The 143,208-nt window shown below is 47.1% G+C and overlaps 2 protein-coding genes across 6 annotated transcripts; one reads left to right on the plus strand and one right to left on the minus strand.

Moving 5' to 3' along the window:
- The first annotated feature begins 35,467 nt into the window (after positions 1-35,467).
- CHST13 (carbohydrate sulfotransferase 13) lies at positions 35,468-70,943 on the plus strand. Of its 2 annotated transcripts, none has more exons than XM_049826490.1 (3): positions 35,468-35,557; positions 65,075-65,157; positions 68,719-70,943. In XM_049826490.1, exons 2-3 carry the CDS (start codon positions 65,092-65,094, stop codon positions 69,562-69,564), a joined length of 912 nt encoding a protein of 303 aa, XP_049682447.1. In that variant the 5' UTR covers positions 35,468-35,557; positions 65,075-65,091; the 3' UTR covers positions 69,565-70,943. The 2 variants fall into 2 exon arrangements, with proteins under 2 accessions (XP_049682447.1, XP_049682446.1); XM_049826489.1 differs by lacking the exon at positions 35,468-35,557 and adding an exon at positions 37,578-37,724.
- An 8,222-nt stretch (positions 70,944-79,165) lies between these two features.
- Positions 79,166-106,142, minus strand: SLC41A3 (solute carrier family 41 member 3). Of its 4 annotated transcripts, none has more exons than XM_049826492.1 (11): positions 106,051-106,142; positions 103,764-104,082; positions 93,083-93,190; positions 92,185-92,256; positions 91,259-91,403; positions 88,963-89,109; positions 86,218-86,362; positions 85,421-85,500; positions 83,460-83,594; positions 82,525-82,673; positions 79,166-80,080 (listed from the first exon to the last, which is right to left on the minus strand). In XM_049826492.1, the coding sequence occupies exons 2-11, from the start codon at positions 104,052-104,054 to the stop codon at positions 79,895-79,897; spliced, it is 1,458 nt and encodes a 485-aa protein (XP_049682449.1). In that variant the 5' UTR covers positions 104,055-104,082; positions 106,051-106,142; the 3' UTR covers positions 79,166-79,894. The 4 variants fall into 4 exon arrangements, with proteins under 4 accessions (XP_049682449.1, XP_049682450.1, XP_049682448.1 ...); XM_049826493.1 differs by having other exon boundaries at positions 106,059-106,074; XM_049826491.1 differs by lacking the exon at positions 106,051-106,142 and adding an exon at positions 105,182-105,305.
- Positions 106,143-143,208: the final 37,066 nt, after the last annotated feature.

Raw genomic sequence — 143,208 nt, forward strand, 5'->3', positions numbered from 1 at the left:
TGCTGCAGATGTCTGGAGTTGCGTGGTAGGCAGTGGAAAGAAAGAAGAAAGGAACCTTGTGTGAAACCCAGAGCCAGGGCACAATTTTTGCAAGAAGAGCTATTATTCTGGCCAAAATTGGGAAGATTTCACATCCTGCTTTACTGAGCAGTTACTTCCAAAGCAGAGATTGCTGCCCATTGAAGAAAAGTGAACCTTTCATATTACACACACACACACAACGCATCTATCAAATTAGACTGTGCAAACAGGCTGGCTTTCGAATAGGATTTTTCTTTATGTGATGCAGGTTGGGTTTCTGAAGAGAATTTCCTTACAAATACTAGACCCAGTAGCGCTGACTTATTTCTTCCCCATTCTCCTTCCAGCTAGCTCGCTGGTACTCTGCTCCTTCTACATTCCACTCACTAAACACACAAAACTAAATTGGAAAAGTAAATGGTGCTTTCTTTGTGAAAGTTCTCTGCTTGTTTCTGTATTTGCCATAGGTCTTGTTTTTTTAAAAAAGAATCCATATTTGAAGTTATTCATTGAAACTTAAATTTTGACAAAGACAATGAAGAGAAATTTTCATGGAATAAAATGTCTTTTGATTGATTACAGTTACGAGGTTTTACTTACTTGTCACAGATGCTTTATTCAACCTCTAATTTTTTTCTAAGGATTGTGAGAGAAAATTCTTACATGTATTTTTATAGTACCAGAGACTGATAACTAAGATCTAGCAAAATAAAAGATTCATAATACTTTTCCAGAAGGATGCTATGGATGAAAGCAGTAAGCAAGATGAAATATGCATGCCTACTGCAAAGTAGATGGCTTGTAAGCCTTGAGTTTTACCTTTCCATTTTTAGTGTGAAATTTTTTTTTTTTTTTTTTTTTTGCCTATTCTCATGTAAAAAGGCATAACACAACACATTCCTTAGACTGTTTAGTACAGCTGCTGGTCTCTCTTGTGTACCATTTATGTCTCATCTAAACATCATCTTTGAATTTCACTCAATGATACAAAAATACTTTTTCCAGTGAGACCTTCACTGCCGTGAACTGTTTTTTAGTATGTGCACCGTACAGGTGAGGATGTGTGAGCTGGAATCTCATGCTTCTGAGTGCAGGTAGGGGTGGGTTTCAAAGGCATTTGGGTTTCTTTATAAACATCCTTCTTATAAGAATGTTGATTTTTAAACTCCTGAAATCCCATATTGCCACTACACAGCCTGATTAGCGCTCCCTCGGAAACCCTCATCATCATGTTCCTAGACTTGGCTCACAGCACTGAAGTGTAAAATCAACTCAGGGATTACCTTTTCTTTATCTGAAGGAATGATTGTGACAGCCAATTAGAATAATCACTGGGGCCAAAGCTTGCAGGTGACAGGGATTTGGAAACTCCTACCCTGCGTTCTTCCTTCGTCAACGTATGTTTGGAGGCACAGCCTGAGGAACAGGTTTGTATGAAACCATTTTGCATTGTTGTACAAAGTGCAGCAGTGTGTCATGCGTGTCTTTCTCCAGCTCTGCACCCACTAGGTCAGAAAGCAGAAACGCTGATGAATCATGTTTGCTTTGGCAACCTCCTACTCGAGTTCCTTCTCCAAACTCCTGTCAGAGCCAGGTGCCTTCTGACACACCGGTGGGACAACTGGGATCGACCGGAGCTTCATCGTGTTTTTCTCTGCTCCTGGTGACATCTACTGGTAGAACAATCTCAGCTTGCGCATTTGCAGAAGGTTGCTCAGATATATGTATCAAGTTTAATATATGTACCTAAAAGCAATCCAGAATTTATTAGTGTAAATGTTTCTATATTTGTTTGGGTTATTCTGTGAGCAAAGGGAGGTAGATTTGTAGCAGGAAGGCAGGATTCTTGACAATATTGAAATGAGAGCAGAATAAATCACTGCCGTGAGTTTTATAGGCAGCACTTCAGCTGAGCTATGAATAAGTGGGATTATGCTATCGTTGCCTCGAAGGCTTTTCTGTGGTTTTGTTTAGTTTGCTTGTTCTGCTTTCCTTACACAAAGGATCTTTTGGTAGAAAGTGTCACACTATCAGAGGTTACTGAAAGCCGAGCTCATTATGGGAATCTGAGATGGTACTTTTCATTTATAATCAATGCTTTCTGGCTGTTGGTTCAGGAAACAAGGGTAAGGCGTTTTCTTTCTGCTAATGGCCCATCTTATGTAGGGTTTGGGTTTGTTTTGGGGGGTTTTTTTTAGGTTCTTGACACTGAAAATTAATTCCCTGATAGAGGGACCTTCAGAATACACCAAGAACAAGATGTTGTAAGTGGAGAAAGAGCCATAAAAAGATATCTTTTTTTAGCCCTTTTGGCAGCCAGAATATTCTATTTGGATGAGGCATAGATTTCATTGAAAAATAAAACCAGGCATTTAAGGATGATACCCCTGGCCACATTATTAGGGATCACATGTTTACTTTGGTCTATGAATTCAGAAGCAAAATGCACTGTAACTATAATGGTTTAGCTTTGGGGGCTTGAATTGTCTTCACGTGCCTGCAGCTGATTTGGCTTTATGCAGGGTTAAGTCCTCTGTTTTTCCGTCTCTCATCTTTCCCATGTGAACTTGCACAAGGTACTATATGGCTCAGTTAGTGTTTGTGAGATTATTTTTTTTGAGGAAGGGAAAGCATTTTTCTGCTGATATTGAAGTATTTGATTGAAGACCCAGCATGAAGATTGTCCAAATTCTCTATGCCTTGCTCCTGTAAGACCTGAAGTCACTGAAGATATTCATTGACAGAGGAGGAAAATCAGCGCCGTATTTAAAATGCTTTCTAAATGCGATACCCCCTCTGCTCAAGAGCTGAACTCGGACTTGCTTAGTTCTTCTGAACACACACATCAATATGCACACAATTAAGCACGAGAGACCAGTCGTGTGATAAGTTCTTATCTATCCTGTTCTGAAGCTCTGGAAAAAGAACGTAAAAGGCTTCTAAGATAGAAAGCTCTTTGGGGGGGAGGATGGGGGGGGGGGGCTATTCTGCATCATTGTGAGGACTTGAGTTGGCAGGACATCCCCAGCAGTATGTGCTTTTAATAAGTTCCTACAAGAGTCCTAAAGATGGTAGCTGAGATAGAGTACTCCTAAGCACAGCAGAAGGGGAGATAAGAAATTTAAGCTCTCTGTATTCAGAGGTAAATTTGAAGTAGTCAGGTACATTGATGGCCTGCTGAGAACTGGAGCTAAGACAGACCTCCAAATACTGTAAGGCAGATTTAGTGCCATGAGCAAGAAATGATCCTGTGGGGGAAAAGTGGGATCATACAAGAGTCACAGAGTCCTGGAAGACAAATTAAGATTGCAAGAAAAAGGTTGGGTTTGGTGTGTTTTCCTATATTTGTACCTGGGGCTTTGCAACAAGCAGACACAAAAACTCAACACAGATTTGGATTTTTGAGGACACGTGAGATGTAAAGACTTCTTATATTCTGTTTGGTCTCATTTATAATAAGTAGTTTAGATACAATTCTATAAAAATAAACTTTAGAGCTATATTCCTAGCTGTTAAACAGGATGTTGCTATGCTCACAATGTCAGTTCATTATACAATATATGCTTAAACTTGTCTTTTAATTATGGCTTAGAAGATTATATCCAGGAAGTTTACTAAACCAGGAAGTACTGGTCCAGAAAGACACAAATGCCAGAACAAGTAAGAGTTTCACCAGCGACACAGGTACTTACTGTTGTAAATGTAGGTGGTTTTTTTCATGGAAGTGTTCTCAGTTTGTCACTGTTGCTCTTGTATGAGAGGTGAAAGCCCCTGATACACTTAGACTCCAGTTGGACAATGAAAGAATGATATTGCTAAAGAAAACTAATGAATGATGGTAAAATAGAGAAACTCACCTTAACTTAAACTGCTACTTACCTAGGATGTGTCTCTTAGAATGAAGCCACATTGGAAAGGACTTTGAAAGTTTTGATATTATACATCTTGGAAAGAACAGTGTTTGCATAGGATTTTTTTTGATATCTCAAAAGCAAGTCCTACAGATTTCCTGAATTGCCTGTACCGACAGAGTACAGAAAAGAGGGGACTCGTGAGAAATGCTCATGATAAGCAGAAGGTTCCTGTGATCCAGATGAACTATTCCATCCTTGGATAGGTATTTTCCACAGTCGTTGTCTGCTCAGTATAACTTATAGGGAATGACACATTTGTCACTGTGCTGAGGCTCTAATGACTCATAGCAGGATAAATTATGCTGTATTCTCAAACAATTGTTTCCTTGAAATATGTTTATTTTTCTGTGCATGCAGGCTAGGATCACAGCATGGTTAGAGACATCAAGACTGTCTTTGGAGCACATTTGGCTATTCCTGCAGGCAAGGTCAGCTATTTCTGTCAAGTTTACACATAAATGACTAGACTTAAGGATTCATTTTCTCAGAGCAATTTGTAAAAAAATTAATGAATCATCTCTTGATAGATATTTTAAAGGTGAACAAGAAAACTTTTGTAATTAACTGCACTACAGCACCTGCCTGCATTGGCTGTCCTCAAATCTGGGAAGGTTGTAGACCTGAGAACATGAGCACTGACTGGTGGTGTGTGATGGCCAAGTCTGAACGTTTGCCTGTGTATTGCCTGACTTGTGTTCATTGTCCTCTTTCCCTGCCACAAATATTTACCTTGCTCTTCCTTCCTTTCATTTCTACACGTAATTCCTTGCCAACCTCTTCCACTATCTGATAGTTTCCCTGTTGTCCTCTTACCCATGAAGACTAAGCCAACAGCAGTATTGCAGTTAGAGCTCTTTCCCAACGTAGCTTGATCCCGAGAGGATCAGGTACCCCACAGCAGGAAAATTTGAGCATCCTCGCCACTAACACTTGTGACACTGACTGACCACAGCGTCACATTGCGGTACCTTGGAAACCAGCTTAGAAGAATGTAAAATTAAATAGGGCCACAGATTTGTTAAATTTAGTAACAAGAAACATTGTCCCACAATACAGATCTCCACAGTGGGTGCAGAGGATGCTGCTGTTCATATGTCTTTAGCCACTTTTTACTTCACCAACCAAGACAGATCAGTATTTCGTAAAGTCGTAGCGATTGACACGACATAGCTAAGGGTACTAATTTTCCCGAAAGAGCCTGCTTTTGGCAGATGATTTCCCTGCAGTGCTGTTCGGCAGCCGGAAGGTGGGGCACAGGCTTTGCTGTTTTATGGTGGTATGGGCCTGGTTGTACGGGCCTGATGCTGAACACCAGTCTGGAGGTTTACTAGGTTCAGTGGAGAGAAGGAAGCAGCAGATTGCAGATCAAAGTTGGGGGGGGGAATCTAGAAAATTAGAGGAGTTTTTAACATCACACTCAAAACTGAAGCTAGTAGGCCAGGAGGTCTCTTGGCGCTGCTGGCAAAGGCTTGGGCGCCCAGGTGGCAGAGGTAAGAAAGAGGGGAAAATAGAACAGCATGGAATTGAATTGAAGCAAACGTCATGTAGCTGTATCTGCCACTGTTTCTGATACTGTTTGGGGCAGTAACTAACTGGGAACACTAAGCTGTACAGAGTTTAGATTAAAATATATGTATTTTCTATGTTCATAGCAAGGACCAGGCAAAACCCATTAGAAAAGCTGGATTTAAATATAAGGTGAAACTTACTTATTTACATTTATGTAAATTAAGATTAAAACCATGGAAGTCCTCTAACAGAGGTACTACAAGTTTATTCTGTCATTGTGAGCAGAGTCATCTCCAGTCTCTGGGTAAGCTGAGAGACTCAGTCTGAGCTTCATCGCATACAGGAGTCACAGTGGTACTTGGCAGCTTGTGGGATGTTTTAGTTCGGGCTTCATAAACACATAATCATGATACAATAAAACTTAGAACAACACTGCTTTGATACCCACAAAGAATTTTTTCCTTCTCTAAGCTGGTACCTGGCTTTGGTGCAGTCAGTGCACATCTCTGTTGAGAAGCGTATAGTAAAAGGGGCATTCAGATGTTTGGAAAATTCCATAACTGCCCAGAAATATCTGCTCTGAGACAGCCTTGCTATTAATTTATAAAGTATGCCACTAGGTTAGTGTATTTATCAACTGCAAATGAACTGAAATTGCTTATTTTGTAGTTTATAAAATTGCATCCTCTGGACGTACTCCCCAAAATACCCTGCAGGTAAAGGTCTGTGCTAACACATGCGGTTAGTAGCGTGTCCTAAATAACAGTGGACTTGGGCTCTTCCCCAGAAAAAGTAACTGTAGAGTCTTTCATTAACTACACAACGGCACCAGCTCCTAAATACTTGTGTCCAGCGTGGTGCATGCTGCATCTGAGCTGTTCTCAGCTACTGGGATGAAAGTTAATAACAAGATTGATACAATAGCCAAGGGCTTTATCAGTCAGAGGCATCATGAAAAGCCTTTCCCTCTGCCCTCATGCCCCTCACCCAAGAATATAGAATCATAGAATTATTTAGGTTGGAAAAGACCTTAAATCATCAAGCCCAACCATTAATATAGGACTGCCAAGTCTACCACTAAACCATGTCCCTAAGTGCCACATCTACAAGTCTTTTAAATACCTCCCAGGACAATGCCACAACCATTTCCCTGGGCAGCCTGTTCCAATGTTTGACAACCCTTTCGATGAAGAAATTTTTCCTAATATCCAGTCTAAACCTCCCCTGGCACAACTTGAGGCCATTTCCTCTTGTCCTATCGCTTGTTACCTGGGAGAAGAGACCAGCACCCCCCTCACTACACCCTCCTTTCAGGCAGTTGTAGAGAGCGATAATGTCTCCCCTCAGCCTCCTCTTCTCCAGACTAAACAGCCCCAGTTCTCTCAGCTGCTCCTCATAAGACTTGTGCTCCAGACCCTTCGCCAACTCGGTTGCCCTTCTCTGGACACGCTCCAGCACCTCCATGTCTTTCCCGTAGTGAGGGGCTCAAAACTGAACACAGGACTCGAGGTGCGGCCTCACCAGTGCTGACTAGATCACTTCCCCGCTCCTGCTGGCCACACTATTTCTGATACAGGCCAGGATGCCGCTGGCCACCTTGGCCACCTGGGCACACGGCTGGCTCCTATTCAGCCGGCTGTCGACCAGCACCCCCAAGTCTTTTTCTGCCAGGCAGCTTTCCAGCCACTCTTTCCCAAGCCTGTAGCGTTGTGTGGGGTTAATATAGAGATATATTGCACAACTCATCTTAAAACCTGCTGATAATTTACACAATGCTTTTGCCTGTCAGAATTAGGCTCTATTAAAAATTGCTCATACCGTAGAAACTGTCATCTTCCTCACTCCCCCCCCACCTTTTTCAGGCGAATAAGAAAATTAACATCCCATTTTCAGTTATCAGTACCATGACGCTAGTCCTGACATTGCTGTTGGTGCTATAAAAGCAGGTCAGTCTCCCTCAGGTTTGAGAACCTAGTCTTTGGGAAGAGTAAGTAAAAGCACTCCTCTAAGTCGGGTAAGGTCCTTCCTTCTCAGCTCACTTTTAATTATAATTGCTACCACCTTCCTTCCTTTGTGAGGGCTGCAAATCCAGCTGGGGATCTGGCGAGCCGATCTCTGACAATATCAAATGTTCTCAGAACTCTTAATCGAAGGCAGCCCATGAAAGCACCCCGGGGAGCGCTTTATTCTCTGTGTTTAAAAGGACATGAAAGTACAATAGTTCTCTTTATATGGGTACAAAGCAGCCAATTGATCTTGTCAGTTTAATAAATAATACAATTGCTTCCATCAGACACTGTTAATAGACTCCTGTCTGGACTAATGTTCTACAGAATTGTACAAGTACAGAAATGTTATCTACCTCCGTCTGCCCTGGATTAACCACCTCCCCCTTTATCACCTAGAGGCAAAGCTTCCAGCAGTAGTCCCTGAAGGGCATCAGGTCCCCTGATCTTCATCTCTTTCTTCATTTTAATGTGCGTTCTTGGAAGAGACAAGCTAATTTCCTGATGCATCTGTTGTCTGGCTGGTTCCTAGCATTTGTACAGATTCAAAGAAGCTCGAGAATGTAAAATAGGCAGCAGGTTTGGGGGAGTTTGTTTGTTTGTTTATTTATTAATCATTCACTGTCTCTGTGGTCTCAAGATGCAAAATTTGGATCCTGCTTTTCGAAAATTGCAAAGGTGCAGGGAAGCTCAGATGCAGCTTCTTACCTGGGGCATTATGAATACAATGACCAGACACCAGCAAAATTGATACAAGGCTTTGGTTTAAGAAGCTCATGGCTCAGGGGTTTGGGATGTTTCTGGTTTGGTGCCAGCATAACCAGATCATGCCTTTCCGCGGATTCCCCACTCAGCATTTTAAGTGGGCCCTGAGTTTTTGCGTTATCAGCACTGCTTTTTAGGTGAGCATTAGATGGGATACAGACACACCAGTGTTCATTGAGAAAGTGCGGATAACATTAGCAGACGTGGATTTAAAAATTTTAATTGTCTTGCTTTTGGTTTATTTTCCCACTTCTTTTCTTTTCTGTACTATGACACGAAGAGGTTCTGGGTTTTGCAGCAGAGGTATGTGATAAACAGGCAGGAAGCAAATGTATTTGTCATTGGAAATAGGTTTCCAGGGTTTTCAGAGTGTTACTCTTTGAAGATAATTAATTTTACAGCAGTTTTGGAGTTTATATTTTAGCATCTTTCTGCTTATATATCTACCTAAATATATGTTTATGTGTGTATGGGGTTTACATATGTATATGTGTGTGTGTATATATGCAAACATAAAAATATAGAAATAGTTTTTATTTGTGTATATATGTACACACATATGTGTAAATCTAGTCTTTGCTGTCAGAGTCCTCACAGGTTGTTTCCCCCGATGAGATGATGAGAGAGAACGGACATGCCTCTCTGAGTGCTGCTCAGCTCTCCGCCTCGGCCTGTGAAAGGAGATATTGTGGTGAGTAAAAAGCTTACTGATCCCCTTCCTTGTATTTGCAAGAAAAAATACCTCTGATCTTAATGCTGGAATCAGTTAGTGAATTGATAATAACATTTTGTTTATCTATAATAACCTGAGTGAATAATGCAATGACCAATGAGTAAAAAGAGCTGCTGTTGATGAGTTATTTAGATTCCCTATACCTTGGTTTTCACTGCTGTAAAAGGTAGGTGGTAACAGTACCAGAACTCAAAGGGGCATTAGGAGGATAAATGCATGATACACACTGAGCCGCTCGGGTATTTCAGGTACTGGGACAATATAGGCAGCCAAGAGATTTGTATCTAAGCAGAGATATATTCTGGTTGAGCAATGAGCATCAGGAGAAGTCAACAGACCTGGGATTCTTTTAGATTGGTGGGGAAAGCAATTTCTGGGAATTGAATGCTTCATCTGAAAAGCCTTTTTCCCTGGATCCCTGTGTGATCAAGTCTGTGCTTGCATGGATATTGCTTTTGAATTGTTGCATTGCTTGCAGAGAAAACACTCACACTGCTGCCCTCCTACTTGAAGATGAACTCAAATGCTTTTTATTTTAAATTCAAAACCTAATTGAAATCCAGATTCCTTGGCTAGCTTTAGATATAACTTCAGAAAGAAAAACCAGTCCTTTAAATAATAAAACGCTTGTGTTGAAAATCAGTTTTCTTTACTCCCACATCCATTTTGAATTGAGGCTACTGTGCTTGAAGGGTAAGACCCAATAATGCTTCTAAAGTCACAATTGGTATTTGAAAGGCAGCTCTGTGCTCTTTTTTGAGTGCTATTGATGCTTTCAGCTGTGGCATGAAAGACCTAGAACTCTGATCTCTGGTTTTGGCAAGTCAAGTCATTCAATTCAATTTCAGAACCGTGCAGCTGTGAAGCTTTTCAGTCTTTGATGTTTAAAAAGGTAGGGATTATTTCTGTTCTCTGTGATTTGTGAGCAACTGCTGCTTCTGTTAGCAAACCCAGGAAGAAACTTGTCTGTCTGATGTGCATAGACTGTTACTGATACCTGCGCAAACACCTGAGTAGATATTACACATCTGGCTGGCATCTCTGAGACCAAACCACTCTCTGATGCTCTGCTGCCCTTTGAACAGCATTTAATTGGCCATGAGCCTACATTTTAGGACCTGGGACTGAGCTTTGCCTCCTTGGGTCACTGGGTGAATCTAGTTTAGGTCTGTAGGAAACTATCAGTGTTCTCAGTCTCCTTTCTAGTGGAGAGGGCTGGGCCATCGTTCCCATTGCTCCGGTTCACTTGCCTGCAGAGAGTCATGGTGAAGATGCCGAGTTTGCAGTCCCTGCTCTTTCTTATGGGGAGTTTCTGCAGGTTGATTGAACCACGTTGGCACGGACTGCTAGGCGGGGATACCCCAGCTGCACTCTGCAGAGAAGATTTCAGGCAGGTGGTCTGCCTTCCTGTTCTTACAAGGCTTGTGCCAAACTCTTCAAAAACCCGATTCCCTGGGAGCGGAGGATAGCTTATGAGTGATGGGTGCTAACCTGGGTATGAGGCTGGGACTCAAGGTGAACAGACAGCGCTGGCCTTGGCAGCCGCTCCTCACCCACCTCCTCCCACAGTGGGAGGGGGAAATTACCTAGCAGCCTTTTGCCAGCAAACCTTGTGCTGTTGCTGTCGTGGAAGCTCCGTTTACACTGGCAAAGAGGCACGGACTGGTCCCCGACACAGCGTCTGCTGGCACTCGTGCCAACAGGGACAAGGCTGGCTCCAATCCAGAGCCTAATAGCTTCCTGAGCTTAGCACTGAGCCCAGGCTAAGAGATGAGCCCTGAGCTTGGTGGGCAGTGCCCCGCTAATGCGGAGGACTCGCCTGCCATCCAGCTTGGATGATGGGTGCGTGGTGGTCAGTCCAGCCCAACAGCTAACTGGAATACCCTTCATTTCCAGCACTGTAAAAACAGCCTATTCCATGAGCTCACGCTTGGAGGCTCCTCCCCAGGGGATTTTGTGCACGTTCTTTTATTTTCATTAGAAATAGAGGCCACTTGGTTCAGCTGTCTGCCAAAACAAGTGGAGAATTGGAGAACTGGGATGTGAACGTAGGCTCTGTTCTGCAATCAAAGCAGGCTCTTCCAGACACTGTTCCCCCTCTACTAAATAATACAGCATTACAAGCATGTCTGTGTTGGGTTGCTGTGCAGCACACATCTTGCTGCAAAGACAGCAATGCCAAACTGCCCTTTGCTGTACCAAGGGAGAAGTACAGTGCAGACTTTATTTGTGGGATAGGGCAGAGCATCGGCCCTGGTTGCTTCCGCTCTTTACTAGAGGAAAAGGGTCTGCCATCGTAGAAGGGAGTGTACTAGGTATTCTGTGCAGAAAAAATAGAGTATCTGCATGCAAACCACACATGATGGACTGCCTGCTGCTAAGCGATGTGTGCTGTGTTGTGCATTGTTGCCGAGTAGCTCTCTGTGACTCACGACAAGGACGCTGTGCTGAGGGTATTTATTGACTATGTGGTGCAAAAAGCTGCTGAGGTCCTTCATAGATAGATCTGAGATCCAGGTCTCTTCTGTGATGATTTCACAGCCTGGACAGGCGTCGGAAGGATGCATGGCAGGGAGGTGGGGTCGGTCAGAGCAACCTGAATTGACAGTGGATGTCAGGACACTGACAGCACTCTGCACGCACCGAGTGTGAGGAAGAAGAGGGGGAGGAAGGTGGGACACGGGCAGATGTGCACTACGGAAGGGAGAAAGCAAAGTCATCCTGCGGGATGTCACTTCTGTGCAGAGGACTCTGCTAAGGCTCAACTCGGCAGTACGCTGCACACCTGCTGTTTGCAGCCAAGTCTAAAGGCACCAAGGATATCGGTGCCTTGCAAGATTAAACTCTTTGATTCCAATCTCTTTAGCTAGAAAGCATGTTGTTTTATCTAATGCTTGTCTCTGTTTTAGGCTGTGGCGCCTGCTGAGAAAAGGTATGCATAATGAAATGATTAAATCATGCGTTTTCAAATAATCAAAGTCATGCTGTTTCAGCTATGCAGAAATCCTGTTCCTCTTATGAGAGATCTAGCCAGATTCAGAATTTCTTTTGGACTTTGTATTTCTTAGAAGGACTCTGAATAAAAAAGAGAATCTGGTTAAGGCCAGTTCTGCTCTCCTGTATGCCCAGGGCCAGATATGATCACATTCATATTCTTCTTGTGTCGCTGCAGACAGAAAATAACTTTGCAGTCTGATTTTATGCTCTAAAGAAAATCATTCACACTGTGACAGCACTTCAAAATATTTCAATCCTTATTCTGTATATGCTGCTGGCTATGACTGCAGTGCAGAAAAAAAACACTTTACTGAATCAGTAGTTATGGGAAGGGGTAAAGTTTCCAGATCACTCCTTTCCATCTTGATTCTGTAACTAATCCCCTGTCCCTGCTGTATCTCCAGTTTGAGGTGTCTTCCCTGTAACTCTGCACTACTTCAAGCTTTGGCATCCCTGACACAGTGAGTTGCTCAACACTGCTTAAATATTGTGCATGGTAAGGTCAGATGGTGCTATGTAGGCTGCTACATACAGAATCGCCTCCTGACTGTGGGAAATCTCCCTAGGGAAATGTAACCTGGAGCAGGTAGTGAAGGAAGTGAATCAGAAAGATCCTTATGGTCAGAGTCCAGAGACTCCTACCCATCCACCAAGGTAAGGTCTGGTCTTCAAAGGATGCTGTCAAGGCTGATTGACCTGAAATTAAACTTTGTGAGCTTTTTTTGAGTGATGGGCATGTATGTGTTTGCATGTTCTGCTGTTTGGGGGTCACTCGTAGGAGTATTTGAGAAACCAGCTGAAAACAAAAAGGAATGTTCTTATCAAGGAGGACTCTGACCTCTCAAGGTCATGGAAGTGACAGTGAACTGATGGAGGTTAATAGGCTTATTTTAATGAAGGGACTGTATTTACAGGGGAGGTGGCACAGCAAATACAAGGGACCTGCACCATAAGACACTTTTATAGGTTAATTTTTGCCAATCCTAAATACAGCCTCAGGGAAAAGACCAGTGAACAAGTCCCTCCCTCCCTCATAGTGCCACATTTAGGAAATTGAGTAACAATTGCAGTCTATCTAAGAAAGCAGAGAAATTTAACTGAATAGCAAAATATCAGATCTACATTTCAAACAGAGCAATTATATTGTGGGGCCAAGCAGAAGAGTTTAATTTTGGCAAAAGGAGTTTTAAGAATTCATCTGCTTCACCATAATAGAAACTGTCACCACCAGCCTCATTTTCATTATGGAAGTGTTGCTCCAAGAGACTTCAAATCCACACGTACAGTTCTCCATCTCAAAACCGAAACATCTCAGACCAAATGACACTTGCAGTTTCAAAATGCCACAATTCTGTACTGCAGCGAAAGAGCTAGAGACCATACGACTGCACTACTGGGATGCCACCCCTGTACTACAGATCAGATGTTGAAGACAATGTGGCAATAAGACAGAAGGCATTACTGCAGCAGAAAGCGTTAATCAGGGCCATTGAAAATGGTAAACCTGAGTAGCTATAAGCAGACAGCAGATGGAGATGGAAGAAAAGGAAATAATCAAATTCTGCATTAAGACAGAGACCTCTTAGACAACTGCTTTCATTTGAATTCATCTTGTAAAATGAATTTGCTAGTTTTACTCTAGATATGGATTTCCTCAGATGACTAAGTTAAAAAAAAAAGGCAACAAACTCCAAACCAACCCCCTGCCAGCTTAGCAGGAGTGCAGAACAAACCCAGCATTCAAAAAGCAAAGAGCAATTTCTTCTCTCCAGATGAACAAAGCTGGATGGTTATGCTGGTTGCCTTCAGCTTTGAAATTCTGCTGCAGACCTTGAAGCTATTCTCTTTTGCTCTGCCCAGGGTGGTTCTTTGGGACAGAACATGAATGCTGCCATGGAAAACCCCACCTTGACAGAAGAGTTTGACAGCTATTCACAAACTGCTCATGTGGAGCTTAAACCTTTTGCCAACTAGGAGTTAATGTCACCAGTGCCCGCGTTCGACTTCTTGCTTGTAGAGTTGTGCCTCATCTGCTTGGCTGTTTTACCTCCTACTTGAACCTAAAACTTTAGCCAGCAGCCAAGAGGGAGAGGAGAGAGCTGTGTGGGGTTTAGAGTCTTCAGTGCAATCTATTTGAAAAATGTCTATGACTAAAAGGTGTAAAGCCTTCAGCAGTCAAGAGTAGAACAACTTTGTGTAAATAACAAATTACACCAGTCCACATTGATTTTTCTTGTCTGAGCAATTCCCAGATCAAATGTGCTCTTTCTACAAGTCGAAAGGTGATATTTCTAACTGCAGTCACTCTAAACTCTGAAGAGCTAACCCCCAAGTTTTTCTTTCTCTGCTCCATCATTGCTGTAAATAAAAACCTTACACTGAAGACACACCTTACCATTTTGTTGCTGATCCATAAAGCTTACTTTTTAAATAAGGAAAAAGCTTCCCAGCTCCATAAAGCAGGCATGGCTATGAAGAGCAATTGCACATTAAAGACATAGTTGTGTGCAGCTTTTATCCTCTCAAGCACCCCAAGTGCTCTGATGTATTGTGCCCCCTGCTCCCACCGTCTGACCTACAGATTGAGCTTCCAGGGGACAGGAGTGCATGAAGTCTGTACTCTTCCCACCAAGTTTGCTCTGCTTGAATCAGACAGTAGCAGATTTATGCACACAACGTTGACAAGAAACGCAGAGCAGAGTGGAGCAAGAGATGAAAACACCCGAGCCCTTGGGGTCAGATGAGCCCACTGTCAAATCGGTACCCCCGTTCTCTATGGACTGTTGGGTGTTTAGATTTAATTCCCACCTCCTCCTCCTCGAGGTTCGCCAGGGAGATCCTGCTTCTGCCAAGTGATCGGTGACGTTGCTTGTTTGAGATCCGTTGGAAAGCTGACATCAGCGATGCTTTCAGCTCTGCGCAGAGGTGCAGGTTGAGAGGAGACCTGGAGTGGGCCCCACAACAAACTTGCAGTAGTGTTGCCTCAAGTAATATTGTGCAGCCAAGACGACAGATTTTAGGAAATGAATGAATTTAACATTTATTCATGAGTGCAGTCTGGGAAGATTCTTAACATCTTTTTCACTAACAACAACAATAAAATTGGCATTTCAAAATACAGAAAAGATATCAAATACCAAAGGGACATCCTACTGAGGGAGAGGAAATCAAGTTGATTTGACTCCAGAAACAAAAACTGAATACTTTGAATATTTCTCTCTGTACAACTGATATAATGGTTTTTTTATTTTTCCAAACAAAAACGACACTTCAATTTTCTTTTATTTTAAAGTATGGATTCAATATCTTGGTCGTGAAGGTGGAATGAATGGTCATTCTCAGACTTTCCTGAGGAAACAAATTTATCAACAAAGAGGCGATGGTGACCAGACCTCAACTAACAAAGCTCTAATAAGGTACAACAGGTTGTCTGAGCCTATGTCAGAGCTCAGCCCACTTTTTGTCTGACCTTAGCCTCAAGCCCCTGCGCCAAAGTGGTGGCACAGAGCTCTGTGGTCCCCAGGCTGCCGGCAACAGCAGGGTTATTGATCAACCTCAAATGTCCAGACCCCAGAGTAGAGTCATCCTGAAACCCTTCAATGGGAAGAAAACTGATTTTGAGCAATTCTTCTGCAAGAAGTACATCTTAACTTAAAGCACTGTGGGCTTTTTTGGTGTGTGGCACAAGCCTTTCTGCCCCCCCAGGGTTCCTTCCAGTTGTCTTCTGTGGCAGATCTCCCAGCCTTTCTGCACCTGCATTTCTCCTTTGAGCTCCTTCCTTCCCAGCAGGAACTGGCAGGGCTTGAATCCCTTTTTCCTGATTCTTGTCAGTATGAGAGACGTCCTAGATACCAGGTTAGATCTGAATACCAGACATCCTACATCTGCAGGAAAAAGGGTGCTGCGTGGTTATTTCCCCTGTCTCTGTTAAGTGTGTTGTGCCCTTCATTTTCAAACAGAGCACTTGATCTTTCGTAGACAATTTATATCTCTCATTCCTTTCTCTTATAGTCTCCCACAGCAAGGTCCCAAAAGTTATCTAATAAACATGGATGTTACGACATCCTCCCACAATAACTCTAAATATCACACAGGAAACATCGCCTAATAAACGATATAATTACTGTAAAGATGAAAACCAGCACTCCTGAAAACACACAGTGAGTTGCTCTTTATCTTGTCGTACAAATTATTTCCATTTTTTTTCTTGAGTGCTTTGTTTTGTCTTGTTTTGCTTTCCAAGCTCTTATTTTGCCTCATCGCTTGTGATCATGTGCAAGAAATGTATATCTCCAGGCTCAGAAATATAAAGCGCAGTCGTTTTGAGCTGCCACGGGAATGCAGGTCCACCCAGTTAATTTTTTCCCATTGTACTGGGTGGAGTGGCTCCGCAGACCCACTCATATACACACCCTTTCTTTTTTGGTACTGTTAATTATTTTAAGCTACTCTTCAGGTTGGTAGCATAGCTTATTACTGTGGAAAATGGGCAGTTTCTCTCCTTCTGTGGTGAATAGTAAGTTATGAAAAGCTTTTTAGCTTGATTTATTCTGACTTCTGCCGTGTTTTGCTGATTTATCTATTATGCTCTAAAATAAGGCCAATTAAACCCAGCAGTTAAACCAGACAGAGAGAAGGGCATGCATTTCCCTACCCAAAAGGCATTTTTGAAACAAAAAGACATGCTTTAAGCCAGTAAACGGTATCTTTTTCTTTGAACTAAGGACAGTACCGTACAATTATCATTGACTCTGTTGTCATGGGCACATCACGTTATCACTCCGCTTTGCTTTGTTACTACGTTCAGTCAAAGCAGTGAAATACAAAGGAGCAGGCTGCTCTGTCAAGTGCTCCAAGGATGGGATTGCTGAATGCTGTATTTTAATAACCTGCCTTGTTCACATGAGCCGAGCCAGCCGCAGCCAAAGCGGAGAGCAGTTGTTGGCCAACCAAAACACAGCTGTTGTAGCTCATTTTGAAGTCTACCAGCCTTTCTGCTGTCCCTTTTCAGAGATTAAGCTTAATCTTCTGTACGCAAGGCTTATGTCACCTTATTCAAGAACAGTTTCACTGACAGCCTTGGAGTTTTTCCTCTTTGCCTCATCCTTTGTGGTTTTGGCAGGGGAACAGCTTTAATAGAAACGTACCCAGGCAAAAAGCAAAACTGTGTAAAACCTGTGTGGTTCTGCCACACAACCAGCAGCCAGGCCCTGGCCATGCAAGCGGCCCGGGAAATCACAAGGTTTTTGATAAAAGTGCAAGCTGCTATTTTGTTATGCTATCGAAACTGGGTAAACCTGACCATTTTGTGTGATTTGGGCCAATGGGCACATGCACAAAACAGAAGCCGTGTTCTAATCCGAGTTTTATTTCCTTTTTTTTTTTTAGCTTTCTCTGAAACCCAAGTGCAATTAAAGTGTGGGAGAGGAGGCAGTTGTCTAATCCGTATGGATCAAAATTTCATAAAATACTAAGTGAGGTGCAGCAAAATGAAGCAGCTGAGTCTCACCAGCCTGCTTGCCTCTTTCCGTGGCCTCATCTGCGTTGTGCAAAAGCCAAATCAGAGTTAGAAGTAACTCTGCTCCACTGCCAAGAAACTCGTCGCGTTGGTTTATCCAGAAGGGCTTCTGTACCAAAGATAGCCTTTGGTGTGTGGGTTACGTTTCAGGTCTCCTTTTAGAAGAGAGCTGTTCCAAGAGAAGCTGAATGTCTGTCTTCAGGTCTGTGATTATTGTAAAAGCCTGGATCTGAGCTTTTTTTTTACTGCCTGCGTGTCACAGCACTTTTCTAATGACCACTGGTTGCTGCCTCAGTTGAATAAGTTTCCCAGATTAACCAGGAAAAAGAGAAACCCTCCACCCTTGGTTCTTTTTCATTTTATAATTATCTGCTGTTTCTCTAGAGTTGCTCTTTTATCCTTATGTTTTGCTCTTGCCTGGATGTGCCCAGTGCCTTGCAATTAAAATGAAGCGGCTCTACATAGCTCACAAACTAAGATCACATGCTGCCCACCCTCGCTCATTAGAGCAATCCCACCAGAGCGAATAAGGCTCTTTCACATCAGGTCTGCTTGCTTAGTGAAGTTTAGTAGGTTCTGACCTCAAGTTACACGTTTTAAAACGTCAGCAAAATGTTCTCTGACTCACTGTTAATAGTATAATTGCTAATTAATGAGTATCTAAAAAATAGATCCAAATATGTTTATATAACAATCAGAAAACTTTCATTCCCAAAGGGAAGGAACAGTTGTACTTTCAACATCACTTGAGTTTTGGCCTGGAGGTGTCCTACGTGCTGTGCCAAAAAGTAATAATTAAAGGGACATGGTCGACATAAAACTAAATTTATTGAAATTCCTTACCTGTGCTACTTGGCAATGCATTAGGGTGTTCAGAGTGAAGAGTTTTTTAAAATAAGTTTGTTTTGCACCACTTAGCCTCTTTGTTCTTTCTGCAGTGCTCAGTTTTAAGTATAAAATCTGTTTTTTCTGGTTTCACTTCTAGTTTGTGTTCGATCACTCAGTGTTTCTGTGCTGTATGTGTTCTGAATTTAAAAGACATCTGCTTCACTTCAGCTGTATCCCCCACTGTCAGTCTTTGCTTCCTCCTGTTATATGCATACTAAAATATTGCTGGCATGAATATGCAAGGAAAGTAAATGCAAAGCCAGCACCACAGATAATTGCTGATCCTTTTAAAGTGTCCAAACCTCTCATGAGGTCTTTGATGCAGAGGCTGTTAAGCAAGACAGATTAAGATTTGACTGCTCTCTTTGCAAGCAACAAGAGCAAGCATCTGCAATTACTTTATGAAAACAACCACGGGTAAGAATTACAAATCAATACATGCAATGTGCTCGGTATATTTTATTTTAATGAAACCCTGCTTCACACAGCATTTGGAGTTTCTCAGCTGCCTTGTTAGATCCCTGGCATCAAGGCACGGTGACAAAGGAGTGAGCCGTCTGCTCCACAGCTGGGATCACGTGGCAGATGCTGGAAGTGACCCCGCAAATTTTGCTGATTTATTTTTTGGTGTTTCCCCTGAATGGGTGGTGTTGCAAGTAGTTCACTGGAAATCACAATTCGCTTGGTAGCCAAGTGTTTGTGAGTAAAATTGCAAGAAATCTGCCTTTAAATTAAAAGAAAAAAGAAGTATAAAAATGCATAATGCTGAGTCCACAGGCAGGCGTGACCCTCTTGCCAGTGTCAGATCGGGCCAGACAGGGGCCGAGCTGCATTAGCACGCGGGTTTGCCCAGCAGACGTGCCCCGTCCAGATGTTGGCACCCTTCCACGCCCAGAGCGCCTCGGATGGAGAGGGGGGAGTCGACTCCCACCCCGCTTTTGTGTGCGGAGGGCTCCAACCCGCAGCGCCGGGCTCACGCAGCCCAGCGGCTTCTGGCCAGGAGCCGGCTTGCATCTGGCCAGCTAAAAACTCAGCCGGAGCAGTTTCTATCCATCTGCACCCACGGCCCGTTACTGCTCAGGGTGCAGTTTGAGGTTAGAGCTAGAACAATCCTTTTTCTAGGAACAATGCCCTGGGCAAGGTCTGTCTGATCCAGAAGATTTGATGTTCTCAAGAAAAAAAAAAAAACAACAAAAACCAAGCTTCTTGACTTCAAAGCCATGCCTTTCCCCCGCTTATAGGGGTTATAACAGAAAAGTCTTGTGATCTTACATGGTCAAGCACAGCCCGAAGGCTGCGCAATAGCCTGCTCTGTCAGTGAACTCCTTGTAACAAGTCCAGAGAGGGGGGAAAACAGCCAAGAAGCAAAATGCCAGCAGAAAGTGTAAGGTCAGCTTGAGTAACTGGTATACCTGAGAAAACCAGGGTCTGCTCCTAAGGATTGCTCAGGGTGAAATGGATGATCTGCACACCAAACTGGTCTCTGCCAGGGAGGCATCCCTCTCGCTGCAATGGCAGCAGGGAGGAGACAACCAAAACAAGGACAGTGCACACTTCCTAAGATTTAAGAGAGCATTGTGAAATAAATACTAGAAATATTTAGGTTGTGTAAATCTTCAGTCAGGTCAAAAGCAAACGGAATGTGCTCTGCAAGAGCCAGCCCAGTCCGCCCAACGTGGCTGGCAGTCAGCAGGCTTTGTAATCAGCAGATTAATGACCTCCAGAGAAACGTCCCCCCGCTGACAATTTACTTCTGACCGATTTCAGCTATGCATCCTCGGATGCGGTTCCTCTGAGCTTGCTGCGATCGACGGGCTGGCATGCTTTACGCAGGACATTTAGGGGCATTCATTATAGCCACGGTGCTGACGAGGGGGCAGCTGGGAGAGGCTCCTGGCAGAGCAGCACTGCTGGGGGATAAACACTCTTTCTCCCAAGGGCTGGGTGCTTTGCAGTAGCTGTGTTGCTCTTCTTTGGATTTTTTTTTTTTTTTTTTTTTTTTTAATATTTAAATCTCTTTCAGCCTTGGTTTGTAATTCTTCAGGATAACTAGTTCCCTGGTTTTTTTTCTTCTAGGGCTCGGTAATTGCTTGGCTTCTTTCCAGTTGATGGTCCCCATGCACAAAGAGGGAAGTGTGCTCTTCTGTATTAGCTTTTATATATATTCCTTCCCCTAAAAGAAATGAAGAGGGCGTTTGCACTGCGTTTTTGAGGGGTGAGAGGGGGAGCCTGCAATGCCCACGAGGTTCAAAGGTGAATTTAGACAAAATTACAGGCACACGCAGGGAATGTTTTCGGGAGTACGTGGCGCCTTTGTGGATCTGAGCAGACTTGGCAGCGTAGCGTGACATCGGTACAGCTGCCGGGGGCTCGGTCCCTCCGGACGGACGCAGGCGCTCGGCAGGAGAGGCTCCCGCTGTTCGTGGGCGGCTGGGGGGATTGGAGAGCACATTCTGCTCTTGGCTGCTCTTTAAAGAGCAGCATAACCTCTTCGCAGATAGAGGTTGTCTTTGTACTAGAAATGGCATCATTCCCTATGTCGTTCAGCAGTGTCCTGAGCAGGTTTGGACATAAATACCCTGATAGCCTGAGCTTGATCTGCACTGGACTTGGCCTCCTGCTGCAGTGGGCATCTTTGGGAAAGTGTGGCTTTCAGGGTTAGAGTGTTCCCAGCATGGGGAGAAAGCTCAGTGCAGCTCTGCAAAATGCTCCTGCTCTCGTGGTGAAGGTGTGCTGCCCAGGAAGAATGCCTCATCTTCCTCAAATTCAGCCAGTTTCTCTGCAACATTTCATTTTTAATGTCCAAATGTGTACCTGAGGAGGTTGGCCTGTGTGCTACAATAGAGAACAAAACCACTGTGAGAGCTTGTTTGGATTGGATTCTATGTGCACACAAGGGAGAACCTGCCAAAAATATAAAAACCTAGGCTATGTACCCATGCTCATGTTTTGCTGCACTGATAATATAATATTTCCTGGAGCAAGTTGAAGCAAAGTGACATGTTTACCCTTTAGTGTGGAAGTGAACTTAAAGTGAACTTACACTCTGAGGTGCGTAAGTAAAAGAACTTGAATGGAACAAAAAAAATGGGTGAGTAGTTAAAGGTATCTTGCAGGAGATAAGTTGGCAGGAGTCTAGCTGATTTAACATTAACACCCAGAAAGCGTAAGAGGCTGTAAGTTAAACATGGGGATCATTAACTTCCATCTCCTTTCAGCCAATGGAAAATTATTTTCCTCCTATTTTTCTGTTTTCTGGCCCCTTTGAATGTAATCAAATGTAACTCAGCTTTTCAATTCAGTGAAACCTTTTAATCTTGCCTGTGTATGAAACACTTCATACCATAGTGTGGCACTTCATACCATAGTGTGGCACTTCATAGTAAATTAAATTAACTCTTCTGTATACTCCTGAACTGTGAGAGACCCTCAATAAATAAAATAAATCTGCAAATAAAGAGAATTTAGTGGAAGGCTGAATGTTTCCCATTCCTCTCAGAGACATGGAGATCAGTGTTACCCTCACAAGGCCATGTACCTGTGTAGGTTCAGCGAGATACCTCACTTCTCTGCAACTCTCTTTCTCTCTTTTTCCTTCAGAGCAAAACCTGCTGTCTTCTGAAAACATCCCAGAGATGGTGAATGCAGCCTGCCTGGCTGCTCCAGGCAGTCCGGCATCCCTTCCCATGTACACATGTGCTCGCAGGACGACTCCTCACCCTCTCCAGGCTCTTTTGCAGGTCAGCAAAACAGCCAGAACACCCCTCCAGGTCCATGATCTCCCATGGGATGGGTGTTCAGTACAAGCCAAGACTGGGCTGCTTCTGACGGCAGAGTACAAGCTTGCATTTCAAAAAACACGAGGTGCTTTTTGAAATGTGTGTTTGAAACCATTTGTCTTCCTGCAACATGTGACTGCTGCTGCCCTAACAGGGTGCAGGACAGGCAGGGGTCACCTGCCAACACCGACACCCTCAAAAAAGTGCTATCTGCTCATCCTCGGAGACTGACCTTCAGCACCGAGCACGTGGCTCCGCTCCACCTCTAGCCTTCCAGGGAGGTGGGAGAAGGAGACTGGTTTGATAATAAAACTGGATATCCCACAGAGAAGGTTATCTAGATGGGGATTAGGAGGGAGAACAGATTAACTTTTGGGGGTAAACTGCTAGGAATCAAGTTACCGCGATCCTCTGTTTTGCTCTGCCACTGACTCATTCTTCCACCACAGGCAAGTCACTTCACCTTGATGCAAGGATTAGTGACAACAGGCCTCCAGAAGAGACGTCTGTCTCATGCCTTTCTAGTAATGGCTCTGTTTACTTTCTACTTTGCCCATGCTCAGTTGTTGTGGAGTTATGGCTTTCATATTTGGAAGAGGATAGCGTGGATTAGAAGTCCATGCTACAAGAGCCAAATGTGCAACAGAGGGTTTAAAATGGTAGTGAGTGTGTAATTGGTTAAGAAGTGAGTTAATGGAAAGGAATCTGTGGCTACTGGTAGGGCACAGAGCTCCATGTTCTCACTTCATCAGCACGCAGAAGCATTTACGGGGCTCCTACAAAGCTTTCAAGATTCATTGTACGCTTGGCTGCTTATTTTTTTGCCATAAAGAGCCATAAATGCATCGTGTTCCCCATGGCATTAACTTATCTGGCAACGTGGCCTCTTCTGAATCAAGTATTTTCACAGTGGCATCACTAAAACCCTTTTGGAGCTTGCCATGAAGCACTGAGTACCCCCTTTCCAAAGGCGAAGTGTGTGGGGAAACTGCTGACACCCCTGGGCCAGGGGGCTTTCCTCCTGCCTGGGCTGGCTTTGGGAAGCTCTGCCGACTGTGTGAGGAGAGGTCTGCATTCGCAGCTGCTTCCCTTTTGGTTTTACACAGGACTTGTACAATAGAACTCACCAGTGAGTGTGGCTTTGGGGGACTGCTGCTACTTTGACAGGATGCTTGGGGGGACTCTCTTTTTGCACATCTTTTTGATGGGCTTGAATACAAGTCTGATCCCAAAAGGTATCGCCCTACAAACATCCATCCCAGTGATCTTCAGGGTTCTTTGCGTTTGAAGTTACTTTGACAATCCACCTGTCTTGCTTAGGTAATAGCTGTAATGTTCCCCTAGAAACTGGCTGAAGAATTTAAATTCAAAACCCAGGATGCTGTCATTATACTAATTTCTTATTACGCAACTGTCAATCCAGCTTGTAGGCTGGTGCAGCTACTGTGTGCTGCTTCTGCGCACCACTGCTTTTCATCATCTCCTTCTCTAACCTCAGTCCCCCACACAGCTCTGTCTACATCTTTATACAAACTATACCCACACCTTCATCCTCAAGCTTCTGTGCAGAGAAGCCACAGCACCTATCTACCGATCCAGTCGTGTCCCCTGATGTTTCCACGCCTGGCCTCTGTGTTGGAATGGGTAATAAAGATGCTGCTCACTTCACCTCTATTAGGCTTTTCAAAAAGGCTTGGAAAATGAGATGCTGTCTATCTGAGGGCGTCTCAAAATTCATAGACTCAGTTAACTGCATGGATTAGAAACCACCTGGAGGGCTTTTTTTTGATCTGTGAAAATTTAAATTCAGCAACCAGTGTTTCCTCCACAAGAGAGGGTGAAATTACCACCTCTCGACTCCAAGGAAAAAGCTGCTTTCCCTGACTTTCTTACAATGCTTTAGGTGTTAGTGATTGACAGTATCAGCCTTCCCTTCTGTCTTTGTTGTTGCAATACTAGATTTTGTGCATATGGTAAGTGATGCAGGTACACCACCTATTGTTAAAATAGACTAGCACTTCCAGCAACAATAATTCACTTCAGCTGCTTGTAGTTTCGCCAGATTGCAACTATTTGGGTTGAAACTTCCCAACCAGAGAGTGTCTGCTTCATGCTGATTAATTTGCTTTAAATTTCAGCAAAAATGTTTCAGCTGTTCTTTGACCAAGATTAAGGAGATGTATTATTGAATGTTGTTCTTAGTACTTACTGGGTTACGGTGGAGGTTTTTCTCCCTTTTGTAAAAGAAATTCTACCACCCACATGGGTTGGACTCGAAGCTTGTCATGTCTTGGATGTGCTTTCTGGTGTCAGGCAGGGCTGTCTTGAGAGCCTGTATGAAGCAAAGGGTAAAATCACAGCCCATTTTGTTGCCCCCTGTTACAGTCTGTCTCCTGGATAACTTGCTTTCCCTGCTCCTGTTCTCTCTCCCACCATCCATGCCGAGTAGCTTGCTGCTGTCCCCTCTCTCCCTCTCTTCACCAAGTCCACTTGGGGTCGCATCTCCCCCTCCCTGCTGTGTGGCAAGGCTGAATCCTTCCAAATCTGTCCTTGGCCCCTGAACTGGGGGATAGTGACAGAAGAGCATCTCAGGTGGTCAGACATACCTATTTGCCCTCCCAGAAGTCAGCAAAAGGGCTAATTTTAGTTGATTGTTTGAGTCTGCACAATCACATTTTGAACATTTTCCAGTTGTTACAACCCCTCTGGAGTCAGCCACCAAAACTGGGAAATGACATTGCCTTTCTCACTTTCTCAATATCTTCCCTGGCTGCCAGGTTCATTCTTGTCTCAGAGTACAGTTCTGGCACCTGCCTCTACCCATGTGTGTGTAGGGGTCCTGGGAACTGGGGTAATTCAGATGCTGATTTGGTACCAAGTCCTGTACCATCAAAAATGGCACCTTCTGCATCTAGAGAGGGTTTGGACACTGATCTCCTGGGAAATGCTCATGCTAAGTGGGTTTCTTCAGACTGATGATTGATTTTGCAGCCAATATTCTTGAGGGCAGGTGGGTGGAAGGGCTTTCTGGACAAGGAGAAAAACAGATTTCTGAAGCTAGTTAAGGAAAGTTTCCCCCCGCCCTGTTTTGCACTTAATATGATTTAAAGTTGGCAAGAAAGGCTTGGTGCAGGAGAACAGAGATATTCACATCTGTCACTGCAACTAAAGGGGACTTTCTGCGAGCGCAGCCCAGAAAGTCAGGTGCATTTGCTTTCACTGCTGTTGGATCTTTCACCAAAGTACTGGTTTTAAAGCATTTGGTTCCCCAGCAGGATTTCCCACTCTGGTTTCCATGAGATTAATTGTTTCAAAAGCTGGAGTGGATGGAAAGTTTTGTTGGCTAAGTCCATACAGAAATAGCACTACTCCTCTGTGCAGGAAAAGCTGATACTTTTAGCACTGCCATGTGTTTCTGTACAGTCTAATATTTCACTCAGCTGTTACATATTCTTACTTTATTCAGCCATTATTTAACACACTAAGGAAGCACATGAAGTGGTTTCGCATTGCTATTGATTAACACCTTTTCCTTTATAGTCTTCTCATAGTAATTTTTTAAGCTTCACTGTCACATTCACAAATGTCAACATGCAGTTGCAGATCAGACTTCTTTGAACTCAGGACAGGCGTTTGAGACACTGTGTTCAAAATGAGGAGATTTTGCTTTGTGTGTCATTCATTGCCATTCCTAGCCTTGGTCACAAAGGGCGGGATTTAGGATTAGGTTTCTCTCTACCGTGCTCTTGTCCTGACTGATTGCAGAATACATTTCAGGGATTTCAGCTGAGAATGGTTTTCTTTTCTTGGCTTTTGCACAGTCCAATTAAGATTTCATTGGAAAACGCTAACTAGTAAAGTATATCCCTTCTTCAGCTAAAGCTGTAGTGACCACATAACTATAAATTCCTGTGTAGTCAAACAGTGGCTCACGAGATCCATGGAGTCATGCCCACTTTGTCAAGCTTTGGAAATCTTGAGAGGAGGGCCTGGAAAGCCAGCATTAGCCTTGACTGCATGCTTGGCTGGTTTAGCACCATGAATCTATGTTAGGCTCTGCAGGAACAGTTTGGTTGGCTACAAACCAGCTACCAGAGGAAATATAGCTAAGAGAGCAGAATCGGAGAGGACAGTAAAGCCATATATACTGCACTGCAGTATGGATGAGAATTAACTGTCGGAATAACACAGCTTTATTGCGTTTTTCCCCAATTCCTAATCTTTTCCTTGCATGGAGCCAGAGTTTATATTCCGGGCCAGCCGTATTTCTAGATAATGTATAATCATGGTTCCCTCTCATTGATTATCTTACTGCTCAGTTACAGCTGCTCTGCTGGGCAGCACGAAGCTTTTCCACATGGTCTGTGGGCATCATTAAAAAGCGACATAAGCTTGGTGCTTTCAGCCCAGAGGGATTTGATCTGCCTTCAGCGCAGGGCTGATGCACAGCAGCAGCCACTGGATCTCACCAGCTTCATGGTGCCAAGGGGAGCTCTGAACGGGGAGCCTCAGCCTGCGGACACCATGCAAGCTTGGATGAGGGCCATGTTGCAGCACTGTACTGATTTATATTGCATGTAGAGCATGTCCTTCTCTGCCACCCCTGCAATTTGAGCAGCAGTGTTTTTATTTCTTCATTAGTTATTAGGTTTTCCTAGTCTTGCTTTGCTAAAACCAGGAGGCTGGGGGTAGCTTTACTCCCCCATCTCACGTTAGGGAGAAGGCTCTGAAGGACTGGAGGACTGCAGTACTGAATTGTTGGGCAGGGGCATTTCAGGGCATAAGCCACAGAGAGGCTGACTGAAGCACTTTGTTCAAGCTCCTCCACTCTGTTAGCTCCAGGATGCCAAATAGAAGTAAAACAGAGCAAGCTTCAGTGCAGTTCTCATTGCTTCAGGTTTTAAATATTGCAACATATGCCTGACCTATCTTGTACTGTGTCCAGCTGGTGCTTTCTGAACATTGAAAGAGATAATCGCGTATTGTTTAAATTCATTTCTGAAATTTGGAAACCAATTTCTTTTTAAGACTGCCCAGTTCACTAATTGAACCTCTGCACAGTAGCGTATTCAGTTTCTGCTGTAACCTGCTACTTCTGCTTCTAGCTGTAGCTTTAACCGCAGAAATAACAGCCAAAAAAAACCCCCCTACTATTTGCTTCATTTTTTTTTCTAATTTTTTTTTCAATGACACTGGCTGCACTGTTAGTGGGAAACAAGGTTTAGGGAAAGCATATGACTGTGCTTTCTTCCTCAGCTGAGAGAGGCATCTGAATTCTCCCTGGCTTTGCTGAAATTGCAGTATTGCTGAGAACATCTGTAGAAAAGAATTAGCTTTTTCTCTCCCCCCCTCACTGACAGCAAACTTCAGAGAAGGTCAGGCTCATGGGTGTTTCTGTAGATTATTTTAGCTACACTGAAAAGGGTAGAGCCTGTTTCATTGCAACCAGCTGGAAATACAGCAACTGTTTAAAAAGTACAGGAGTTAGCTGCCATCAAAATATAGACTTGGTAGCAGTCAGACTGTTCTTCAACATTTTCAGCAGTGCTAACATTACAAACCAAGTGCTCTGAGGGGAAGTCTGGTCATGCCCTGAGCAGTGCAGAGCATCAGTAACTCAGCCAGCCACACCATCTGTGCTTAAATGGGAGGACACCTTGTAGGTCAAACTGGTACCTCCTCCAGAGTCGCCCATGGTAGGGTGACAGGCATATTCTCACTGGGCTGCAACTAAAAGCATTTGGAAGCTAACACTTGGACTCACAGGCTTAGGTTTCTGGGAGCACATGATGCAGAAACTCATGAATCATCACTCCATGGTTAACATCTGCAAGAAGAGGCTAAGGCATGACCTGCAAACCTTTGATCTAAGTTGTTTGGGCTGCAGTCTGCAGGGCTACTTGGGCTGTTTCTCCTGAATTAATTGTGGTAGTAATAAGAGCTCCAGCTACAAATCCAGTGCCCTGTCCCCTTCTGTCTATGATGGACTGTGCAAACAGCGGACCAAAGTCCTTGTTTGAAAGATTCCTTTATAAAAGAGAGGAGCCAGACGGCTGGGCTTTCTCTGCAGTGGCTCAGAGACTTGGAATGTGCTTTCTCCACTCCATACTAAGCTGATTTGGTAACTTTCCAGGATTAAACTTCTTGCAAAAGACACCTCTGGATAGAGTTTCTGGAGGAGGCAGACACTATGCCTCCTAGATATGCCTCCTAGACATTATGGGTAGGTGGCTGTCTGATTTTAGCAGTGCTGGAGTTTACTAATGCAGACATAATTCAGTTAGGGCACCCAGAGGATTGGAGAAAAGCCTTTATTATTTTTAGTCTAAATAAAAATAGTATCTTAGGCTTCCCAGAATAGTGAAAACGCAGTGTGTCATGGACGATTGCTGGACAAAGAATATTTATATGCCTTTTCAGCCAGGGTTTCCATGAAATAGAAGCTGTTTAGATTGGATTTGACCAGCCCTGTCATGTCTAGGTATATGCAATTAGTTCTCTCTGCTTAAAATTGCAGTAACAAACCTGCGTTTGACTTTGTGGCAGTACGTGCAGGATACAGCCTCACAAATGGTATTTAGATGATGATTATTTTAATCGTATCCCCTTCAGTAAACAAGAAAGTCTGTATTTAGTCATGGGGGAATGTTTCAGCAGTACTAATGGGATTTAGGAACCTAAAGACTCATCTAAATGTGGTCACTGAGGCCAGTACCTAAGTCACAGGGGTTTCTTTGAAAACATTGCTCCATACTGTTGTCTTCTTTCATTCTCCTCTTCCTCCAGGGCCAGGCTGCTTCCCTGTAGGGAGTTTCAGCTATGTCGGCATTTCTGGATGGTCTGGTTGTGCTGTCAGGATATGGGGTGCTGGGGGGAGAAGGGACAGACCTGTCCAAGCTTCCGTCATGCAAGAGGGACAAGAACATACAGGACCTCTGTCCCTGCCTATAACACAAGGTTTTAAGGAGAAAGGGAAGTTTGTCAGCATGCTGATTCTGTGGTCGAGGAGACTTTTATAGCACTGCTCTGACCACTGATGGCAATTTATGTTGTTATTTACAGTGTGGGTTTTTTTTCCCTTCCCTTTGTATTTGGAGCCACTTCAGATGGATGTGTGCATAATAGCAGCAAAGTGAACGCTGCAGGGAAGAGAGGTCTCTCCAGCACGCAATGCCCCGCCAAGCTGAGAAGCTGCTTCATTTGGCCATGAGCAATTCTCACCACATACACCCCCTCACTCCACTCTCAGGGACAAATTTGACATTGCTCAGACCTAGGGAGTTGGAGAATGAAACACCCTACATCACAATTTTGTGCTCATTGCTGCTAAGCTAGGAAAGGGGACTTTCTAGACGAGGTACTTAAACTAGGGTCTTTCTCTTGTGCCATATCTTGGCTGCTGGCTGGTTGGATATAGAAGATCACAAGACCAGATCATTGGGTCCTGGGGTTCTGGTCATGAACAAGTCAACGTAAATAGATCAAAGTCCAGGAAACAGGACTTTTCACAGAAATACCTGAGCAGTCTTTGCTACCTGCTCTGCTCCTAAGATACCAGGCTTGTCTGTGCTATTGAGTCACACGCTTCCAAGCAAATAAAGCCCATCTTAGAATAATCTGGTTTATACCTTTTGTGAAGGTATAAAAGCATGCTGTTAACAAATTTCTCTCTATCGAATGGATGTATAGGCTTCCTGGACGTGGTCCCTTGGCTGGGATAAAAATGAATACAGTCTCTGAGCAAATGCTTACAGCAGCCAAAGATCTGGCCTTTTCATTACAGGCTTCAAACTAACAATTCTGGGCTTGCAAATACATCAGCAAAGGCACCGTGCCTGTGTGGGCAAACACTCCCTCCCTCTTAGTTATCACCAGCTTCAGCCAAATGGTTCAAAGAGCACAGTGCTCAAATTGCCCTAAAATATGGAGAGATCTCCTGATGGCATCTCCAAGCCCCTGTTTCCCCATCTTGGGAATCTTTTGAACACAAACTGTGCCTGGGCTCCAAGGAGAGAATTTTCTGTTCTGACATGCTGGAACTGGGGTCGCAAGGTCAGCACGTGGTGCAGGTCTTGTGCCCATCTCACCTGCCGCTGCTGGGGAGATCCAATAGGACCTGAATGCAGACAGAGGCGTAACAGATCAAGGACTGCAAGCACTGGACTCCCAAATACGCTAGCAAGGTCATGATAAATTCCTGTGAGGTTTGGTGTTGCCCAGTAATGCAGACTCCCCACTGTGTTCCCCCCAGTTGTAGACAATACAAAACCAAAGTGCAGGCTAGTTTCTCCTGTTCTGGAAGAGCTTCAGGGGAGCTGGTAATAAAACTCAACTCATTGTGTCTTGATGCTTTGCGAAGTATTTGAGAGTTAGCCACGACACCAGACAAACTTCTTCCCTTCCTTAGCCTTTGCCCAAGGGAAACCCAAGGGATTTCTGTCTGGGAGAGGACTTTCCTGAGGACCAAGGCAGGAATGCCACACAGGAGAGGAGGGCTGTCACAAGCCTCTACCAACTTCCACTCCAAATGCAAACTGTGCTCCTGATTGATAGCATGCCTGCAAAATAGGTGTATCTGCATCACTGTGCATGAAAACAGCTCTCCGCACCACCACACAGAGTAAAGAGTGTGTACGGCGAGTGTTTGCTTCGTGGAGGGGTTTCAAAACAAACTTTGGACAGTTGTTAGTCACTTCTCCTTGGTGTATGGCTGGAAGGCACCGCGATGCTACACTGGTGAGTGCAGTGAAAGGGAGCTCGGTGGTGTGCTCATGCGGCTTTTACTGGGTTTAGAAGATGTTCATCAGTCTAACAAAAGCTGGCAGCTCCTCTACTGCCTGTTTCTTGGCTTCGGTACCATCAGTATCTTGTTTGCGATACTTGAAACAAAGAGATTTGTGTGCATGCTCTGCTTTCCTGGAAGTTAAGAGCAGCTCCCAGAGGCAGACTGCCTGGCTGTTGTTTACATGGACGCTCTCCAGCGCTAGTGCCACCGGACTGCCCAGTTAAAACACACTGGCGTGCACGCGGCATCTCTATGCACCAGTCTGAGCCCAGTCGTTTCTACCAGGGGAAGCACCACATCCCCAGAGAGGGATGTCCCAGTCCTAGTGTGGATCTGGCCATCGTGAGAAGGGCCTTTTTTTCTTTGGGGAAGACTGGTTGTGACTTGTTTTTAATCCCAAACTCAGGCAGTAGGGCAGTGCTCATAACCCCCCAGGGACTTAAATATTGCTGTGCTGCACTGTGAGGTGATGCAGCAAGGCGTGGGATGCAGTCAGGCTTTTCCATCTGTTCAAAAAATTACAGGCTTGGGCCCTTGAGAGCCCATCCTGCCCTGAGGGATTTGGGTTCATAACTGTAGGAGTATTTGTATTTTTTTTCCCCACAACAGGATTTGGTGTTATTTCTTGGGATTTGCAGCACAAGGTAAGAACAAGACAAGATATTTTTACCAAATAGTAAATATTCAGTGGCCACTAATCCTAAGAAACCTGTGAGAGAAGGTAATTCGGGTCCTTTGAAAAGTCTGGCAACATACCTGCTCTGAGTTAGGTGTTTGTGAACCAGGTAAAGCCCTATAGGTCCTGTTCCAGGAGTTTTTACCCTTCCCTTCAGACCCCTCATGAAGTTGCAGATACAGTTCTTCCCTGGAGGAGGCAACATCTTAAGGAATGAGAGGGAGAAATTTCCACCTCCAGAAGGAGACTTGAAACACATGTTTTTCTTGCAAGACCTATTTGTGCTTCAAATGGTCAGACTCCTCTTTCCCAGCCACCGTAATCAGACTGTAAAAAAGAGCACCTAGTATACAAGTCCCTGCTCTGTGCAAAGCCTTGCTCGCAGGAGATCTATTCGACACAGTAGAAAAATTACTTCTCTCCATCTCCTCCCTCTGAACTGCGTTTCCTTGCAATGCAGGAGAAGCTATGTATTGAGTCATCTGCTGCGCGCTGACATATGACGGGCAGGGTCGTAGCGGTAGTTTGCTCCAGGGCTATACCGCGTTCCCTTGAGCAGAAAGGTGATCAGCTGCCTCCACCTCAGCCGTGCAGCAACATCACAGCATCCCCTTCTCTCTGTTATAACCCTGCATGTAGCTGTTACAGGGATGGCAGGTAGAGCCGACCAGTTGCAGCCAGTGCTTTGGGCAGCAAGGAGAAAGGCTGCGGCTTTCTGCCGTGAATGTGCAAGCAATAGCAGAGCACAGAGCAAACACTGACCACAGGAGTGAGTCTTGCACTCCTGGTGGGAGGTTTGACAGGTTTGCTGCTTGTGCTGTCGGAAGCAACTGCAGTTCCCAATGCTGTGCTAAGATCAAGGGCAACTGGCTTTCCAGTGTATATCTGTAAATCGCATCCCTCCCTCATGCAAGCCTCTAAATCAGACATCGGCAGAGAACAAGCTTCCAGCTGGTAACACTACATAAACTAATGAAATAGAAATGCCTGGTACGAAAGGCAAACACGGTTCCTAGTTGCCACCACTGAATAAAATGGTTGATGGGAGTTTCCATCATACCAACGGCATTTCCAGTAGATGCAGGCATTGCAGGCAGAGAGTAGTCCTCAGAGCCTGTAATTTAGTTTGCTCCCATCACCACTGGTGCTTTTAAAAGAAAACAGCTGCTGGGTTGGGTTTTTTTGCCCTTTTTTTTTTTTTTTTAATTGTGGCAGCAAGAAAGTTAAAGGAACGATCTCTTGAAATCTATTTTGACAGAGGCCAGCATTTCACGATACAAAGCAAGAGCCCGGGTTTTAGTTTCTTGGTCTCTAGGGAGATTTCCCAGATCAGGAGATAATTGCAAAAGGATCTCTGGGAAGTGATTAAGGTTTTGTTTGGGAACAGAAAGGTCAGCAAGGTATGGAATTAGCCAGGTTTCAATATTAACTACTGAGCACCAGATGCTATTTGCACTATCCTAACCCTCAGTACTTTTTTTCTGACAAGGCGTATGAACCTGCTTAACTTTAGGCAATGTACACTGTCATACCCACCAAATCAGTGCGATTCCCTAGGGTGTGGAGTGTCTTTGGGATCAGCTGCTTATTCCCTGCCCTGTCACCCTGAGACCAAAGAGATTTCTCAAGGCATCCATGCTACTTCGTATGAACAAATGGCAAAATCTGGCCACAGATTTAAAAGATTCATCAAGCATCTTGTTTTATTATACATACTTTTAATTCTCCAGTTACCTCTCCAGAGGCATTTAATGTAAATTCTGCCTTTCATCCAATCTGTTTCTCTTATATACTGAGCCTACAAATATTTACTCCAGTACTTAATGGTGACAAGTCCACCTCGGCATGATTCTCTGCTGCTTTGAACTATGGCTGTTGTAAATCAGTGGAAAGTGGGCATAAGCACTACTGTTTTGATGAAATAATATTTGAAAACTCACGTTCTGCAGGTGAAAAGGACTACAGGAGATGGTGGAAAATAGCACACTGCTTGAGAAAGCAAGTATTCCACTTTGGTGCTATTAGCAGAATTGACTTTTCCTGGTTAATACAAAATGAGACAGAACCAGGCACCCTGCTTGCCTTTCAAGGCAAAATGTTGTGGGTCCCAGTTACGACAACGATGGCTCAGATAAGGTGGTAAGAAAAACTTTTGAGGGTTTGCAGAGCTGGAAGGGATTGCTTGGCAAGAGCATAAGGTGTCCATCTCAAGGAAAATTTCAGAACAAGCTGCACACACATCTGCTCCAGTAAGGGATGAGCTGGGGCTTTGCAAGGTCCCTCTCAGCTGGCACATTACAGTGATGCCGTAAGTTTTAAAACGAAGCATTGAGTATAAGGATACACTGGGGCCTGTAGAAATCCTGGAGGCAGGGTGCTGTCTAAGGCAGTTCTTGGAAAACAGAGATTACCCACGGTCATCCCTGTGAGTAGCTGCCCAGCTGCTGGTCTCTGAAGAAAGCCTGTCCAGCATCAGTGTAATTTCTTACATACCTGCCCAAGCCCTTGCTAGCTTGGTAAAACTCGGGGGCTCTGGCAGCAAAGGCAGCGTGCACTGGAGCCTGGCCACCAGCAGATGGAGGTCTCACCAGCATGAGGCCAGGGTAAATTATTTCTGGGGCATTCGGACTCCAGAGTTAAGGAAGTGGGTGCAACATACGCGCTAGAAAGGCTTCTTTTCACAGTGGCTGGAAAACCAGGACTTGGGGAGGAGTTCAGCAGATTCCTCAGTTTCTAGCTGAAACTAGCTGCTGTTTAATTTCCATTCAACATGGTCATCAGAGCAAAGCTTGGGGTTAATCTCACTCGGTGGCACCAAGGTCCTGGGAAACAGCAAGGCATTTGGGAGAAACCTGCTGAGAAGACAGTAACGAGCACTGCTAATGAGCGGGGAGGGACTCAAGAATGCACTGCATCAAAGGCACAGCATCTTTCTGCAGGCAAAAAGCACTCCGTCTTCACCTACAAGGCAGATGCAGTTCCAGGCCTCGGCAGTAACGAATAATTTTCCTCCGTGCCATGTTATTAGTACCTTTTGACCATTATTCTTCATTATCGGTATAGCCTTTACAGTCATAAATAGCTCCAGCCATGGTCTGAACCCCACGGCGCAAGGCACCGTGTAGACAGGGAACAGCGTGGCCCTTCCACGGGGAGTTCACAGCCTGACAGGGAAGGAGCCATTGCCATTCTCCAGCAAATATTCGTTTCTCAGTTGTTGCAATTAACATGGCAAAGTGGCAGATTAAGAGAGCCAGGCTCAGTGCTCACCCAAGGACAACTGCCACACTCGCTCCACAGTATTTTCATATGTGCTTTGTGCCTCAGTTGTTCTCCAGTCACCAGTGGTACCCGGGGAAGTAGAGAGGGTCTTCTCCAATGCAGACTGAATCTGAGGATTCCCTTAGAAATAGGCTTGGAATAATAATTTGGGAGTCTGAGAGCTTGGCTTTAATCCTCTGCCCTTCTACGCTTCTGGGGTGACTTTTCTTCTCAGGTAAGCACCAGCCACTGGTGTCTGCCTTATGGACTGGGGTTGCTCGCTCTTTTCTGTATGGTGGGGCTGCAGGGGAAGGGGGGTGGTACAAGACATCAGCATGTGGGACCGGGGAGGTTTCTCAGATGCACAGAAAGAACTAGGCAACAGCAAAGGCCTGACCTCCCGGCATCTGGGGCCATTGCCACCCCACAGCTCTTACTGTAACGTACCTCCCCCACCTTGAAAACGTGTTTCTCCTTCTAAAAAGGGTGTTTTAGCATTGGAGCTGATCATATTTGCAGCAGAGTCCACGTAAGAATCCTATGAAATCTTCATGGTGCGTTTCCCCTTCTAGCCCCACGGATCTGAACAGCACCTTCACCTCGGACTGTTGGAAGACCAGCCTTGCATAGCTGATGTGATCACAGATGGCCCCAGCCCTGCCCTCCGGGTGTGAAATACAGACAACAGTCAGCAGGACGCAACAGGTCAGTGTCTGAGTTTGAACTGGGGTGGTTTACTGTATTTTCTTTTAAGGGAATGTCCAACTATGGGTGAAGTTTGGTCACTTCTACTGTTCTTATTTCTCCTGCTGAGCCCAGGGAAGTTGGGCTAAAGAGATGATTATTTTCCTTAGCTCCTCTGCGAGCCTTGGGCTAGATTTTCCAGTGTTTTAGTACTGGGAGATGCAAATAGCGCAACACTCGCCAACTGTCTAAGTGCACCTTCCAGCTCCTGCAAAGCTACTGGAAGGGGGTTCCCACTGCACGGGCTGGATATATGCCTTCAGTCTCCGCACTTCACTCTGTTCCCTTGAGAGGTTCAGGGACAGCAGTGCCAGACGTCCCTTTTGCTGTAGTGGACGCCCAGAGAACCACTCCGGTCTCTTCTAATGCTGACAAAACCCATAAGTCTTCATTCCCCTCCGAGGTTGTTGGAAGCCTCTTCAGAAACAAAAATAAAGGGAGGTCTCACTTTGTAGTGCATCCCCAATATGAGGGTAACGCCTGTAAGCAGATATCAAAATGTATTCGCACATACCAATCCCTCCTCCCCACCTGGACTTGGCCAGCCCCTTCATTCCTGGGGTCTCTCAGCCCATCCTTGCACGTCAGGCAGATCCCAGCTCTTTGCACGCTCGCCAGGGAGGCCAGAATTGCCGCACCACTTGCGACAGAGAGCAACCTGCATCTGCGGAGCCATTCCCGGCCAGCAGCCGTCACTAACTCTGCCCTAGCACTATGTCTCGCTCCCCAGTGGCAGGGGTTACGGTCCCTCCCTGCACAGATCCGACAGGCACGGGGGGGGCTCAGGAGCTGAGCTTATCTTTCCAACTGGTTACTGCAGACACTGGTGTGTCCTAGCGAGGAGGTATAAGCATATTGGGGTCTCAGCTGTGGTCTCGTTTCTGTTGCCCCTCTCTAGACCATCCAACGGGGACGTTAAGGAGCTGTGTAACTTCATGGTCATAGCTCAACTTGGCCTGCAAGATGCTGCGCCAGTTCTTATTTCATTCCAGCTTCCTTCACTGCAATGAATTCTTCCTGCTGGTTTACGCTGCCCTAAATGAGGGCAGAATGAAGCCCGGCATGTGCACACACCCAGGCTCTCTTTGTCGTTCCCAGTGGCTCCTCCTCGAGCTGTCCTCTTTATCTTAAAGCTAAGTATTTTGGGGATGAAGAGAGCAGCAGTGATTGACTGTGGTCAGTGGGACTCCAGCTGTCACCCTGGCTTTCTGATTTGACAAGTGGCCTTTGACTAGATCTTGAGTGTTTTAGAGAGGTGGGTCAACAGCATTACTGCCATTTCAAAACTGGGGCAACAGAAGCTCAGAGCTTGTTTTGCCTGCAATTACAGAGCCTGGAGGTTAGAGGACGTGGTAAGAGAGCACTGTGCTCTTGCTTTCCAAAAACGCGCAGAGATTAGTAGAAAATTACGTGCTCCTATGTAACTTTATTGCTTGAGCTAGAATTAGTCAGAAGCGTTATTGCTTTCAGTTAAAGTCCGCAGGGCCAGGGGGTTAGCCAAAAGAAAAAAGAGGTGTATTTTAAGGCCACGAAACTTTGCGATGCTTACGAAGCAGCGACCGTGCTGAGAAAAGTCACCAGGAAAACTCCCGAGCCCTGCCAGCAGCACATCAGTCAGTAACTCTCTCTTGCCCTGCGCGGAGTTTCAAAGCCACCGCGGGAGTTCGGCGGCGTCGGGCGCAGCCCCGGCCCAGGAAACCCCCTCCCCCGGCCGCCCCCAGCCCTCCCCCGGCCCCCGCCGGGGGCTGGATGGGGCGAACCGCGCCGCGGCCGCCGGGCGCCGAGCGCCGGCCCCGGCGCCGCGGGGCACTCGGGGGGCGAAGTTCCCCTTCCCGGGGCTGAGCCGTCCCGGTGTCACTTCCTGCCGGCGGCGGGGCGAGGCGGCCCCGGCCCCGGCCCCGGCGCCGGCCGCGGGGCGGAGCGCGGAAGGGGGAGCGGAGGGGAGCGGAGCGGCCGCCCGGGGCCGGCGGGGGCTCGGCGGGGCCCTGGCCGCGGGGCGCTGCGCTGCGCCGCGCCGCCCAGCCGCGGCGGAGGATGCGGCGGAGCCGGGCGCCGCGGTTGGCGCTGGCCGCCTGCCTCGGCTCGGTGCTGCTGGTCGTCTTCTACTTCCAGAGCAGCCTCAACCCAGGTGGGTCCGGCGCGGTGGCGGTGGGACCCCCCGGGACCGGAGGGCCGGGGAGCCGGGGGCGGGCGGGGGGGCGCCCCGGAGCGGGTGCGGGCGGCTCCCGAAGCCGGCTCCTGGAGCGCCGTCGGGGGCGCCGAGAGCCGGTCCGGTCCGGTCCGGTCCGGTCCGGTGCGCGGGGGCCGATCCAGGGGGGAGTTGCAGTTCGGGTCAGCCGGGGAAGCCGGCCGCAGCTCGCACGTTTCTCGGCCCGGAGCGCTGAACTTGGCCGTGGGGCTTGCTCGGAGCGTGTGACCGACCCGCCGTCGCCGCGCTGCGCTCTTCTGCAGCGAAATCCCCGGTTGGTCTCTAAAGCGAGCTTCTCCGGGGGGACCGTCCCGTCCAGCGTCCCCGCGTTCGGCGAAAGCGGGGCGCGGAGCTGTGTAGAGCTTCGTGCCGTGCCTCTGCGGCCGGGCTGGGGTCGGGGCGGAGAGAGGAGCCGCTGGGTTCCGCAAGCGCCCGCTTCGCACCCACGGCCGCTAACATTCCCGGGGAATCTGGTTGGCGTGCTCAAGGGACTTCTTCGGGGTCTGCTCTTACACGTATCTTCCACGTTGGCAAACGATTCAGAACTAGAATAAAACCAGTTTTGCGCTGGAGGGGTTATTTATTTCCCTGCCTGCTTTCTGCTCTTTTGGGGAAATTAGCTCCTCTTTCCTAAGAGACGTTATTGGGTAATTCCTGTAGTTTTAAACAATGTACTGCTAATGTCTTCTGATTACAGCAGCAATCCATCAATGGGGCCTTTAAAGTTCCCTCTTAAAACTCAGAAGACTGATTTGACCGAAATGTTAGTGGAATTTTATCAGCGTGGACTAAATGAAATGCAATTTTCCTTTTACAGGGGCTGCTCCGTCACTTTAATGGGTTTTTTCCTAAAAATAAAAAAAGGCTTAACTTGTTGGCTGAATAAGATTGAAAAGGAGTTAGGTTTCGGCAAGCATTTGTTATTTCTAGAAGAGCATGTGAAGTTTGTCAAATGAATTCAGTAATCCCAGAAGACCGCAATCAGTACTGTATTCCTTAGTAACTTTTTTTTTTTTAAAGGACCAATACATGCAGCTTATTTTAGCATTGGGACTGTTCAGTAAAAAGTGCAGCACTGAATCGACTCTGATCTCCAGGACTCCTAACAGAGAGACGATTGCGTTTTACATTGGATTCGCTTTCTAGTATTCGGCTGGAAAATGTGGCTCTTTTCAGGACTCTGCTTTTCAAAAGGAGTCTTCTGCGTGTCTGAGTCAGCAGAACTTTCTGTGCTTACTCGACTTTAATCCCTTGCGTGATCTCAACACAGTTTCATGCAGAGTTCCCGTCAGGTCAGAGCAAACCAGGTGACGGTAATGGTGATGGCATCTCAAGAGGGGTTTGCGGGATTTGGGGTCTGGAACACTCCCTTGAGAGGCGTTGGCCAGCTGAGGCTTTGGGAAATGCAGCGCCCTTAATAGGCTGCAAATCCGTTTCCTTCATACGGGGCAAATGTGATTTTTGAAAGGTCCTGTAGATGGTGGTAAGTCTGGGGTAGGGATCCTCAACTGGTGGAAACCAGCGGTGTTTGTCGCTCGGTGGACAAGCCCATTTGCAAGCGTGGTGAACGCCAGGTTTGCCCCTTAAGGTTCACAAAAGAGGTGAATTAAAGTTATATTCATGTTCTCTAAAATCTGGTTGTTTTCTAGCCGCATAATTGTCTCCCTGGGTCCAGCCTTCATTTTTGTGCCATTTCTTTCCCTTATTATTTTTCAGTTTACAGTTTTTCCTTTCCTCTTCAGTTCTGTGAAAAACTCACACTAGCAGAGGAAAGGTCATTACCATATACAGAAAAGAAGCAAGCTAAAAATTGCTTCTTTTTTTTTATCCCAAAGGAAAGCAAACTCAGGCCAATTACTTGAATTTTAGAAGTTACAAGTTACAATAGTAGGTAAACAATTTGCAGACAAAAATGTCATCTTTAAAGTGATGGTTGCCTTGAGGTTATTTGGAGTTCCAGTTGTCTGGTGTCATTTGGTTTCTATATAATAATGAAGAAAAATGCTAGAAAAAGCAGCAGTGCTATGAGTTTCCCCAGGGAGCAGTCAGATCCTTTTCTCCATCTTTAGCAGGATTCAGCAGGTCGCCTTTCCTGGGCCACCCACAGCCCGTTAGGTGTGACGTGCTGAATTCATCCTTGCTAACAGCACGTGGAGATCGCACCATCGTGTGACCAGGACAAGGAATACAACATGGGAAGAAAGACGATACAACCAAAACCCTTCAAGTCTGAGAGTGCTAAGGGCTCACTCAGCTCGGAGAGCAGGAATTAACTCCTCCGTTTGCGTTTTCCACTTTTAACTCCGTCTGGGCAGTTGTGCGCTGGCGTGGTTTGCACTGAACTCCATGGCTGTGCTGAAATAAGGCTTTCTTGTTCTGCCCTAGGAACACCCACACACCAGCGTGTGCTGAAATAACTCTGCTCCTAAATGCCGCCGAGTTGGTTATTTTGGTGCTGGGCTGAATTTGTTTGTACTGAAGTCAGCGGCAGAATCCCCCGTTGTCCCTCCTGGAGGCAGAAACGGGCTCGGGTGTGTTTGCCAACCTCACTGGCGCTCAGGAGAGGTGAGACGGTCTCGGTGCTCCCCAGGAACAGAATCCGCGTGTGGGTTTGACCGTGCATTGACTTCATATCCCCGATTGCTTTGCTTCGGCTTTCCTTGCTGCTGGCTGTACCAGTGGGCTGTAGTCCTTGTCCCTGGCCGTGGGGTGCAGCTGTACCCACGGACTGTCCCCTGCTCACTTTGCGAAGGTGATGACCTGTCTGTCCTGTTGGCCTTCAGCCGTCTCACTGCCGGCTCACAGATGCGTGGCCGGGAGCAGAATATCTGCATGGCAGGGAGGTGTTAAAGTGGTGCTGCGCACACTGGCAGGTGGGATTTACAAAGACTGCCGCAGTGCGTGGTTCGGGGGTTTGGCTGGAGCAGACCTCTTCCAGCATCTCCAGGCCCTCCTGCATCTGGACCGGTGGTGTGGGCAGGTACGCCCAGCTCCTGGGCAAACCTCACGCGATCTCAGCTTGGTGCCAGGAGTGATGTGGTCTGTCAGGGGGACGTGGTTGTACTGGTGTCAACCCACAGCCATCCAGGAGATCCCGCCTGGCTTCGGCATGATTGTCATCCGTCTTCTGAGTTGACCTTCCTCTGCTGTCTCCTCCAGGGATGGAGCATTATTAGTGGTGGCTGTGCTGACTTCGGCACGCCATACAGTTTCTGCATCGAGCAGGTGGGAATAAGCAGCGGGGCTCTCGGACCGTTGTTTCATCTAACTCCAGTCGTAGCACGTCGAGACTGGCACAGCGGTAAATGCTGGAGGCTGCAGATCCTTGTCTACATCGAAGCTTTGGTCACTGCCGTTCTCAGGGGAACCGCACTGATTTTAGCAACAGTGGGGGAGCCGGGGATGACTATGCTGGTACAGATGTGGGGTAGAGAGAAGGGAGAACGTCTGAAGGAGGCAGAGGGAGGTGAGCGGCAGGTGGTCAGGTCCTGCGCTATTCTGCGTCTGGGCTTTCTGCAGACCTGAATTAAAAGTGCTGTGGGGCCACCCCAATGGTAGGTCTTTTGGGGAAGCTGAGTCGGCAAGTCGGACTGACGTCCAGAGAGCTAGCAGTTGTCAGGCCACTAGTGAGGGGCCAGAGGGATGTATGCACGAACTAGCAGTCTCCGAAGCAGTTAATAAGCAGCTCCTTCATCCCAAAAGAATGCATTTCTTAACGGGAGGCGATTGGGTGCTATACGAAACATTTTACATAACCTTCCCCCTCTGGAGGCTTCTATCTCTGACCAGTGTTATTGAGAAGAAATCCCCTTGCAACCTCAGAAGCGTTTGGAGGAAGAGGCACCTTTGGAAGCCTGAGGCAAGGAGGGAGGGTGAGGTCATTCAGTCTGATCCCAAGAGACCCTTGCGTAAGTCAGGCTGTTCTGTTCTTGCCCCATCCTTCCTGTGTCCAGTCCAGTGACTTGTGCGTGCTGGAGGTGACTGGAGGGGACAAAAGCAGACCTTGCACAGAGGCAGCCTGCGGGACGGGGAGTGCTCCGCTTCCTGTTGTTTCGAGTTTGTGCCAGCACTGAATCACCTGCTCCAGTAAGAAGGAAAAACCCTCAATCTCAAAATGCTGCTTTATTTCTGCTCCAGTTCTGTCCGACTGCAGCATCCAGCTGTTGCTTCTTATGTCTTTTTAGCAGCACTTGCTCAACGCTGGCTTCTGCACTCCCCATATTCTTTCAGGACCTGCTATCAGCAGGAGTTGTTGGACTGCCATGGGGCTTTGCGGGTTAGATGTACTCAACCTTCGATCTGACTCTTCCACAACGAGAGGTGTCGGAACCAGGATCGTAGTAGCGCCAGGGTTGTGATACTGCTCCAGAAAGGTTTGCGAGCGGGTAAGCAGCAAGATCCCTCTCTCCGTCCTTACCTGCTCCTGCATCGACTGGTTGGATCTCCTCTGGGCACCGATGGAGCCAAGCCACCTCCAACCCCTCCTGGAGTGGAGGTACCACTTCTCCAGCCTGAGAGAGGAGGATTGGGGTGTTACAGGAGGATGAGCAGCAATGCCAGAAGCCATACCACCACACGTAGCACATATCACGGGCAGGAAACTGCCTCATCATTTTGGTGGTGTTAGACATTCTCTGATGTGCCAAGGTGGATGTGGAAGATACCCATTGCCACCACTCTCTGCCAACTTTGGGATGGTTTCTGTTGTTCAGCCCAGCATCCCTCAGCACCGGCAGGTCCTTGAGAAGCTCTTGCTTCTGACTGTTGCAAATCTTCCACATTTTTCTGAACTATGCATCCAGAGTCTGTGTGGTTGCTCTTGTGAACTCTCAGCCAGCTCCGTCCTTGTGCCTAAAGATTTGTTCCTTCGGGGGGGGACAAACTATTATAGAGATTATAGAGTGAGAGAGATTGTAGAGTTCATAAGTGATTTGACTGAGGTCCCGCAGAGCCCTAGTCCCTGAACCTAGAAATGCACCTAGACCTCGCCTGAACAGAGACACTTACACAGATATTAGCAGACCCTTAGAAACCAGGGATTCTTTTTCAGAACAGGAAAGAGCCTATTTTAGACCTCAGTTCCTCCCCATTGTTTAAAGGTATTTGCAGGCTGAAATTCAGGCACTGCCTTGGGACACGAGCAGGGGAAGGCTTTCTGAGACTGGGTCGTGTTTGCAGCTGGCTGACACATGTCCTCAGCCTTCCAGATAACGAGGGCTATGCTGCCTTCGCCCTGGCTAAGGCTGCAAGCGCGGGCAGGGATGTGAAATCTAAGACGCCCTCTGAGATGGTGTTGGTTTTTCTGTTTTGTTTTGTTTGCTTATGTCGTGGGGCAGTTTTGCTCAGCTCCGATTCCTGGTCACGGCGCTGTGATGCCCAGGATGCAGCCGCTGCCCTTCAAGGAGCCAGTGCTCAAAGTGCAGCGACGTTTGTCAGCTGAGGCCTTGGGCAACGTGGGCTGGAAAGCCCTCAGCTCTGCCATGTTTGAAGAAGACGTGAAATGCTGTAGCCGTGACCTGTTGTGGTAGAAAAAATCTGTCCGGTCCAAAGCTGCGAGCAGGGCAGTAATAAAGCCCATCTGCTCCTGAGGGCCGGGCTTTTCACAAGGAGCGCTTTCTGTAGTCCTTCTTGGCTTTCTACAGTTTCCTGAGAATCTCTAATACATGCTAGAGGTTTGGGAGGGGGAAGGAGGGGGCTTAGCACACCGGGAGTTAACTCTGTGCCTGCAGGAGAGATTCACGTCTCGGTGGCTCTGCCAGGTGGATCCAGCCTTCGCTGGCCCTGCATCCCTCTCGCATCCCAGCCTGGCTGTTTCTCTCTGGCAGCACATTGCACCTGTGCTTTCTGCTTTGTCCCCACTCCCAAAACCCCAATGCTCCTATTTATCCTGCAAAAAGGACTCCACAAAAACATCTTCTGCCTGCGTTGGTGCAGGAAGGACCTTCTGGGGATCATCAGTCAGGTCTGAGGCTGGGAGACGAGTGCTCACGCAGTGGCCAGCACACTCCTGAGGGTGCTGGGGTTTATTATGTGCTGGATTTTCTTTCCTGGTCCCTGCTTCCCGCAAGCATCTGAATGGAGAGCATGGCAAACCCTCCATCTTAATCCCAGAGCAAACACAGCTGTCTTTCCCAGGACTTGCTGTCAGAAGCCAAGAAACTACATAAGGCATTAGATGCTTAACTCCCACTACTCCCCCTCGGAGCTGAATACCCAAAGAAGAGCTTAACTCCCCAAATACCTCTGTGGGGTCAAGGGGGGGGATGTTTCACATTGAGGCTTTGAGGCAGAGCTGGGCAAATGCCCAAAATGTTCCTTGTTAAAAGGCAGTTAAAGACTATTAGCAGTCCGAGAGGGAGGGAACATCTCACTGAGTAGCTCTGGTGGCCTGAAAGGCCTGGGATGAACATCTCCACGCCTAGGTCCTGCCTTCGCTGCACGGATTGCACTCATGTTGAGAACAGGGACAAATCGAGCTACCCTAAGAGCTGGGGGTATTTCCCCCCCCCCCCCCCCCCCCCCCAGTAAAATCATTCATGGATGGAGGGGAGTGACTGATGTCAGTGGAGAGTTGAACCCCGTGTTCCCAGCCTCTGCTGTCCAATTCAGACCAGTCTGCTCTCTCCCATACATGTACCTGCACCTGCGGAGCTTGCACTGCTGTAAACCGGGACACCCTGTCTCTGTCTCCTATCTGGATCTGCAGCTTTGGGACAGGCCTATATTCAACTACAAGCTCTCTGCAATTTCCCCTCTGTTTCGCATGGTTCTTTTAATTTTTCCCTTCTTCAAATGCAACTGCTCCCTCGGCAGTAAAATCCTTCCAGCAGGGCTGGATGGTGGGAGGTACTGCTAAATGCACCCTACACATGCTGCTGCCCTATGTGGATGACCCCCTTCCCTGGTGCTCATCTCCAGATGCTGGGATCCTTGCTTCTTGGCTGGTTGTCGTGGTTTCTTCTGGCTAGCACAGTTTTTGCTCTGTTGCAGGTGTGCACCCCATGTAATTCCAGTAAATTATCCAGTAAAATTGGTTGTAGAGCTCTGGTAAATAGGGTCCAACCCACACATGTCTCGTCTGCAGCCTGGACTCACTCTGCTCTCCATTTCCCAATTGCCTATGGCTTCCACTGGGAAGCCAAAATCTCAGTCTAAGCCAAAGCCCTACGTGGGCAAAGATGGGAAGAAAGAGTTGCTCTGTATCCCCAGGAGGTGGGTGGCCACTGCTCAGATAAACTCTTCTTTCTGCATGTCCTTCACGGGAGATCACCCAGTGTAGGACGTAGCACCGGGATGTGGGGTTTGATTTTGTTTCTCTTATAGTTTTAATGAGCCGGGGCGCAAAGACAATGCTTCATGTATTGTGTTGGAAGGAGAGCGTGATGCTCTGAGGGAGCACGCAGCGTCCACGAGAACAGGGAAGGGAAGGGGAGCCAAAGGACACGGTGTGAGAAGTGGGTCTGTGCAACTTGGGTCCTTTGCAGAAGTGATAGCCAACATTGCCACTGCAAGCCTCGTGCTGTCAGGAGACGCAGCGAGCTGGCTGGTCAGCAAACGGGCTGCAGCAGACCAGCCAGGCGTCCACAGATTTTGCAGGAGGCAGCACTGTTGGTTTCAGCAGCCACCACTGCCTGTTCCTCTCTGCATGGAGCTGAGCAAGCCCAGAAGACCTAGTAGCCAGATGAACCTGCAGCGGCTAATATCCTCAGCTGTCACCCCACCACTACACAGCCCCCAAATTTCAATCCCTTCTCACTGGGCTGAATCTGGCACAGTACAGCAGTGCCCTGAAGTGTGCTTTCAGTCTGAGCCTCGCAGACAGGACAGCGATTGCAAAAAGCAAACACACCACAGTGCCCCATGCACACACGCTGCCCTGCAGTTGGCAAATACGTCTTGGTGTCAGTCCCAGGCATCGCTGCGACTCGCCCTGGGCAGCTGCCTAAAAAATGGCCTTTCAATATGAAAAGTTTGTGAACGGCTGTGCAAGACCACTGCGTGGGATGTGGACCCCAGCCGTGCCATCGGAGATCCATCTTGAATTCTGGTACTGTCCTGCTGACCCACCCAGCCTGGCAGGACCTGTGGATGTGGGGACATCTTTATGCTGGCTTGCTGGTGGTTAGGCTAGTGTAAGGGAAGCTGAGCTCTCCCCCAACATTTCTTTTGAACGCTATCAAGCAGGTTTCAATTTTCCCAGGTCTTTGCAGCAGCCCTTACTGGGGTGGCTCAGGTCTATACGCTTTCTGAAGATCCCTGCTTCGTAACCCTTTCCAGCTCCCACCTTCTGAAGGCTCAGAAGCAAAGATCTGCAAAAGCCTGAATTTTGTTTCTAGATAGACCAGATCTTCCTTGCCTCCGAGAAGGAATTCAAAATCTGTTCAGCTTGCGCAAATCTGTTCCTTTTAGCTTGCTGGGATGGCACTGAGCAGGTTTAGCTTTAGGGCACGGAGGTGTCCAGCCTTGAGGCAGCCAGCGGGGAATTCCTGCAGCCTGGTAGAGGACCAGGCAGAGGAGGCCTGGCTGCTCCTGTTTTCCCCAGAGTGCCCCTGAGCTCTTACTATTTGGATGAGCTTTTATTAGATAAAACAGTTGTAAATTTATGGGCAGGCAGACTGATGGGAATTTGGCTGGGAAGAGCTGGGAGTTGGTCTTTCCTGGGAGAAGAAAGCAGTTTTTCTCCCCACTGGTTAGTACTGCAGCAGCTCTGACACCCCTCAGTTGGGCAGCTACATCTGCAACCGAGGCAGCTCGTCACCATCTACCCATGCAGGAAAGCCTGGCCGCATAACCCACATCCTTTGGCAGCTGCGTGCCGAAATAAAAATCACCATTTGGTATTAAAAATGGTCAAGGGTCTGGTTTAGAGGGTGCGAGTGCATGTGGATTCAGCATCTGCCTACTTTTGCTGTCCCAGTTGCATACACGGCCCCGTGCGGTCTCCAGTCCTTCCCTGCGGAGCGGCGAGACCTTCCTGACCTACAGCTGGGCTCTGCCAGCACCAGCTGTTCCCAGCCCCATGGAGAGCCCAGCCTGGCTCCTTCAAGCCCTGTTTGCCTCCCTCTCTGTTAGCGTGTCCTGCTTTCCTTCCACCTTATCGACGATCCTCCCCGATGCATCGGAGCAATGAAAGACCAGTGCCCTCAGCGTTCGCAGCAGTGCCGACTGCCTGATCGCCGTCACCGAACCCTCGCGGTGGTGTGTCACGTTGCGAAGCTGTTTCTGCAGCTGGGCGATGCTGCAGACCACGCTGCCCTGGATCCGAGTCTGGTGTCGTGCTCAGATGAGTCTGTTATGTGGCCGTGTAAACAAACCGCGCCTGAGCACAGATGCTGAGACCTGCTGTGCTGAAGACCCCGCTTTTTCAGAATGGGGCTTAATTTTCACAGACTCCCCCAGAGCATTATCCAGCTGGACTTGCAGTTGCTTTCTCCCCAGAAAGTCTCTTCTGAAGCTGGCACTCTCTCTGTAGTGGCCCAAGTGCCAGATCAGCGAGCCCCTAGCCTGGGCACAGCAGATGGGCAAGTGCTGGCCACTCTAGCCACGGTGTGTGTGCGTGGAGATGTGCCATTGAATATTTTGGACCTGCACGGCAGTGCACAGGGCGTGTCGTGGCCCGTGGGTCTCTTCCCGTCCCTTGTCACCTCTGTGGTATGGAGGGACACTGGGGCCACGAGTCCTGGCCACTCGTCACAGCACTGCTCACAGCTTATTCTTCTCTTTGTAAATGCCACTTGATTAACAGCTCTCCATCTCTTGGCTGCTCTCCCAGCCCGTCCGGGGAGGGAGCAGCAGCGTCGGGTTTGAGCCGTCCCTCGGAGCGGTCTCTCCGGGAGCACTGGTCTCCCTGTGGGTTTGCAGCCTCACCACTGACATGAAACCTGATCCAAGCCGGCTCTCTGGACAGATGTTGCTTCACTGCTTTGTGCCATGAATTACTGACCTTGCAGAAAGACGGGTAATATTGACATGCGGTTCAAAGGTGATGTTTTTTTTGGAGCAGCTGGGTGTGGGTGTCTCTGGGGCTGGCTCCCCTGTTCCAGAGGCCTTCCTTAAGGCAGGGACCTGGGGAATTAGCACAAACTAATTGGAGGTCAGAAGCTCCTCAGCAATTCCCCGTCCCCGTTCTTATCGTGATGCCCTGCAAGGACACGGCTCTGCCCCCTCCCCTGGCCGCAGAGAGTGTCTCTGCACGGTCACGTCTCTCCATGGCACGGGAAGGTGGCGAGTTCAGTCCTGCACACATCTGCAGAGCCGGGCCATTCCTTTTGGCATGGGTGCAGGGATAGCGTATTCACAGCTGGGTCTTTTCCAAGTTTACTCCTGGCGGTATCGGAAAGATTGACTTCCCTTCTAGCTTCCCTTTTCCCATCAGCAGACACAGGCTGATGTGATGCTGGTGGAGTTTTGCTTCAGCTGCCCACGGATGGCTGATGCTGGGTGGGTGTAGGTGCAAGAGTCCCCGTTGCCTTCTTCCCGAGGTCTCCATTAGACCTTGCTCATTCCCTGCAAAAAGGAAAGAGATGTCTTCAGAACACCTGCTGCTAACAGCCATTCTCAGGGCTTGACCGGCAACAGGGAGCTAAATCCCACAACCACTCAGAGAAGTTGCCGCGGGTGGTGTTGCATCTATTGCGTCTCAGTGCTCCAGTGACACTGGAGATGTTTGTATCCTCTGTTAAACGTGCTGGCTGAGGAGACAGGGCTCTTTAGTGGCCTCAGGCAATGCCCACTACTAAATGCAGCAGAAGTAGGCACGGGGAGCTTTGTGATCAGAAGTTACATGCTGGAGGTGGTTCTCCCTAGTCTCCAACAGGCTGTAATTAGCTCCTGTCCTCCTCTGCAAGCTCACGCATCTCTTCAACGCATTGTAAAGCCTCTCGCTCGGTATCTTGTGGCAGCGAGTCTCACAGGTTAACGACCTGCTGTCATTTAGAAAGGCAGGACACAGACCCGCAGCTGCCTCGGCTGAGAGCAGAGGGGCAAGAGCCGTGAGGCAAAGCCGGGCAGGGAGTGGCTGTGTTGGGAAGGGTTTGCTGAGTGTGCATTTTTCCACGATCTGCTTGTTGAGGCTTTCATCAATTCCAGATGCGTGGAGCTGACAAGATGGCTTAAAACGCATTCGGCAGGCAAGTCGTTGAGCCATACGACGTTAGAGAGACTTCTTTTTCTTGTATGCGTGCAGGTAGCCTGTGTGCAGAGGGCACAAACAGCATCTGCCTGAACCAGACCTGACTGCGGGCAGGTTTCAAGCAAGTCCAGCCTGGTCCCCCGGCACCCTGGCCTGCCGTGGCCTCAGCAGCTGAGCAGCAGGCTGGTGCAGATGGGCTCTTGGCTTGGTAGATCCATGCTGCTATGTGAGCCCAAGAGCTTTCTGCTGCTGTGGCTTGCCTGAGCCTGCCCCGGCGATGGGAGCCTGCACCACAGTGTGCGGGTGTGCAGGGCAGAAGTGGGTCTCTGGTGCAGCCTTGCCAGTTGAAAATCAGCCCCTGTGCATCCCAGCGGGGATCTCTCCCTTGGCACTGCCAGCGCAAGCCCTTCTGCTGCAATTCCTGTCGAGCAGCAGACTGGAAAGGAGGAGTTTATTGACAAGGAATGGAAATGCTGGCAGTTCAGGCTTGCATTATACATGCAAGCAGCCAGCTGGGGCCAGGAGAGCGACAGGCATAATGGGGAAGAGAAATTGCTCTTGGAAAGCTTCTAGCTTGGCTTGTAGGAGGAATTAACCATTTGAAAACAGAAGGTTGCACGGTACTTATGCACAGATATTTTATTTGCTCACAGAGGCCATATTCCTGCTGGATACTGTTAATTTTCTTTCTCCTATACAGACCCTTAATCGCGGTCCTTGTGACGGCAAAGAGCTAGGCACGTTGCCCTGGCAAAATACATCCCCCCACCTCAGATGCCTGTGATCCTTCTGTTAAACCCTCCTGACATCTGCCTCAGGCTGGTACCAGGTGACCAAAGCCTCCTGCACCCAAGGAGACATGAGGGTTTAGGAAGAACCGCTGAATGGGACAGGGTGTCCAGACCAGCTGCTGTTGGCTCTGTTCCTGCTCTGATCCCCACAGACGATGCTGTGGCATTTGGCAGGTTGCTTGAAGCAGCCGGATTCTTTCTTTCCCTCTCTGCATGATTTATTGTGAGCTAATCCTATAGCTGTCGCCCTTTTCCATCACTTGATTAGAGTTTCCCTGGCTGATCCTTGACTCAGGTTGACTAAATTGGAATAAGAAAGCCTTCCTTAAAAAACAGAGCCTGAGCCGTCCCCGTCTCTGGGGAGGAGGGAGCCACACAGCCAAGGGCCAGCTGTGCCAGCCCCTGTGTGGGTGGTGACACTGTGAGGGTCCAAGGAGTGCCATCGTCGAGAAGTGAAGAAAAATTACCTTCAGAAACATAAAGGCAAAGCAAGCTGTGCGACAAAGCAGGAGTCAAGCGAGGAAAGAGCTTTCATGAGGCTTTATAGAAAACAAGGAGCTTCAGTATGTGATTTTAGTATCTTCCTAATGGCAATGGCAATAACTTCTTCCTAAGTAAACCTCCCAGGATCTTGAGCATCGAGAGTAATGCTCAAGTGGTTTTAAAGCATGTCCAGCAGCCAGATCTCTGAATCACAGTGCCTTCTGGAACCAGCGATTGCCAGTCCCTACGCTGGCTTGGGTATGGCCAGTGCTCCCTAAACAGGAGTCATCTGGCCGAAGCCTGGACAGACTAGGGATTTTAGGTTTCAGGAGTCTCTTCCAGCTGTTGTTAAAGGCTGAGTAGTCTCCTTTTAAGAAAAAAAAAAGGCAAAAAATAAAGTTGGAAAGATAATTATTTTCCTGCCCAGTGTGTGTGACACGCAGTAGAAATCTAAACTAGTGCAGGATTCTCAGGCCCAATCTCACGTCAGGAGTTTAATGTTCTTTCTGTAGCAGCTTAAAAAAATACATACATCTGATGACACCGCCTCAAACCTCCCAGCTGCCTTTGTGGCTGCTGTCTGAGCAGTTGTGTACAGCATATGGAAGACGGAGTTGGCTGCAAACGCATTAATGCTAAATTGTCTCTCAGCTCCAGTGTTAACTGCAGAGTGCTGAGTTTGCACTGCAAATACGAGGCTCTGTGGGCTGGGTTTGTCATCCAGGCACGAGAAGCAAAACGCACACACGAGTCCATTGTCTCTTTTTGACATGCAAGTGCTCCAGCAGCCTGCTGGGAAGTGCCCCTCCGAAGGGCACTGGCGGGGGGCTGCATGCAGGGTCATGCTAGCTTTGCAGTGTCTGGGATGGTGAAAAGTCAGCATCGTGCCTTCCAGTTCCTGCTAAACCTGTAAGAGGGTTAATAGAAACGGACAGCGGAGATTACATGGTCAGCAGTGCTTGCCATGTTTCTTTGGAGCACTTTCAGCAGAGATCCCTCTTTTTTAGTGGTTTGGAGAAAAACCCAAATCGCTCGGAATATTGGACCGCCGCCCCCCTCCCATCCCACGTCCCACACGGTGTTGAACGCGGCACGCAGGCTGTGGTGCGGCAGTGGTTGATCTCGCCCAGCGTCCCGTTTCCAGCCACGGTCTGTGCCAAAGGCACAGCAGACCCTGAGGGGTAAGAATGAAGAAGGTGCCCACTGGAGAGGTGTTTTCTAGATCCTTTCAGTGGAGGACAGGGTGGTGACGCAAAATAGGTCTTATTGTCACATTTCTGTAGTAATAGCAGTGCCAACCCCACGTGTGACTTGTCAGAGGGCCTTCTTCAGGTGCGATTCTTGGTTAGGACAAGTTTGAGCAAGAAGAGAAGATACTGAGAAGTCGGTGATGAGGGGGGAGAGTCAGCAGGAGACTGCAGTTTGGAAGGGGGTCAGGTCAGCTGCAAGGCTGCTGCTTCTTTCTCGCCAGCCGTTTGGGAGGCGTCTGCTGTCGTTCCTTGGCACAATGGCATTGCCTCCCCTACAAAGGTTGCCACAGCATTTGAGAGGCTGGGCTGAGGCATTTTCCTGTGAAAGTCAATGTGTCTGCTGGATCCAGATGGAGAAACCTGAAGTCTGGTGGCACTTAGTGCCAGTGGCACTTTGCGCTGGAGGCCAATGCCCTGTATCCGCCAGTCGCAGTTTTATTGCATCTGGCATGAGCCATTGAGCATGGAAATGTTTATGGGTAGGTGACGGTCATGAACAAGGGGCATGGCAGCCCCACACCAAGGAAGCGGGGAGCGTCTGTCTGCCTTTTGCCAGCAGGCTGGAGACTGTGTGAGTGCATTTAATACCCCTGGGGCTCCTGGGCTGCCTGTACGCTTGTCTGCCCTCAGATTTCTGTGTGAGGGCCCCATGCTGCAAGTAATTTGCATTTTGTGGGTGGTGTAAGTGCCCCGATATCAGACAGGGAGGTTGATGCAGCTCTGCTGCCGCTCCGTCCCCCGACGCAGCGTGCCAGAGGCACTCCCGTCCCGTGAGCCCCAGGCGCAGGGTCCCAGGCAGCAGACGAGTGTCTACAGACATCAGGGATCTCACGCACAGGTGGAGGCAGGTGTGCTTGTATTTTTGGGTCCCACTTCCATTCCCCATGGCTGTGCGTTTCCACCCCCAGGCATCCACCACAACCATTGCTGCTTCTGGCAGGCTCGGCCATTCCCTGTCTGGCTGGAACGAGAGCAGGACGTGTACTCACCCCTCTGCGTGGCTCTTCCCATCCATCACTTTCCATAGAGAATAGCTTAGGCCCTTCATCCACACCCTGAATTAACATTTCCTGTCGGCATCACACCCGCTTGTCCCTCTCTTGCCCATGGACCGCTGCCTTCCAGCCAGCAGGGCACATCCCGAGAAGAGTGAATGATTTTTCCTGTTAAAGGCGGTGCGGTCCGTCGAATTATCCCGTGTAAAACAGTGACTCATTGTCCCCTCTTTAGAGTGTGTTTCTTGGCTAGAGGGAGACTGTCGTTAGTGCCAGGGAGCCTGGCTGCCATTACCATCCCGTTGTGCCACACAGCCCTGGGACTCGGGAGAAGCTGCAAGGTGGTGATTGCTGCAAACAAAGGTAGTCTTTTTCGGGGATGACACCTTCTTTCATCTCCTTCCCATCGAGGAGAGCCCATGTACACCTTGTAATAGTGTGATCAGGGGATCCCCAATACCTTCAGATCTCTGTGTGGTTTGAGGATGGAAATGCTGCAGAAGGGTTTGTCCCAGGGGATTGTAGCCATGGAGCATTTGTGTTTGGCGGAAGGAGGTTGGAAAATGCTCTTTTCCATCTTTTCTAGGAGGTTTGTACTGCTGGCCTCCTCAGAGGTGGAAAGTGTGACCTCAGGTCACTGTGGTACCTCTTCTGAGGAACATGGCTGGGAAGGAGATATTGGGGCTGCTTCGTCAGCAGAGATGTAGGCTGAAAATGAGGGATGGGGATGGGGTGCCCCATCACCCTTCAGGAGCCATCGTGGCTTCTTGGAGGTGGCCTTAAGTAGCTTCCCAGAAAGCCAAAAGAGTCATTTGGGGAAAAGGGGGAGATTTCCAGAGGAGGAGGCTGTGGGTGATAAGGGCTGGTAGGATCCTTCCATTGGCTCCATGGGGATGAGCCGTGGTTTAGCCAGGTACTGGAGAAGAGGAAGAGGGTGGACCGTTGTGCAGCCTTCGTCCCTCCTCTGCGCCCCTTCCTCATCTTGCCCTGAAATGGTACTTCATCGCAGCAGCTAAAACATCACTTCTGGGTGACCCTGGTGCCTGTGGTGGTGCAAAACCACCTGGTGCCTGTGGTGCTGTAAAACCACCTCCTCCCATATGCAAATGCGTGCGGGTTCATCCGTCTGAGCTGACAGGAGAGGAGATCTGTATTTCACTGCTGCAGCTCGTCCTGCCTGTTTTACATGGGCTAGTCTCTGTGTAAACCTCCTCATGTGCACGTCCTGTCTTGCACTGCTCAGGTTTGCCTCTGAGCTGCTTTTATTTGTGGTTTTCCCGTAGCTTTGTGGGTAACCTCCTTGCAACGTATCTCTGTTTAGCTCTCTGCAGTTTCTAAGTGCTGGGAGGGGAGGGGAGGCGGGGGGTGGGTTAATTATTTGGTTTGGCTGTTTCAAAAGGGCTAGGGGGGATGGTAGAAAATGTGTAGTGGTGGGAAAAAAGCCCGAGCTAAGCTTTCAAGCATCCCCGTGCTGCTGGGACTCGGTTCTGTTGGATCCAGCCAAGTTCAAGTCACTCGGTTGGTTTAGTTTCTGCTGAACAAAACAGTGTTAGGTCAGGACCACATGAACCACCGACTGGAACGTTTTCACAGCTTCCCTTCCCGTGGGGAGCAGTCCCGGCAGGCTGAGCTGTCGGTAACGGGGTGTCTCAGGGCACGATCCTGCGCTCGGCCGATTCAGCAGGACCTCTCAACAAAGGTGTGTTGCACCACATGAGATAAAACTTCCAATGACCTGTTGCTCAGCCCCAAAGTGAGCGGGTATGTGTTTTCCAGCCCCCCGTGTCGTGTGGGTGCCGTTGGGGAGGTGGCTTATATGAACTCATAGCAGCAGTCTTGTAATGGTAAGAGAAATTAAATACCCTTTGCTAAGCCCTCTGATGGACAAGCAGATGAACTTCAGACTCGTGTGTTTTACTCCCCATCCCTGCGAGAACAGACCTATTTTGGTTGTCCGTGCTCCTGGGGGGTATGACACCAGCGAGAGCTGCCAAGCTGCTGCGATGCTCCTTGTGAGAGATGGCGCCTGGCTGGAGATGGGGCTTTGCCGTGGGGGATAACCAGACTGACAACATCCACGTATTGGCCGTGCTTGAAAATAGAGTTGTTTGGCCCAAACCAAGCTACCTGGAGGCAGTTTCTGAGCCTGAGAGTTAGGATGCAGTGCTGGTGAGAGAAGACGCTTATCCAGTGGTTTCAGAGGGACAGCTGAGCTTCCAGGTCCCATGCCAATGCCTGAGGGTTGTGGCTCAGCTGGTGACACAGAGGGATGCCGTTAAATCACGTGGTGGTTTTGCAGGGAACAGGGGTGTGCCTGCCTGCGGACCGGCTCAAGGAAGCAGGATCACAACGGTGACTCTAATCCTGCCCTTCTGATATGCTGCATTAGCCTGGCTGGGTTATCTGGGAGTGAGTTGCTCCAGGACCCTTGCAGGGCTACAACCAGCTACAGACCTTGGGCTCCCCTTGGAGGTCCTGTTCGTAATGCTCCCATTGCCCATCCCAATTGTGCAGGATTGGGGCGTTAGGTGAGCCCTGGTGCAGACGTGTGGGCACCCCGTGCAGTTCTTTCAGCCGTCCCTAGCTAGTCAGCTCAGCGGCCTCCTGCCCCTTGGCTCTGCTGTAATGTCTGAAAATGCTCTGGAGCAAGCGAGGGGAAGGTCCTGCTGCTCCCCAGGACGCTCTGGGTTGTCACTCTGCTGCAGGCAATGGGAGGGGAGCTGGCAGGGGGACGTCTGATGGAGAGTGGAGGATTATTCCCTTTCCCTAACAAGTGAGCCGAGACAGATGTCTCCGGCAGACTCTACGTCGCCTCTACCTCAGCAGACAGAAATGCAGAGCCAGCCAGCCTTTACCAAGGCTTGGCCCGCAGAGCAGAGGGCAGGCTGTCGGGAATAGGCTGGGTTATATATTGCCGGCTTGTTCATCAGCAGGGGAAGCATTGGAGGCGGACAGCGGTGGGTCTGCCTGTGACTACACTGCATGGGGCTGTGTTAGGTGGCAACCTGTTGCCCATGTCCACCTAACCTCCTGCACAGGAGAGTCACTTGCTGCTCACCTGCTGATGGGAAGGAATGATCGCCGGTGTCTGTTCTGAGCCTCTGCAAGAGGATGTTGTCATGAGGCAGAACAGGCTGAACAAGCCATAACTGGGGAGAAGAACACCATGCAAAGAGAAGCAAAGATGGGAAGGGCCACAGGGGCATTTCCCGAGCTACGGAGGATGTTGGTCTGGAACAAGAAATGTATGTTTGTATTGTAAATATTAGAGTTACAGAGTTTGCAAGTTGATGCCAGCTCCCCTCCATCACTCCTCCTGCTCACCAGTCGCTGGCACAGCCCTGGGATGAACAAAAGAGGTCAAATACAGCGTTTGTTCCAAAGGGATCTGTTAGCCGCCACATGGAAGCTGTGCAAAGTTGGGGCTATCGCAGGATGATATCTGAGCTCTCCCCTTCTCTGTAATGCAGCTGCTTGGGGAGCAGTGCTGTGCATCGGAGAGGCCTGGGGGAAAGACCAGAAAACATCTCTTCTGGTTGTTCTCCGTAGGGCTGGTTACTTTTTGCCATTGCTTGTGCCCATCTGAATATCGCTGTTCACCTTGAAATGCTCTGTCTCCCCAAAATGCTTAGTCCCGTATGTGCTCTGCTGCCAGAATGGGGCATGGATGCTGACCGCTACCTCTGAGCGAGCCCAAGGGGCACAATCTCCTGCCACCGGCGAGTAGACAAAGTGCAGAGATACCCATTAGCTGTCTGGGGGACAAACCTCATCTCTGGAGATATAGGAAAAAACTTGGGTCTGCTACCTGAGAGAGCTCTTTCCAAACCCACCCAGCGCCGGCGGCTCCTGCAGGCCCTTGGTAGAGGTCCGGAGGCTGCCAGGCAAGTCTGAAATGCCTCTTGCATCCCCTGGTTCTCTTGCCGACCCCCTGCATGCCCAGAAAGGCAATGGTTGGGGCTGCACTGGAGAACAAGCACGTGCTTGAGGTCTTTTGTACGCAGTCGTTGCGTTACAGTTTCACTTTTAGGGGCAGGATGGGGCCTGTCACGTCCTGCAGATTCAGGGATCGATGTTCTTGGCTGTGACTGATGCTCTTGGCTCTCCCCCAGCGAAAGGTACAGCTCCTGTGTTTGCACTGCCACTCTCCTGGCATCCTCAGCCAGGTCTCTAGTGGTTGCCATCCAGCCCGCATTTCCCACACTAAGGCCTCAAGTCCTGTGCCCCTCATCCAAAGAATTTGGGACGTTCCCTTTACCCCAGTGAGCCGTGGGAATACGCATTTTCCCGGTGGCGCTGCAGGTGGTGAGAGGCAGGGTCCCACCTAACCCCACCGAACCCGCTGGAGGTAGCTGCCGGTGTGACACAGCAGTGTGACGGGGGACGAGGGCTGCTGTCTGTCTGCTGTACGTAAGAGCAGAAAATGAAGCAGGCGCTTGAGGACACGTCCTGCTGCGCTCTGGCGTCGAGGTTGACCCCTCATCGTGTGGCCTCACGCAGCAGCCGTGTCTGACCCCCCCCTCCCCACATCCCCATTGCCTGTGGAGGATCTTCAGCCTTGGCAGAGAGGATGCTCAAGCAGACTTGAGTTTTTGGGGGCGATCCAGTGAGTTTTGGCTGCAAACACCTGGGTGAAGCCCAGCCGGCTACACCTCCTGCTTCTCATTTCACTTGCAGCTCCCCAGTGGAGGTGGTTGTGTCTGAATTCACAAAGCTGAAGGATGCATTTAAGCAAATCAAGCATGTGGCTCTTTGAGTTCTTTTCCTTTCTTCTCTAGCATTTTAATTCAGGCTCTGTTGTCTATATCCCTGGCTTTTTAGATGCAGTAAAAATGAGCAGTTGCAGGAATCTAAGTAGATTGGATTACCTCTTCACTGAAGCCAAAAATTTGCGTTCCCAACTCCAAACCTTCCAGTAAGAATAAAAATAGGAATGGGTTTTGGTTTTAATTCCCAGAGGTCCTCCCTTAGCTCTGAAGATATGTGAATGCCAGAATTGCCACACTTTTTCACAGCTGAATGCAGCGTGCAAGAAAGCAAACAGTCGCTTGTTCGGTCATCTTCTCCATCAAAGAGTGGTCACTACCTTCAGCAACATTAAGTCAGTGGGTCTGGAGTTTGCTGTGGGATTTTGGTGTTTGGGTTCCCACATCACTCTTGTTTTGAAAAGAATCTATCTTTAAAAAAACCAAACAAACAACTGTCAGCCCTCGTGCTTAGGTGAAAACGAAGCAAATGTGTTCTCCACCAGGACGAGCCCAAGCATAAAAGCCAGAGCTTCCTAGAATTAAACTGCTTCCTTGAGACCAGCCCTGTTTGACCCAATAGCTCTGATCTTTCCAAGCAGGGCTGCTCTTCACGTGGACCACTGGCCACTGCCCAGAGGTTTGACTGCTGCTTCCACACGTGATTTCTTGGCCTCTGTGCCCTGGACCATCCTCACACAGTTGAAATGTCCAGCTGCCAACCAGGCTGCATGTCCCAGGCTTTGCTATCAATCCGGGAGGGAAAACTGAGCTTAAACTGCAGCAACTGTCTGGATCTATCACTGCTGCTGTCAAGCTCTATTTTCTTTTTGTCTCTTTCTCTTTTTTTTTTTCCCTCTTGGATGTTAAAATCGAAAATGAGATGGATTCAGCAGCCAGTGGCTGCAGCTAGGGTTTGGCTTTGAATAACGCAGTCTCAGTATCCTCTCTTAAATTAGATGGCAGGATCCTTCTCCGTGTCTCTTGGGTGCAGTTATTTTAATAGCAAGAAGCCTGTCTTCATGAAGCAGGGCTGCGTTTCCGCAGTCAGGGACAAGTGAGCCATCGCTGCTGCGACTGAAGCACTCACTCGTTGTCCATGGCAGGTGCCAGAGAGGAGTCGGCAAGGTCTGGAGAAGCTCATTGCTGTGCCCACGAGGAGTTCCAGGTCCTGATTTCTGGCTCTTTCAGTGACTGACTTAAAGCAAGTGCTGATGTCTTTACACTGTGGAGCTCTGGGTGTTGCTTCCCCTTTTGATAAAAAGGGGTAATATTGTTCTTACTTGCTTCCCACTGTAAGCTCTTCTCTCTCCTATGAACGCGGTTCAGCTGCACATGTGCCATGTGTGCCAGGCAGTCAGTTCATCACCGATACTTTTTCCTATGTTCAGATCTAGAATGCATCACAAATCTGAATCCATCACAAATCCATCAGAAATGTGATGGATTCACACCCCACCTTACCCAAGTTCAGAGCTTTTTTTTTTGGTCTGAGACAGCATCCCCTTCCAAGAGGGGCTGCTTGGAGAGCTGAGTCTTCCTATAGTACAAACAAGCACCTATCCCACTCACCTGCTGGGAGTGACAGGCTGTAATTAACACTCAGACCGATCATTTTGGGTGCCCAGGCATCACAATTATTTTTTCTCTTTTTTTAGGTTTTGTGCAGACACAACAGGAAGCGAAGCTGGGCTGTGAGACAGCAGCGGGGAGACAGTGGTGGGGTCAGGATTAGTTCCTTGGGGCCTCTGGAGTGTCTACTCACATGCAACCATGTGTGCTGCTTCTTCACTTCCCTTGGCTGGAGACCACTGAATCTCCAGGTTTTAACCCTCTCCAGTGTTTCATATTGGAGACCACAAGTGGAGATTTTGGCTCCTCATGGCCCCAGGGTTCAGCCTGGAAAATGCCTGAAAGTTCCACCCTCCAGCCCAAAAGGAGTTGGGATTCCTCCTGCTGCATCTCACTCCCACTGAGGTTTCGAAACCTCTTCCTATCTGTCACCTGAGCCAGTGGGCATGAAGGTGTCCTGCACGTGAAACACCTCCCGTCCCTTTCTGGAGGCCCATTCCCGGGGGACAATCACGTCCTGGCTCAGCTCACGCACACATCCAGCCCTTGCAGCCTTCCATGGGGCAGCAAGTCCTGGGATCACCTGGTCGCCTCACAGCCCTTTCTCAGCAGCTCTGGATCTGCCCTGGTCCCGGGAGAGCAGAGCCGGCAGTGCTGTGGGTGAGGGTCGCCAATGCTATGGGTAGTAGTAGTCATGCTTTTTTTTGCTGCTGTGGCAAATACCTCGCCTGATGATAGGTTTCAGGACTTCATTTACCTTTTTTTATGACTGTCACACTGGCAGCTGATAGCCCAGAACTAATGCATCTGGGACCTCCTGCCACTTCAGTAGCGAAGTAGCACAACCTGCTGAATTCCAACACTACAAAACTAAATTCTGTTGCATTTCCACTTTGTCCCTGTCCAGGACAAAGCTTTAGTTTCCGTGTTTGGTGTTTCAGTCTCTCCCTGCCATGGCAGCCTTTCTCAATGCTTTGTCTGTCATCAGCGTCTTTCTATTTTTATGTCAACTCATTCCTGAAATATTGATCCCAAAGCCAACCTTGAAGATATTTTACTAGAAATCCGCCTTCTGCCCAGCATTTCCCCTTTAAACACCACCTGCTTTCCAGTTGCTTGCATCCCTTACAATTCACCTTTTAAACTTCATCTTCTCTGATTGCAGTATTTGTTTCCTGTGGTAAGTCATATCTCATGTGTTATGTATATCTGGGTGAAGATCTACCACATATGCTTGATGTACAGAAATGGCTTATTTTATTCACAGATTAGGTTGCATGAGTATAAACTGTGCTTAGTAAATGCCATGTTGATTTTATTCCCCTATCTAGTTGCACCCACATCTTTTAATTGTTTCTTTCCTTCAGCCTGTTTTCTAAAGCCTTGGTAATGCTGATGTCAGCCTAGCAGGCTTGTCGCTGCCTGAATCCTGTCTCCTAGCCAAACTCTTCAACTCGGGCGCTGGATTTGCTCTTGTGGTTGCAGAGAACCTCCCTCCATAATTAAGAGTCTCTGCAGCCAAAACAGCAAATTCTTTCACTGGTGCTTCCAGAAGTCTGGGATGGTCATGATCCAGTCTTTCCCTCACCTCACACATGTCTGGCTGTCTTCGCAATCAGCTAGTACACCTAAATAGTCACAGCTTTAAAATCTATTCCCTTTTCCAAAGAGAGCTGGCATGTCATTGAAACTCCAGATCCTGCTGTGGTGTTGATGTCACACCACTGCAAGAGAATAGCTTCGGTTTGGATGGGATAGCACTAAAATCGGAGCTGTAGGGGGAAAGGAGGGAGGGAGCACGTTGCCTTTTTAAGCTCCGAAAGAAAGACCGAAAGCACTTGTAGCGCAGGAGACTCCAAAATGGGCCTGAGCTCCCTTTCAGGCTCATCTCGTTTGGTGATTTCTGGTCGATGTTACTGCCTCAGCATGGAGTTTTCGGTCTCTTGCTCTGCATCACTCCTATTCCCTTGCCTCATCCTTTGAAGATGCAAAGGACAAATGTGATATTTCCTTCTGCCCATCTCAGTGAAAAACATTTTGGATTTGGATCATGGACTTACACTGTCTTGATACTTGCTATGCAAATGGTGATCCAGCAGTTGCCAAGGGCTGGTGTTTTCTCCCCTTTAGAAACTTGATATACCTTGGCTGAGTGACTTGCCTGCTTTCGGATGCAATTGTGGCGATGCTAAATTTCCAAGTGTTACCACTGCATGTGGTGGAATCTGAGAACCTCAGTAACAAGCTATAAAGTCAGGAGGAAAGCCAGGATGCAAAGATCTTGGCAGCTCCACCATGATGGAAGATCCTGCTGTACTCAGGGCCGTGGTGCCAAAATGTAGCACAAACCATTAGTTTACTCCGATGATACTCCCTCCTCAACAGTGTCATATATTTCAGTATTCCTTGGCCTTCCCAAACTTCTTGGAGTCCCAGGAGCATCCCAGGGATGGCTAAGCCAGCGGTACAGGGGATGGGGTGATTGACTTGCTCTCAGCAGGAACGAGTGGAAGAAGAGGGATGTGTAAGTGCCATTGCCCATCTGCCCCCTTCCTCCCTTCTCCTCCTCACAGTCCAAGCTGTATCCCAGGTCTGATGGAAGAAACAGGCACAGGTCAAGAGTCGAGCCTTTCCCCACCTTCCCCTCCATGGGTGGTTTCCTCTCCAGCTGTGCATTTCAGCCAGCCGTGGAGCCCCTTGAGCTCAGCCTTCCTAAGGTGATCGCCTTAGGGGTTGCTTAGATTGCCTGCTTGGGGTATGCGGTGAAGGCGAGGACAGGATGGGGATAGCAATTAGGGGACGGGATGGGGAGAGACCCCCAGGATGGGAGCACGCTGTGGGATTGCATGATGAGGTGGTTGGGGTGGAGGAGCCAGGGAAGAGGGGGTTTGTGTTCAAATTAAGGCTGAGCTGTGTTCATAGAGCTGCATGATGAGGATCCGGGGACTGGTGACAGGGGGAGGACTGGGAGAGGAGTGTATCAGCAGAGATGTTGCAGGTGCTGGGGCTGAGGGATGGTGAACAGGGGATAGCCACAGCCTGGGGTCACCGGGCAGAGCAGTGTTAGGTGGCAAAGCCTGGTCTTAGGGAGGCTGGACTCCGTTAAATCGCCATCTACAGCCTCCCACTGGCTGAGGCAGGTCGCAGCAGCCCCGGCCTGCCTTCTGCTGTGACAGCCAATGTAGCTCTGCAGGGCAATCCCAGACGTTTTGGGGATGCTTTGGGGACAGGCAGCCCAGACTTGTCTCTGTTTGAGCACACGCTGCCAGCCGCAGGCACTTGCAGCCGCTCTGACCGCAGCCCTGCAGAGGATGGACGCTTCGGTCCCACGGGGCGCACAGATCCACTGCTGCCCTCCGCATGCACCGGTGCTGGCACGGTGCCGTGCTGAGCCGCACGCGGTTGCAGCTGTTGCATCTCCCCCTCTGCCGCAGGGTTTAACGCTGTCTTCAGAAGTCATCCTCGTGGCCCAGCCAGGAGCCCATTGGCTTTTCTCCTCGAGACTGCGCGTAGCACGAGCAGACGGTTTCTGAGGGGGGAGAATTCCTGCAGTTGGAGCCTCGTAAAAACTTGCCGTTGGGCCAGACGTTTGCTCTGAAGGGTTTGGCGAGCGCCCCGGGCAGGGGATGGTGTCATCGCTTTGGAGAGCAAAAGCTGTCAAGATGCAGCGCTGGCGTCTTCCCCCTGCCAGCTCAGCTCTCCTGGGCTCCTCCAGTCGCAAGGGAGCAGCCTGACAGCTTTTTTTCCTTTTTTTTTTTTTTTCCTTCCCTTTTTTTTCTGGAACCCTGTACAGCATGAGCGTAGCGGGGATCCCAGGGGGTTTGCTGCTATCTGGAGAAGATGCCTTATTCTCTGCCAGACCTTGTGCTGGGGAAAGGCTGGAGGAAATCCATTTTGCAACGTTTCTGCTGGGGCTGTCGGTGAGAGTCGTGTGAAGTGCCCCAGTCCCTGGCCAGGCTTGTTGCCGTGCCTCAGCAGCGTCGAAAGGCACAGCCCAGAGCTCGGATCTGACCTGCCTGACCTCTGCTCGCTCCCCGCTTTACTGCAGATTTGCCTTTTGTTCACCCTAAAGAGCGTCCTGCCGAGCCAGCCCGCTTGTCCCGGGCCATGACCTGACCCTGCACCGGGCACTGTGGCTTTCCCCGAGATGCCGTTTCCACGCACCCCTGCGCAGTGGAAACATGAGCAATTTGCATTTCTAGCAGCTTCAGGTCAGCCTGAACCACCGGGGCTTTGCTTATGTCCCTCATAAGGTAGGTTCTGGTTGATGCACGTGTTAATCTCGAAAACAAATGCTTCCACATTGTTTTTACTAAATATAGGCCCGGTGTCTGCTGTGGTGCAGGGCGCTTGCAGACAGCCCACAGCAGGGACACAGTCTTAAATCGAATAGGAGTTTATCAGCCCTAGCCAGGAAAGGGACTCGAGCTTAATGCTCTCTGCTTGCAGATTTGAGCTGCAGTGAGTTGAGTTTTCAAGGTCGATCTCATTCCCTGTCATTTGCAGAGGGCTGAGCCTGGAAATGTGAAATAGGGCTCCTCTGGGACAAGCGTCTCAGCCCAGCACTGTGTACGTTGGATCTTCCGCTTATCTCTCATTAGCACAGATGCCGTTTCATGCTCCTGTGGGGTAACTGATACAGGGGATTGAGGAAGAAACTGTATCTTCTCGTTGAGTCACATCTCGATCAATCCAGTGCTGCAGGAAGTATCATTTCCCATCAACGCGCAAGCATACATGCACTGCTGATGAAATCTTGTGAGGTCAGGCAGTCATTTCCCCCTAATTACAGCTCCGGGAATGAATAATGTTTAGCTTAGACCCTGGTGACTTTGTGCTTTGGAGCAGCTTTCATTTACGCAAAATATAAGCACGTGAAAATGAAGATGGGCTTTGGATTTTTCCTTCTTGTTATTTTGGTTAAAAATATGCCATCTGGGCCTTGTATAATAAATTCGGTTTTGTTTGGTGAGGGTCAGTGAACGAAAAGATCCAGAGCCCCAAATTGTTGTGCAAAAAGCCTCTGTTAGAAACTTTTCATGTTACCAGAAATGGTTTGTTAGAGATACTTTTCCCTCCACCGTATACATCCCGCTGAGATTTTAGAAGGTCCCTGTAGGAGCAGGAACTTAGAGGACTGGAGGAACCTCCCAGGCCACGATCTCCTGAACAATGTATCCTATCATCCCCTTCAGAAGAAACATCATCCTCAATTTTAAAACTCACAGTGTGATTTCTTCTGTGGAAGCCAATTGCAGGGCTGCACAACCCCCATGGTTAGAATCCTTCTCATATGAAAACTGTCGTGGCATCCTCTGCCAGTGGAGAGGGTCAGACACAAGAAGCAGAGGGTGGGTGAGAGGTGGGACATTGCTTGGTGTTACTGCAAGCGAGAGCCTGCACCCGTGTCGTGGCTGGATCCATGCACTAGTTTTGGGATATGCAGGCCACGTGGTTCTGCCCACGCTGTGCTGGAAGCAGGTCCCTGGGGCTAAGGGATGGCAGCCGAAGTGGATGCTTCATACCCTGGAAGGTGATTGCATCCCTACATAATTTATGAGCATGAGAACTTGAGCATCTGTCACCGACTGGGTGTCCGGCGCCGCAATCGTGGTTGGCCAGGTCCAGCTTCCAGTTTCGTGCTGCTGCAAATAGACGTCCGAAATCAAACCGGCCAATCTGCACGGCAGGGAAGGGGCGAGGACTGCTTAGGTGGCTGTCTTCAAACACTTGAGGAGATGTTGCTACTTTAGAAGGGAAGCAAAAAACCCAAATAGCAAATAAGAACTTAAAATGACTTATCGGTCAAATGAAGCATCTGACCAATTCGTGTATTAATGACCATGTCTCTGAGCCTGGAAATGCGAACTCCGAGCCCGTGGGGGCTCAGCACAGAGCTGCCGGTGTTGGATCTGCCCCTCACCTCTGCCAAGCACAGATGCTGTCTCGCCCCTCACGGGGCTGCGGCGATGCTGGTCACCTCCCGGGGCGTTCCCTCAGCAATGCAGCCTGCACGCAGCGCCATTTCCCAAATGCACGTGGATCAAACTGTTCCCAGTTGCTCTTGAAATTGTAACAACCTGTTATCTTTATTTATGGTCTTTTATTTGTTTAAAGGTTAGATCTGGACCTTTTGAATGCTAACTGCAGGTTTTGTTAAAAAATAAGAGGGAGGGGCGAGCATTGCTTGAGCATCTTCTCCCAGAGGCAAAAGATCTGTCTCTTCTCAAGGGACGATGTCGCATCCCAACTTGGGCATCTCCAGAGAGGGTGAGGGAAGCAGCCCCTCCCAACCCCTCTGATTTTTCTCCCTCTTTTTCCAGCTGCAGAAGACAGAGTTATGAGATCTACCTGGCAGGGGAAAGCTGGTCGCAGCCCACTCCAGGCCCTGTACGAGAGTGACCAGGTAAAGGGCCAGGGAGAGGGAGATGGGGGGGGGGGGGGGGGAAGAGGGAGTGGGGTGCTGGAGGTTGACCCCTTCTTCCACCCCTCCGGTGTTCAGGGCACTGCAGTGTGTCCAAACACACCCAAGGTCCCCCTACCTGAACCTCTGGCTGTGTCCAAAAGAAAAGACCACACCGCTTTGGGGAGTAATTGTTGATAAAAAACTGCTTTTGGCCCTTGCTGGTATTTGGGCAAATGGTTTCATTATCGATGGGCTGAGCCATAGCTGGGCAAACGTGGGAGATTTCACCATCTGAGGATTCAAAGCCAACTCTGGGCCATCGTAGCAGGGCAAGAGCATCATTGCTGCACTTTCTGAGCTAATAATTGGGAGATGCTTCTATGTTGGGTGCTATACACACACACACATACATATATGCATATATATATATATACATGCACATATATAAAGCTGGACCCAGCCATGAGGCGTTTATAATCCTGGGACGTCTCGGTCCTCTCCATCACCCTGAGCTGTGCCAGCTACACCTGCCGAGAAAGGGGCAGCCAGGCACCGTGTGGGCAGGGAAACGCTCCCTCCAGGTGGGCTTAGTGGGTCCCTGGCTGTGCAAGGGTCTGCTGCAGGGTAAGCTTGAGGCAGAGCGCGCTTGCCCTCACCAGCCCCCAGTGCGTGCAGCCCAACTGGCACCGGTGACACGGTGTCGGGGAGGGTGTCCCGCTTGCCCATAGCAGCTGAATGGGAGCTTGGGGGTTTGTGGTTGAAGCTGCAAAAGGTGTGTTTGTTTCCTTCTACTGTGTTCCCCCCCTGGGTGGGCAGTTTTCCCCCCATGCAGCCAGACTTGCCTTTGCAGAGGGATCCTCACCCACAACTTCCCTGCAGGAAACCACCCACCAACCGGTGCAAAGGGCTGGGCCATTGCCACACGCCCCAGCTACCAAATGTGCCCTGCATCTCCCCACGTCCACTGGGCAGTCATCTTCTGCAGCCCCCAAGAAGCAGAAGGCAACGGTGGTGGTCCCTGCAGCTGGCCGCCATCCCCACTGCCTCCCCGCTGCACATCGGCACTGCCCGCTGCAGCTGGAGCCAGATCTCCCTTCCATACGCGATGCTTTGTGTTACTGTCTAGGTTGATGCTTTTACGTCTATAAGCAGCCAAATTACATCTGCTTTGGGAAAAATGGCAAATGTGGACTTCCTTGGCCACGATGCTGGCAAACCCTAACGCTGCTGGAATGTCGTGGAGTTATTTCCTTAAAAGTGATACTTAATTTCTCTGGCTTTTAAAGAGAAGGAAATGAAGGGAGCAATTCCGCTCTGAAATAACTGCAAGACATGCACTTATTCCAGTGGGTGGCTGTTGAAAAGTAGTCACATTTATTTGTTGCCATGCCTGCAGACTGTCTGTCTGTCTTTCTGGTCCAATAGTTTCGAATTATGCAAGTGCATGGAAAAATACCTGAAAAAAAGATCACATTATTAAAATGCTTCTTTTTTTTTTTTTTTTTTTTTTAAGTACTTGCAAAAAGGGTTTCCAATTTTAGAAGGTGATGGGGAACATCCAAACAAGATTCTACTGAAAGGAAATGTTTGGCTGTATCGCAAAGAGGTGTACCATGAGAATGCCTCTTCAGCTACGATTATCACCTCCCTAGGTGCTCTATCTTCTTCATATCCATGTAGCCAACAATGTGAAAGCCATCTTTTGGTGGCCGTTAGAGTGTGTTGACCTGCATTTCCTCCATGTGAGCATTTTCCCTTATCATCTCCTTCTTGGAAGGAGCAGGGATGGGATGCTTTCTCCTACCCTGCCTCAGGTTACTGCCCATGCAGTTTTCTGGAGAAAGTGGTCAGTAAGGTGGCCCAGAGAAGGTCATTTCTTTTGTGGAAATGAGATCCAAAAGGGTATAAGTGTGGTTCATCCCTTGCAGGAGGAGCTTTTTGCCCAGATGTTAGTGCCCTTCTGAAGATGAGCCTGCTGGATCATCCATGGGATGGGCAGTTTTTCTCAGGATCCCAACTCCTGGCAGAAGCTTTACAAAGCCCCATCTCCACAACCCTGCCTATCCCAGGCTGTAGTGCCTCCCCAAACCCCTTATCATCCCCCAGGGAGAGGTGAGGGTGTACCTGAAGTTTGGCAGAGGGTGTCCTTTGGCATGCCTAAGCGATGACAGCTGTCAGCAGCAAGGATGCAGGGACCGAGGAGGTGGCCTGCCCTTGCCCTTCGTCTTGGGGTTGCCACATCTCTGCAGTCTACAGACATTTGTCGTGGCGCCCTGTGATGCCGGCGGGAGTTTCTTCACAACCACAAAGTGGAAGCCAACGTCCTCTTGCGACATGGGGGGGGGTCATTGCATTGTATTAGAGCAGCGGTTCCGCGGGGTCAGATCCACCTCGGGTTAGCAAATGGGCGGTGAAGCTTGTTAGCGGTTGCGGTCTGGACGAGGCTGTTGGAGGTTCCCAGTGAGGACCTCGGGGCTGAATGCGAAACCTCCCAACCTCGTGAGCAAAACGGGGAGGGAGTGGGCAGGCGGAGGAGGGGACCTTCCTCTTCTGAGTGCCTAGAAATAATTTCCTTCCCCAGATGTTTTAATGACATTTTGGGATTTCTGATGAAAACCATGACACAAAGGGTCACGTCCCCAAATCTGGAGGCGGGGGTTTCATCTGGGGCAGGGGCTGGGGGCTCTGGGCTCCTGGGATGCCAATGCAGCAGGTGCCAGGCCTTGATGCATGGGTCAAAAAGGATAAAGAAGAAGGACCGAATGTGGACTTCTTATCCCTGTGGACAAAGGAGCCTGTGACCAGCACTGAGGCATCAGAGTGGCCTGTGTGGAAAACGTCCCTCAGGAGAAGAAACCCTCAGGAAGGGCCCCACCACCACCTCCAGCAGCACCTCGCTCCTCTCCATCATGCCCTGCCACCCCATCTCCTCCCCAGGGTTCGACCGTCAGTGTTAAAGGCCATTTTCCTCCACCCGCCTCCCTTTGCCTTTCCTTGGCAGCACAGCCATGCCATTTTCAGCACGCATGCCCACGCTTGTGTGCCACGTTTCTGCCTCCTGGCTGCAGTGTTCACAGCAAGCCCGCGGTTGTAGGCGTCAGCGTGACGCAGCGATGCCCCATCACAGCCAGGAGGTGTGCGGGGCCCTGCACCAGCAAAGGGGCTGTGCTGTTTGCCCCTGGAGGGGTCGGACCACGTATTGGCCCCTGGGCTCCTATAAGGGAGAGCTTTAGCCCAGTATGCGTGTAGGGTGCTGTAACAAATGTTTGGTTGTTGACCCTCTCTGCACTGCCTGTTCTTCCCTCACCCCCTTTGACTTGTCTTCTCATCTGGGTCCTCATCACATTTTATTCTGTCTTTTGCCCCCAGCAGGTCCAAGGATTAAATGCACCAAAGCAAGTTGTGTTCAAAGTCAACGCTGTCCCCAAAAATGTCACATGGGTGACTGCCAAACGCAGAAAAGGGGAGGGGATGGGGACAGTTGTGGGCCAAGTGTTGCGTGTAGGCAACGATCAGCTTGGGCAAGCTAGTGACCAACTTGTTGGGTTTTTTTCTCCCCAGTTTGAGCAGTCATCACTGCAGGCGGTTCACCAGCAGAGACGGGAGCTGTTGAGCAACATCTGCAACCGTTACACCCGCAAGCGGCGTCTCCTGCGTCCGGATGACTTGCGGCACTTGGTGGTGGATGACACGCACGGGCTGCTCTACTGCTACGTGCCCAAAGTGGCTTGCACTAACTGGAAACGGGTGATGATGGTCCTGACAGGGCAAGGCAAGTACCGGGACCCGCTGGAAATCCCCGCCAACGAGGCCCATGTCTCATCTAACCTGCGCACCCTCTCCGAGTACAGCATCCCTGAGATCAACCACCGCCTGCGCAGCTACCTCAAGTTCATCTTTGTGCGGGAGCCCTTTGAGCGCCTGGTCTCGGCGTACCGCAACAAGTTTACCCGCAGCTACAACACGGCCTTCCACAAGCGCTACGGCACCAAGATCATCCGGCGGCACCGGCAGGAGCCCAGCGACAAGGCCCTGGAGCGTGGGGACGACGTGCGCTTTGAGGAGTTCGTCTACTACCTGCTGGATCCACGGACGCAGCGGGAGGAGCCCTTCAATGAGCACTGGGAGCGGGTGCACTCGCTCTGCCACCCCTGCATCGTCCACTACGACGTGGTGGGCAAGTATGAGACCTTGGCCGAAGACGCCAACTACATCCTCCAGCTAGTTGGGGCCGACATGAGCGTCAAGTTCCCATCTTCATCCAAGACCACCAGGACGACAGATGACATGACGGCCCAGTTCTTCCAGGACATTAGCCCCTTCTACCAAAGGAGACTCTTTAATTTATACAAAATGGACTACTTGCTCTTCAATTACTCCATCCCCTCGTACCTCCGCATCCGATGAGGCAGGGGTTGGGGGGAGAGGTGAAGGAGAGCTGGGTAACTCTCATCTTGCCACAATTCCTCTCCTCCCACCCTGTGCTCATCTCTTCGTTGACTTTTCCCCCGTGCCCTCTCCATTATGGCCTGCTCCACATCCTGATGCCTCGTTCATGCATGGTCTGGAGGGAGGACACCTCTCAAAACACTGGGGCTGGAGCTTTTCCTTCCCTTTCCCTCCCACCCTTCAACACCTATCAGGGATGGTGGTGGGACCAGACACTGCTGGGTAGGAGGGCTTGCCTTGGCTGGGGACTTCTTTTTAACTAAGAAACTCCTCTGTAGATCCAGGTCTTGGGAAGGCTCCTTTTTCGGGCAGGATCCCTTTAGGTCTTTCTCCTCCTTACTGGGCTGTTTGGGGGCAGACATGGCATCTTGGGGGTAGGGTGGAGCATGTCAGAGACTTTCATAGAACCAGAAATAAAGCAATAATTTAATGTAAGTTTTCCCTTTCGTTTAAAATTGCTCCCACCTTTTCCTTTCGCCTTGTTCTCCTCCGTCCTCTCCCAGCTTCCTGCACCATCCCCCATTGCTGGGGAAGGCAGTGGTGTGTTACTGTGACCACACATTTCTCCCTGACAGAGCCTGGAGGGCTTTTTTGTTAACTCTCCTTCACCTTCCGTGTGCTCTCTGGATGCAAAATACGCCACAGAGAGAGAGAGAGAGAAGCAGGTTTGCAGCAGGTATGGGATTATAACAACAGAGTGTTTTCTCCTGAATTACAATACCAGAACACTCAGTGCCTCTGGGGGTGTGTGTGTGAGTTTCTGGCTTTCTGGTCAAATCCAATAAATCCAGGCCCCCACACCTCCTGGTTTTTAAGAGCAGGCGATAACTGTTTCGCAAAGCCACATGTACAGCACGGGTGGAGGTGTCTGCCCAGATGAGATCACGTCACCCACGGCCCTGCTGGGCTGGCAGGACCCAGCTGGCAGCGACAGCTTCAGCTTCTCGTCCCCTGCCGCCACGTGCTGCTCCCACGCGTGGCCACTGCCTCCTGCGTGGGGCGGCCACATTGCACCAGGGCACAGAGAATGGTGCCGGGGCAGGTCTGAGTTATAAAGTGCTTCTGGGAGCACTCTGCTGGGATGTGGGAGATGATAGATAGCTGTGGTAATGAAAAGGTGATGCTGGACTGGGAAGGCCAGAGAAGAGTGTGTGCATGTGTGTGTGCGTGCGTGTGCACGTATGAGAAAAAATTGAGAATAAAAATGGGGATAGAGACACCTAGAGGAAAATTCCTCTTTGCCTGGCTGGTTTTGGACAATTCATTCCTTGAAGAAGAAATGGGGAGGAGGGGGTGAAACACAAAAGAAAATGACAAACCCAGTCCTAGGATTTTAAATTAAAACCAGTCCAAGGAGCTGTATTTCTTTAAAACCATATTTCAGTCTTTCCTCTTTTCTGTTCAGCTTTGGCTCAGTGGCTGCCTTTTTGTAAATAAACACGCCAGTAATAGATGCTGTAGAGTGTGTCTGCTGGCTCGGCTGTGAACACTTGACTTACTAGTGCAATACAATGGGAGGTTTTATAAAACCCCAGTGCTCTCAGGCTCTTCTAAAAATAATGTTTTCATCTAATAACCTTCAGCTCTTATAGCTCAACCTTTTTCCTCTCTGCCTCTGATTGGCATCTCTATGCTGACACTCCCTCCTTGGTTGCTCCGTTTGGAGAGTGGGTTTAGCAAAGCAATGAAAAAGTAAATAAAATTGCTGGTGATCCTGGCAGTCTGACTGCTTCTCCCAGTCTGGACTGGAGATCTCACGGAAATGGCCTTTCTCGTGCTTAGTATCTCCCTGTCCAGCTGAAACTCAAAGCACAAGAAGAGATTATATGATGCAATAAATTTCATCTGCAGCGTTCAGGCTTGGAGTGCATTCCTCCTGCTTTCTCAGGAGTCTCGTGTTCCCCGTTTAGTACTGCCTCTGCTTGGAAAAACTCATTGTTCAAGTCACCACAAGCTCTTTTCATCGCTTTTGGTCATGAATCATAATTTGGGGTCAGATTCAGAGTCACAAAAGGCTGGATTTTTGCGTGGATTTCCCCCCCCCCCCCCCTTCCTAAATCCTGTTCCCTGCAGGTAGCTCTTAAAAGCTGGTGGCACAGCGAGTGGCAAGGACAGACGCTCTCTCGCCGTTGTGCTGTCTGTGGGTGTTTAGGCAATATCTAGCTGGCTGGGAGCCCCTTTGGTCTCTCTTTGGTGTGAAAGCGAGGGCACAGCATGCTCTGGGCTTTGCCTTTTAGCCAGCTGGTTTCTAACCTTTCCTGCAATGGTGACAATTTGGAGACGGTCCCGGTTGTGATGTTGTATTTGATGGGCAGCCTGTCCCCCCCGCGTCCCCATCAGACCTGACCCATTGCCCCAAACAACAGCAAAGTAAAAGCAGCCCTCCGGCCTTGGCCATGGTCTGCTAAGGGCAATACCCTGCTGACATTTGGTCTGCAACAGGGCATCTTTTGGGTCACGTAGGACCTTTGGAAATACCCACCTTTGGGCTTTTTCTAAAAAAAAAAACCCCAACCAACAGCCACAATCTAACCCATTTAGGTCATACCTTTGGCTTTCCCCCTGCCTAAATACCACTTTCCAAAGCAAAACCTGCCCATGCAAACAGAAAATGGCCACTTTGTATTTCTGAAGCAGCCACCTTCAGCCCGGGCTGGAGCGTTCCGGGCCTGGAAACGCTTTGTCCGTGCCAAACGGGGCCGGGACCGACCCCCCCCCCCCCCGGCCCCGGCTCGCACCGAAACACGCTGCAGGACTGGGAGGAAAACGGAGTTACGAGGACACCGTGTGACTGGGGATCCCAACTACAAGCATTTTAATTTCCTGGAACACTTGGGGTGCTGGGAAGGATTTCTCTGATGAGGGGCTCCTAGCGGTCTGCGGCTTTTTTAGCTGTTTCACTGCATCGTTTCTCTTGCTAGAGGAGAAAATCTCAAGGTAGTCTAGGCCAGTTATTAAGTGTGATTGGATTTGGTTTTCTCCTCTACTTGGAACCGGGAATGTGGCGGCTCCTGACGTGCAACAAGGCCATGAAAGGTGAGGAGATGCCCAGATGCCAGGGTGTCACCCCCTCGGCCCTGCCCCAGCACCCTGCTGGGAGCGGGGAGTGTTTCTGGGAGGAAGATGGTGGTGGGGTGACGAAGGGTACAAATGCACTTCTGGGATCGCCAACGGGACCAAAACGCAGCCCTGTGCGATGGGTCTGTCTTTGTGGCAAGGAGGCTTTGGTGCGGCTGGCCTGTGGGACTACGTACCGTGTAGGGTGCTGCTTTGGCCAGGGTTTGGTGGTGAGCGGAGGTGAAGACTCTTCTCGGGCAGTCCTGTAACCAACGAGGGGAAGACAGGACCAACCATCCCAGCAGGAATGAGCTCAACCGCTGTCACCTGGAGAGAGAGCAAAGGGATAACCCGAAGGGCAGCAGGAGCACTTCTACCTGTGCATGGACTTCTTTTGGTGCCCTTAAATACAAGCCTTACGCTGCCAAAAAAAACACCCAACTTGGTATTTCTGCAGGGAAGGTTCACTTGGTGCCCAGGGGTTAAGTGTGGCCCTTACCCGTGCTGGGAGCAGCTGGGCTGGGGGACAAGGAGGGGACGTCCCATGGCAAAACTGGAGGTGCCAGCGGCTGCCAAAGCAGCCAGGTGAGAGCACTGAGGTGTCCCTGCTGCATAGGCGCACCGACCCTGCCAAAAGGAGCAGAGGCACCCAGGCAAGAGTGGCTGCAATCAGACGCCTACCCATAACCAAGCAGCTCGTCTGCTGGGGTGGGAGGGTGTGAGATCCGCTGGCCAGGTAGCACCGTTTTCTGCCCACGCTGGAGTCCTCAGTGGCACTTTGGCAGCAACGGGTTGGGGCAGTGTGAGAGACTGAAGGAGTTAATGTCTCAAACATTGTGGTGGGGCAAGTTCTGCTTAAAGACAAACCCTGAACAGCAAGGAACCCAGGTGAAAAGCCCATCAGCTCAGACATCAGCAACAGGAGGGGGAGGGCGTGCTGGAGGGTGCGCCGCTCCCTGTTCCGATAAGCTGTTCTGATATAAAGATCAAACAATGGCCACGTCTGCAGAGAAGGAGAAGTTACTCCACAAACGACCCCCAAGCCCAAAGGCTCTCAAGCTGCTCATTAACCTGACAAGTTTGGGTGCCCGCCTGAAGGAGGGACAAGGATGACAAAAGGACAGAAACTGAAGCCCCAAGTGCACAAGCCCACTGGAACTGGACCCCTCGGCTGACTGGACCAACACTGGACCCAGGACCAGTGAAATCTTTCTCTCCTCCTTTTTCTCTCTCTCTCTTCCTCTCTCTTCCCTTTTCCACAATGCCTACACCTCATCCCTTTAAGACATAAAACCGTTGACCAAGTCTGGGACTAAGAGTGGATCCAGCCGCCCCTGGGCCCTTCTCTGAGGAGGAGTCTAGAAAGCAAGGGGGTCTGCTCTGAACCTCATGACCCAACAGGAGGGATCTCCTTATTCCCCGAATTGATGTATATGGTTACCCTGGGTTACACCGTTTACAGAAGTAGTCTTATGCCAGTTCCTGTTGTGAGAAACCCCACCACCTACTACTATGCCTCCCCAGTTCAGTTTGCTTCTGTCATGAATAAAATCTTTAACTGATCGTTTGGTGTCCTTTCACCTTAATTTAGCCTGAGGGAATTTCGAATTAAACACGACTCCCTGGTCTATCCAGTGTGGTTGTGACAGGCAGGAGAACCAGGGTGGCCAAGGAGAGGCCCTGCAGCCAATGCTGCCAAGGTCACCCCAGCTCAGCAACAGGAGCCCAAAGACAAACGGAAAAATCCAAGTTAGATGGGCTGATTGCACGCAGCTCAGCCTCAGGGAAGGAATAACCTTGCAAACTCTATTTAAGCCCTCCCTTCCTCATACACCCCCATCAAGTGCCTATTAAAAATAATTAATTAAAGAAACAAAGCATGGCTATTGCCATATGAAGTAGCATTCAGACTTCTGAGTCACAGAGCGCCTGCGTCACACAGCCAAGATGGGGCGAATGCACCATAGGCATGCCTGGGGGCAAGTGCCAGCCTTGGCCTTGCTGCAGCAAGGACCGTGGTAGCAATCCCCCAGCCCCTTTAAAGGCTGCTGGTACTATGGTGGGGTCCCATCCTGGCCTCAGACAGACTGCAGAGCTTGGGGACAAGCAGCTCCGAGTGAGCCAGGCTGGTCCTGGAGTTTGGCCCGAGGCTTGGGAGCTACTGAGGAGCTGTCAGAGCACCAGGGATGCAAAAAACCATACTCACGTTGGTATGTCCATGTGTGCACACATATACAATGTAAATAATTATTATATTATAATGTATAATAGAATTATTGCAAATAATTGAAATATTTATAGGTGATAATACATGCATATGCAATATGTATATGTGTATAAATTATGTATTACAAGAATAATTAAACAGCATTTATGATTATACTTATTATATGTTGAGTGATTATATTTGTATATGATTGTAAAACTTAATAGCCATTTAGTTTATGTATATCTACATATGCGTGTGTGTGTATAACATCGTATTTGTTATATAAAACACACACATGCCCCCCAACATAAAAGACAGAGCACCTTCCCTTCCTGCAATGTTGAGCCTTGCCACAGTCCAACGCGGCTTGGCAGCTAACGGCGAGCCGGCCCCTTCCTCTGAGCGCCGCTAACAGCTCTGCTTGGTCCAGCCTCTGGAGTGTGGCATGTTGCCTGTGCTGTGGGTATTTCATGCTGTGGAGCCGCTGGCCCCATCCCTGGTGGCCCACGTGAAGCTGTTGAGTTTCTCCTTCCAGTGGCACAAAAGTGAGCTTCAGCGATAGGGAGGTTTCGTTCCAGAGCTTGCTGTGCACCATAGATTGGGTTGTTTACCAGCTGGAGGATTAAATAGACTTCCATTGAAGGGAAAAAAAAAAAAATACGTGTTTTCAAGTATGTCTTGGAAGCCGTGTCCTGCTTGAAGGACAGACTTGCTTCTGTTTGCTGGCTGGCACTTCACTTGTCCCTGGTAAGGATGTTGCATCTCACACAAAGTACCTTCTGCAAGAATGCTTTCTTAGGATGGAGGCAGTGAGTGGAAGCTGGTGGGGGAGGAAAATGCATGCTTTGACTATCCCTGAAAACAACCCCCTGCTCCCATCTCTCTACAGCTGGTGACAGCCCCTTCTTTGCTTGCAAAGACAAACCCTCCTGCAATCGGGCATGAGGGAGCCCCTGACCATTTCCTCCCCGATGCGGCTGGGATCTCCCCAAGGTCCCAGCAGCCACCCCAGCACACAGCACCCTAACACGCCGGCCTTGCAGTGCTGAAGGGCAGGCACCCACCCCCTCCCAAACTCCCATGCCCTTCCTCACCCTCCCATCCCACAGCACTGACATGAACCTGCGACTTAGATTATTTGGGGACAACTAGTGGCTGATCTCAGGACTGAGTCTAAACTTCGCTGCTAAGAGATTAAAAAAAATAAATTTTTACATTTATTTACTGCCTCCTACTACAACCTGGATGAGCTGTCCGATAGGTGCACAGGGCTTGGAGGATCCAGCCCAAGGTAGTTTATTTATTTATTTATTTCTGCTTTATTAAAAACCAGCCAGTCTCATTCTTCTGCCGACACTCCACATTTGCTTTATTTCCCCCTAGACATTAAAACGAGGTAAGCCTTCTACTGGGTTCAGGTAGCATTTGATGGGTTTCTCAGTCCAGGGCAAGCGCTGAGCCCAAACGGGCAGGTCAGCAGCCAAGGACTAAAGAGCAGCAAGAAAGCAGCTCTCTTCTCCCACCTCTTCCTTTGTAAGCACATTGCTTATTTGGGAGCTGAGAGGACTAAATACAAATAAAAGTCACCGTCAGTGCAAACAGAGGTGTTGGTGACTGTGGCAGGGTGGCTACAACCCAGGGAAAAGCTGGGCACAGTAATGACATAGACACAGCAGCAGAGAATCCAGGCCTGCCGCTGGCAGGGACTTTTCCTGCCAGGTTAGATTAAAGACAGAATATCACAAAATGTCCACACCCCGTCTGGGCTCTGCTACCCACACAGGTTTGCTCCGAAGCCCTGTGACTTTTGTGAAGGAAGGAAAGCAACCCCCTCCCCAAATCTCCTGCCCAGCAAAGTAACTCCCAATACACCACCATGGGGAGCAGAAAACCAGGTAGGGCTTGCTGATATGTACTGAAAGCTCTTAAAAGCTGAGGATCCTGCAGGCATTTAAGCACCAAATCCCTGCTTTTAAGGGGAGGGAAGGGGGACAATGCCTGGACAACTCAGTGGCTTCTCGCCCTGCTGGGACGGGGGCTGCGCTCAGTGTCACCGCTCACTGACGGGCTGGGGGTGCTTTCTTGGAGGAGCAGGTTCAGATGGAGTTACAGAACGCTGATCCAAGCTGTGCTCCAGGGTTACATATAACCTTTGGAAGCAAAGGCCCTTTCTCATTTGCACAGAGAAAGAATGAAAAGCAAGAAAGAGTAAACAGGCTGAACAGCCAAATAACTAGCCTTTCACTGCCCTTAAAAAAAAAGGGGAAAAAAAAATCCCCTTTTATTGAAACCATTTCCTTTGGTTATATCATTTCTCTTGAGGCTGGAAGCAATTTTCAGTCTTAAGTGCGTTCCCTGCACTAAGTGCATGGGCACGAGGCTGATGCTTGGCTGCCCACCAAGGGGGTACCCTGCAGAACAAACAGCATGTCTTGCTGTGCCCTTTGTAATCTCCCCGCATCAGCTTGTAGCCCAAATGCCTCCTGTAAGGGCGGAAACCCCAAACCCAGCACAGGCAAGGTGCAGCACAGGTCACCTTGGCCCAGCTGGGTCCCACAAGTAGGACACAGATGGCATCCATTACGTGTTCCCATCCGTGTCCTACGACAACAGTGACAACCAGAACAAGCCAAGCTCTGCCCAGAAATCCCCCAATGAAGGGATGCACCAGTGCCAGGGCTTTGTTGCAATCACATGGCAGAGCAGCAGCCGTGTGATGGGCACTGGGAATTGATGCTGGAGGAGGGTGACTGGGGTCCCTTGTAGTTTGCACCAGCCACAGACTCCAGTCTGGGGCTTTTGGGGGACTGGAGGAAGCAGAGGCAAATCTGTGCTATTAAGAGTTTCACATGTCTAGGACCCTACAGAGGGCTGGGGTGCCCTCAGCAACTTGGTCAGCCTTACCCGATTCATGCCAGCAGCAAAAGCATCAAGGTCCAGAGACGACCTCTCCAAGTCAGTGGGAACGTGCAACAAAGAGGAGAAAAGACGGTGTTGAGGCAGGAGGAGTTATTTGCCAGGACTATTCAAGCCACTGCCAAACTGGAGCTAATAAAGGTTTAGAAAATAAAACGCTAAGCTCAAGTTATTAAAATATATATAAGTTATTAAAATATATACGTACGTATCTCCTAATGCAGCCCCCTCAAACTGGGACCGGCAATCAGACGCTTGCTTTGCTTTCCCCGCAAGCCCCCTCAGCTGCTGCTGCTGCAATTATCACACGTGGGTGCTCTGGGCCGACGGCAGCGCAGCCGAGCAGAGCTGACAGCACACAGGCTGCAGCCAGAGATAAAGCAGTGAGGCCCAAGACGGGGGGAGCGTGTGCCTCGAATGCTGAAATCTCCCCCACCATGAAGCTGGTATGCACATACTCTCCAGCTCAGCCAGCGTGGGGTAATTTATCCTTCTTCACAAAAAAACCTAGGACGCTTGGAGAGGGGGGAGGTGACAGCTGCTTTTTTTGGGGGGAGTGCTCTTCCCCACACCTGGCAGCCCAGCGCTGAATAGCTTTTGCTGTTGGGGACCTTCAGCCACGTGTTGATCCCATGCAGAGGCCTCAGCTTTGCAGCAGCTCTGGGAGACTGGAGCAGCACCAGGAGCAAAGAAACACCCAAGGCCAGAAGACACCCAACACAGCTCAAATTTAAGTGTTTAAGAGCTTGAACAAGGCATCTGTCTGCCAGCAGGCTGGGAGACTTGACTTCCCCCTTTCCCTCCTCCAACACATACAAAGGCAGATTATTACTAAAGATAAGGCCTAGCAGCGTTTTTCAAAAGTTTGATCTACATCCTCAACTCTTGACTCTTGGGCACCTTATTATCAGGAGGACCCTACTGCTTCTTTGATTTCAGAGAGAATTGGCTGCTTTCAGACCCACAAGCCTCCCTGATGTGTTCTGGTAGCATGAGGTAGCCAGCCACCCCAGAGCGAAGACCTAAGGAGTCAATTTGCCAAATCCTCGTGCCAAATCCTCACCCAGCCCAACATGGCCCCTATGCACATACAGGTTCTAGACTCATTGCAGAGCAATGTTAATGAGTGGATGGCAACTGTGGGAGAGGGTGTGGGCTTTTAATTCTAACCTGAAACATGTGGGCTGCAAAAGGCTGTTCTTGGTTAGGAAACACTGATTTTCCTGAAGCCCTATTAAAATTGTGTTGTCCAGCCCTGAATGGATGAGAAAGAAACGAGCAAGTTCTGCCCGACAAGTCTGAACTAGAAACAGGCAAAGCCATGGCAAGAAAAAACAATCCCCAAATCCACAGCACTACCTTTTTTTTAAACCGCTTTATTTGTGTATATATTTCTAGAAACATTTTAACTACTGGACATTTCATAAACTGTAAAAACACACCTTCCAACCCCCCAAGTGCAATCAATCCAGCTTGTCAGTCAGACAACAGTGACGCTGCCAGGGCAGGTAGGTGGTATCCCTAGATAACCTCCCCCTGGGCACGAGCCAGCGAGGAGCTCACTGCATCAGATCCTGAGGGTCTGTGCGATGGAGAGGAGACAAGTTTAAAGACCTGGTTGCTCTCCTCCTCCAGGGATGCGACGGGAGAGAAGAGGGGGGCGAATAAAGAACTTCCCTTGATGGAAAGCCAGAGTCCAACAGAGAGTTTGCGACATCCACTTAGCAGGATCGGATGCAGTGACCTGGGCAGGCCTTGGAGTGGCCTCATGGGCTGCGTTGGTGCTAGGGATGAAACCGATCAAAATGCTCGCTCATTACAAATGGTCCAAATGCTCCTTAACGCCTTGTTTGCTGGGCACGGGTGTGAGCAGTTGGCGCTGCTTAAAACCGGCTTGCTCACTTGCGAGGGCGCAAGTCTGCGGGTGCTGATTCCTCGGGGCTGGTGAGCCCAGCTGTAAGGCACGATGGGGAGGAGAGACGGGGCGTTGAGGGCGCCAGGGGAGGCCCAATCCAGCCGGGTGACCCAGCGCTCATCGCCAAGGACCCCCTTGTCCCAGAGGAAAGCACCGTGTCGCACGAGCGATGTGGAGCAGCGGACGGTCTCTCAGTTCCCCAGGTTCATGTCTGCACCGTGGACAAGCCAAACCAGACGGAAACAGACAGCCAGGAACCCGGTGCCCAGGAGATCCCCCAGGGCAGTGAGGTAGGGGATGGAGAAATTATCCGGATCCAGTGCCTTCCTCCACATCAGGCGCACAATTAGGTCAGCCACGTAGAGCAGGATTCCCACCTGAGGAGAGGCAAGATAGGCCCTGCTGTGAGGCAGCAAGAAGGTAACGCGCAGCCTCCCTCAGCTCACAGCCAAAATGACGTGGCCACAGCCTAAGTACCAGAGCTAACAGGGATCGCCGAGCATTAACACCTTCCCCAGAGAACCGCTGTTTCTCTTTGGGATGGAGCTGCACTGGGATGGGTGTAGCTGGCTCATGCCCTTGGGCACTGCATCGCCTGACATCGCCCATGGCCCCATGCTGCCAGACACAAGTGTGGGGACCACGCTTGAACTGCTCACCAGTATCGCGTGGCCCAAAACAGGAGTTTGGCCACACCAAAAGCATCTCCCAAAGGTACAGTTCCCGCTTCCCAAGCCATGAATGGGAGCGCTCGCATTCACTCCACCAGAAGCAGGGGTGCTGTGAATATGCAGGCAGCCCCAAAGGATAAGTTTGTAGCCACATTTTTTCTCTTCATCCTTCTCTTTTCCATTAGAAATTCAGATCGCGTCTACTTTGTTTTTCCTAAGAGTCTCAGTGGACAACTGGAGTTTGAGGCAGTTTTTACATCAAAGTTATCCCAGGCAGCACTGACATGTTAAAAAAAGAAAATAATTTCTTTTTTTTAATCTCAACAGTTTTAAAATCTTTGTTGTGATTTCTTTTAATTCCTATTTCATTCCCAATTCTGATAAACAGATGGAGGAAAAAAATACTTTGGTTAAAGATTAAAGACTATCTAGTTAATTGAATTAAGAAGAGAAAGAGAGTTTACACCCCACATCTCTGGTCCCTCCATGGGAGACCACAGCACAACAGGAACCAAAGCCAGAAGCGGCCTTTCTAAAGGTGAGAACTGCAAGCTGGGTGCAGGGAGAGGGAGGAGGAGAGATGGGGGAAGCAAATTAAATAACAGAATCACAGAAACTAAAGCTGGATGGAAACTCAAGAGTATATAGACCATTCCTGTGCCTCAGTACAGTATCAAATGTGCCCACATCTTTCCTGATGGTCATTTGTTTAACGTATGCTAAACAACCCTTAAAGATGGAGATGTCACACCCTAAGCATTCAGTCCCATGGCTTTTTTTTCTGTTCTTGTTTTTCCCAAGGTCTAACATAAATCTGCCTTTTTCCATTTGAAACCCATGATTTCATGTTTCATCCCTAGTGACCACAGAGAAAATGTTATTCTGTGCCTCCCTACAGAAACTTGGTAGTTTAAAGGCTGTTAACCAGATTTTTCTCAAGACTCTCTTTGGACTAGCTAACCCCAGTCCATTCAATAGTTCCTCTGAGGTCATGTTTTCTAGGCCTCTGATCTTTCTCTTTGGGCTTCCTCCAGCTGACCCAAACTTCCCCCCTGTCTTTCTTTCTGTCTTTCTTTACAAAGTATAATGGAGGTGAAGAAAGAACCAGGCTGAGTGTATTCTCCTCCACTGGCCTCCATGGGAATCTTTCAGGGTCAGTGGCGTTGCTGGGATTCTGCTCTTTACACTGTCATTTATGCTGTGTATTTTCATGCTTGGCTCTGGTTGAGGAGTCACCTCCATGCATAAAGAGAAGAATAAATATTTTCCTTTACAACTATGGCTGCACTGCTGGGCTTAGGGTTGTGCAAAGGTCGAGAAAACCTGATTGTTTACACACACAAGGAATTCACCCACAGACACGAGGCTGCTTATAAGGCAAAGCGAGAAGTCAGCTACCTCACCCTGCAAATTAATGAATCACTGATTTAAAAGGGCAAGTGAAGTCAGAGCCTCTGTGAGTTCAAGCAACAGCCACATGCATTTCTGAGTGAGACAACACAGTTTACAGGGCAGGCAAAACAGCGAAAGGGAACAGGCAGAACAAATCGGATGAACTGCCCATTGCCTACCCAGAACTTTTACTTTTAAAGATGAACTTCTCAGGCCTAGGTTTTCTCTTCGGTTTTGACCCATATGGCCCTACCCAGAGGGATCCCCAGGTCTTCACCATGATATGTGAAACTGGTTTCCAAAATGAGAGGGTAAATCTGATGGCTGGGGTTCACAGCCTCTCACTTGCCCCTTACTGGGATGACCAGTGGCAGTCTAGAAATACTTGGGGCTTAGAGACTTCAGGACTGAACATGGTCAAACAACATACCACCTATAGCAAGAGGTACCTCCTTGCTAAGTATGTCTCTGCACACTTACTGCAGCTCAGCGGACGATGATAACTTGTTCCTCATCTCATGTCTGATGCCTCACTCACCATTAAGGGCAATTGTGCTCATGAGGGAAACCAGACCCTGGCAATTTGGGTGAAGTATTACTGGACCCACAGAAGATACATGATGCTTGGTAGGAAGCACACCTGAAACGATTGGAAATGTGGGCCGCTGTTGCAAGTTTTACCATGACTTCTGTTTAGCCTGGAGACTGCTTTGTTTGGTATCTGAAATGTTCCTTTTGGATGAGAGTTTGGGGTTTACCTGCAGCAGAGCAGCAGTCAGATACAACATCACAAAGGTGAAGGACAGAGACGTGTGGCCTCCCTGCAGCAGATGGATGGTGTAGAGGAACACGAGGTGCCCTGGGATAACCAGGAGGAACAGGACTCGGGCTGACTTGGAATTCACCTCTGCAGAGGACAGAGACAGAAAGAGCAATGACAGCGGCTGCAGATGGTGCGGGGAGGACAGGACACAGCTGCATATTTTAAGGCATAGACTTGGGGCTGTCCTCAGCCACCAACCACATTGCTAACACTTTTTCTAGACCCCACAGCAACCTGGAGCATCTGCAGTATCAGCCCAGCAGCTTTGTCTAGCACTGAAACTATGTGCCAAAGACGTGCTCGATGCTGATCCACTCCACTTCTTCCAAACACTCCTCTCAGCTGCTGTCTGCCTCCCACTGCTTCTGCTCTGCCTTGCTGCAACCCACTTTCCCAGTTTTTAGTTTGTTTTAGCAGTAACTCCCAACCTAGCAGGGAAAATCAAGAGGAACCTGCAATCTAAAAAGACAACATACCCAAATCCAGTTCTGCTAATGCTTAGGTTTATCCATTGCTGAAGATGGAAGAATTGCTGATTTTCACCACTCTGTACACGGGTGATGGCTCTAGGCTGGCTATGGTTAAAATTGCTTTCTATTAGATCAAATCTGAGATTCTTTTTCAATCACTTTCTTTAGTGCTCCCTGAAGGCCAGTTTCTTTCCATGCCAGTGAGCAAGTATACCACAAGCTTTTTTTCAAGCTGCCCACTGCAAAGATCCTCCTCTCTAATATGAGTACCTTCCCTCTGGAAGGGGGAAAGGGAGTTCTGCCTTTGAAACCCACGTAGTCCTTTGCCAACCAGGCTTGGTAAAGGAGCTATCTGTGATGACAGGCCTTGGGACAGGGACACCTAGAGTTCAAGGTCTACCTGATGAGAAGAATGTGGTGCATGGGTTGGGCCAATTCTGCCTCATCTTGTATGGTAAAACTCCAGGCATGCTCCAGAAGTGCAGGAATGTGGAAATACGGCTGGCCTGGATGGCGACCAGATTCCCTCCAACACCTATGAGGACAAAACACAGTAAACCTGTAAACCACCTTCACTGCAGCAGGAAACATCAGTCTAAAACCTAGCCCAAGGTGAGTCGATCTGCATTCACTTAGAAGCTCACTGAGACCAGCAGTGAGAGAAAGAGAAAACCTGATCTTACGTCATGGTGATGCTGCGCTACTCAATTGGCAGGAACAGCTCTTAAAAATCAGGAAGGCTCCGGTGATCATCTCCTGACTGCTTTATTGGAAACATTTTCCCTTGCTTCCCAGCACCAGCTGTAAATGCTACATGGCCTCTGAAGATGATGTAATTGCACCTGGTTTGACACAGTCTGTGAGCATCACCTGAGGAAAGCAGCACATGCAATGGCAGATGCTGCTCACGGCCACTTCTTGGATTTACTCACCCAGAGAGCCGTTATTGTTTAAAAGAAAACAAACATCACAGAGAGTGATTATATGTCTGTCTGAAGGCATCTAACACACTTGATAAATGAGAAGGAATCATACAAGAATGAATCAAAGCCCAAATATGGGAGGTAATTAAAAGGAAATTAATTCCTTCCAGACTAATTAATTCTAGCAAACATGAAAAAGCAGCTATGTTTTCCAGCAGAAAATAGAGGGATGATCATCTGTGGGGCAAACCTCCACCACCCTGAGTATCTGCAGGGTAGAAATGCCACAGAAAAGATAATGGTGAGCCAGATCCTACAGGCTTCTCATATTTTTCCTTCCCTGAAGAAGGAAATGCTCCGTCATTAAATGTGAGATTTGCCAGAGCAGAATCAAAGTAAAAATACTAAGATGAGCTCAATGTAGCTCAAGATGGGAGCTTTCTGAATCATGCACTGCCACGCTTTGCAGGACTCCCCTGCACACGCAAAATGAAGAACTACCTGTGCAAAGACACTGAGGATTGCGTAACTCTGCTACCAGCTCTGCCAAACGGGTCACCCGCCCCGACAGAGCAGTGTCTGGGTCAATCATTGTTCAACTAAATTGCTGTTGACATAGTCTCCTAATGAGGTTCTTTGGCTAATGGTGCTGGAAAGAGTTTGTCAGCAAGGTGGCTGTCTTCATGCAGATCCAGTCAGGTGACAGCTGGGTGACACCCCCTGACACTGCAAGAGGACACTGTGCTTTGGGGGTGGCAGGAGGCCAAGCCTGCCCTAGGAACATGGGTTTCTCCTGGGATGGGCCTGGCCTGCAAGAACATTACAATATCAGAAAAATAACCCAGTGGATCCTCAGTGATGCCAGGATCCCCAGCAGTCTATACTGGGGAGTGTGTATATAAAAGTACTGTGGGGCTTCAAACAAATATAAATATACACACAAAGGATGTCGAGATATATGTATTAAAAATCTGTATGTATAATCCATATATAAAATGGGTTTTATATATATACACACATATAGAATCTTAATATATTAATCTTTATCAACAATCTGTATAGGGGATGACTGCACAGCTCAAATTACAGAGCAGAGAGAAACAGGGAAAATGGATTTATTGTGACACTCTTAGTAGGTTTGATGTTATGAAAGTAAAGGTGTTAATGTAGCTCTGAGAGACTACTATAGGATGCTGTTAAACCTTCCCACAGCTCTGCCTGTATTTTTCAGCCCTGCCTGCTATTTTGCTCCAGAGACGCTTCAAGATATGAGTAAGCAGGGATGTACAGGTGACCACTAGCTTCACTTCCACTCATGATGGCAGCAGGGACTTGAGCACAGACCTCTGTATAGGGGCAACAGTGGCTACCATAACCCTTAGGGAGGAGGGGGAGGTATAAATAAGAGCATGCATATAACCCCCCCTGACCAACCTACCGTTAATCACAGGTGTGAAAACTGCCATGCCTTCAAAGTTTGGGTCAGTTACAGTTTTGTCCAAGATGAGCCCACCAATGCTGTTAAAAAAAGACAGGCAATCAAGGTGGATCAATCTCTCTTCCCAGGGCAATTCCTATGCCATGAAAATAGCACACTGAGATGAGTTACTGCTGCTTCCCCATTGCCAGAGCTGGACTATTCACCATTTACTCCTTTTACAGCTCAGTCTTCACCAATAGATCAGTCTTACAGGTTTTGTTAATGGCATAACGTGATTAGGAAGACCTCCTTGCCCACCCTTCAGCAAAACTGCTAGTAGCCAGGAAAGCTTTATCATCCTTCCCAAAAGTTTTGCTACACTTCTATACTGGTCTTAACAGTTTTTTTAAATACTCTCCCAGATCTCAGCTGGGTCTGAAAGGTGTAGCACAGGGGGAATGAACTACCTGGCTCTACATTCAACAGTCTTCTGTCTTTACAGCTGGATAAAAATGAGGTTGAAGTCTGACTATTTGTGATGGCCATCATCTCTCTTTTTGGTTTCCTGGCTTGCACACACGGCGAAGAGATGTGCAAGTGAGACATAAAATGATGACTTGCTTTTTCCAGTCATTTGGAGGCTCCTTATCTGCTATCTTACAGCCTGTTGGAGGGCCCACCAATGGCTGAGAACCACTGGACAAATACCCCTCTGCTGTCTCTTCCAGTTTCACTTTTGATGGCTTTCTAAATGAGCACAGGGTCTCTCTGCAGCACGCATACATGTTGGGCTCAGGAGCAGTTCCTCGCTTTACCTGCTGATGCTCATTGCAACAATGACCGGCTGCCATCCAGATTTCAGGACTTCAGCAAGGGAAGGACTTTGCTTGGCAATAGCAACCCAGAGAGGGATCATGACAATGAAGACAGCACAGATCAGAGGAGAAAGGTATTTCATGTCTGGCAAGAAAAAGAAATCTTGAATTAAATGTCCATGGCTTCACAGGTTGGCAAAATCATATTGCAGTCTGGAAGAAAGGCAGCAGGGCTCTCGCTCAGACTGAGTTACGTTAGCAGAAAAATCAATCACATGAAGCTAGATATCTCCCACACAACCACCTACTCCATCACAGAAATCCATAATTAATCCCTGAAATTCACTACTAGAGGACGTTGTTTGAAAATCAGCAGGATTCAAAGCAAGTTATATTTGAAGATGAGCAAGTCTCCAATTCCATCTCCAACTAAGCAAGACAAAATGTTACAAAAATTCTGGCTTCAGGGTACAAATCAAACAGCATGGCAAGGGGGAAACTCCTGTGTGCAAGCTGTATCACACAACAGACATCTCACGCCTTCACCTAAAACCAGAGGTAATAGGTACTTTTTTGGTGGCAAGCTAGCAGAACTGCTGAGCAGCTGGTCTGCTCTATGGGAACAAATGCTCTCTTGCACATATAAGCCAGTTAAGATCCAGGGTTTCTTTCGTGCTAGCTTACATGTGTTTCCATTAGGTGCTTTTCCCATTTGGTAAGGGCATAACCTTGAAGTGACCTTTAGAAGCAAAGGAATTAAAAAATAAGTAGATGTGCAGCACTAAAAGAAAATAAACATGACTCAGAAGCATGAGAAACACCTTCAAGCAATGGGGATGATGCCAACCCTTTTGATATAAAAATGCTTCTTCAACAACGCTCTCCATCTGGTCTCTGTGTTGGGGCCAAAGCCAGCGGGTTGTAATGCAGACTTTGCAGGTAATCTGGGAGATGAAGCCGGCTCAAAGTGTGCATTTTTCAAAATTACATTGCCAGGGCCTCAGGCTACCTGGATGAGATAGCACTGATGTGATGAAACCTTCCATGAATCAAGGGCTCTTACACAGAGGTGCACTCTCCACGCATGTCTTCAGCACTGAAATGCAACCACTTCTGGGATGTAAATAGCTGCTGTTTTGTCAGTGTACTTTACCACCTGGAGTCATTTAGGACAGATGGGTTGTATGACAGACTTAGCCGCTGTACTGGATCTCCTTTCCTCACCCCTTGTTGTTTCAGACAATTAATTCCTTCTTAAATAATGCAGACACAGAGCACTGGAGTCTATCAAACCTTATCAAAGCCCACAGAAAGACTCCTGGTAGGATGAATGGACTTCAGTCTCCACATTCCAGTTCTGCCACATTTTCTCACCCAGAGCCCATAAGCAAGCTGAAACCCTTTAGGGTTTCAGGACTTGGAAGGACCAGGGTTAATTTCTAAAAAAATTGAAGATCTTCACTGGCAAAAGAGTATTCTGCAGAAGGAGGTGGTGCTGCATCAGATGGCACATCATACTCCAAACTTTACAGACTCACCGGTATTTCTGAAGGATACATTTTGGTAGGACCCAGAAGTTGCCACAGCATGACCTGTCCCTTACTACACACTGGGGAGGGAAATGGATTTATTCAACCACCATCAACAGTGCCTTCCTCCTACCTGCTTCACTTCATGCTCCTAATGACTAGCTGTCTGTGTGCTGAGTATTTTCCATCTCAAGAGGCTATTTAAACTACTCTGAAAACATCGTGAATGCTCTCTGGTCGCAACCATAGAGGTTATGATGTTGTTCTGCCATGTGCTCCCTGGGAGGTATTATCAGAGGCATAGTGATTGAAAGACACTTTACACAGGCAGGTGTGATGGCATCATGGAAAAAGCCTGTTTAAAAAAAAAGCACCTCTGAAGCTCAAGGAGGACTGGACGGAAGCGATTTGTGGGCCTCTCCCTGCAACGTGTGCTCCTTCGCTCCCTCACTTGCTGGCATATGGAACAAGTTATGCAAACTGAGAACAGCTGCCTTGCTGCTTCTGCTCACAGTCTGAAGCAACAGTTTGGGTTTCCAATGGTATTGAGTTTGCTGGATCTTTTTATTTTCCTGTTTCTATTCTAGGTTAAGCTCATGGTAAATAGCCTAGCACTTTCCAAGCAACAGTCAGGCATATATCACCAAGCTGCAACACGTTTTGAGCTTTTCAGTGTCAACAGGTACCCAATTCTTTGCCAACCAGCAGAACAGCTAACCCCATAGCCACAACTCCTCCTCAGAGTCCTGTGAGCATAAAACAATGCAAAACTGCCTTCCTCCCTCAAATTTGATCATATCTTGTTCATTCACGACTCTCCACATGAGAAGATACAAGAATATTTTACAAACGCCAAAACCCTGAAATTGCTTTGTTGGGAAGGACCTGCTATTACCCATGCAGTGAAAGTAGTTATGCTTGGCCAGCGACAAATGCAGGAACATAGTCAGTGTCACATATGTCAACCTTCTGTTCCAAAGCTATGCAATACACGTTGGTCATTTCTTTGACAAATCCCAGTTATGTTTCTTAGGCTCTGCCTTCCAGTTAACTACTAAAAGAGAGCTTGGAAAAAGCCTCTTTGATCACTTTTCTAACCCAGTGACATGACAGCCTCCTTTCTGAAACATTCCAGAAATTGGTAAGCACCCTGCAATAATTTCACAAGGATTCATCCCTTGCTTGCTGAGCTCCAAATCCCTGCTAAACACTGTACCTATGTATTTGAAGAGTGTACTGCTGATTCCTGCCAGCAGGGAAAGGGTTATCAAGTCTCCAAGGCTTGCTGCTATGGGTGTGGCAACATTGTCTGGATTGATCCCAACTTTCCTTGCTCCGATGATCACTCCAATCATCACCAGACCTAGAGAAGACACAGAGCAGGCATCAGAGAATGCATCCTGCTGCGTTTCACCCCAGAGCTTCTGTTCTGGTTCCCAGAGGGACGCGCAGTCTGGGAAAACCAAGAAGCAGATTGCCCACAGCGGTACCATACAGCTGGAAATTGGACATCCCCAGGAATTTGTCCTCTTGCTTTCGCCAACCTGAAGGGCATGACTCTGCCCTTATGAACTGCACCAAAGGCCCAGAGGCACACAAGCAAATTCCAGGGATCAAAGGAGATACCAGCAGGCAACCCAAATGTAGAAGCTCCCCTCCTGAGCAGCCTAATCTGCTGCCTTGAAGCAGGACCAGGCATGAAGCACACTCATAGATAAGCACACAGCAGGCATGCAGCAGCCTCCTGGTGCCATCCCCCGCTCCGGATTCCACAGCACAAAGATATTTTCCATATTAGACCAAAATTTCTCTGAGTTTGAACCACCAAGGAGCAACAAGCTTCCTTACAGTAGCCTGAATTAGCTTTTCAGTCCGGCCATCATGAGACAATCAGACTGACGCCTCATGTCCCAGAGTGTTTGGGGCTGCTTTAATTTGCACTGGGTGGATGTTGACGCTGTGAGCAGCTCCAGAGTCAAGCGGTTATGGAGGTAACCCACATCACCTATTTTCCCCTGTTCTCTGAGCTGCACCTGGAAAATCCAGCTGCTGGAGAGGAGGGAAGTCTTGCCTGCCCAGCTAAGTTAATGACCACAAACCCCACAAACCCCACACACCTGATGAACGTGTGGGAATCCCTCAGCCATCAGATCTCTCAGAGGCCTGCAGAAGAGCCACCTGGAATAAACCCTGCCTGGCCAGCCTCCACTGCTGTGTGATTAGCAAGGGCAGCCTTGGGACAAGACACATGACATCTCTTCAAAGTCCTTCTGTGGCTGACAGGATGCATCGAAGGAAACCTGAGAAACGGTGGTTCTCTCCAGCTCACCACCTCTCTGGGCCTGTTCACACAGGCCCACCAAAGCTGAGCACGCACGGGAGCATCGGCTCTCCCCTAAGAAATGCCACGTGTGCACCTTCCCTGATACAACATCCCTTTCACAGAAACACATCCTCATACAACATGGCATTCTCCACAAAAGCCCTCCCAGATACCCATGCTCCCCTCCCCACAGCACAGTTCATGCTGGTTCCCTCCCCAGTCATAAAAAAGCAGCCTCCTGTCATGCACACCCACACACAGGCTGTCTGTGACCATGTCCAGGGCAGAAAATACTGCTAGCTGAAAGCCTGTGATGGTACAGCAGCAACGCCTCTCTATATCACAACGAGCAAGGAGATTGAAGGAAAGAGTTTAATGAAAGCTGGGCTGCTGTTTTTCTTTTTTAAGAACTGCCTCATCCCATGTTTTTCATCAAAGGCATCTACTATCACCCTTTGACTCCAGCTTCAGGATATGCACTTGCTCTAACTTGTCCCTTTCATTTAGAAAACTTGCTGTATCCAACTATGCCAGCAACCTCTATTCAGGGTATCATGCTGCCCTCATATGGCAGACCTACAAACTGATCACCTTCAGGCAACACAGAGCAGCTCCTACCCGTCCGCCCCATCACATTTCCCTTGCAACGGGAATAGCCAGCGGAGTGGACTGCCTGGCTCAGAGCTCACAGCAGGTAAGCCACAGGGCTGGCCACAATCCTCTGCAGTGTATTGGGTGACCCAAGTCCATCTCAGCCATAGTCTGGAGCTGTCTGCTAACAGACTCTCAATACCCTGCTTTGTGCATGGCATTAGCCCGTTCTACCCTAGGAAAGGGTGAGTGTAGATGGCTAACGTGTCACCCAAGACACATGGAGAAAGTGTGTGCACATGTGTGTACAGCCATGCATAGCATGTGGCATTTTTCACAAGTCAGGTGAAGTGGGACATTTTGATTGCTGCTGTGGATGCCAAGAGCAGCAATGCCGACAAATAACAGATCCTGGGAGAAAAGAAGCAAAGGCAGGATGAAGAGGGGGTGAAAGCAGCAGACATAGGACTAATGCTCCCTGCATCCCTCCTCCCAGTGTCAGACCAAAGGGATGTCACCTGGGCCTCCCAGGAAGAACGGAGAGTTTTTTCTGCACCTGAGTGCTGCATGTTTGATCTGAGAAACCAGAACAACTCACCAAGAGAAAGTGCAGCTATGAAGGCCGTGGTCACACTGCTGGCACACAGCACAGCAGCCTGGCTCAGCTCCACAGAGCCCTTGGAGATGGCTCCCAGGATCACAGCAGCAACAGCAGCCAGAAGTCCCACCACGGTGGCCTGGACCTGGCGGCCAAAAGACAAGTGGTGAGCTATCATCTGCATCTGCTCCCAGGCAGTCCTGGCTCCATGCGACCACAGCATTGCCACAAAACTAAGCCTTGCAGAGATGCTGACTGCTTATGTATTAAGCAGCATCCCTGTAAGGCTCCACTACATTAAAAAGAATTCCTGCCAAAGTTTTTCTCCAAACTTCTGGAGGCCTGCAAAGGGCAGATAACATTTCAGCAAAGGACACCAAGTCCACCAGCAAAGGAATAGCCCTGCTCAACACAAAAATGGGCTCCCCATCAACACAGCACTCCTAGCAAGCTGAAAGCTGTGGAAGGAGATAAGGGAAAGCACACAGACACATGTTGCAAGCACTGTGGCCTTGCCATGTGCAACCCCTAGGCTGGTTGCTGGATTTTAACAAGCAGAAAGAGCTACAAGAGTCACATTTCTCCCATCTCTCCCCTCCTGCCCAAGGCTGATTCCCAAACACTGCCAGTAACGGACAGGCTTTATCTGTTGTGAAACAGGGACTGTGCCGCAGCTCTCCCTGAAAAAAAGTTTCATTATTTCAGTTTGTCCACGAAGACAATTAATGTCTAGATGTGTTTTGCAGCTAAACTACAAGTACACAGAGTTTTATTGGAGATCAAGTCCTGGGCTCTGCTTGGCTCTGTTGAGACTACCTGCCCCAAATCAACAGCCTGGGATTCAGCACTGCTGGGAACAGATGCTGTTGGGCTGCAGCACAGCAAGAGAAAAGGGCCTTTTTCCTCTCCCAGCTCAAGTGACTCACCTGGATAAGGGCTAAATTGCACGTGGCCATTTTCCATTGCTTTTGGGCATCATCCATCTGTCCGGTGTTAGCCTAGGAGCCAAGAGAGACACCCTGAAAACCTGTTCCTGTGGCACAGGTGGCTGCTGAAGGCAGTTTCACCTGGTCCCTGTGAGAAAGCGGCTGCTAAAGCCAGAGAGAGGCGAGTGCAGGTCGGCATCTCCCACCCTCCCCTGCACTTCCTTCTTGACACATCTCTATCATGCTCCAGCCCAGTGTCCCAGGGGTAGCAGAGGCTCACATGGAGGTGCAGAGGCATTGCAGGGCATCCAGCTAAAGGTGGAGCGGGCATATCCACCACATCCCACACAGACCAAAAGCTGAACAAAGTAAACCCCATTTTTCCTCTTTCGTTCCTCCCAAATTGCTCTGTTAAGTTTCAATTTCTCCCAAGACATGCAATACAAACAGCCCAAAGTAAACAAAACTGTTTAGGGAGATAGGAGAAATCAAATCCAGAGTAGCAAAAGCTACTGCAGGTCCCGAGAAGCTTCAGTCTGCTCCCCCCAAGGTAGGATTGCTGGGAAGCCCTGGGTCTCTCAAGGACCAATACCCACAGAAAAGCAATTCAATACTGAAGCTGACAGCTGCGGAGCCCTGGCTTTGTCTCCTTCATGTGTCACAGGGCCCCAAATATCAGCAACTGGCCAACCAGGGATTAATTCACCTTGAAAGTGCAGATGGAAATTCTCTGTTCCAGTTACAAAATGAGGGCAAACACATTATTTTAACTCACACACCACTAGTTTCGACTTAGCAGAGAAGGGCATGTCCCATACACACAGTGTGGTTATATAAAAGCAGAATCTCCTGCTGTCCCCTGCTAATCCCACTCCCCACCCCCCTTGTTAACACTCACAGCAGTAGAGAGCCTGGATGCCAGCGTCATCTCAAGATTACCCTTCAGGCCAACCAGGGCAGGAACCAGGATAAAAACTTCCGTAATTGTCCGAAACACATCCCAGTGCTGGAAGAAAACAAAGGCAATGACCTCAGTTTGTGAAGCTGACCAACCCAGTGCTGTTGCTTCAAAGAGGAGTGGGTTCCTAGCTCACCACCTGCTCTACAGGTGTCTGCTATGCACATGGGGGCAGATGTTGCCTTGGGCTGGCTACATTTTGGGAGTGAAGGAAGCAATTTTTAGCTTGCAGTATTTTTTCTGATCTCATGCACAGCAAAGCACTACCCTAACAGTGAAAGGAACTTTCTTCCTGAGGACAGCAGAAGATTTTGGAAAGCCACAAATTAAAATGTGCCTTTAGCATTAGCCAAGAACAACGTGAAAAATAATTAGGGTTCACAAGCCAAATGAAATACAGCATGCTCTCCATCCTTTGTACTGACACTAGATACAGGAACGCCTATTGCTATCAAGACTCACAAGAATAAACACAAAGATCTGGAAATGATCTAACAACAAAAGGTTGTGCCTGCCTTTTTTTACCAAACTTCTAACTAAGCATCTAAGTCTGGTGGTGGGAGGGAAGGAGATTTTTGTATTCTCCACAGGCAGTTCCTAAATCTTCCTGTTAGCAAGCGTGCTCCCAGCACAGCTGGAAAAAGGATTTTGAATTAAGATACCCCATAAGCCCAAACTGCTGGGCCAATATCTTGATTATCATTGCTCCTCTGAAGCTGAACTGTACAAAGCTGTTGAATCAGCTGCAACACTAGAAATGATCTGAAACCTTAAGAAACTTTGTTAACACATGTCTTCTCTAATTTATCTACCATACAGTGCCTTGGAACATAATTCATTCACCCCCTGGGCATTCAAGAATGTTGACAAAGTCCCACTGCAGCCAGAGAGGTTCACATCAGGATGAAATCACAGAACGGAGCAGCTCACCATGAAGTTAAACCAACTAGCCCAACATCTAAGAGCAGAATACAAGAAAAAAAGAGCAGCGGCAATGAGTTAGACCAAAGGTCCATCTAACCTATCCTTATTTCCACCAGTAGTCAAATTCAGGTGTATAAAACAAGAATCTACAAGTATGACAAGTAGACAGGATAATTCTCGTGGATTTTCCAGCCTACAACTATCTGCCACAGGATACTGAGCTGGTGGTTTTTTTTCTGCACACTTACCAGTGTTCAAAGGATTTCTCCTTCAGGTACTCATCCAATCTCCCCCCTCCAACCTATGTGCCGTCCTGTGGCAAAAATTTCCATAGTTTAGCTACACGTCATGTGAAGGATTAACTTGTTCATTAATTCTAACTTGTCACTGGCTAGTATCATATGATGGTCCTGAATTCTGGCGCTAGAGGACAAAATGAACAACAGATCCTTGCCCACCTTCTCCACCATCCATTGGGGTTCTATAAACCTGAAAATCCAGGAGGTTGGACAGACTCAGTAAATGTCGACACATTCAGCTGTCAGCCTGTTGGGAAATATATAGGGGGTGTAACAGCTTGGTGTTTTGCTCTGACTGTGCCATGGGAAGCTGTGGGAAGCCGGTGGTGTGGCTGTCTGCTGGGAAGACATCACAGCTTCCTTCTGAGTCAGGATGAATAAAAGGGGCTGAGCCAGCCCTGAGCATGTGGTGCAAGACACCCCTCAGAGGTGCAGATAACAGGCAAAACATTATTATCAATAAAAAGGGCACATTTCCTGGCAGTGGTGACCTGGAAACAGGCACGTTTCAAAATGTTAAAGGTAAGTTACTGTTGAGTAAATAACAGATAACACGAGAATAGTCACCTTATTCGACACACTGCAATTTTGTTTGAATTTGTTAACATGGAACTTAAATACCTGAGAAAAGCTAGGGGCGGACATCTCTTTTAAAGATTCAAATCCCCCTCTCTCCTCTCTCTTTAATTAAGAATAAAGATCCAAACACATCTCTGACACCTTCAAAAGGAAGAGGAGAAAAAACAGACTTCATAGTCACAATGTAAAAAAACGCCAATAATTTAAAACACACAGGCAAGTAGACATTCATATTTAAGACCTTGCATATTTTTACACATAAAAAGACATATAAATAAAAAGCAACAGAAAAACTCAACTGTTTATATTTTCTGTGCATGTCACGTTTGGGAAATATTACTTTGTTTTATCAATGTAAGCACCAATCCTTGTGTTCATGATGAATTTTGCAGGTCTCAAGCGATCATAACAGAAGTTTCAGCATGAGGTATGAGTTTTTGGGACTCTGCCTTACATATAATTACACCGAAAGGCTTTGAACAATTAATAAAGAATCGCACAACTTTACTAATAAAAAAAGCTGACTTAATTGCCTCCATTTGAGTCTCATTAGTGATTCATCAAGAGCCTAAGGACAGATTCATAATTATTTATACCACAGTAGCCAGGACTCCATTGTGTTAGAGCCTGCAGAAATACAGAATAAACAGATGATCCCTGCGCCATCACCTTCCAGGACCGTCAGCTGGAGGAGCTGGTGAATGTGGCAAGTTAGAGCTGTGCAGGCAAGGAGCTGCCTAAATGAAGACAGCTGGATTATGTCTAGGAAGTGCATCTGTCTTTTGAGATGAAAACTGGCCTAGAAGGAACAGAAACAGTCCCTGCAGGATTGCAAACCCACACAGGGACACTGAGCCAGAAAGAGACTCTTTCCTACTCTGCGTCCCCATAATGGAGTTACAGCCCTAAAGCTCAGCTCTGAAGAAACTTGGTTACCTCATGATCTACTGCAGCTGGTCCCCATGCCAGTTGTGTCTGCTCATGGGGTCCCATAGAGGAAGAGAGGCTATGATGTACTGAGACAGTGTCTCCAGCTCTAGTCTAGCCCCGCTGTCCCTCCTTACAGTGTCCTCACAGTCCCAGCCAGGTCCTGCTACCTCTTCAGGGCATCCATCCTCCCATGGCAGCAGCTAAGAAACCTCAGAGGTTTTCCATTGCCCCGAAAAAGTCAACAGAAAGATCAAAAGATCCTGGACTACAAAACGCAAGCCAATTCAAAATCCTTTTTAATGCTAATCATCTCATGGGCTTTTATCAACAAAGGACAGGGATATCTTATGTCTGTGATTTTTATTTGGACTGTGTCCCACTGCAGTGGTGTGGAAGGGGAGAATGAAAGGGAAGCTTTCCTTCTGAATTCTCTGGTTTGAAATCTGATCATCCAGCTTCAATCTGATTCTTCACCTTACTGTAAAAGAGTGGGCCAAACACTGGCAGGGCCCTGCAAGGTCTCCAGCAATGCCAGCCAGCCCGGAATCCAGATCAACCAGCTGGCCAAGAATTACTGGAGCAGAGGCGGAAACGTCCAACAAGAAAAGACCCATGCAATGCTACTGGCCCTGCACAGAGACTGCATCATCTGCATAACCAAGAAGAGAAAATAGCAAATGGCTATTTCTTTGGGCATCCTTTTATAACAGTATGAGAGACCTGGGGTTGAGCCTTGGAGTCAACTGGGCTAGGCAAATCTCTCTTAACTGATTTTTATTTTTTTTTTAACAGTAACATGAACAGTTAGTCCCATCCCAGGACAGACCAGAAACTGTTAAAAACCTGAAAAGTTTGATAGGAGACAAACAAGCAATTTCCACTTTGCTCTTCCCTTTACAGCAACATCAGCCCTGCAAACAAGAGAGCCAGCTGGACTCCCAGCGCAGAACCACATTATTTCAAGATACTTTGTATGTAACAGAACAAAAGCAGCACCATTAAACTCACATGTATGCTCTAGATACCATCCTTGAGCTTGCTTATGTATCTCCCTGTCAAAGGCAGACAAGGAGTTTCCTAAAAATGTTTTGCAGTGACTGCAAACAGGGCAAAGCATTCCTCAATCAGACCATCCCCTTAAAAATGGGCAAATCACAGACTCCTGGACTAGAACAACCTGTAGTTTCAGTAGCGTGAGCCCTCATGATTACCAATATAAGTCTTATGGTACCTGGCCTCAAGCAAACAAACTTAGTCTCAGGTTTTAGTTGGACAGGACAGTAAGTGCCCAGCTCTTGCACCTGCAGGAAGAAAAGCTGAAAATAAGCAGCTCAGACACAAAAAGGCACAGAAGAATAATCCAAACCTTTAAAGGCTAAGATCTCTGGGTTTTTCCAGCTACTGGTTTTGTTTTCAAATATGGGGTTGTTAATGCCATGGCAGCTTACCTCACTCACATCTCTACTATGCCAGTTGTGACTCTCAATGCACTAGCTCCCTCCTCTGGGAGCTGAACCCACTGACTGATATTTCAACATAGTTGGAAAGACCTTCACCAAAAAATACACTTCCTATTATTGTGCTTCATGCATGACCCCATTTCTAAAAGTCTAGCAAACAAATATACAAAGTAGACTGCAGTCTGATATTTAAAGGACACATGCAATGTAGGTATACCTGGCTTATGTTTTCCATCAGTTTGGATACAGTTACATTTTTTAACAGAGCCCAATTCTTAGCAAGTGCATTCAATTTCTTTTAGACAAAGACCTATTCACCTGCCAAGGGCATGGAGTGGGTACGTACTATGTCTTTATCCTTCTCTGAGATAACTGCTAACTATTAACATAACATCTTGGGTAGTTTGAGAACTTCTGTAATGCTGCAAGACAGGTCTGTGCCTAAGCACAGCACAAGGTGGAGATGACAAACACAGCAGAGCAACAGTGTGTGCCACTCCAGTTAACCCTTCTTTGGTATTCCTCACATTCCCTTTAATTCAACTTCTCTGCCTTCTTTGTTTCTTCCAATGTAAGAAGAAACAGCAAGGTATTGTCTTTCCAAACACTCAAGTATCCATATTTAGCTCCTGCTGTGGTACTAATGCCAGAGAATCCAATGTACTCCAGTGAGCTCAGAGCGCAGGATATATCATTGGGAAACTCTGCCAGCCTTTTGATTTGTAAATCCACTGGCATGAGATGCCCAAACTAGATCGAATTTTGCATTTCTATTTGTGCCACTGGTACAAAGCAAAGACAGATGGGATAGATTCTGGTTGTGGGCACAATGGTGTAAATCCAGCAGCACTCCTTGGAAGTCAGTGGAAGTTATTCAAAATTTACACCCACCTCAGAATCTGGCCAAGAAGCACTCTGTAGGCAATGCTAATCTTTTTATGCTGGCACGCCTCTCATCACAGTATCTAAATGCCTTCTAGACCAAAGATTACATTAGGTTGTTTGCAAAGAACTGGAAGTATAAACTTGCCTCTAAGTGAGACAGGTAGTTAATAACAACCCTGACCTAGATCTCCTTATCAGCAATTTTGGAAGGAAAGAAATAATATCATGCAATAGGGGAATATGCTGCAGTCTAATCCCAGTTGCTTCATATCAGCCATCAACGAGGTGTTTAGCTAGATACAGCAAAGGGAAAACCCAGTCTAACACACCAAGGGCAGTCTCAGGCAGTCTCACTGAAAGCCACTATCCCACTTTACAAGGAGCCCAAGTACTGATCTAAAGAGGATGGATAGTGTCTCTCCAGCACAGGAAAAGCCTACAGCCATCCTGCTGACTGGCTTCTAGGAAAACACACGTTAAAAACAAAAACACACAAATACTCAAGGTCAGTAAATTAGCCCACCCTCTCACTACAAAGTTGCCTAACCACATGTACCTACTTGAACAACATCCATCAAGAGGCCAGCAGCTACCATGCCTAAGCCAGCCAGAAGGAACGGCACGAAAATCTGGGAGGCAATGGAGAATGAAGTCTCTGGGAGAAATCCACTGGCTGACCTGGTCAACTTGCAGGTGAAACCTCTCAGCTTCTTGCCATGGAAGCACAGTTCCAATTGTAACTGGGTGACCACCATGGTCAAACACCATTACCCCATGCTCAGCAGCACAAATGGGGGGAGATCAGGACATAGCACAGATCCTCCTGGTAGCTCTCTTCGAAGTTAAAAGAAATATTTTTCCTTGAACTACATCAATGATGCCAAATTCCTTTAGCTTCTTCTCCTCCTAGGAGCACGTCCAGAGGGTTGCAGCAAGGGTATCCTCCAAAACTGATTCAGCTGGGTTGAGCCCAGGTGGCAGCAAACTTGACGGACACTATTTCTCCGATTTATATCCAGGGGGGAATTAAAAAAGAGAAAAGAAGATTGCGGAGATGTCTGTGGACAAATAGAAATAAGCCCACACCCCATTCAGCTCCCACCACCTCCGTAAAAACCAGTAAGACCTGCTCAGGCTACAGCACTGAAAGAGTGACAGGTCATGCAAGAATCCCTCAGCCTGCTCAAACGCACTAGCGTCCTTTCTCCTCAGGTTACATTTCTTGTCAGACTGCGGCTCGCCTTTGATACGATGGTTTAATATGTAAGCCTGCTGTGAACCAGCCTCAGTTCCCTCACTCCCACCATAAGCAACGTTGAACTTTTCTCACTGTCCCAAGGCTGAGGAGGTGGGAAGTTAACAACCAGGATTCATTTTGCTCTCCTTCAAGGTGAAAAAGGTCAAGGAAAACCCGAGTCCACATTTCTCACCACTGATGATATTACGCAGGTCCCATCCCTGGGCAAGTGACACAGCTAAACCGGCTGATGAGAGAAGATCTGCCCTTCTAGACCCCGGCCCCTCTTGTCCCCTCCATGGTCTCTGTGGGATGTAAGGATCCAGCTGTACCTCTGAATGACTGGCTTTCAGGGGAAAAAAAAAATCCAGACAACCAGCCAATAAGCTTCAAAAGTGAACACCCTTATCTGCTGTCATCACTTCAACTTTCTGCTAGTTTGCAAAGGCCAAGATAAGAGTCATAGCCAGAGCTTATTTAAGGTAGCTCCGTAATCTCACTACACCACAGGCAAGGGAGAGAAAGGGTGAACATTTCCACCGCATGCTGCAAGCTGGTCTCCCTTCCTATCCTAAAGTGAAACACACTGCTTTTGCATACTCCCAGGAACATACTGTCTTTGAGAGAGGGGATCTCACTCCAGACTATCCATGGTCAAACAGCTGACACAAAGTCAAGAACCAGAGAGGCATCACGACTACATACAGCCAAAGAATTTGTATCCTGTTCAGTAAAGACTTCAGCTCAACATCATGCATACGGGGAAGGGAGTCAGGGTATTCTATTGGGGGTCCTTTCTAATAATTAATTCAGGCAAACTAACCGGATCAGAGGATCAAAAAGCTTTAAAAGCACAATTTAGAATGGAAGGTTATAGGATTGCTTTAGTACACTGGCAGCTAAGCTTTTTCACTATTCAACCACAGGTTCAAATCCAGCTATGACCCAGTGAAGGCAAATGAGTGAAAGCAAGCATTCGGTGGTAGGCACAAAAGATACAGGTTTCTTGGTCCAGTTCAAGTTCAATGTTTAAATTGCATTGCCTTACAATTTTGTACTAATCAAGCCCTTCCCTGACACTCTCTGCAGAGAGACATAAAGATTAATGGCTTGTGGACTCTGTCCTTGTGACAGGGTCCCCAGTTTGGAGCTAAATGCATTGGCAGGGTTGGACAGAACAAGACATGCTTTTGCCTTGCAGATCAATAGGGAACTGAGGAAGCTCTCAGCCGTTTAGACAGTGTGTTTCTTTTGGTCTGAATTCACGCAAACCAAAGCATGAAGCCTAGTAGGCTGAGAGGGCACAGCAGACCTCTCTGCAAGCATGGCAGGGTGGAAAACAAGCCCTAGCTACAGATGGAAGAAGACTGTTCTTTATTGCTTTCTAGGTTGATATTTTAGTACAGCCCCCGAAGCCTTCTCCACTCCCAGCTGGCTTGGTGTGTACGTGTGTCTTCCACCTAACAACAGTCCAGCTAGCTGAAAGCTAACAAGAGAGTACATTTCAGCTGATCTAACTGGAAAAAGAGCCCACAAGAGCTGGAAGAGGGAGGTTAACAAAAATCCTGTAACAACCGCACATGACCCAACCTCTTGATACCAGCCAGGAACTCAGAAGTGACAGCATGAAGGCCCAGTTCTGGTTAGAAAAGCATAGAGGCTTCAAGGAAATAAAGGACAATTTCTGGACAACTACCACAGGTTTTCAAACGTCTGATAATGTGCATACCTAGTCCCATATGCCACTGTATCTGCCAACTGGACTGCTGACAGGCAGAAACATTAATGTAAAGGAAATATTAATAAGCCTGAATGACTCAAATCTCATTTAAAAAACACAGCAGCACCACATCCTGTACTAAAGTGTCAGCTTGGCAGGGTTTATGGGTTTATCATGCTTCGTCTCTCTCTGTTTCTAAGCAAGCACCATAAAAAGCCTTCAACCGATGAATCAGTATGCAGAGAAGGTAATTGGTTCAGGTGACCTGCATGTGTACACTGGGTCATTTCATTATGCATTTAAGGAGCCTCTGATAAAGATCCACACCATATTTGTCAGCAAAGAGATGCATCATATTTTCCTAGCAAAGAGATATACCATATTTGTATGCAAAGAGATGCATCAGGTTTGAGAAGAAAGAGAGCATTACTGAACAGCAGGAAGAAGATTATAACTAGTTGGGAAAAAAACCCCACACCTCATGGCTGCACCATTCATCGTGGTAAAACCTGGGGAGGTACACTGCCACCCTGCTCTGCACACAAATATATGCTGTATCCCTGTGCTTGCAAACTAGCCAACAGGTAGCATTGCCCTGGAGGAGTCAAAGCAGAAACAGCCTCTTGGGTGGCCCCTGACCCTGATCTAGGGCCTCCATCCACTGCCACAGTACAAAAAAAGAACAGAAAGATGACAAGTGCCAAAGAGCACAGTTTCAGACCTACCTTATCATCCCTGCAAAGAAGGAACAGGGATACCAGTGAATGCTCTTACAACATAGCAGTGTTAGCAACAGGCAGCGCTATTCTGACACCTTAGACTCATGGAAAGATGATGCTTTTCAGGGACCATACATCCCACTTGTTGGAGTACTATCGCTCCTGACTGCTAGCTCTGTCAGATCAGGCCGTGTATTTTTGTTTCTTACTTTGCTCCTCTCTTCCCCACTTTAGGAAAGGGTGGAAAAGAGAGCTTATATTGACAGACTGAGAACAAGCAGAGGGAGAGCGCCTGGGGCCCAAAGCCTTGCAGCATCGCCTGTTGCCCCACAGAAACAGCAGCAGCAGCAGGGGCAGAAGCCAGGACCGGCTTAGAAAGGAAGGGCAGTTCCTAGCAGCAGCAAGTCCACGATGAGACACACTCAAGTAGTCCATGATCATGCAGTAAAAGTCACTGTGCCAAAGGCCTGCTTTTCTGATGAGATATTGCATGGGTTCATTTCCCAGGCTCTAAGCACTAAAATGAAAGCTCTCTGTGAGCTCTTTATTTGCATAAAACAGAAACCACACTTCTGCGGTTTCAGAGGAGTATGAGATTTGCTTCACATTCTGTTTATATTAGTGGCCCAGTCCTTCCTAGAAAAAAAAAGGGAAGAACACTGAAAGAAAAACACACCTCTAACATGATAAATCCATCTGTAACCTATTTCACGCTTTAATATCTCACAATAAAGAGATAACATGCATTAATGTCAGAGATCCATAGGGAACGGGCAAGTCTGAACAGTGTGAAAAATAAAACTGCAAGCGGCTGCTCAAGACTCTCAGAATAACGTCTAAGGAGATAAAAAGTAGTTTGCCACTGGGTCCTGGATTTGGCTTGGTGTTTTCTGATCTGACTAGACATTCTGCTGGGTATTCAGTACATGCTAAGGTCAGTTAAGGATACTATGTCGCTCTTAAGCCTTTATAACTCTTCTAGCTTAGGGAGATCAGTCTAGGGCTAATAGCAAAAGAACATAGCCCCAGATTCGTGAAAGTTGTCAATGCAAGCACAATAGTTTCAGTGTCACTGTATCAGATAGGTCAGGGCAGTCTGACCCAACAGCTAGCTAGTCAACAAGGGTTAACAAAAAGGCACACAGCAGTGAGAGTCGCCTAGAGTACAAAGGGATAGGAATTTATAATCTGGAAATTAACTGCAGCTTTAAACTGCCTAAAATTAGGTGCTCTCCACTACCTTAAAGCTCTGTATTACTGCACCATAGGAGGAAAGGTCTGATCCTGACTGTCACAGAATCAGAAATCAGACTGTTAGAAGACTCAGTGATTTGAGTCATCTGCTACAAGGCCTTAGAAAAGATTGTGGTCCGCAGGCTGGGCTGGTTGTACGAAGTGTTAACAGTGCTGGTCTGGCTGGGTCCTTGCGCAATAAAGCAGGGGATGCAGGACTATCCAGATCTGTATCCAGGAGTGATACAGCTCTATCTACTGCAGGAAAGCGCTATGCCACCACAGCCCTTGGGGCTACAGCTCAGATACCCTCTTCCTAGGACCAAGGTGAGATCTTTGTACAGGACTGCACCTTCCTATATAGATGTTTCAGATCCTTCACATGCTCTTTAGTGTCATATTGTCTTTTATCTCTAGAGGGTTTTTTCCCTTTTTTGGGCCAGAAAAATACCACACGTGGTCTCCTGAGGGCTGCACAGAAGTACATAATAGCTGACTTTGAAGGACACGTTAGCATGTGAAACTGCTGCAAACCCTTCTTTATTTTGCCATCCCCAGGGCAAAACCCCTGCCTCTGAAGAAAAGTCCCCCACCTATCCCATGCCTGGTACATCAGTTCAGCTTCTTTCCCTTACCTGAACATAATCCAAAACCATGCCTGCCAAGACCATGCCAAGCCCAGCTAGGAGGTATGGCAGGAGCACTTGCAGGCAAATTGCGACAGCTGACTCTTCCCGCGACTTTGCCATTGCCGCTTTCTCCTCAGCCAACAGCTTCTGCTGCGCATGCAGAGAGACATCCTCTGCCTCCTGGCTGCCAACTCGGCTGTCTCTGTGTTTACCCTTGCTCTTTGCTTTGTGCCTGGATCGCTCTCCATTCCTAGTCCGGCCCTCTTTTCTCCTCTGCTGAACTTCCTCACCTTTCATGGTGGCTTTCTTGAATCAAAGAGCTTTTCTGAAAAACAAAGTCAGAAATGAGGAGATAACAAAAAGATGCATTGGACGGGTCAGAGACAGGGAACCCTTTGGTATTTTGTCCACTCCACAAACCTGAAGATCAACTATCACCTCCTCCCAAAGCCCTAGATGCTCTGCTGACAGAAACACCGGTATTTAGTTTACCTTCAACTTTGTATAGTGTCAAAGCAATCTCTCTTTTTGTAATTGCATCTCTTCCTATACCTGTGTTCATGCTGGAGTGCTTGCTGTGCATCCTGGCTCTCACCCTGAGAACACCTGGAAGGATGCAGAAAGTGTTCCACACAGCCTGAATTTTGGACCCACCAGCTCTCACACTGGGAGTTGTAAGAACTGAGGAGCCCAGCAGAATCCAATCCTTTTTGGGGTCTGACCCCTAGCCATGACATGGGAGCAGTTCACATCCTAGCATCCTGCAGTCCAGCCAAGGACTAGCATACCTAACACAGTACAGGTAGGTACTACGCATGGTACCTAACACCTAGCATAGTTCAGCTAGCTGTCCGCTTCTCCTCAATAACAAGATAATTCTTTGATCTACCTTCTAATCTGAATACTTTTTCCTCCTTTGGCGCCTTGGTTGACACGCATGCACTATGTGACTCATCTATCTACAGAGAAGCTGCCATGACCACACAGCATCTTATAAAAAAAAATCGTCACGCAAAATTGGTACCAGTCACACTTTTCCTGCCATCACGTCTCATTTCCTGATGTAACTGTCACTCGCGCTGCCTGCCCCACTGCTGGTCCAGGCAGCGCCCCAGATCTTCCCCCATCACCTCCTGCCAGCACTCATCCCGGTTAACCGCTGGCAGATGCTCCCTGATGCTCCCATTTTCAGGACGGGCCCCTAATGTCCTAAGCCCCTGCGCTACCCCAGGCGGGATCAATCCTCTTCTTGCCCAGCATCTAGGGAGAAGAGAACACTGCTAGGAGGCCCCAGTCACGGCTGGGGATGGGGATGGGGGGGGGGGGGGGGGAGAAGGAGGGATGGACAAAACAAAGTCCCCCCTCTGCGGGAGGAGGAAACGCGTCCCCCATTCCCCCCGTCGTGTCCCCCCCCCAGCGCTTACCGGCTCCTCGCCCTGCGCGGGGCTCTGCCCGCCGGGCCGCGGGCGCAGCCGGGACGATGCAAACGCGGGAGGCGCCCGCCACATCTGGGGCGCGGCGGCGGCGGCTCGGAGCCCGCCCTGCGCGGCGACCGCGGGTTCGAGCCCGGCCCCCGGCCGCGCAGCGGCGGCGGAGGCGGCGCGGCGCTGTGAGTGGCAGTCGCCGGGCCTGCCCCGACGCCGTGCATGCAGCGGGGCGAACGCCCCGGCCGCTCTCTGCAGGCCGGCAGCTGCTGCAAGCCCCGCTACGCCATTATTATTATCATTATTATACCCCCTTCTGTACCTTAGCTGCCAGAGGGGACAGCTCGGGGGTGGGGGTGGGAGGACTCCCAGCAAGGACGGCTCCTGCTCGGGAAACAGCCCCCTGGAAGGAGGAGCTCAGGGTACCGGGGTGCCAGGAGCAGCTCCTGCTGCCCCGCCGGGCCGTGCCCGGGCCTCCCGCCGCCCCGAGAGCCCGTGGCGGCTGTTAGCAGAAAGGGTGACAGCTTCCAGCACGGGCAGAGCAAACAGGAGGCTGCAATTAAGAGCTGAAGAAAGATGTTTCCTCTGTGGTTTGGTTTTGTTTTGGGTTCTCCCCCCCCTCCCCCCCCCTTAGTTTGGCACTTGCAAGCTTCCTGTGCAAAAGCCTGCCTCCACCACAACCGCGGCAAAACTCCTGATGATTTTTTTTTTCTCCCTCCCATATTGAATCAGCATGTTAGAAATGCGATTACAGCATCCATCACATTTAAGTACATAAATCTCATTAAGCACTGAAGGAACCGTACTCATGCAAGTCTCCTGAATCATGCAGCTCAAATTTCCAGAACAATTGAGGATATAAATCATACCTCAGTACCAAAGCAATCTTATATCCTGCTGAAGTCTCTCAGATGTCATGCTATGCTAAAGGGCTCTTACTGATAAAACGGTGTCTCTGGGCCTGCAAGCTCTGGCTCAAAGCAGGGCACACCAAAGGGAGTTGAAGGTTTTTATAAGTGACAGTAACAAAACGCTGCAGCTGCTGCGTGTTGAGGGTGCGCCTTAACTGTTGAATGTCACTGCTGTAAAGGCAAGGCTTAAATTTCAGCTCGCTTGGTGTAATTTTATGTCTTCACTTTGCAACTGGTGCTTCCCTGAGAGTGGACAGAAGACAATGTTTTCCTGTGAGATTTAAGAGGGGAAGGGACAAGGATTAAAAAAATAGCAACCTTGCCAAAACAGTTTTAGATCTGTTAAATGTATTTTGCTATCGCTTTACCCCTGAGCTTCAAAGAAAAACATCTACAGTGCAAGCAGAAAGTCTCCTGGGGAACTTGATTGACAAGGGCATTTTGGTAATGGTTCCAGCTCAGGAATGTCACCATTCTACAAGGGATCTCCCACCTGGGTCTAACCAGCAGCTACACCCAGAGCTCCCAGCACCCTGCCAGACCTCATTCTGTGTGCAGAAGGCGACTTAACTGTTTGGCTCGTGTACCATGACCTCATGTACCAGTCTGAAATCCCTGGTGTATCACAGTGGGTACGTATTTGAGAAGGCTGCCTCTCAGCAGCGGCACAAAGCTGCACTTTCTCAGAAGTTTAGATAGAACCTGGCTTTGACGTAAGAGAACGGTGGCTGGACCTTGATTGCAAACAGAGCTCCTGTGACTCTTTAGATAGGATAGCTCAGCTGCTTACTGCAGTCTGGGAAGTGCTTGTTGGCACGCAGCTGAGCAACTTCATGCTAAAATGTTTTAACTCCCCACGGAGTTAGAATTCACGTGTGCTGCTTTTCTCTGCTCTCTCACAGATGTGCAGGTAGTAGTACCAGCAGTTACAAGGGCATTTGAGGACGTATTGCACTCGTTTCTGCTTCTCTCCTCAGTGCTTTTAAAGACTGTTTCCTCCAGTAGGAAAATAAGAGTAAATTTGGTATTCCCTTCCTCTCCTCCATGTTGCTTCACTCCTGGACTTCCTTTCCAGCAACTATTACTTCAGCCAAGCAGAGGGGAATTTTACAGCTTTTTCCAGTATTCTGTCCGGAGATAGTACTTTTCTTCCCAGTTTCCTGTCATAAAATGGCATTTCTTTGGTGACTAGGGACTACTGGAGATATTTCTCAAATATAAAGCTTGATTTATGACTTCAGTTAGCCCCGGTGACAGACGTTGTTTGACTGCTGGGCCATGCAAGCCCCCGTGTCACTACTGGGGCTGTATTAAGGCTGCTGGAGACTGCTCCATGGCTCACTGGGCTGCAGTCCAGTCAAGGGACACTGCTCTGGACACCCAATGGCTGCAGTGCATGGATGCATAAAGAAATACGCAGTCTCTAACCTTTCTCCTCCATTAGACAGTGTTAGCTAGCGTGGCTTAAAAGAATTATTTGAAGATCTGTATGTACACAGAAACAGGCAGTGCAAAACTGATATATGATCAACACTTACTACCTTATAAACCTAGGGTTTTAGAGACAGAAAACACAGCAGGAACTTCCTGGAGTTGGGCAAGGAGGAGGAAGAGACATCTCTCCTTCTCCTTTGCTTTTTCCTTTATGTATTATTTGAAGGAAAGTGAGTTTTATTGTCTGTTAGCTGTCAGACCCAATAACTTCCAGATAGTTAATTGTGTTCTAGTCTCCACCTCCTCTTTCTGTAACAAAGTTCTTGAAAATGCAGATGTTCTGTGTGCACCAGTGGTACTCAGAGAAATTAACAGTGCCATCTCCTACCTACTTACTCTGGACACCTCCCCTTGCCACAGGCACCCATCACTCGGTTACCATTGCCCTTGGGACAGTTGTTAATCCAGCTTACAACCACAGACTTTCACTCAGGTTTCACGGATGGCAATAATCCAGCACAGGAGAGCAAAAGCAGCATGAAGATCCGTTTTTTGTAGTGGGACACCTCTTGACTTGCAACACAACAGGCCTTTGTCAAACTACTCTATAGAGGAATAAAACCAGCCTAAACCACCGTGCTTCCCCAGCACTCTTAGGGGCTGATGAGAACTATTTGCACAGGTTCTCCCACATCCTAAATTCCCAAGGACAAGACATTTATATTGCAGGAGACCTTTCCCCTCCCCACCTGCCATTAGATGGCAGCAACTGAATGTGGAATGAGGGCACGCAGCTCTGCAAGTCCTATTTATCCCGTGGCTCGTACAGGGATTTCAAGCTTTTCACTTCTAGGTCAATGGTTCAAATCTGGCCCAGGTCAGGAGGGGCCAGAGATCTTTATAATCTGACAGCTGCTTAGCGTCCTGTGCGAGAGCAGTTTGCGGGTTTCCGTTTCTGATCTTGTGGATGAGTGCCCATCTCATCACTGGCACTAATTGGCACCCCCGCTTGACACACCAACAAAGAGGCGGAAGATGCTCCAAAAAGACTGAATTCTCCTCCCTGCACTCCAGATGATCCGACAAAGGGGAGTACTCATCTCTGTGCACAAGCCTGCTCTCGGTAATGAAGCCAGAAGAACGTGTTGGCCCTGTTCCCCCTGTAAGCGAGTAACTGCCCAAAATGATGTCATTCTGGACAGGAGGGTGACGGTTGGGGTCTTTCAGCAGATAAAATTAATTTGTTATTAATTTGGGATATGATATTCAGATAGACTAGTGATGGTGCAATGAAATCCCATCAAACATGTTGTAACACATGTTATTTACAGCCTCCATAACTGCAGGGACAAACTCCATCCAGAACTGCCTTACAAGGTGACCTAATTTGGAAAAGAAAACAGATACAGAATTTTCTCACGTTAGAAGATACCTCACTGTGACTCCTTCCCTTACAAATTTAAAACCCTATGAGGGACTGAAGCAACTGATACTCTCCAGAGAAACCCGGGAGATAAGAAATGAGCCTAGCAAGCATGTGATTGTGATATAGTTCAAGCCTGTGTGTGTATCACTCAGCTTGTTCTGTTAAGATTTGAGGAGCATGTCACTACGTAAATCCCTTTGGGCAGCTGGGCACCCCTCCAATGCACAGATTTCCCTTGCTGCTAATGAATCAGCCTCTTTTGCTAACTTACCTCCAAAGCTCGTTTACTTGGAAACCAAGGGAGCTTAGGGAACAGGGTTCTCTCCATGCATAACAATGACCTATTTTAGATACTTCTCCTCACGCGGTCATGGAAAAGGGGCAGCAAGAGAGAGTGCTTCTATCCAAGAGGCATTTCCTGGAATCGGTCCTAAACAATACCGGACCATTTCCATTTTGAGACCTGACATTTCATGGTGCCAATGCTGCCACACAACAGAAAATGCCAGTGTGAGCCAGGGATGGGATCCAGCTGCCTCATTCTAAGGACGCACACCCAGGCCCTCTGCATACATGGTTATTATTCTCACAAACAGTCCCCTTCCCACAGAAACTGATAACACAGAATAGGAACGCTTCACAACACTCCCAGAGCAGAATGGCAAATGAGACCAAGGGCATGTTTTCCACCTCTGGGCATGTTTACATCGCTGGGCATTCTCAGGTATCACGAGCAAGGGAAACACAGACATGCGTTAAGGAATCTGTCCTTTCTCACCAAGCCCTGCGCTGCTAGACTGCTACCTGCACTGAATTATCGGTGTAGCTCTATATGACACCACAGGAAAGACGCATCTGGTACCCCAACAGGGAAAGCTTGAAAACAGGAAACGTTTTGCATGCCGTCTGGTCTCTGAGATGTGGGCTACTGCCTGAGCCCTGGAAGAAGCCAAACACTTTGTGGTTTTCCCACAGTTAGTGTCCTGAGGCAAAATGAGAGGAATAAACACGTGAATTCATTTTGCATTATATTTAACCCAAACGTCAAACCTCACCAGCCTGAGTACAAGGCTCAGATCCCAGACTGGAACCCTGCACCCATCTGTGGTTGATACCTTGCAAGGCCAGAAAGGACCGTTGTCCCATGTGACTCAAAGGACATAGTACGTCTTTATATTAACTCCTGGTTGAACTGCAGCATTTGTTAGAAAAGTACGCAACGTACAAAAAACCTGCCAGTGATGGAGGAGAATCAGCTATAAGGTTTAAGAACCCATCCAGTATGCACTTCTTCATGAGGCTGAATTTGACCAGTTTCAGTCTCCAGCCCCTGAATACAGTTATATCTTTATGACTATGTAAGCTCATTTCCAAACTGCCCTTTCCCTTCTTGTGGTTCTCCTCAAGTGCCTCACCTTTAGGCAAGCAGATCAGCTTTCATTCACTCATATAGCTCTCCTCAAAACTCGTCCCAATTAACTAACATCTTTCCAAAAAGCATACTGCTGAATGGGGCCCAATATTGAGCAGCAGTGCTGAATCAGAGAGAACCAAACCTATCTGCCCCAGCAGAACACTTTTTCTGTCAATCCAGTGACCATTTTTGTCCTTCTAGACCTCTAAAGACTGGCACATTGGCCCGTGGGTTTTAATAACTAAAATGTTGAGTTGTTGCATGTACAACAGGAGACCAGCAGTGCATTAGAGTGTCACTGTCAGCCAATCAATAGACTACTGCCTGTAAGCTGTCAACCCAACTGGATTCTAGGTTAATTTGAATGATTCTGTTTTTCTTAAATAAATGTTCACTGCTGCTAATTACCCAGTTATTTTCATTCATGAGTCACCTCTAAGCTCTTCTGTTATTTTGACTAACACCACTGTCAGCTCTCTTAAATGGTGACTTTTCCCCATTCCCCTAGAACATCCCTGTTCTTTGCTGCCCCTGCATGGTCTGCTTCTCACCATCACTGACAGCTAAGGCTACTGACTAAGAGGGATAGAAAAAAACAAAAATCAAGAGTTTTCCTAGATACCAAAAAGTAGCTACCCAGTCTACTTTGTCTCCCAAATTTACTAATGGCATCACCACATATGCTCTGTTCAGATATAGTAATATTTAGTATTAAAAAAGGAGTTATCTTCCTGACCCCAGAAAATTCAGTAGGATTTCACAATGAATGATTATTCTTAGTCATCTCAGCATGCTCAACTTAGCATAACTGCACCTATGCCAAGAAACAAGATGGCTGTATTTCTGCTAACCACCGAAATTGGTTCCCTGTAATGCAGATCAGAACATGAGGTAAAAACTGGCAGTACTCAGTCTTTCTCTGGTTTCCAGTTTGTAGTGACCACTTCAAGATAACCTGCAGAACCATTCAAGAATATGTTATACCTGAAGTGTCTTGATACAGGACACAGCCTTATGACTGGTAACTCTCATCTCTGTTTTTTACGTGCTTTGAGTTTGATAGAGATAGCAGGAGGAAATCTTTCTACTGGGATAGAGCAGCTCCAAAAGTAGGTAATAGAAACGTCATTTCTCCCATTCAGTTATGCCTGGGAATGATATCTTAAAGTAAGGCAGTGATCCTTTTACTGCACCTTTTTGTAGCTGTTAAAATAAACTATCTTTCAAAAACACACAGTTTTGCCAAATATTGGGCACCACTGAATATATCCAAAGCTGTATCATTGCCCCCAAGGAAGAGGAACAAAGCTCTCATCCAGCATCCCTTCCCCACAGATAAATGCCTCTTACTTAAGATGAATTAAATCTAGATGGCTATTCCTTAGGGCACAGCTGTGCTGAAGTGATTTTATTAAGTGACTCACAAATGATCATTTTGAAACATCTTTCTGGTTTGTCAGGATATTTCCTCAGGCAACTGCTTCATTCTTGCCTTTTGCCGATCTGTATTAGGAATGTTTGCATTTGATTTCTTAGCTGTTTGCTGCTGCAAATAGCAACAAACGTTCCTGTCTGAACTCTTTCCAGAAAAGCTAAATCTTTCTGGAGGAAGGATCTGGGAAGTCCAAGCAAGATTGTTTAGCAAAACAAGGTATGCCATCAAAGTGATTTGGGCAGGTCTAAATAGCAGAGGAAATTAGTCAAGGGAAGAAGAAATCCCTTCACTCCCAGGTTACCAATTATAGTTGTATCCAGAGCCGTAATGGCTAGCAGTCATTAGAAGCTAAGGATTGCTTGGTGGCATCTGGAATGAGTTGTTGGTCTCAGTCCAGCTCCTCCTTGACAGGTGTCCCAGAGATCACCATGCGAAATGGCCTCAAGCTTGGCCCAGGCCTACAAGTCTAAGCAGAAAACACAAGGCTTAAAGAGGACTATGAAGACTGAGCACAAACACATTTGTTACCAAAACGAGACTTTTAAAAAGGACAGTTATAACCATAGACTATAACTAGTGGCACCTTTTCAAAGTCATTGTTTAACAAGGAAGGTGCAGTTTGTGTACCCTGTATCAAGACTTGCCAAATGCATATGCAAACTGCACGTAGTTCTTATGCAAATGCATTTTAATCCCCAAATATCCCAATGCAAAACTCCCATAAGACAGCATTTAGACCTTTTGGAAACCATGGGAGGCACCAAGCTCAACCCAACTCCATGGATTTTGAGATTGACTTAATAGCATGCTCTGTACTTCTGAGACAGAGTTGATGGGAGAAAGAAACCTCAAGCAGAAGCCTTCTTGGAGAGGAACGTAGCTATAGTCTCCCTAACAGGAGGAGGCCTCCTGCAATGGCTACTGTGAGGGTCACTTGTCCCCGGTACACCCCTGTGCTAGGAGGCATGCTCTCCTTGCTAGTGTCCTGCAAGAATGCTGCAATGAGGGAAATGGAGCAAGGAGGATTTTGCCATTTGCCTATGCCCACATTACTGGTGCCACAAGCCACTGTTCCATTTCCACCCTTATGCACGTGGCCTTTCTCCTCTCCACATCTGAACAACATCAGGGCACACACCAGTATATCTCTGACAACCCCTCTCAAATATTATGCTCTTTATTCAGCCAACCCTTAGTCACCTGGGGGAGCAACATATTACCATTGGTGTAGAACAGACATAGAGAATTGTTATAGATTACCTTTTAAGAGCAGAATCTGTGGGTTATGTAGCAGGGAAGACCTATTAGTAGCATGGGAATAATCAAGACATATTTTCTCCCTTGGTAATGCCTTCTATCGAAGGATCCTCAAGCAATTTATGGGCTTCCTCAAGCAGGTTGTTAACTAGTATTCTGAAAAGAAGATAAATGTTACATATATGTCCTGATTCTGCTGTTATTAGGCTCAAAAAGGCAGGTTATGGATCCAGACTCACTGTCCTTCAAACTGCAGGACAGTGCAAATACCAAGTTTTTATTTTTCCCCATCAGTTACCAGGCACTCACATGCTCCTTCCCTATATTGAGAATCTGGCTGTAGGCCTGCACACCTGCACACTCTTGCTCACAAGTATCACTTATTTGTGCAAGCCCAAATCTGACAAACTCTCCTCACTGAAAACCACCAGCAACAACTTCTTCAGCACTTTCAGTTCTATTTTAGTCACAACTTTTCTCCTTTTTCTCCCACACACGAAGCAAAGCACCAGGTTCTCTCTAGTTTCTTTTCCCCATCAGTCTGTTTTCATCCACAGGCAGGAGAAGGGGACAAACACTAAAGGCCTGGGCAGAGCTAATCCTTAGCCTCTGCAGCCTTGCTCAGAGCATCTCACCTACAGGAAGAGAGAAACAAGGGGAAAAACTTGTGATCCTGCTCTGCAGCTGAACTGCAGCTTGTCAGCCTTTTCACGTGTTAAGTAGGTTTGCAGCTGCCTGTTACAGCTCTGCAACAGAGGCTGATCAGGTTCATTTGGGGCCGTGCCAGGCTCTCCTGAAAAAAAAAAAGGTATTTATTTATAACTGGCTTGTGAGATGGAAAACTGGTTTCTATATTTAATAGGAAGTGCTCCCAGCAGATTAACCCTGGCAGTATTAGGCTTGGGTACTTGTTCGGTTCTTTTTCGAGTATGAGCTACTACACTTACCATATTTCTAGGTCTAACCCTCCACAGCTCTAGGGTCCAATAGCACAATTACTTAGTGTTTAGAGAGGAGCTAATATTCTCAACCCCTCAGAAGATCCAGACTAAGAACTGTACAGTTTGGAGGAAGGAAAGACAGGAACTTCCAAGGTTTTGCCGAGTCTTACTTTAATTTTGAAAAAGAAAATTAGTGTTTGAATACACTCTTGATGCTGTGTGCTGCAGCAATAGGTACCACATGAACCCCTGTCTTATAGTATAGCAAGACCACTTCTGTCTTTTGAGGCCAAATTCAAGGGCATGTTCCCATCTAAAGAGCAAGGTTAGAAACACTGCATCAGATCTTTTGGGGGATGTACACTTGAAAGTAGGTTTGCCTAAGTATTTCCCATGGCTGGAAAGTCACTAGATACATCCAGCCAGGCGATGCAGTAGCTGCGATGCCCGTGTGCAGACAACAGCTGGATGCAGTCAGACACTTGGCTCACAGCTGCTTCTGGAGCTGCCCTGCCAACGCAACGCAGAGCCTCTGGAATCAGTCTTCTGCCACCATAGCACAAAGGCACAAGACACAGTGAGAGGAGCGCTGTCAAACATGGGTGCAGATTGAAGGAATAAAGCTTGTTATGCAGATGATCTCCCAGCTCCAACCTGGGTAAATCACATTCTTCAAATCTATACCACCATTGCTTCTTCAGAGGTATGCAGTGCCTGATCTCTTTACCCTGTTGTGAACTGCTGTGCCAGGCTGTGAAAAAGTGCTGCTGTAACATTCAGTCCCAGACACGGGTACATTCCAGGAGCAGGGAGACACTATTTCTGTGTATTTCCTTCTACCCGGACCAGCTGAGCTTGTTTTGAACCTGACTTTCTATTTGTGAAAGACTTTGGGGATACTTGGCTAAAAAATATACACAGATCTCCCTTTACAACTTGGGTTGCATTCCCCTTGTGGTACATTTAAGGAAACTGAGACACAAGGAGTTCTATCTAACTTATGCAAAGGTACAGACGTACCAGCAGAAGACTCCAAGCAGAAAAAAAAACCACATTTTCCTTGTTTAAACTCTGTGACACCTAGATTGTATCACCTTCCATTCTTCCCTGATCTCTCCTTGTCCAGTCCCTTCTCTCTAACAATGAGGAACATCTTTCCAGGCTCAGACTCTAACTTGGAGCGTTCATATATGCCACCATGCAAGAAGATCTCATCCTGACATGGAGAGGCCAGATACTCCATCAAACTAGCTTAGAAATCTGACTACATGCAAGTATATATACATGTAACATCACAGCACGGGAGACAAATATAATTCATTTTTTATTTGCAGTCTGGACAAGGGGAAAAGACAGTATGTTCTTGCTTGCATGCCACCACTCATTTGGTGCATGGAAATGCTCAGTTACTGAACGCAAGAAGTGCATGTGTCAATTTTGCAAGTGTGGGTCAAGAGCCTGCCCATGGGTAGGTATACAGCCCACGTGCTGCCTTTAAGTCTCATACCAACATGCTGAGAGCACCCATCACATGCCTTGGCTTTTCAGGAATCTGCACCCTCAATACTACCCAAACCTCTCTATGCCTCTGGCCGTAAACAGAACTATTGCTTCCCTCTATCAGCAGTGAGAGGTTTATGTTGGATTCAAAGCCCTTCTGATTCAGAAACAATGAGAAGTCATAGCATATGATATATGCTAAATAGCTATTTAAACTGTTTACCAAAAGCTTTGATATTACCCTGAAGGATATTGGCACTGCTGTGCACTTCAGAGGCAGCATGGTCCAGCTGTTGTAAAAGAAAGCTTGGAAGAGGCAAGGCAAAGCTTACATTTACACGTGCTGCTAGTATGAGCAGCATTTTAGTCTCGTGTGTCTCAGTCTTCTCATTTATGCTACCAAGATAATTACAGTTAACAACTGAACATGGTCTGTGGTAAAGCTTTCTTAAGCACTTGGGTAAAAAAAGCTGCAGACACATGAGAGATTGCATTTATGGATTTTTATTCCATTAGTAGCTAGCTTCTGCCACAAATAGGACCCAAACCAGCTTTGGTATCTTAAGGCAAAATCTATTTATGTATCTGTGTGCTAAGCAAAAAAACCTGAGTCCTTGAAATGACGGACAAACAGGCTTCTCTGTTTGGAGATCCCAGCTAATAACAAGAACCAATCTGCTGAGCACCATGTGTTTAATACTCCCCTGTGCCACAAGAGAGAGACACTCTGGTGAATGGACCCTGCACTGCACTGCCTGGAAACCCTGAGCTGGCAGCAAAGCAATTTGGAGTAATGAGAACCATAATAGGTATGCGGGCACTGAGCTTTCCATATTTGTGATGGTCTGTTTGGAGCCTGCGGCAGCAATGTTAGTACTGCATTACATCTTGTGATCTGCTATGTAATAATAAGCCTGAACGGATGGTGACATTAAGACTGGGAAGAAATGTTTTGCAGTGTGCAGTCTGGGATGAAGGTAATAATTTAATGAGCTTTTGAAGAATTTGCACCCTCCCAGAAAACTCTGGCTGTGAATGAGCATTAAAACAACTTCCTTCCCATCTATAACACCAGGGGACTATCACTCTAACTGAACAAATACCAGGTCACAAGGCTAAAAAAAGTTCTAGAGTCAGACTTGTAGAGGTGCAAAAAAGATCTTGCTGAAGTTCTCCTTACTTTTCTAATCACTATATAGTAAAATATATTTCATTAACTTGAGCTGGGAGAGCCCTTCAAAAGTCCTTTGCAGTTTTTTCCAAGCAAAATAGCTTAAAAAAAATGGTAAATGCTTCAACCTTAAATCCCCAAACAGAGCATCTCCTAAAACATCTCTTTAATACTGCAGACAGTCACTATCTTGTCACTGCCAAAATCTAGCTATGTCTGCAGAGGTACTGTAAGCCTCCCTTCTCCTCTCTTGCCCACTTAAACATCCTTCGGGAATTTTTGGTTTATTTTGTTGTCCATTAATACACCAGTTTAATTATCCATGTTGAAATGCTAACAAGCATCCAGAAAGAAATGGGAAATTGGACTTCGGCTTAGGAAGAGCTTTCAAACTACAGAGATAATGAAGCATTAGGCCAATATGCCTCCAACAATGGATACCTTTAAAGGCATAAGCATCTACGCACAGGTAGCTATAGCAGAGGACAGATGAGATGGCTTTCAGAGTTCCCATCCCACTCCACAATTTGCTAACTAGCTATGATAAATATCGACTAGTTACTTCCTGAAGGTAACAAACTATCAACACTTGGAGATACATCCTTGGGTATTTTATAAATTGCAGTTAACTGCGTTTCTCATTCTCAGACACTCAATTGAGTTGCTCTGGTTACTGAGCTACTGCACATCAGCTGAGCTACATAAATCTTTGCCTTTCACAGATAAGAGGGAAAATGTGAGTGGTAAGCACTGTTAACCCAGTGTTACTTGACTAATATCAATGGCATAACTAGAGCCACTGACTGCAGATATCAAAATTGAAACAGGTGGGATCAAACCCATTGAACATTGGAAGGGTAAGAGGGGGCAATTACATCCAATCCATCTTAAACACTTCTCTTCAGATGGGACCCAGTTAAAGTGCTTATCTTTCTCTGCTGACTACAGAAGGAATGTGCCTTAAACGCTGAATTTTAAAGGGCAGTAATCAGAAAATATGATTCTTAGAAAAAAATATTCATCACTAACCTAAACCTAGCATCACCGCCCACCTCTCTGCTCGTACACGAGGAAGGCTTTTACCACAGACTACAGTGACCACAACAGCCAAGTGGCTTCTGGGTTCAGCAGAGCTTGTGCCTGTGGACCGAGTTGGGTTTCTTCTCATCTGGTTAACAACTATTTTGGCATAAATACTTATCTCAGCACTGTGGCTATACAAGGAGGTTTGCATTTCACAGGAACACTGGGAGAGCTGCTCAAAGGAAATCTGCCCAGCATTTACCCACATTAAAACCTTAATCCTGAAAGTTTGCAGGGCAAGTGCCTCGGCTCACTGTGTCTATTGCACGTGCCAATGGATTCTGTGCAAGGAGACACTGAAATCTGAGTGTTAAGCATTCATTTCCCCATGCTCACAATGTTAAATCCAAAGATCCTTTTAGAGCAAGGAAAAAGTAAAGCACACAAGGAGATATACTGATACGGCTTGGTAGAGTTTGCCAGAGTAAAATATAGATCACTTACTCTTCCTTGTCCCCTAGCTGTTTTTTTTGCCAGCATCAGCCCAACATCCTGCCCTGTCCCAGGCAGGAGAAAGTTCTCTGTCTACCTCTGCCTACTGGCAGTCCATCCTCTCCAGAAGTAGAACAGACACTTTCTTAAAACACTCATTTTCCAGTGTATTACTTTTCCTTCACCTATGCCCATAGAAACTAATTCTCAAGCTCAGAATTCATCAGAAGTTAAAAACATTAGAAATGGTTTATGAAGTTGGAAAGGGGCAGATTAATGTGGTTCAGTGCTTGCTCTCTGCAAGCTGGATGTCAGAACCCCGAGCTGCGGTCACAGCGAGCATTGCCACACCGCAATGGGATGTGGTCCTCAGCAGCTAGCGCACAAAGTGCCCCTGGGCAGCAGCTGCTCTGCAGTTGGTGCAGGGCTGGCTCTCGGCTCCCTGCGTTCCCAAGCACGCAGCTGCTCAAAGTGTGTTTTGGCAGCGCGTGTAGCTGACAGACACACTCAGTTTGGCCACAGTGCAGGTTCAAAAGGAACAGGGGTGATGGCAAGAAGCAGCCCTTTTTTCTTTCCATCTCCAACCTCTGTGTATCGACATGAAGAAGAAAAGCACCACCTTAATACAAGACTCTTCTTCAGACAGAGAAACCTGACTTGTCCCTAGGCACAACAATGCTGCCGGATAAGGCTGACTACAGTGAGCAAGAGAAGAGAGTGGTTCTGGCTGAGATCCTCAAAGTAACAGAGCCCCATAAATGACTCTCACCCTCATCTGATCTCATGCATCTCCCGAAAGAGTGAAAGTCTGCTGTCTGAGGGACGTTTCTGGCTACAGGGATAAATGTCCTTTGGAGAATAAAATTAATTACAAGTTTCCAGAAATGCTGGGCTAACATGCTAAACCACATGTAGTGAGAACATCCAATAAAGGGGATGTTTACATGACAGTGGGAGACAATGGGGCAGAAGATTATAAAGTTTTCCCTATTGCCTGAGAACAAGACACTGAAGACAACATTTTTAATTACCTGCTTCCGCTTAGGTCCTTAGGAAAGGGTACAAACCAAGGAACACTTTCTCCTCCTGCACAAGCTTAAGTAAGAAGGTAAGGACAAGTTGTAAATACAATCCTATCCTGAACATCACAAGCCCGCACTCCTGCCTGCAACTCCAGTCACTGGCAAAAGTCCCACTAATTCCAGTGAGGCCAGAGATTGACCCCAAGATGGTCACACCTGGGCTTTTATTCATTCCATGAAAAAGATTTGCTAAACTTGGAACCTGATTGTGGATCAGCTTCCAAACAACACCCATGTTTAGGGTGGCTGGAGCTGGAGTTTCAGTGCTGGCCCTTCTCCACGGAACTGAAAGCCAGAATTGTGATGATGACAATAAATATTCAGCACTTCATCTTCAAAGGGTTGGGTGGACGGTTCAGTCAGCGGCTCGCTAATCAATGGCACAACATGAACCGTGCTATCAATTATTCATGCAATATCTTTGCAAGCTACATATAAAGATAGTCAATGGGGTTGATAGGTGTGTGTGTGTGTATATATATATATATTATTTTGCCCTGAAGACTCCATTATTGCTAAATCCCCAAACCACAATAGTAGTGGTAATAAAAACTTTTTAGAAAGGGGTGTTGTTGTGACCTAGAGGCAAGCTGGAGGGCAAGTGAGAATGGATACTCCTAAAGAGATCACTTCTTACTTTGCATGTGGCTTTCTGAACAACTCCCATGTCTCTTTTTCCCCTCCTGCTAAGGGACTTGGCTGGAAACATCCTCATCAGCTGCACTGCCTTCTTGGCTGTTTGAGATATTTGCTTGGTGACCAGAAAGTGACACAGAGGGGTAATTGAACGTGAACCCTTTAAAGGTCAGGCATACTCCCAGTAAATGAGCTATCAGAAAAGCCACGCTTCAGAGCAGCCTGTGAGAGGAATGAGTGCTTCGCACAGCAACCGGACTGTGAACAGAGGCACTGTGGGAGCTTATGCTCGTGTTCTTTTAAGTCTGAAGCTTCTTGTCCAGAGGATCAAACTAGGCACATAGCGAAATACAGAACCAGTGTATCAGAGTCCAAGAGATGCCTAGAGAAGATGCTCGCTTTCCTTCTTGGCTCAGGCAGGGGAAGTTTGCCTGCCACACACCACTACTCTTACTGAGGAGCTGATCTTGCTATCTGCTGGAGAGCTTTGGCTTTCACATTCATCAGTGACTTGAGGACATCCAGTATTTTGCAGAAACAGATCCCCTGGCAGGGTCAGGCTCTGAAGCATTTGATGTCCCATCCTCCCTTTGCTTTTAAACATGCCACACATCTGTTTGAAAAAGGGTCAAGCTCACTCTGGGGCAAAACACCCTCAGGCCTTTTTCTGCTCAGTGCAGAGAACTATGCTTTGCATTTACTCTTCAACACACCCCTGTGGACTGGACGGGAGCAATCTCAGAGTGCCCCTTGCACTGTCTGCAGCTCAAGACCATCAGGAGGCTATTCTACTTACATCAGAGCCTGGTTTAGATGAATTGAAATAGCCTCATGAATCTCAGTAAAACCTACCTTAACCCATCTCCTTTCCTTCCTTTCAACGGGCAGTTTGCATTGACTTCTTGAGCTATAGTCAATTCATAGCCTTCTCCTCTCTGAAACCCTGCTGTTTTCTGCTTTGAACTTCTCCTTCTGGAAAGGTGTGCAGGGTAAAATGACCATGTTATAGTTGAGCCCTGAGCACTTTAGCTGGGGGCAGAGGGATGTCACGGCTCCATGGCAGTTACTGTAATCAGAGAGACCTCCCACCACTTGTGGTAATTTAAATCAAGACCCTTCTTCTAAAAGATATCCTCATAGTTCCCACACAAATAGAGGACTTGCTCCAGTAATTTTTGGATGTGATTCTCCAGCCTGTGTTATGCAGGTCAGAGCATTTGGTCATAATGGTCCCTCCTGGCCTTAACATCTAATAATCTATGAATCATTTCATTTAGTCCTGTGATCTGGTCTCCATTATGTCACTAGCTCTTTTCAAAACAAAGCAAGGGGCCCATCTTCTCTTGCAGAATGGAAGGAACAGAAAATCAAAGTAAGAAGACCACGAAATAGTGCAGAGGTGGTCACAAGTCTGTATGTACAGTACACCTGTAAGTACACTTCATTATCCAAAGACAACTGGTGATTTTTTTCCACTATTGGATGAAGTAAATTCATTCACCTCAAGTGTCAGTTATAGTTAACATAGCTTCCTGAATAGCTGTGACCTTGCAGCAATGTTGGGTTGATCTGTCTAAATGACAGACTTGCAGGAAGCCTGCTGTATATATTGAGGCCTGCAGCTGTGGTTTATAATAAGGCATGTCAAATATATCATAATTAACTCTCTATGGACTCAGTCACGAGTTCTGTTGACAAATCATAAGGAACAGGAGCTCACAGGCACTCAGACTCGCTGGATACTGAAGCTCTACGGGGCTCCTTACACCTGAATGTGTAAAGTGTATCATGGATGTATGCATATATACTGAGTCTCTTACTCTAGCACCAGTCAGTAAGTTCTCCCTGATATTCTATCAGGAAGTCCTTTTAATGGGGTACTTTAAGAAGGCAAAGTCATTCCTTGGGGGTGATTAATCCAGTCATTGCCCCACAATGCAAAGCACATCTTCCCTTACATTTCCTCAGGGACATGAAAATCTGGATTTGAAGCTGGAGTCACACACAGGTGTTCCTGTCTAACACCTTCCTTTTGGGATCTTGTCCCAACGAGCAAATATTAAGAAACAAAGCTTCACAATACTAATGGAAGGTAAGTCATAATGAACCAGAACTTAAAGGGAAGCAAAGAAACTCACTTTGGACACCTTGTTTGCTGGTGCTTTCAGATGCCAAATGATTCAGGACCCTGCAGTAAAAACATGGAGCAGAGGTAGTTCTGGGAATGTTCCTGGGCTGCCCACACTCCTGGACATCCCTTCTCCTCCAGTGGTTCTGCACCTTGCAAAGGGGTGCCAGTGTCTATGGACAGAGGTAAGTGCACTCTCTCTTTGCCCATCCTTGTGCCACAGGGCAAGGAGTATTAGTTCTGAGATTGCACTCTGCTAACGCACCTACACGGCACCTGGACTGGGACCAGCTTGTGTCCAGCCAGCTTGGAGATCGGGAAGCAGAGCTTAGCTCTGCCTGTTCCCATCTGCACAGATATGCCCTGGAAAGATAAGGGAGGAGGCCCAAGATTACAACAGAGACCTTGTGCTGTGCACACCATCCCATGTGAAATGCTTTAGCTCTCTGCTGCATGGAGTGCCCATCTTTCCCTCCCTGAACTAGGGAGCAGAAACCTGTACCAGTAAAAGCCCTTGGAGCTTCTCAGCTACATACAAAGTCACACTGACTATCCCCACCTCAGGAAAATCACCTGGTTGGGGAGTTCATTAAATCCTGGGAGCCTTCTGGAAGGCTCTTAAACATTTTCAAATGTCGTGAAACATGAGAAACTGAACTAAAATCCTAAATACTGATTGTTCAGGTTGTGTCACAACTCCAGCCCAGCTCTAGGAAAGTCATGCTTTGCCTGCTCTACAGAGATATTTCAGAGATGCTTCTCTGGAGGCTCAGGCACTAAGATGCATGAAATAAGACACTTTCAAGTGGTAACTCAATTCCATCTTCATCAGTAAGAGGGAATTAATGGCTAATGGTATTTTACCTAACTGTAATTACATATTAAGTATAGTAATGAATGAAGCTGAGAAACATCAGAGGCTTCTTATGCAAATTATCCAAATTACTCAGTCCTTTTGGCTTTCTAAATAGTCAATCAGCAACCTCATGAAAAAGGCTTGTAATACAAGGGATTTCTGCATTTTACTGCTTCTGCAGATATCCCAAGAAAGGCAGCATGCCTTCCCCAGAAGTTCAGGGGTGCATCTGAAGCCCCGTTTATCTTTTTGCAGCTGAATCAGCTGTCTAGGCCAATAGTTCGGATAGCCTGTCATATCAGTGGGTAAAAAACATGAAGGCTGACCTTAAAGATGACTGACAAAAAGAAAATTTATTGTTCTACCTACATCATCAATGTAAACTGAGGTTTAAACAGGGTGTGCATTTTAAGCTTATATTAAACTTGATTAGCATTGAAATGAACAGCAGTCATCCCAACATAGTTCTTGGGGTAAACTGTCTGGCCAGAAAATGAGCACTACATACAACTCACTTAAAGTGTATTAAGTTTGCAGAACATTAAGTTAGTGGTGATTAATGTTCATCAGGAGCATCTCTCAGTATAGCAGTCCTTCTTCTGCTATCCCCAGAGAGCTTCATATACCACTGAGAACAAACAACCTGTTTACTTCCTAACCTATTCGCCACCTCCTCTCGAAGGCTGTAGTGGCAGGATGTCACCTCTCCGTACCCATGATCAATGGGTGTGGGAGCATAATGTGGATATACCCCTTTTCTGGAGAGATTCAGAGGACTGACACCAGCAAATAGGACTGTGGGTTCCACAGAGTGCCACAGTGCAATTCAGGAATCTCTTCTCTGCAGAGAAAGCAATAAGCCCTTGACAACTCTCCCACCACTGCTCTCCTAATACCAAGACATAGCATTCATCAGAATATAGCTTATTTTCCATGACCAGCATTGTGACCCAAAGGATGGTCTCACCCACACTTCTCCAGGCATAGCTAGAAAATGACCCAATTAGTTAAAACACAGGCTGGATCATGGGGTGGTAAGAAAGGAATTGGGTGGGTTGGTACCAAGTTCCCAAACTCCAAACTAGTTTGAGTGGTAGCACCAGGGAAGTGGAGATCAGGATGTGGAAAGACAAGAACAAAGCCTTTGGCTGTGTCCAGTACGCAGCTGCAACTTGACAACTCTCATTAGTGCCACTGAAGGAAACAGAAAGCCCCTGCACACTCACCCAAGTTTCTTCTTGTTGACACAATTTTCATGTACCACAAGCTCCCCTGCTCACTTCAGGGGCTGGTTTACATCATTCCTCCCAGACTTGCTTGAGCCTGTATCAGACATACTCCCTCTCTCCATCCTCGCTTTACACCCACTGCTCCTTTTCCTTTCACAACACCCCTCTGCCACCCTTTTTTTGCAGCACCATCTGTCCAGGATGGACTTGTCTGTTTTTCCTCAAACCAAATTCTTCCTGAGAAGCAAGTGCACGATTTTAGTGAGTCTAAAATCAAAAACCAAGCTAATGATAAAAGGAAATATATCTTCCTTTCTGACTGCCCCTGGTTCAGAGTTCCCACGTGGCAGACATTTTCAACGCGCTGCCAGAGGATTGTTTCATCTGCTGGATTTGCATTTCACTCCACAAGCCAGTTCTTCCACAGGTGTCTTTCATGTGGGGCCTTCAATGCCAAATGACAACCTGACGCCTTTGTGCGAGGTAGTGGCGACGGTTCAGAGAGAACAAGCTTGGAAGCAGCAGGTTAGAAGGAAAAAAGCAGGGAGAGCTTTGAGATTGGAGGGGACTCATTTGAATCCCTGCCATCAAACTCCAAATGCTTCTAGTGATGAGGGGGGGAAAGAAAAAAAAAAAGAAAAAAAGAAAGATATTCTGCATGCCAGATCTACAGCCAGCACAAGTCAGCAGAGCTCCGCTGCCATCTGGCTTGCTTCACCCACAGACCCCCCGCCCCTTCCACGGCATCCTACAAAGTACAGACCCACAGACACACGGGACACCTATCCCAAATGCAGAGCAAGAAAGATCCCAGCTGCATAAAATCAATGCTTGGCTCCAGTGGTGCAGTGTAAACTTGCACCGGCTTTAAACTTGCGTTAGCAAGTATATATAATATAAAGAAAAATCTCAAGATAGGGAATTTCAGAAATAAAAATCAAGCTGAGTTACAGCCAGTTTCTCAATTCCCTCAGCGCCCTTTACTCAGGCAGCTTTCCAATTAGTGTCAATGAAAGTTTTGCCTGAGTAGCAACCAAGTAAAAATAGACTCAGAAAATCAGGATTTGACCCAGAGCCTTTAATATACAGAAATAGATAGACCCACACACAAACACGCACAGAGAGGGTAAACCTCAGGAGTGATAATGAGCTTTGATTTTTCATCAGCCACAAAAATGTCAACTATGCTCCCAGTACATTCCACAATAAAGCAATATTTATATTTGATCTCTGCATTTCATGCTGCACGTTACATAAGCCAGTCATTCCCCATACAGTAATGGAAACAGACGGCATTTGCCATGGTTTATTTTTTGCATCAGGCATTCTTTGGCAGATACTCATGGGAAACAATATGGCAGGGGAATGGCATTAGACTTCGCCTGTGCAAACACCAGGAAGGCCGTGAACAAGCAGTACAGGACTTTCACTCTTTTTTTGGAACTGTTGCAAGAGCTACTGGCTCATCTTGCCCCTTCTGCATAGCTAGAAGGTCTCATGCATTATGTAAGTAGTTTCGCTAACAGAACAAATTTGGCCCCGGTGCCCAGAAAACAGTGGTCTCTGCACTGAGACCTTCCTTTTCCAAAGCAGGAAGCCACCAAAGCTTTTGCTCTGCTCCTTCTACCTGTGTGAGCGAGATTCAAACAATCCTCAGGGTGAAATCACCCTTCCCACAAGTGCCATTATTTCCCTGGGATCTCTACTAGAAAAGCACCATCCTGTAGAGAATGAACACAAAGATGGGTTGATTCCTTCACTGAGCCCTAGATCCTGAAATAAATTACTAGGCAGAGTAAAATGAGAGTTCAATGTTGTTAAGAGGACAGAGCAGTTAATACTGACACCAGAATTAACTACACAAAACAGCTACTCAGTAACATATTGCTGCACAGCCTGTGTGAGTCTATCCACCAGTGTACCCAGGTTATATAAACACAAGGCTCCAAAAGAAAACTTGGATCTGGAGTGGAAATGCCACTACAAACTTGGCCTCAGCCTTGGGTTTTGACCCATTACAGATGTGGAATCATCCAACAGCTTTGCCTGGGTTCTGCTTTTTTTTGAATCTATGTTTCAGGTTGAGGTTTGGATAGTTTATTTCCCATATTAGACATCCTTAGAGGGAGAAAGCTGAAATATCAAGAACTTCATGGAGTTAGTAGCATTGTTCTTTGAGCTTTTGGAAACAGGTTGAAAGAAAAGAAACCGCTTAAGCCATCCCTCGCACATTAAAGTAGGATCACCCAAGCCTGGAGTAAAACCCTCTCTTGTCAGATCTGAGCAAGCCACTCTGTGCACTGGGTACTGAATATCCTGAATCCCATTGGCAGCACCAAGGAGACAGGAGCACTTAGGACTTGACAGGCTGGGCCCTAAGCTTGTGATCACACAGAACAACATCTCTCCCTGTGTCTCACCCCACACTTGCACAGTGCTGAGAGCCTTGCAGAGGGCTTGGCATCCAGGGGACACCGTGCTCCACACTTTGCAAGTGCTGCCCCTGACTTCCTGGACAGACTGTTAACATCTGATTCTGCAACAGGGTCAGTGGAAAAACTGTAATGGAAGAACTTGGAATACCCCCCTCTGTGAGCTAGCAAGAGCTAGAAGCAGTCCTTGCAGGTTTTATTGGCAGGGATCAGAAGACACCAATGGGATTTAAGTCTGCCTCTTCTCTATAACCCGTGGTAAGCTGTTTTTCTTGGTGCATAACTGCTTACAAACTCTGAAGGAACGTAACAGCTGGAGTTTTAGCATGTCTTTTCCTTCCAGCAAATATGCATGATTATTTTTTGCATCCTTGCTGGAAAGAACAGAGCAGACTGTACTCCAGGACTCTGTCACCTTAGGACATACGATCAACATTCGCGTGTGTCACATTCAGACATACGCCACCCTGTTAGCAGAACAGGAATAGTAAAGGCAATGAGAGATGTGCTGCATTTCCACAACCCTCCAGCTGTCAAGAGGAACAGAGACTGACAGATATAAGCTGCATGGAGGACACAGGCCAAACCAGAAATAATCCATCATGTGCCATGGTTCCCAGATTCCTCAGGATCTTTTCCGAGGAATCTGATGTCAGGCATTGAGCATGTCAGTACGACTTGCACTTTGGTGATTTTCCATCTGTAGCTGCTGTTTCTGATATTACACGCAGGGTTACCACTGACACGTATCACTTTATGAACAACTGGAGGAGCAGTGGCCAACCTTCCTTTGCATACCAGAAGTTATGCGCAGCCGAAACTCATCAGACACACCATATCATTCTGCAAGTCCGGGAATACATCACACAAGCAAGGATAGCAGCTCCACTGGGGTCTTACTGCTCTAGTGTGTGTTGGCACGAGGCTGTGCATGCAGTGACAGCAGGCTTAGCCCCCTCCTGGTTTACTTCCAGATAGATCTGAAGTCACAGAGAAGCCTCCCGAGTCCCCCAGGTCCCTACTGCTGGTTATGCGACATAGTCAGTGTATGAGGACTTGTACTTAATGAGGCAGCTGTGGCTCCAGAGCCACACAACCACCATAAGAAATACCAAGGCATTAATGAGGGGAGTCAAGAAAGCCAGAGAGAGGCAGATTTGTAGTTCCTTAGTCCAAATGCAACATTGTGGCCATTTCTGAGGGGAGGGTAGCTCAGAGTTTTCAATATCTGGTTTGACCAGCAAAATGGCCCTCCGAGAAAGCACAAGAGGACAAGGATGCTACACAAACCTCCTCCCCACTTTGCCTGCTACAACTGTCTAGAGGGAGTCACACAAGATGGGGTACCCACTACTGTTACCTTCTTCCCTCCATCACACAGGCACTGCATTTAGCAATCAATGTAGCCAGCTACTTGTACAACTCCCAGCCTTGCAGGAATGTCCAAATACCTCTCAAAGAGTTTAAGGCTATCTTAAGGGTGTCCAAAGGATAGGGACAGCCATCACGCTAACCGTGTTCAATGGCACAGGGACCAGTCCTGCATGGATGGACCCAGCTCCTCCTCTCCACCTACCTCTGCCAGGAGCTCCCCTGCACGGGAGCAAATTCTCCTAGAAGATCCCTTTGTTAAAAGTTTTTGGAAGCAACAAAAGCCCCAAACCCACACAGGTTCCTCCATCAGTAAACAGTATAGACAACATTTCTTTTCTGCCCCAAACCTGGCCATCAGTCTTCTCCTGCTCATTCGCTCTAAGGTAGATGCCGAATTCCTGCACATATTCCATGGCACTACACTCTGCTGCCAGACAGTCCTGGCCAGACATAGAAAGGGAGAAGGAAACCAGAGCACGCCCCTGCCCTGGAGACACTAGTGAACAGAACAATTCCACAGAAACTGAAGTCTGGATCACCCTCACTGCATGCATGCACATTTCACCATCCCTCTTGCGCTCGGTCTTCATCGCCGTTTCTATCTATGCACAGCCATGTTAGACATTTAAACTAGTGAGGAAGAGAAAAGGATCCATGCAAAGGAGGCAGTTAAAAATTAACTACATTGGTACAGTTAGGATTATTTTGGAAAGCAGAATGCCCTCAGGAAATAATAGTATTAACAACTAACCAGTTTCATCTCATTTCTGTTTGCCATATGGTTGGAGCTACAGCACCACAAGCATTAGAAGGTGTGGAAAGATGCAACTCTCACATGTTCAGAAGTAAAACACTCAAGGTCAGCTGAGTAGCCACTGAACAATATGCTGAACAAGAAATTAAAAGGTAGCCAAGAAATGCCAACTGACTAAAGAAAACACAGTCACATTTCTCAGCCACATGCCCCAGCTGAACTTTCTGTTCCCTTCTGTCATTTAATCCCAGCTTTTCCCAAGCGATCAGAGTGCTTCAAAGGAGACTGTTCACCAGAGTGCCCAGAAGCTGCACAGCCCTCCTGTTCCAAATTCAACAACCTCCTGAGCTACTGCCTTTCACACCATTAAAAGGGTCTTATGGGCATATTTCAGGCTCTAAGCAATCCGTTGCAGCATTCGCTGCAACAAGTTCACTGCTACTTCAGTTCTCATCTTTATGCACAGAACTTTTTTTTTTATTTTAGAAAGCTTCTTCTCCGATTTCAGATGGTTTTCCTTTCCTTGCCCACCCCCTCGTTGACGTTTAATATTCTTCCACAAAGTTGTGCTGTTCTCCTCTGTTGCTCATTTCCTTTTCCAAGTTAAGTTGCCCTCCTTTTTCCCCCCCAAGCCTTACATGCTTCTTTTCTTTCTTCTCATTCAGTTGTTGCAATTGAGTTCCTCTAGCCAATGACATTGAATGCACAGATTCCTGCACAGGGCTCTCCTCAAATCTCAGCCCTCTCCCTGCCCAAGTGCACTCCCTGTTCACACAAAGAGAATTAGGTCATCTGACTGCAAGTGTACACAACAAATGCTACAGAAACAGATGTTACAGCAACACAGAACCGTGGGCTTGTTCAGCGATCCAGTTTACCGTGACCCGGTTTTGAGTCACTATCTGTATCACTGGTGTTCTGAAAAGTAGGGGCTTGATTTTAAAAAAACACCCACATGTATGCAAAGCTCCATGCACAGTTATATGGCTGAAGTGTTCATACAACCAAAGAACAGAGCAAAAAAGGCATTTGTGCAAAATAATATGCAGAGTTGCTACTGCCAGCATTGATTTCAAGCCATAATGCTAATGTATGCTACTTGAGGATTAGGCAGAGGTTCAGCACACATTGCAATATGACAACAAAAACACACTTACTCTATATTGGGGTAGCCAAGCCGTGGTAATGTGGATCATCGCTGGTTGGTAGAGCTCAGTTCTACCAGTGCCAACCACTTGCTGCAGTCACTGCTGCTGAAATGTTTGTCAAAGCCTGAACTGAACCAGTACATATCGGTGTGGACTAACCCTGGATGCAACACTGCTCAGTCAGCAGAAGCAGGTTTCTGCAAGGTAAAACAGCATCCCGTATTTCAGAGAGCTCTTCCATCAGTGCCTCATCTGCTAGGAAGAATGAAGGTGACAGTAGGACCAGGACTACTGCAGGATTACCATTAGAGAGGTTATCTGGCTTTTTTCGTGATGTAATTCCCACACTTACAAGCATAGGAACTGCAGTTTTCACCAGGCCCTCCTGAAGAAGAAAGCTGCGTCTCTCCCTGCCTCATTCCGTGCTCCCTAGCACTGCCATGTGGTGCAAGAACTGGACAGTTCAGCGTTCCATATCTTGAGCTGTTTTTTGTCTCACGTACCACAAGCCAGCAGAGATGGTCACAGAAACATAACCTTTTAGTAAAAGTAAATAATAACAAGCTATTCTATCTAGAGGCATTTTTGGAAATGGTCCCTTCACTTCTTAATTAGGAAATTCAACACACTCTGAAGTCAACAGCACAACCTATTGCCACTAATTCCCAGCTCTGGCAAAGGAGCTGAGGTTCATATTTCTAATCAAGTCCACGACCAACCTTTGGTTTTTGCGTGACTCACTTGGACCCCGAAGGGAACCCGAGAGGAGAATCCAGGCACGGAAATCCCATAGCATCAGCATCCTTTTTTTTAAACTTCATCTAACTTGCTCCCGCCCAAACCTTTCCCTGTTTAAATAAAACTTTTCAGCGGTCTTAATTCCAGCTCCAACTCCTTTCTCCGTCTCTTATGGGGCCCTCTTGAAAATGTTGGACTTGCCAACATTAGGGATTAGACTGTACATGGCTGTCCTAGCACAGAACAGAGAGAACATCATGTAATTTCCATTTTTCTCCCGGTTGTGCTCTTTCAAAGCCCCACACTACTTATGGTTTCCACGCCACATATTCTTCTGTCCGTTGCCATGGTGCAGCCACTGGTTTGTCATTAATATTGTGGGTAACTTCAGATCCTTGACCTCAGGGCTTTCAGAGCTTTTCATGGTGTATTTTCCTCTTGATTGAATTGCTCTACATTCCCAAGCACAGCTAAAACAAAAATAAAACACTGCTGCTTTTGAATGGGGAAAATTCATTTCACAAAGACTGGCTAGCAAAGGCTGGAAACCCATTGAAGAACAGCAGATTAAAAGGAAAACAGCCATTCTCTGCAGATGTAGTGACTGTGGCATGGATTTAAATTTACCTACAGCATCTGAGTCAAGCTATGGTCCCCAGGGTCCATACATGAACTCAATATCTGGCCCAGTTCTGATTCTAATAATATGCCACCCCACTGCCAGAGGACCTCAAATTATTCTATAAATTCTCACCCATGAAGTTTCACAACAGTTTTAAGAAGTGCAGAGCTACTTGTTCCCGGATTGCAGATAGGAAGACTGAGGTACAGAAACAGTAAGCTAAATGACGATATAGCTCATCGCTTCCCATGCATTTGCCCTACCTTGATTTGTGTTCTTGCCTTAGGGGGTTACAGGGGTATTTGCACATCTAGGGATACCTTAGTCCCACAGCAGGCCTGTGCAAACGCTTTTGTGCCTATGATTTTTGCCCAGTGGGATTATTACCTAGACAGCAATTGGTAAATCAAATACTATCTGTCGTTCTCTATATTTGAACCTTGAATTTATTAAGAGTGGAATTTAATCTTAAGTATTTTTTAATGCTAGTGATAATTCTCACTCCAGAAAGCAGACCATCTCTGAAGTCTATTAGAAATCAGTAAGTTCACGTACACTAGACTGAGTCTGTGGTATCCCTGCTTAACAGAAGTATGATTTTTTTTTTTTCAGTCTGAAGAAAACAGCCATTACCATGGAAAAAGTGATCATAGTCATATCAACAGCCAATTGCCAAAGCTAAACTACCCTTCAAGTTAACAGATTTTAAAAATGGCATCCACTTAAAAGATTTTTCTTTCATATGAGCTCTTTCTGTTAAATGAGCTCCCATAACCATGGATTTGCATTAAAAAGGCCTAATCCATTGCATTTCTGAAGACCCAACCCTCCAGCCTAGCCCAGTAGTAGTTTATTTGGTGAGGTGCCCTTCCAAGGGAACAGCAGCACTAGCATTTTCCTTTTTCCTTTAGGGTAGTATTTGTTTAAAGGGAAAAACGCATCTATTACCTATTTAGGGAAGATGCTTCAGAAGCTGCAAACAAAATGTCTGATGTGATGCAATACTGTATGCATCAGGCAGGCGGTTTTATGCACTGAAAGATGCCTAATAGCAGGTCTGTGGATGACAATAACCACTTGATTTTATCAGAATCAATACAAACACCTTTCTGGAAAAATAAAGAGCAGCAAATGGACAGTAAGACACAAACCCTGAGGGCTTTTCTGCAGATGCTGGGAGAGCAAAGAACAAGCAAAGGAGAGAAGGAAAAGTAGCATAGAGGTCCATCTGTCCTCCTCAGATTTGGGGCCTGGTTGAGCTCATGTTGCCGCTGAAGCAATTTGAGGACTGCTCTCACTTCAAGTCTGTCTCCCCTAGTTCCCTTACAGGACAAGAAAGGCCTATCCTGAGGACAGAGCATAGCCACATCATACAGTGTTTAGGGACAAAACCCTCTCCCTGCCACGGACACATCCTTCTCGCCAGAGGCTGGGAGTAAAGCCAATCCCACAAGTTCTTCCCAGCAGAATAAGGACTCCCTTTACGATTTGCTCAGTCAAGAGGACACTCCAGCTGGCTTCGCTCCCTCGAGAGGCCTTCGCTCCTGTGTATCTGCCTTGCCAGGCCAGCTATATCAGAGCCACTCTTTTACTATTGCAGTGAGGGCGAGTTTGCTGTAAGATCCCCCAGGCAGACCATTTGAAAGCCTTTCATTGGGAAGGCCAGTCACATTCCACTTTAGACAAAAATGCTGCCTGACAAACAGCCTTGTTCCTCAGATCCCTGGCTGGAATAAGGGGGGGGGTGGGGGGTGGGGGGGGTGGCTGTGAAATCCCATAGCTCCTCAGGGAGAAGTGTCTCTGTGTGTGTCAGTGTGCCTCATGACTTGCAGAAGGGCTGTACCTGACATTTATTCTTATAAAAACCATTTTTAAAAAAGCCTTTAAAAAAAAATATCTCGAGGATATATAGATGCACAGTAGAAATAAGGAGAAATGCCAGATAACCCTTCCTGGGTTAAATCCTGTGAGATGCTGAACATTGCCACCTCCTTATGAATACGGCAGATAAAAGTCCAAGATCATAATTTAGTTTTCCTCATATTATCAGCCCCACACTCACATTCAAATGCTGTCTTTGGATCCAGGTACCAGCCTACTGCTTCCCAATATCAGAGGTGGGAGGGGTTTATGCATTTATAAACAAAACAATGCTGTAAGAGGGATCTCTGTCTATATATTGCAAAACCCCACATCAGTTCCCGTGTATGGATCATGCAGGATTAGCCTAATAAGCTCTGCTATAAATCAGACTCAAAGCATCTGTACTATGCTTAGGAAGAGCAAAATGCAGGATACCTACAGAAACTGAGCTGCCTGGCCTTTTTCTGGTGCAAATTCATCCATCCATCCCAGAGCAGAACCAGTGCTATCATGAAGCATGTGGGGGCTTTCCATCTCCAGTACTAAGGCTGTGTCAGTGTCCAGAACAGAGACCTGATGTGATTCTTGAGTCTAACAGAGAACAGACCTGAACCCAAATCTTCATTTACTGTGCTGACGCACCTCAGCAGCCTCATCTTTCTGCCTTCTCAACATGCTGACTCAATTATAAGAGATGAATGCAACTGGTAGTATTGTACGGAAAACTCATTGCAGATGCCTGTTAATGCCCTCAAGAAGCTGTTCTTCTACCCGACATCATGTGTGTGCCTCTTAAACGTAAGCAAACGAGAACTTAACACACATTTAATTTCCACATGGTATACATTTTTGCTACCACCTCTGCTCCAGAGGGGTCAGGATTCAGCATGGACATAGAACTGCACCTCCTTCTCACAGAGGAAAGAGATTAATGAGCCTCAGAACAGAATTTTTCACTTGGAAGCATTTCATTAGGCAAGCTTTCTCCCACATAGAGAACATGATGCTGGAATGGAAATAGCTTAACCCATTTTATAAATTGGCATGAATCAAGGTAAACAGCAGGCGTTGAACAGATTCCAGTTGCGGTGTTGCATGCTTCACTTACTGGATGATGATATAATTTCATCACTGTTGATTAACTAATTTTGTTAGCATCTACAGTAGTCATCTATCAGTGCCTTGAGGTCTCCAATTACTTCTCTACCAAAGTTATGGCTTACTTATACATCATCCAATTACTTAACAGTGACAATAAAAATGGCACCTGGTAGTTAAACTGCAATGGTGAAAGCCAGGATATAGGAGTTTTGTCCCAGCTGTGTTACTCACTTGCTGTTTGTGGCCAATTCACTTAGGCCACAGTTTCCACATATCCCCTAATTTGGGGAGTCCTATTTCAGACAGTCAAGATCTCCATCTGACATCAAGAGAAAATACAGATACTCAACAAATCAATTCTTTAGTACCTCGAAATGATCCTTCAAATGCAGCAGAGAGTCCTAGAATTCAACTCTCTAACAATTCTTTAGCCATTTAATCAGCTATCATGAGCTTCACATGCTAGCTGATTCCTGCTTGATGTTCGCCCCAAAAGATGCCTGAAACACTTGCAATGCAGATCCCTCTCTCCTGATCCAGCATCCCATGCATTAAAGGCACTGCGATAGCCACCCAGCTACGTCTCTTATGTGGAGTCAAGAGAAGAGGGCACTGCTTGGGGTTGGGCCACTTAACAGTCCTGAGGCCAGAGGAGCACCCAAAAAACATAACCCAGATGCATCTGTATGGTAAAAAATCTCACAGTGTGCTGCCTCACACCATGGGGGAAAAAAAAGAGCTCTGCAAAACAGGGACAACCAGTATGCATGTCTACCTCACACAGACTCGGGCAGATCTAATGAATACAAACAGATTTTAGTTCCTTTATGGAAAAGGGCTGCACAACTCTCCATTCTTATGCTGTTCTCTAATGTAGCACAGCAAGACACAATGTTTTTACAGGTTGTTTTTAATCCTGTAGCCTCGTTATAAGGATACACTGTTCCACCAAAAACTGTATGTGCTCTGGACAGCAAAGTTAAAAGCAGAACTTCATACTGAAGCTAGAACAAGGTGAATCCTGTAGACAGTGGCACCTACCCACAATATAATGTTCAAGCATGAAAAATGAAGCCAGCTGAGTTTTGCACAAAGCTTTTGTGTGTATCTGTGTCTGATGTGCTCTGTGACTCTTTTGTCACAGCTCAAAGCGTTGTCCCCAGAGAGGGACAATTTTTTTCCCTTCCCTCAACTGTGTTTTATGGTTTTATTCTAATTTTACAACACAATCTGTGACAGCTGGTCACACGGTGTGTCTGGGTTGAATAAAGCCCAGGGATCCTTTGCCAAGCCTCTACGCAATGTGCTGAGCTTAATGAAATGTGTCAGCTCCACTTTGAATCGTGCATTCATGGAACTGAATGAATCTGAGTTTTCAAGGAAAACTTAAGGGATACATAACTGCATACAGCAAACCCCTGGGGGGCGGAGAGACGAGAGGAATCCCAGAAAAACAGTCAGCGGCTCTACTAATAGCAAAATAGATCCTTATAGCTGGAATTTAATCAACCTGTTTGAGTAATGATTTAAAACTATCAGCCACTGCTGAGGCCTCAGGAGAGAAGAGTACGGTTCAGTGGCTGAGTTAAAATGCTAGGTCCCAGTGGTCTAGGTTAGAGCGCAGCTCTGCCACATACATCCAGCACAATCCCAAGCAAGTCACATTATTTTGGGGCCTCTTTCTCCCGTTTATGTAACGGGAACAAAAGTGCTTCCTCCTGGCTCAGTTTGCTTATCTATTGAGGTTACCAGCCCAGGAGGATACTGACCACTCCTGAACATAGAACAGTACCTAGTTGGTACTTGAAACTGTTTTCATAGTAGGGGGAAGATAGCCATCTGTGAGAGTCCTGTACACGGTGAACATAACATTGCAAGGTACAGAAAGCAAAGTACATAATGTAAACTGGATTGACCTTACTTTTTCCTCCCCCCAATGCTGCAGAACAAGGAGGACCCTGATGAACATGAAAAATGCTAATTTTAACGGAAAGAGATGTCTTCAAAAGGTTTAAGATTGTCCTGCATCACATCAATCTGTGAAAGTCATGGCCCCATTGCATTTCTCTTCCTTGTAGTTTCTTGCTAGGAGTCAGTCTACCAGTAAACAAATTAATGTCTTGATTCTCCATTGGAAGCAGAAGGAAACATGAGTGCTCAGCATCCTTGAAAATCATACAGCATATGCCCTGGGAATTTTTCTGACATAAGAGATTCACAGGGGGAATGGGTAAATTGTTACCCTAACTGCTGTAAAGGAGTTGCTCTGTTTCCCTCAACATTTTCAGTTACCTGTCAGCTGAACTGCTGCAAATCCAGACCTAGCTGTGTCATATGTGAGCACTCTACTACAAAGTGGGGAAATCTGTAACAAGGCACCTGATGTCCATGGCTGGGCCCCGCTGCAGTTTGCTGTCAAAGTCAGTCTGACATTTCTGGATCAGACAAGAAGCCATCTGACCTTGTCAGGTGAGTTTAACCAGGAGAAAACAGCAAAAACAACACTTGCACAAACATCATAAAACAGGAATACAGGTGCCAAAATGTGGATATCCTTTGGGGTAGAGTTCAAAGTCAAAGACAGAACTCCCGGATGTATGAACACTGCTTTCAAAGTTTTCTACCTCTCACCAGCAGATCTTACCTCAGAAGTGGTTTACTAAGGAATTAAGGCTTAAAATGTCCTTTTAGATAAGAGGTTATTATTCTGTTTTACACTAACAGAAATGGAAGGTTACATGACTCCTGCAAACCTTACACCAGTGTTGGGATCAGAAATAAACCCCATCTATCTTTGCTTAACTCCTTGGCTTTAGCCCAAGACCATATTTTTCTACTTCTTAACGCAAGCCCTGTGAAATGTGCTCAAGAAAAGAATCTTTCCCTGCAACCAAGAACCCCTGGCTGGAAACATAGCTCTGAACTGTGCCAACCTGCCACGTGCATTAACAATGAAAAAAAAAAAAGAAAAGAGCCACAGCCACTTGAGAAGCACACTCTCAAATGTGGCCCAGTGCCTGCCACTCTGTCTCCAGCCACCTTCTTTTTCTACCTGAACCAACCGCACCATCGTCCTTGTCCCTGAACTCTCCTTCTCCTTCCACATCTGTTCCCTGCAAATCTTCCTGTCACCACCTCCTTTTTGAAATGCCAAGGCCTGGACTGCATCCCTATTCCTTCAGGCCACAATCACTTCTGGCCATGGAGAAAAGCAAACTCCCCTTCTCTTACGGACCCTCCCCAGTTGCCCATGACACCGACCCTACCAGATGCAGCGTGTAATTTCCCACCTTCTCGCCCCATGCAGAAGGGTGAGACAAGGGCTAGCCCCACCCTGATCAGAGCAGACACGTAACCTTGTGGATGCAACTGCATCAGGAACGTGAAATGCCACAAGTCACGGGACAGCATCTAATGCAGTGCTAGTGCAATCCAGGCCAGGATCCACAGCCCCCTGATTTCACCAGTAAGTCTTTGATTCAAGACAAGCCTTGCCTGCAATATCTTATCTACACCCCATTGTTTCTGGGATCCAGTTCAAAATAATAATTTTGGATTTTCTACCCCTCTCTCTCTCTCTCATCACTCCCTATATTCCCAATTCCTCTCCGTCATGACGCAAATGCACTGCTGGTGCAAGACCCTTCCATTGTCCAGAAAGCCACAGGGTCTTCCTCTTGTCTTCTGCTAATGAGTTTGTGAATATTCAAATATATTCTGTGTATTTTTAACCAAAGCTTTCTGTAACTACCAGCATCTATTCTCCACCATCCTGTACATCATTCTGGAAATGATTTGGGTGTGAGATTTATTATAGGCCATTGCAGCGTGCTCTTTGTTGAGCCTAATGAAAGCAGGGTTTACCCAAGAGGAGGGATTAATTTAAGCGTCCTGTATCTCAGCTATAGCAATACTTTTAATCCATATGTTTGTAGACAAGCCAACCTGTTCACAATTCTAATGACCTGTGCAAGAAATACATTTTTCAAACGAATTCTCAGCAGGATACTTTTCTTCAGCATCTCTGGCTAGAAGGGGCTATGTGAGGTGATGGAGTTCTGAATCTTACATCTTGCTCTGGAAGTGCCCTTAATGATGGCTGGGTTCTGAGTTTGTAGAAGTGTTTTTAATTACTAAGGGAAAAAAAAAATGAAGTCAAAGCTGAGCCAGCTGCCAGAGCTTCCAGAGGACTGACTACATTCACAAATCTTGTAATCTTTTTATGTTCATTATGAGAACACTACAAAAAAAGGGCAATCAGATCTTGGCCAACAAATTAAATGCTTATTCGAAGATTAATTCATATCATCTGTACTCCATTAGATATTCTCTTTTGCCAGGGAATATAATGCAATATTTTCAGGGGGAATAGTTGCTGCCATTGCCAAGAGCTTGCAATTTACTGGCTTTTGCAGCATTGACATGGGAGTCACTGGGCTATGGGCACAGCTAGAGCAGATAGTGTAGCAATATACAGTATGAAACATATGGAGCAGATCTGCTTCATTCTGGTGTTAAAAGGTACTGATTATGACTCTGAGATGCAGCCAAGTGACAAGGGGAAAGCAAACCCATAAACCAGTAAAAGTTTATCCTTCATTGTATCATGAAGGGAACAATTCATCGCTGCTGGGTTTGGGTTTCCTCTCCCCCAACTATAAATACATCAAGATTTCATTTGAGAATCAGAAGAAATGGCTGAGGAAAGTGTGACTTAATTTCGGTGCATCTAACCTGAAACATCATAACAGGGCAACCTTTCCAAGAATAAATGCATAGTACTGCTAAAGGCAGATCCCCAGAATAGTAATAAAAAACCAGCTTCCCTAATCAATTTGTGATTCCTTTCAGAATACACAGTGCCAGAATGCAGTTCTACTATCCTGCTTGTTTTTATATTGGCGAAGTACAAAGATTTTACCTTTTGTTTCCCAACACCGAAGGCCAGCACTGTAGTGCCTACCTTTGAAGACCTTATGGACAGATGGGTGCATGTACAAGAGTGAGATTCATGAAAGCCACTATGCTCAGTGCAGAATTGCCTACATTAGCTCATAGCAAATCATAACTACTTAATTTTTGCTCCTTAAGGAGCTGTTAATACTGGATTTAAATAGCTACAAGGTCAGTTACACAATGCAAAGGTGTTTGCATCTTTTATTGGACTCAGCTCCCAACCCCTTTTCTGTGCAAATACTTCTAGAGACACCATAGCAATAAATACCCCAAAATTGTTGTTAATTACCCAAGACCTTTTTTTTTTTTTTTCATTGTTTTTCATTTTGCATCCAGGGCTCCTCACATAGTAAGCACAAAGAACTCAGAGAGGTAAGTCTCTTGTGTAAAAACTGATGGCATCTAAATGACAAAGACAGCACTGCAAAAGCAAACAGAGACCATATCTGGGAGAATAGGCAGATAATTCTAGCTGCTAAACTGATCTTGAGAATTCACCTGATGAGATGTAGGGTGACTGATATAGTGCACCCCAGATTTAGGTAGACAGGTTTTGCTAGTGGAACAGATGGTCCTTTCCAGATGTTCTACTGTATCTGTGTTGTTGAAAGGCATGAATTTACAGATGTCGCAAAATTCGCCTGCAGTTATATTCTTTTCATTCTGCAGTATTTACAATAAACAAATCACCATGAAATCTAGGTGCTGCACTGCCATATATCCCCCTCAGTTGCTTTGTCTGAGGCCCAAATCAAAAACAAATGGCATCCTTCTATTGACTTCCTTGGGTACAGGAAAGAAGCCTGCTTGAATTTGACTCCCTGTGGAAGCCAGATGCTATGAAGTTGCCATTTTAAATGGTTGAAGGGCAGAACTAAGTAACAGAAAATTGTTTTTTCCTGTAGAAGCTATACAAGATCTGGGCTACCTAGCCAGGCTTTTAGATACAGAAGTAAATAGGCAGTTTGTTCCCAAAACAATTTTGTGTAAACTGTTACTTTCTGCTAGATAGATGGAGAATTAATCTCTACTCTCCTCTACAATGCGCATTGCCTGTTTCTCCCACGAGCCTCTCAGAAGTAAAGGGGTGAAATGCAACTGTGCTGTTTAATGAGCTGCTACTATTCTTATTATGTTGCCCAATAAAAATTAAGTTTTTGTTTTCCTGAGCTCTTTCCTTCAGGAAATGTCAGCCAAACATAACCCAGCAAAAGCGAACACCATGTTTGCCTTGGCTTCTGGGACACACCATGTTCCCAGAACGAGGGCAGAACAAAATACTGGAGCCTAGGCACACCGCCTGGCTTGAAAATTGGGCACTGTCTAAAGCTAGTTTGCAGATATTGGAAGCCAAACCTGTATTATGGGCTTTGCCAAGTCTGGTGCTTTTCCTTCACTTTCCCAAGCCTGTGGTAGCCACATCAATATATGTATTTGGGAAAAGTTTGAGCTCATCCAAGGTGTTATGCAAATATTCTCTCTCAAATGTTCTGCTGCAATACATGTATTGAAATAACCTCTTGTAAAGGCTTCACAGACGTCAACATTTTTGGATTAATTACCAAGCAAAAGCCAACAATTTTCTTGCCTTACTATACATTAATATAACCAATTAGCAGTATCTCATGTCAGGCAGTGTCAAAAATAAGGTGTCATGCCAGGTTTGTGAAAAACAATTTGGACATCATGCTCTCTGGTTTTGGCCCATATATTGTAAACAAGAGGACATCCTTATTTCTTCAAATGTGCCTCAATGGAATAGGTTCATACTATAAATCACTCAAACTTAAATGGTGTGTTTTTATTTCCTGCATTAAAAATTCCAGAACACAATTCATCCTCTTGTCACTACATTTTGACATGAATACAACTCCTCCACAATCAACGGACTCATACCAAACTGCGGTGCTAAAACAGGCTTTTAGGCAACACTAAGTCCATCCTCTAAGCAGTTTCTACTTTCACTAAGATGACAAGACTGAACTACAAAATTATTCCATCCCATGACATTTATTTGTGAAACTCTCACAATCCAAGTGTGGGTTCCTTGAGACCACTAGATTCACACACAAACCCAAGCAAAACACAAACAGGGCATGAATGCTAGCATGCCTCCCTACCCCAAGATCTTCTGCTGTGAATGCAACCAGAAAACAAGGATGAGTTTAAGAACTGTGTCCCCAGCCAGCCTTCTCAAGGGACAAGAAAACGTCAAGATTTGATCTTCAGATGAATAAATTGGCCTTGGCTTTCAGTCATATCTGTTGTTAAAACAACCCATTCCTGCAAATGCAGGAGGTGTTAAAATAAGGGTACACTTGCTAAGCCTCAAATTTTCAGGATATACAAGCATAACCTACTAATCCCTTTGTTTATCCCTATCTTAATCAGGGTAGTACAGTAGATATGGATGTGATAGCAAAATGGATGCGATTGCACATCCTGCCTTTTCCAAGGGACTCAGCAGCTTCTTGCCCCCATCAGTCACTGCTCTATGGCCTATCATTAGAGTCCCTCCTCCGAAATGCTGTCTGAAGACCATTTCATTAATTTACATTGTCTTCACAGATGCTGAGACTTACAGTTCCCTGAAAGCCACATGAACTTCTGTGCTTCAAAACCATCCAAATCAGGTCAGGGTTTGAGGGTCTTACTTGGTTCTTTCTGAGTGTATGTCCCAACATCTCTGTGCATTACAGTGCTAGACGAGAAAACTCAGCATAATTACTCCTTCCTAACAGGAAAAATCTTCAGTGTTGTGCTATCAGACTACTTTTACCATATGCCACTTTTAAAGGCAGATACGTTTTCATTGGCACAATACTGATCTGAAACATGCTGAGCCTTTGGAAGGAATATCTACGGGGAGAAAAAAAGAGAGGGGAAAACAACTTCATTCCTCTAACAGGTTACTTTATAAGCAACCAGCTTTCTGTAGCTGCCCAGGATTCTGGCAGACTGGGAGCTATGCTACGGGAGAGAAGTAAATGCTGAGACCCGCATGCAAAATGCAGTCCGTCACGTGGCAATGCTGTTTATCATTCACATTCCAATCCTGTACCTTTGGTAACACGCACAGACGCTAAAGTTGGACTTTTTCAGTACATTTCTGTTCCTACACATGCGACCATCATCAGAGAGCTTTGGCAACAGCTGAAGCACTGAACAAGAAAAAACGAATAATAATCCTGGGCTCCATAATTTTCTCTTAAACAGCTTTGACAGGACTTGTTGAATAGGCAAGAGATCCCTGAAACTTTCAAGATGAAACCAGAAATACAAGCATAACTGTCAAACTTCATTTGAGTTAACACCTCTAACATTGTGACCAGAAATACTTTTCCAGAGAAATGCAGGCAGGAGACTAAATATGTAACTGAAAGATAATGCTCCTGGACTGCAATCCCAGCTCTGCCACTGACTTGTTCAGTGATTTCATTTGGGGTATTTAACCCTTGGTTACACTGCCTTCCCCACTGGCAAATGAACAAAACGATATTGAACTTCCTGGGTGAGACTAAGGTAAGTGGATACGTTCTGCCATACTTTTCCAAGGCAAGCAATGTACTTGCATAAAACATTCAATGTGCTACCCATATGTTCACTGCTGCCTCCATTTTGCTAGTGCTGGCAACTCTGCTATTTATTTCAAATAAGAAGCTTCTTTTTTTTTTTTTCCATAGATGCACAAACTATACTACACCTCATGGGAAGCTGCTTCTAATAAATATCTCTAAATCTACCTCATTCTTTATTTAAATCCTTACTTAAAAGCAACTCTGCCACGAAATCACCCTAAAACATGAGAACAATGAGGGAAGCTCATAAACTGAAACCTTCTCATATTATGCCAAAACTGCCTATTTCTGCACTGCAACAGAAACATGAAAGGGAGATGTCTGATCTAACACAGCTCCACATTTGCAAGAGCCAGTGTGTTCCCATGTTCCTGTACATGACAATATGGGGAAAGCAGCCTGGGTCCAAGTAAGTAAGCTGAAAGCAGGTTTGAAACAAACCAGAGGAAAAAGTTTTCCACGCAACACAAACTGTGGAGCTTGTGACCATATGATATGAGTTCAAAATGGGATTATACACATTCAC

This window comes from Accipiter gentilis, chromosome 23 (genome assembly GCF_929443795.1).
Source record: "Accipiter gentilis chromosome 23, bAccGen1.1, whole genome shotgun sequence".
Lineage (NCBI taxonomy): Eukaryota > Metazoa > Chordata > Aves > Accipitriformes > Accipitridae > Astur > Astur gentilis.

Excerpts from the sequence above, each read along its gene's own strand:
- CHST13 (XM_049826489.1), top strand. The coding sequence starts at position 37,631 with ATGCGGCGGAGCCGGGCGCCGCGGTTGGCGCTGGCCGCCTGCCTCGGC. Across the intron at positions 37,725-65,074 it reads CCAGAGCAGCCTCAACCCAG|CTGCAGAAGACAGAGTTATG; the intron begins GTGGGTCCGGCG and ends CTCTTTTTCCAG. Across the intron at positions 65,158-68,718 it reads CCCTGTACGAGAGTGACCAG|TTTGAGCAGTCATCACTGCA; the intron begins GTAAAGGGCCAG and ends TTTTCTCCCCAG.
- SLC41A3 (XM_049826492.1), bottom strand. The coding sequence starts at position 104,054 with ATGAAAGGTGAGGAAGTTCAGCAGAGGAGAAAAGAGGGCCGGACTAGG. Across the intron at positions 82,674-83,459 it reads CACCACATTCTTCTCATCAG|AGGTGAATTCCAAGTCAGCC; the intron begins GTAGACCTTGAA and ends TGTCCTCTGCAG. Across the intron at positions 80,081-82,524 it reads TGACTGCTGCTCTGCTGCAG|GTGGGAATCCTGCTCTACGT; the intron begins GTAAACCCCAAA and ends GCCTCTCCTCAG.